We start from the raw sequence: 119,844 nt of genomic DNA, 5'->3' as shown, positions 1-119,844 counted from the left end.
AATCCCAGCACTGTGAGAGGCCAAGGTGGGCAGATCACAAGGTCAGGAGTTTGAGATCAGTCCGGCCAACACAGTGAAAACCCGTCTCTATTAAAAATATAAAAAGCCGGGCGCGGTGGCTCAAGCCCGTAATCCCAGCACTTTGGGAGGCCGAGACGGGTGGATCACGAGGTCAGGAGATCGAGACCATCCTGGCTAACACCGTGAAACCCCGTCTCTACTAAAAAATACAAAAAACTAGCCAGGCGAGGTGGCAGGTGCCTGTAGTCCCAGCTACTTGGGAGGCTGAGGCAGGAGAATGGTGTGAACCTGGGAGGCAGAGCTTGTAGTGAGCTGAGATCCAGCCACTGCACCCCAGCCTGGGGGACAGAGCGAGACTCCGTCTCAAAAAAAAAACAAAAACAAAAAAACTAGCTGGATGTGGTGTGCACCTATAATTCCAGCTACTTGGGAGGCTGAGGCAGGAGAATCAGGTGAACCTGGGAGGCGGAGGTTGCAGTGAGCTGAGATGGCACCATTGCACTCGAGCACAGGCAACAGTGCAAGACTGTCTCAAAAAAAAAAACAAAAAACATAAAACAAGCATTTTTTAATCTTACTACCTCAGGTTCAGACTGGACAGATAAGCTCCCTGGGTGGACTCTTAAGAACCTACATTTGCAACACATTTATTCCTTTAAAAAATCTATATACATTGCCATACAAAGATACCACAATGAAGCAGTTCTCAGGAACCTTCCAGTGAGCCTTCTCTTATAATTGCCCGAGCAAGATTTCGTGCCAGAGCAAGTCTCAGCATTTCCACCTTGGTGGTTTCTATGTCCTCATCCTGCAAAGCAGAGAGCGCCAGCATGAGACAAGAGCAGGAAGGAGCCCTTTCACACTCCCGAAGGTTCTAGCTAATCCAAAGGCAGAGAGCACTTAACACTCATAGTAGCTTCCAGAAAATTATCAATATAAAAGAAAGCAATACCAAAGGGCCATACTGGAAATGATGAACAGGAAACAGCAAAATGTAGAGCTCAGAACACTAGAATCCCTCATTTCCTCCTAAAAGAAGGTGGTGTGTGAATGACACAGGTTAAGGGGAACAGAGGCACATGTGTCCATAGGAGCCAGTGTTTCTGGAGGGAAAGGGAAGCCTGAGATACAGGGAGCCTTTTCCCACCTCCATGTGGAACCATCAGCCCAGAAGTGAAAATGACCTGGAGCTGCTGGATATCAGATTCTCCACGCACAGGTCTTCTTGACGTCAAGTCCTCCAGACACTGCATCAACTCGTAAGTCTGTTCTGCTGAGAAAATCACCTAGGGAAGAAAGCCTGCCTTGCTTGGCTGCCCCCAGCCCAGGCCTACACTGGTTGGGGCAGGGGCCCATGTTCGGACGTTCTTCCTTTCATGCCTTTCGCCAACAGTGTGCTTTGTATAGGAAGACCTCATTTCAAATCACACAGTGTTTCCTGTGTGAGTCTGGAATTCCAGAGAGGATGTTAAGGGGAACACACGTGCGCAGGCAGAACTTCAAGGGAAGAAACACGCACGTTGCCAACAGCTACACAACTAAGCTCCAGCAGGGACTGACAAGCAAAGCAAACCACCCTGCTGCAACCTTCACCTGTTTTTGTTCCAAAAGGGGCAGGGCATCTGTCAGCAGAGTCATCCAGAAAGACCGAGGGGCAATCCCGGACGTCATCAAGGACAGAAGGAGAGAAGCTGCGTCGGCAAAACGCTTCTCCCCGTACATACGGTGGAACTCGCGATACTTTCCTATGGCGAAGCAAGAGAACTAGGTAACGTGCATATTCCCCCAAATTGCCCAAGTGACACCTACAAAAGTCACCCTGGCCCTAAACAAGAGAAGAAAAACCACAGACCAGCCGCCGCACAGAGCAGGAGATTTTTTCTATCTCCAAACTCATAGGCCCCAGTGAGATACAGACCAAGAGCGTTCAAAGCAGACTTGGAAGAACTCCAAAGAGCCAAATCTGGGGAAACATCAGAGTCAAAATACACAACAATACTCATGGATTAAAATAGATTGACTAGGCCAGGTGCAGTGGCTCATGCCTATGCTTGTAATCCCAGCACTTTGGGAGGCCGAGGTGGGTGGATCACCTGAGGTCCGGATTTTGAGACCAGCCTGGCCAACATAGTGAAACCCCATCTCTACTAAAAATGCAAAAATTAGCCAGGTAGTGTGGCATGCACCTGTTGTCTCAGCTACTTGGGAGGCTGAAGAGGGAGAATTGCTTGAACCTGGGAGGTGGAGGTTGCAGTGAGCTGGGATTGTGCACTCCAGCCTGGGAGACAGAGTGAGACTCCATCTTAAAAAAAAAGGAAACATGGAAGCGCTGGCCCAGCGCAGTGGCTCACGCCTGTAATCCCCGCACTTTGGGAGGCCAAAGTGGGCGGGTCACGTGAGGTCAGGAGTTCGAGACAAGCCTGGCCAACATGATGAAACCCCATCTCTACTAAAAATACAAAAAATTAGCCGGGCGTGGTGGCGCGTGCCTGTAGTCCCAGCTACCTGGGAGGCTGAGGCAGGAGAATCGCTTGAAGTCAGGAGGTGGAGGCTGCAGTGAGCTGAGATCGTGCCACTGCACTCCAGCCTGGCAGCCTGGGCCACAAAGCGAGTAAGATTCTGTCTCAAAAAAAAAAAAAAAAAAGAAACATGGAGGCACTAAGGAGATGTGACAGCCAAACTCACGATCCTGGACATGACGGAGGATGTTTCTGGGGCCACTGATGCAATGGGAATATATGAAGGAAGCGCTGGGAGAAGTCTGATATGATTCCTCCAACCTCCCCAACTACCCACTTGTGTCCAAAGCACAGGGCACAAAACCCAGGGACTCACCCAGGAATGTCAGTCGGTCACTGAGCATCATGGCTGGCCCCAGGTTGTCAATGAGATCCAAATCAGAAAAGCAGCCTCGCTCACAGTAATCCCTGAGGAACCTGCAGGGCCCAGCCCAGACATCAGAGCAGTAGTCTCAGGCCCACCTCAACCACCCAGTCCCTGGGAAGCCAACACCAGCAGTACGCACCTGTCTGACACAAGCGTGGCAAAGGCAGCATCCTTAGCACGGATGCTCCAAGAGAGGGCAGAACCTAGGCGATTGTTGCGGACGGCTTTCATGGCTAAGATCTTACAAATGCTGCGAACTTTGCAAGGGAAAAGAAAAGGTGAACGGCTTTCACTCCACAAATCACTCCATTCCTGAGCCCTGTGGGGACCACGGTGGCCTCACAGCCTCACTCCACCCCAAAGCCACTCTGTGGGCTCTAAACGCAGCTGGACTGGCAGAGCTGGAAACTCAGGCTGATTAACAGTGTCTGGGCTCTGCTAAGAGTGTAAGTGCCCATCACGGCAGGACTGGCTCTGGGAGTGTGTGTGGCTTCAAGGGTAGCAAAAGATTTTTGTTTCTCCCTACGTGTCAGCTCTTCTGTTACCTCTCCAGATGCCTCAAATCCTATCTTCCTGTGCATCATGAATACCATATGCTTTCAGAAATGGTCGTGAACATGCCAACTGTCTCTCTGCAGGGTAATAACTCATGTTTACATCACTCAACAGTGAGGGGAGAAAGGAAGGGGCAGACTTGGTCATCCTCATTCCACTCTCTCTGCTTTTCTGGAGCCACCTCCAGCACTGCTTCCCCATTGAGCCAGGCTGAGATAGCAATAGCAACCCACCTGGACAGGGAAATAGCGCCGACCCCAGCCCTGACCTCGTGGAATCAAGTGTGTGAGAAAAGGGGTGGCTCAGGCCTTTCCAGGTGGTATGTAGATTTTGTCTCGGTTCCAGTGGATCCCTAGCTTTCCTGTCCCTCCCAAATAATTATCCCATCTGTTAGTTTACCTCTTGGCATCCACAGCCCCACCTCTCTCCAGTGTGGCTCATGAGGAGGAGAATGGCTGGGGTAGGCACAGAGTGTGACCTCAGGTTGCCCTGACTCCCACGTCCCACAGATGGTAAGGCTGGGAGCAGGGCCAGCTCACCTTGTTCAGTCATCTGCCGCTGCTCACAGATCCGCAGCACCTTGAGGGCTTTCTGCTCGGTGTTGAGAGGTATCCGCTCAATGTGCAGCTCCAGGGAGACTCGGCCCAGCTTGGGGCAGTAATCAAAGTAATCCACCCCCAGCTGCCACAGGCTGCAAAAGTTCGAGGAAGACAGACATGAGGTGCTGCCTCGTGGCTCTGGGGACTGGCACCTGCAGCTCCCTTTCACTGACCCTTCCGTAGCCTTCAGGGAGCCAACTGGGAGAGAACAGTCCAAGCTCCAGTGGCACCCGCATGCTGAAGAGCACACGGCACAGCCTGCACCCGTGGGGTCCTTCCTACCTGGGATGAGCGAACAGTCCAGAGGCGTACTCCAGCAGGAGGAACTCTCTCATGTGGGAACCGAAACTGGAATAAAACATACCAAAAGACCAAGACTCCTGGCCTGACCTGTTCAGGGCCCCCTTCCTCAGCCCAACCTCCCTTCCAGGCATATCAGTTCACCCCACCCTCGAGGGCTTGGTGGTAAGAAAAGGAGGATCGGTGCCTCCAGGCCACTTACTAGAGGTTGTGTGACTGGAGGAGCTTGCAGTGGTCCAGCAGGTCTGTCAGGTGGGCCACAAACCACCAGTTGCTCAGGGCGATGCTGCAGATTCAGACACCAAAGCAAGAAGGAAAGTCAGGGCAGAGGCCGCGTCCCACAAGAGCGGGGGTGAGCAAGAACCCCACATGTCCTGTCCCTCAGAGAGATGGGGCCGGGTGTGATGGTAGCTCATGCCCATGATCCCAGTACTTTGGGAGGCCAAGGCAGGCAGATCACCTGAGCCCAGGAATTTAAGACCAGCCTGGGCAAAATGGCAAAACCCCATCTCTAAAAATACAAAAATTAGCCAGGTGTGGGGGAACACACCTGTAATCCCAGCTACTCGAGAAGCTACGGTGGGAGGATTGCTTGAGCCTGGGAAGCACAGGCTGCAGTAGGCCAAGATCAAACCACTGCACTCCAACTTGGGTGAGAGAGCACAACCATATCTCAAAAAAAAAAAAAAAAAATTGCTCAGAAAGTAGTTGAGATGGAGTCTTGCTTTGTCACCCAGGTGGGAGTGCACTGGTGAGATCTCGACTCACTGCAACCTCTACCTCCCGGGTTCAAGCAGTTCTCATGCCTCAGCCTCCCCAGTAGCTGAGGTTACAGGCATGCGCTGCCACACCCAGCTAGAAAGCAGCTTTTGAATGTTCTCACCACACGCACACCAAAAGGGTCACTATATGAGGTGACGGATGTGCTCACTAGCTTAATTTCACAATGTACACGTCTCTCAAAACATGTTGTACACCTTGGCTGGGTACAGTGGCTCACTCCTGTAATCCCAACACTTTGGGAGGACGAGGTGGATGGATCACTCGAGCTCAGGAGTTTGAGACCAGCCTGGCCAACATGTCAAAACCCCATCTTCACCAAAAATACAAAAGTTAGCTGGGCGTGGTGGCGAGTGCCTGTGGTCCCAGCTACTCAGAAGGCTGAGGCAGAAGATGGCTTGAGCCCAGGAGGCAGAGGTTGCAGTGAGCTGAGATCGCAGCACTGCACTCCAGCCTGAGCGACAGGACAAGACACTGTCTTTAAAAAAAAAAAAAGTTGTACACCTTAAATACATACTACTTTGTTAATCACACCTCAATAAAGCTGGGGAAAAAAAACAGGAAGTGGGCTGGCCCAGGGGAAAGGACACCTCAGCTTCCCAAAACAGCTGTTGCTACCCAGATTTATAGCTGATGGTTATGTCGAAACCATTAGAGAAGCCAGTGAAAAGGCTATAGGGGACCCAGGCTAAGGGAGCCAAAGCCTTAGCCTGCATGAAAGTCACCCGCCAGTGGAAGGAAGGGCTGAGACTGTGCCCGCTGTCTTCCCAAAGGATCCAGCAGCCTCCCAGGCTGGAAGGCAGCACGCACTGAGAGCCTCTGCCCACAACACAACTCAAGTGACGGAGACCAGACCTAGTGCTGCACAAGGCCACCACGGTCTCCCTGCAGGGCCCAGCAGGCCTGAACCATAGAGTTAGGTCTTAGATCACACACACACACACACACACACACACACACACACACACACACACAGTCACACACTCTCTCTCTCTCACTCAAGGATTCTGAGTGAGCAGCCAAGACACAGAGCAGGCGGGCAACCTCAACATTCAAGGCGGGAAAGGCCTAATTATCAGCTCCGAAGTAGCCCTCTGCTGAAAACGAGAGAAACCTCCCTTCTCCATGTTCATATGAAGGTGGTGTGAACAGGAAAGAAAAAAGAGAAAGAAACCTCTTTCTAATGCCTTTAAAAAGGCATGCCAGCAGCCCACGGGCTCAAGTCCAGAAAGAGACACACTTCCCTGCCCTCCAGAAGTGTGCATAGGTCTGACTGATACATCCCATGAGAAAACATGTGCCCACAAGACCCCAATTCAATCTTTCCCCAGAGCCAGGAGGGTACACTTCTAAAACTGCTACTGTCTCTCAAGACATTTCAGCCCGTTTCACAATTCCTGGGACAAGCTCTGCTTTTCTGTTCCTCTTTCAAAACAGGATAGGAGGTAGCCTCGCCATCAGAGAAATGCAAACTCCAAGATTTCCCACTAACAGAGCTCAGATCCCTTCCTGCTTGTGAGGGTGGAGAGAGGCCGAGACTGGGGGACTGTGAGCCTAACCCTTCCTTGTCTGTGTCCGGCACGAGTGTTGTTGTTCACTCCTCTTCATTGGTACTTCTCTTTTTCTTCTGCCACGGGAAACAGCAGGATGCTTTCCCCCTTTATACTCCCTGCATCCAAGAGACTTGTTCTGCTCAAATCTGTTTTATTCCTAAAAATTCAGATACAGCTTATAAAGGAAGCCCTGGTGAAACTCATTCACTGTTATAACGGACAGGAAATTTTGGAATACTCAACTACGGGCAGAGACACCAAAAAAGCCAAATGATGATGTGTTTGCGTGTTGTTAAGTTATTCTAATTTCTCCATGCGGGGACTTCCCACGATGTTTACAGGCCTGTGAAAATACTGACACGAAACTTGACTCTCAGGCCGGGCATGGCAGCTCATGCCTGTAATCCTAGCACTGTGGGAGGCTGAGACAGGCAGATCACTTGAGCTCACGAGTTCAAGACCAGCTTGGGCAACATAGTGAAATCTCATCTCTACAAAAAAAATAATAATAATTATCCAGGCATAGTGGCACACACCTGTAGTCCCAGCTACCTGGAAGGCTGAGGCAAGAGGATCACTTGAACCCAGGAGGTCAAGGTTGTAGAGAGCTGAGATCACTCCACTGCACTCCAGCCTGGGTGACAAAGTAAGACCCTGTCTCAAAAAAAAAAAAAACTTGGCAGGGTGCAGTGGCTCACACCTGTAATCCCGGCACTTTGGGAGGCTGAGGTGGGCAGATCACCTGAGGTTAGGAGTTCCAGACCAGCCTGGGCAACATGGTGAAACCCTGTCTCTACTGAAAAACACAAAAATTTGCTCGGTGTGGTGACAGACACCTGTAATCCCAGCTACTTGGGAGGCTGAGGCAGGAGAATCGCTGGAATCCAGTAGGCGGAGGTTGCAGGGAGCCAAGATCGCGCCACCGCACTCCAGTCTGGGCAACAAGAGCAAAACTCTGTCTCAAAAAAAAAAAAAAAAAAAACCCAGAAACAAACAAACACACAAAAAACTTGTTTTTCATTCCCCAAATCTAGAATCATTTTCTTGAAGCCCTGGCTTTCTTTTGGCCAAAATAAGAGCAGGCAGGGCTAAGGAAACTCTTCCCATGCCCAAATCTACAAAGAGCCAGTTGAGGTCAGTGAATCTGACACCTGATCAAGGCCATCTTCTGCTATTACCCACTTCCTCCCTTCCCAGCAGGTCTTCAGTGCAATGCCCACCATCCAGGGTGCACAAGAAGGAAGGGGACATTCTTTCTGACTTACCACATATGGAGAGTTCTGGAAAGGTTTCTCTTTGATTCATTATGTTTGGCACTCCCTTTCCTGCCTTGCTAAAGATTCAGTGCAATGACAGAACACCTTCTTTTGGAGAGAGGGCTGGAAATTCTGAATAATACCCAGCCTCAAGCCCGGTAGTTCGGTAGCTCACGTCACTGGAGTGAGACTGTTGGAACATGCCATCCCATAAGGTGACTACATGTCCATTAGGTGCCAAGAAACAGGCTTGCTGGCTTTTTCTAGATTTTAAATGTCAAAGTAATTTCCTGCAATGTTATTTTAAATAAACATCCCTAAAATAGAAACAGTTATGTATATGGTAGCCCTCAAGCCCCAGGAAGTCCCCAAGCTCACCCAGGGAGAAGCCATTATCTACCTGTAGCAGGCCAAGCAGGGGAGCAGGTGCTATGGTTTGAAGGGATCCTCTCTAAAACCCCAGTTTTGCCAATGTGATAGTATTAAGAGGTAGGGCCTCTGACAGGTGATTAGGCCAGGAGGACTCCTCACTCATGAATGTGATTGGGTGCCCTTATTTTTTTTTTTTTTTGAGATGGAGTCTCGCTTTTTCACCCAGGCTGGAGTGCAGTGGCCGGATCTCAGCTCACTGCAAGCTCCGCCTCCCAGGTTTACGCCATTCTCCGGCCTCAGCCTCCCAAGTAGCTGGGACTACAGGCGCTCGCCACCTCGCCCGGCTCGTTTTTTTGTATTTTTTAGTAGAGACGGGGTTTCACCATGTTAGCCAGGATGGTCTCGATCTCCTGACCTCGTGATCTGCCCGTCTCGGCCTCCCAAAGTGCTGGGATTACAGGCTTGAGCCACCGCGCCCGGCCTGGGTGCCCTTATAAAGTGACTTGACGAAGGGAGTTTGTCCTTCTTGCCCTTCCACCACATGAGAACACAGTGTTCAAGGTGCCATCTTGGCAGCAGAGAGCAGCCCTCACCAGAAACATTGCCAGTGCCTTGATCCTGGACTCCCTAGCCTCCAGAACTGTGAGAAAATCATCTTTTTCTTTATAAATTACCTGGTCTCAGGTATTCTGCAATAGCAGCATGAGATGGACTAAGATAGCAGGTCTGAGGAAAGAAGGGTAAGGAAGAACAGGCCACTCTAGAAACAGATGGTGGTGATATTTGCACACCTAAAAATGGTAACAGTGGGGGGTGGGAGAGATCCTACCTGCACTCTTTGATCACTTGATGGATATCAAACTCAAAGGCTGCCAACAAGATGTTGTCCAGGGGTTCTGGGCTGCTCTCACCTCCCAGAAACAGGTCCAGGCTGGACTGTGGAAAGGTGATGAGACACTCAATCCCGAGGACGGAAGAGAGACTCAGGGGACAGGCAGAGCTGCTGTATAAGGAATCTCAGAGAAGGGTGCCATGTTCTTTCACTAAGGGCCAAAGGAAAGGGTCTTCCTGTTCCTCGGGGACAAATTCAAAGAGAATGACCCATCACGGCGCCACCAGGACTCCTACCCCCACCCTTGCCCACCCCAAGCTCACTCACCTGGGCGTAGTAGTGCAGATCAATGGGTTTTACTGTGGGATTGGAGTACAAGAGCCGAGTCACTAGGAAATGATACCAATTACTCAGAAGTTCCTTCTGCTCTAACAAGGCAGCTTCGTCTCCCAGCATAATCTGAGGAAGAGACATTTGTGCTGAACTCTGTCCTCTTTTCAGGGGTACCTTCTCCATAATGCTCCTGCTCTCTGCTAGGGCACTGGATTTCAACTAGTCTGAAAGCTCTCACCATCATGGCAGAGCAACAGACAGCCCTATCCAAAGAGGACCAAGCTTCTGCCGCTACTGCACTGGATGCCACAGCCCCCACAGGAAGCCAGCATGCATGCAATCTGAACTGCTTCCCAGACCTTCAAGAGAGACTCCAGGTGAGGGCTGGTGGCGAATGTGCTGTCCTGGAGATACCGCTCACATTCCTCGTGCCAGTGCTGCCACTTTAGCTCCAGCTCTGTCAGTGTCTGGGTGTTCCCGGGCTAAGGGAGAGACCAGCCATGAGATGTCATCCCACCCAAACCCTTTATATTTAGTGAATCACCCATCTCCTGTGACCCAGTAGAGCAAAGCTACCCCTACGTACACTGAGAATGGGCATTGTCCTCATCAGGTCTCCCATGATTCGGCATATGCCTGCAGAGGCGGGGCTGGCGTCGGCTTCCTTGGAGAGCATCTGTCGGGCCTCATCCAGCCGGCCCTGCAGCACCAAGATGGTCACCTGGGAGGAGATCCGGGCCCATGAGCACTAGCAGGAGGCCAGTCCCCTCACCCCACACTTTGGCTTTTTTTTTGAGACGGAGTCTCGCTCTGTCGCCCAGGCTGGAGTGCAGTGGCATGATGTCGGCTCACTGCAAACTCTGCCTCCCGGGTTCATGCCATTCTCCTGCCTCAGCCTCCCAAGTAGCTGGGACTACAGGCGCCTGCTACCGCGCCTGGCTAATTTTTTGTATTTTTAGTAGAGACAGGGTTTCACTGTCTTAGCCAGGATGGTCTTGATCTCCTGACCTCCTGATCCGCCCGCCTTGGCCTCCCAAAGTGCTGGGATTACAGGCGTGAGCCACCACGCCCGGCCACACTTTGGCTTTTTAACTCCTTACACGTAGGCTTCTTTCTGCCCCTGAGTCGGCCCTGGGAAGAATGATGGCTCTTTCCCTCCAGAAGTAATCTATCACATCCAGTCTCATGGCTTTGCCACTTCCACCATGTTTTTCAGCCAGCTATAGTCCATTATAGCCTGTGACCAGCTTTTTTTTTTTTTTTTTCCCCAGAGTTTCGCTCTTTCTGCCCCGGCTGGAGTATAATGGCACAATCTTGGCTCACTGCAACCTCCACTTCCCGGGTTCAAGTGATTCTCCTGTCTCAGCCTCCTGAGTAGCTGGGATTACAGGTGCATGCCACCACGCCCAGCTAATTTTTGTGTTTTTAGTAGAAACAGGGTTTTACCATGTTGGCCAGGCTGGTCTCGAACTCCTAAACTCAAGTGATTCCCCACCTTGGCTTCCCAAAGTGTTGGGATTATAGGCGTGAGCCACCACGCCCAGACCCAGCTTTTCAAAAATAAATGAGGCCGGGCACGGTGGCTCAAGCCTGTAATCCCAGAACTTTGGGAGGCCGAGACGGGCGGATCATGAGGTCAGGAGATCGAGACCATCCTGGCTAATACGGTGAAACCCTGTCTCTACTTAAAAAATACAAAAAACTAGCCGGGCGACGAGGCGGGCGCCTGTAGTCCCAGCTACTCGGGAAGCTGAGGCAGGAGAATGGCGTAAACCCGGGAGGCGGAGCTTGCAGTGAGCTGAGATCTGGCCACTGCACTCCAGCCTGGGTGGCAGAGCGAGACTCCGTCTCAAAAAATAAATAAATAAATGAATGAATGAATGAATGAATGAAACAGAAACATGTTCCTCCACCCGCTTCCCCCAACCCCTTCTCCACCATCATGGTGTGTGCTGTTGATTCTTTCTCCCACCATCTTCTCACAAAACGTTCAGGATCATGGAATTCCTGGCCAAGAAACAAAAGCAAAATCGTCCCATTCCCCAGTGGATTCAGATTAAAACTGGTAATACAGGGCCGGGCGCGGTGGCTCACGCCTATAATCCCAGCACTTTCAGAGGCCAAGGCAGGCAGATCACAAGGTCAGGAGATTGAGACCATCCTGGTTAAACATGGTAAAACCCCATCTCTACTAAAAATACAAAATAATTAGCAAGGCGTGGTGGTATGCACCTGTAGTCCCAGCTACTTGGGAGGCTGAGGCAGGAGAATCGCTTGAATCTGGGAGGCGGAGGTTGCAGTGAGCCGGGATTGTGCCACTGCACTCCAGCCTGGGCAACAGAGTGAGACTCCATCTCAAAACAAAACAAAACAAAAAACTGCTAATACAGTTAGCTACAACCCCAAGAGGAGGGACTGGAGAAGAACCAAGCTAGGTCTGCCAGGAATTACACATGAGATGCAGCACATAAGACTATCACCTTATCACAACAAGCTGAAACTGTCACCACTATCTGGAAAGGTGTACATACTTTGTTGAGAAAATGGTTTTTCTCTGATTATAAGCTCTACACTGGTAGGCTGGTTCAATAATAAATATGTAAGAAGTTTTGTTGGGAAAAAAATTGAAATAATAGAAAATGTCAGAATGCATTAAATAAAATGGTTCATAAAAGTTTCAGTTCAAATATAAATATGTAAAATAAATACACTCAGGCCGGGAGCGGTAGCTCACATCTGTAATCCCAGCACTTTGGGAGGCCGAGACGGGTGGATCACCTGAGATCAGGAGTTTGAGACTAGCCTGGCCAACATGGTGAAACCTTGTCTCTACTAAAAATACAAAAATTAGCTGGGCATGATGGTGTGTGCCTGTAGTCCCAGCTACTCGGGAGGCTGAGGAAGGAGAATCATTTGAACCCGGGAGGCAGAGGTGGCAATGAGCCGAGATCACGCCACTGCACCCCAGCCTGGGCGACAGAGTGAGACTCCATCTCGAAAATAAAATAAAATAAAAAATAATAAAATAAAATAAAATAAAAATATAAAAAATAAAATAAAAATATAAAATATAAAACAAAATATAAAAAATAAAATAGGCCGGGCGCGGTGGCTCAAGCCTGTAATCCCAGCACTTTGGGAGGCCGAGACGGGCGGATCACAAGGTCAGGAGATCGAGACCATCCTGGCTAACACGGTGAAACCCTGTCTCTACTAAAAAATACAAAAAACTAGCTGGGCGAGGTGGCGGGCGCCTGTAGTCCCAACTACTCGGGAGGCTGAGGCAGGAGAATGGCGTGAACCCAGGAGGCAGAGCTTGCAGTGAACTGAGATCTGGCCACTGCACTCCAGCCTGGGAGACACAGCGAGACTCCGTCTCAGAAAAAAAATAAATAAATAAAAAATAAAATAAAATACAATAAATAAAATAAAAATACACTTAACCAAATAGTCCTCACAGTTCATTCTTTATCTATGAATCTGCCTACTCACTAAAATTTATTTGTAACCTCCAAATCAATATTTGTGGTACTTTCAAATCAAAATTCATGGACATGTACAGAGTGGTAAGAATATTGAGTTGCTTGACACACACTAAACAAGGCTTTATTGTGATGCAGTTAATGCTACTTTTTTTCATTTGTGTACATTTTGTTGGGTCCCCAGGTATAGTACTGTGGTGCTTTCTAGTGTTGCTAAGTGCAAGAACTATGGGAGGTGTTGGATAAGCTTCAGTCAGGCACAAATCACAGTGCTGTTGGCCCTGAGTTCACTGTTAATGAATCAACAATATTATGTCAAGTAAATTGTCTCTAAACAGAAACATACATAAAACAAGTGATCGGTTATATATTGATTGGTTGAACAAAATGTGACCAGAGGCTTGCAGGAACCTAACCCTGTATTTCCCCTAGAAGCAATGGTTCAACATTCACTAATTCAGTATTCAAGGCACTGCACTCCAGCCTGGGTGACAAGAGCAAAACTCTATCTCAAAAAAAAAAAAAAAATCACAAATATATATAGATACATATACTGATAACTCCCAACTTTTCCACTCTAGCCCAAACTTCCTTCTCTGAATTCCAGCTTTATATATTCAAGGGCCTAGTCAACATCTCCACTTGGATCTTGAATAGGCATCTTAAAACGTAACATGTTGGACAGGCATGGTGCTTCATGCCTGTAATCCCAACACTTTGGGAAGCCAAGGAGGGTGGACTGCTTGAGCCCAGGAGTTTGAGACCAGCCTGAACAACATGGCAAAACCCCATCTCCACTAAAAATACGAAAATTAGCTGGGTGTGGGGCACGCCTTTGTAGTCCTGGCTACCTGGGAGGCTGAGGTGGGAGGATCACCTAAGCTTAGGAGGTCAAGGCTGCAGTGAGCTATAATCCGACCACTGTACTCCAACATGGGCAAAAGACTCTGTCTCAGGGAAAAAAAAAAAAAAACACAAAGAGAGAAACATAACATGTCTAAAATTAAACACCAGTTTGCCTCCAACTCACCAACCTCATCCTCCCACATTCTTCTATTTCTTGCATGCCCACATCAAATCAATCCATCAGCAAACCCCATCAACTCTCTTCAAACATATCTAGCCTACACCACCACCATCTTTTGTCTGGCTTAGTACAGCAGAATCGGGACTGGCCTGTTTCCATCCTTGCTGTATAGTCTCAACATGGCAGCCAGGACAGCCTTTGGGAACCTAAGTAAGATCTCAGGCTTCCTCTGCTCAGCTCTCCAATGCCCCCTCACCCCATCTGGCTTAGAAGTAAAAGACTAGCTTTTACTGTGCATCAACCATGTCAACTACTTCAACCACATTTATGTCCTTTAACTAATGTAATGATCACAGCAGCCCCGTGGGACAGGTATTATTATCTCCACTACACAGATGAGGACCCTTAGGGCCATTAAGTAGCTCACTCAAGATCTCACAGCTAGTGGCTGGGCACAGTGGCTCACACCTATAATCCCAATACTTTGGGAGGCCAAGGCAGGATTGCTTGAGGCCAGGAGTTCAAAAACTAAAAAAATTGCTGGGTGTGGCAGCTCATGCCTGTACTCCCAGCACTTTGGGAGGCCAAGGCAGGCGGATCACCTGAGGTCGGGAGTTCGAGACCAGCCTGACCAACATGGATAAACCCCGTCTCTAATAAAAAAAAATACAAAATTAGCCAGGCATGGTGGTGCATGCCTGTAATCCCAGCTACTCGGGAGGCTTGCGGCAGGAGAATCGCTTGAGCTGAGGAAGCGGAGGTTGCTGTGAGCTGAGATCGCACCATTGCACTCCAGCCTGGGCAACAAGAGTGAAACTCCGTCTCAAAAATAAAATAAAATAATAAAATAAAATAAAAAAATTTGGCTGGGCATGGTGGCTCAAGCCTGTAATCCCAGCAATTTGGGAGGCTGAGGCAGGCAGATCACTTGAGGTCAGGAGTTCGAGACCAGCCTGGCCAAAACACCGAAACCCCATCTCTACTAAAAATACAAAAATTAGCCAGGCAAGATGGCAGGAGCCTGTAATCCCTGCCAAGATCACGCCACTGCACTCCAGCCTGGGGAACAGAGACTCTGTTTCAAAAAATAAATAAAAATAAAAAATAATTGGGTTAGCCGGGTGCGGCAGCTCACATCTGTAATCTCAGCACTTTGGGAGGCCACAGAGGGTGGACCACCAGGTCAGGAGATTGAGACCATTCTGGCTAACACAGTGGAACCCCATCTATACTAAACAAAATACAAAAAATTAGCCGGGCGTGGTGGCGGGCACCTATTCCAGCTACTCAGGAGGTTGAGGCAGGAGAATGGCGTGAACCCAGGAGGCGGAGCTTGCAGTGAGCCGAGATCGGGCCACTGCACTCCAGCCTGGGCAACAGAGTGAGACCCCGGCTCAAAAAAAAAAAAAAAATTGGGACGGAGGGAGGCAGGCAGATCACTTGAGGTCATGAGGTCAGGAGTTCAAGACCAGCCTGGCCAACATGGTGAAACCCCATCTCTACTAAAAATACAAAAAAAAAAAAAAAAAAAAGTCACCTGGGCATTGTGGTGTATGCCTATAATCCCAGCTTCTCAGTAGGCTGAGACAGGAGAACTGCTTGAACCAGGGAGGCAGAGGTTGCAGTGAGCTGAGCTAGCGCCACTGCACTCCAGCCCAGGCAATAGAGCAAGACTCCATCTCAAAAAAACAAACAAATAGGCCGGGCGCGGTGGCTCAAGCCTGTAATCCCAGCACTTTGGGAGGCCGAGACGGGCAGATCACGAGGTCAGATCGAGACCATCCTGGCTAACACGGTGAAACCCTGTCTCTACTAAAAAATACAAAAAACTAGCCGGGCGAGGTGGCGGGCGCCTGTAGTCCCAGCTACTCGGGAGGCTGAGGCAGGAGAATGGCGTAAACCCGGGAGGCAGAGCTTGCAGTGAGCTGAGATCCGGCCACTGCACTCCAGCCTGGGCGACAGAGCGAGACTCCGTCTCAAAAAAAAACAAAAAAAAAAACAAAAAAAACAAATAAATAAATAATAAAAAACCTTTAGCTGGTGCTGGTAGCACATATCTGTGGTCCCAGCTACTTGGGAGGCTAAAGTAGGAGGACCACTGGAGCCCTGGAGGCCAAGGCTGCAGTGAGTGGTGATTGGGCACTGCAGCTGGGGAACACAGCAAAATCGTATTTTTAAAAAAAAAAAGGTCAGGCATGGTGGCTCACGCTGGTAATCCCAGCACTTTGGGAGGCCGAGCTGGGTGAATCATGAGGTCAGGAATTCAAGACAAGCCTGGTCAATGTGGTAAAACCCCACCTCTACTAAAAATACAAAAATTAGCTGGGTGTTGTGACATGCGTCTGTAGTCCCAGCTGCTCGGGAGACTGAGGGAGGAGAATCACTTGAACCCTGGAGGCAGAGGTTGCAGTGAGCCAAGACTGTGCCACTGCACTCCAGCCTAGATGACAGAGCGAGACTCTTGTCTCAAAAACAACAACAACAACAACAAAAAACCCACCACCTCACAGCTAGTAAAAGGCAGAGCTAGAAAGCTAACCCAGGCAGTGTGGCACCACAGACCATGTTCTTAGTCACCCTGCTATGTAGGCTGCAAAAAGCTAGTCTCAGTGACAACTCAGGGGGCCCTCTCAGACTGGTATCTCTCTGTCTTTATCTCCCCAACTCATCCCTCCCACCCATCCCTACACAGCACAGCCCCTCCTGCCCCACCCTGGCTCTAGAACACAGCATCTGCAGGCCCTGCGATATGGAATGCTTTCTTCAGCCTAGCTCTCCTCACCTCCTTCAGGTCTCACCTCCAATCTCTCATGAGGGAGGCCTTCTTTGATGCCACTCCAGCACTTGCAGCCTCCCCTCTTTTTGGCACCTTGCCAGAGCACTTCACCATGTGCCAGGATACATGGTACTGGCCTATGTGTTGCTGTTCTGTCTCCACACACAGGATATAAACTCTATAAAGGCAGGAATCTTTGCCTGTTTTAGTCATGGTTATCTCCTTGGTGCCTTGCAAATAGAAGGGACTGAATAAATACTCAGTGAATGACCAGGCATGGTGGCTCACACTTGCAATCCCAACACTTTGGGAGGCCAAGGTGGGAGGACTGCTTGAGCCCAGGAGTTCAAGACCAGCCTGGGTAATACAGTGAGGTCTCATCTCTACAAAAAATAAATCTAGCCAGGCGTGGTGGTGTGTGCCTGCAGTCCCAGCCACTCAGGAGGCTGAGGTGGGAGGATCGCTTGAGCCCAGGAAATCAAAGCTACAGTGTACCATGATCCCGCCACTGCACTCCAGCCCAGGCCACAAAGCGAGATCCTGTCTCTAAACAACAACAACAAACCTTAGCGAATCAATCAGAGACTCAAACATTTGGCCCACTACTTCCTGAACAAAGGCACCCCCCTTACCTGCAGAGATCTCCCAGCACCATAAGGCCTAGAAATAGCCCCAACGGTAACAACTCCTTATTTGAATTCCAGGTTTTCTTTTTTTTTTTCCCTAATTAAGACAGAGTCTCGCTCTGTCACCCATGCTGAAGTACAGCGCACCATCTCAGTTCACTGGAGCCTCTGCCTCCCAGGTTCAAGCAATTATGCTGCCTCAGCCTCCTGAGTAGCTGGGATTACAGGCACCCACCACCACACCCAGATAATTTTTGTATTTTTAGTAGAGATGGGGTTTCACCATGTTGGCCAGGTTGGTCTTAAACTCCTGACCTCAGGTGATCCACCACCTCGGCCTCCCAAAATGCTGGGATTACAGGCGTGAGCCACCGTCCTGGGCGGAATTACAGGTTTTCTTTTCTTTTCTTTTTTGCCCTCACAATCTGTTCCCAATTTCAGGTTTTATAGGTTTAGTCAACTTTCGATTAGCCCAGTCAACTAGCAATCTTCTCCCTGCCACCTCCCAATTGGGTCAGTCAGCAGAGGCGAATGGAAATGCCTAACATAGATAATACATCCATATACACACATACGACATGCTGACTTCCAAACTGATAATCCAAAGTAATGTGCAAGCTCATTTACATCCAACCCCGTAAGCACCCCAGCCCCTATCAATTGCTTTTATATCATTAGCCAGGCATGGTGGTTCGCACCTGTGGTCCCAGCTACTTGAGAGGCTGAGGTGGTAGGACCGCACAGGAGGTGGAGGCTGCAGTGAGCAAGATCACGCCACCGCACAACAGCCTGGGGAACAGAGTCAGACTCTCTTTTTTCTTTCATATTTTTATTTATTAATTTATTTTGAGATGGGGGTCTCACTTTGTTGCCCAGGCTAATCTCAAACTCCTGGGCTCAAGCGATTCCTGAGTTGGCCACCCGAAGTGCTGGCTGGAATTACAGGCATGAGCCACCACACCCAGCCAAGACCCTTTCTCAAAAAAAAAAAAAGGCCAGGCACGGTGGCTCATGCCTGTAATCCCAGCACTTTGGGAGACCAAGGCAAGCGGATCATGAGGTCAGGAGATCGAGACCATCCTGGCTAACACGGTGAAACCCCATCTCTACTAAAAAAATACAAAAAATTAGCCAGGCATGGTGGCGGGCACCTGTAGTCCCAGCTGCTCCGGGAGGCTGAGGCAGGAGAATGGCATGAACCCAGGAGGCAGAGCTTGCAGTGAGCCGAGATGGCGCCACTACACTCCAGCCTGGGCCACAGAGTGAGACTCCGTCTCAAAAAAAAAAAAAAAAAGGGTTTTGTATTACTTTTTATGTCTTCTCTTCCTTAGACCCACAAAGAAATCAAATTTCCTTTTACTCTGGAAAGTCTTCAAAGCATTATTTTTCTTACATGTTACCTTGGTTTTAGACTCTCCAATAGTCTAAATCCAAATCCAGGGAAGAAAAGATCCCAGAGAGTCTCCATAGTAACAGACTCCAAAAGCCAGCCTACTGCTGGAGGCTCGGTGGGTGTCCTCAGACCCACCCAGCGGCACCAGGGACAGTAGGACTCATGGTGGGAAGTGGGGGCCCGGCCTGTCTTACCAAGTTCCAGAAGCTGTCATGATTGCTTGGCTTCTCACTGCCCAGAACATCTGCCGACAAACTGTCCACCTCGCACACATGGAGCCGGACCCAGTCAAGGAGGTGGAGGAGGAGATGGCCAGCTGGGAGGAGAGACTCTCATCACACAAAAGCCTCAGCTTCATCTGCAGCAAGTTCCACTTTATCCAAAGAACAGAGAACGTTAAGGCAGACGAGCTGACTACACAGGTTTATCCCTTTTAAGCAGTCACACATGTGGTCCTGAATGAAGGACTGTGCTAGGAAAAGCAAGTGCACTTTCACCAAATATTACCTCTGTGCCAGGAAGCTCCATCTTTGACCCCAGAAAGGGGTGAAAATGGAATGCAGACCTCACCACCAGATTCTTCACAAATACTCAATAGCTACACAAGTAATGGCTGTTTAGGAACCAGTACTGACTAGCAAGCAGCCAGGTAGGCAATGATGATAAAAAACATATGGCCAAGGGACTGATGGCGCACACCTGGTCCCAGCACTTTGGGAGGCTAAGGCAGGTGGATCACCTGAGCTCAGGAGTTCGAGCCAGCCTGGCCAACATGGTGAAACCCTGTCTCTACTAAAAATACAAAAATTAGCCGGGCGTGGTGGCACATGCCTGTAATTCCAGCTGCTCATGTGGCTAACGCAGAATTGCTTGAACCCAGGAGGGAGAGGTTGCAGTGAGCCAAGATCGCACCACTGCACTGCAGCCTGGGTGACGGAGTGAGACTCTGTCTCAAAAAACAAAACAAAAAAATAATATAGCCGGGCATGGTAGCTCATGTCTGCAATCCTAGCACTTTGGGAGGCTGTGGCAGGCAGATCGCTTGAGCCCAGGAGTTTGAGACTAGGTTGGGCAACATAGGGAGACCCCATCTCTACAAAAAAAAAAAAAAAAAAAAAAAAAAAAATTAGCCAAGCCAGGAATGGTAGCTCATGCCTATAATCCCAGCATTTTGCGAGGCCAACATGGGCAGACTGCTTGAGCCCAAGAGTTCAAGAACAGCCCGGGCAACACGGCAAAACTTCCTCTCCACAAAAAATACAAAATTAGCTGGGCGTGGTGGTGCGTGCCTGTGGTTCCAGCTACTTAAAAGGCTGGGCAGGAGGATTGCTTGAGCCCAGGAAGTCGAGGCTGCTGAGCTGTGATCACACCACTATACTCCAGCCCGGGTGACAGAGCAAGACCCTGTCTCCCCTCCCCCAGCATATACACACAAAAAATTAGCCTAGCATGGTGGTACGTGCCTGTAGTCTCAGCTACTCAGGAGGCTGAGGCAGGAGGATCGCTTGAGCCTGGGAGGTCCAGACTGCAATAGTCGTGATTGGACCACCACACTCCAGCCTAAGTGACACAGTAAGATCTTGTCTCAATCAGTCAATAAAAATAAAATGAAATAAAATGGCAGAGTACAGCCAGCACTCTGTATCCATGATGTAGAACCTGCAGATACAAAGGGCCAACTGTAACCTCCTGAAAAATCCACTGGAGAAGGGAGGCCTCTGAACAACCAACTCTAATTTCAAGTTCCTCACTTCTTTAGCGAGAGTATGAATAAAATGCTAGGGCTACACAGAGGTTACTACTCATTTATGGGAAATAGCAAACATAAATCCTTAAAAGAAATGCAAAAAAGCTGCAGCAGATCCACAGAGAGCTCATACAGGCCATGACACTATACTGATCACAGTTTAATTCAAGATCAACAGAAGGCCAGGCACGGTGGCTCAAGCCTGGAATCCCTGCACTTTGGGAGACTGAGGTGGGCAGAACACCTGAGGTTGGGAGTTCGAGACCAGCCTGACCAACATGGAGAAACCTCATCTTTACTAAAAATACAAAATTAGCCGGGCATGGCGGCGCATGTCTGTAATCCTAGCTACTCAGGAGGCTGAGGCAGGAGAATCACTTGAACCTGGGAGTTGGAGGTTGTGGTGAGCCAAGATCACGCCATTGCATTCCAGCCTGGGCAGCAAGAGCGAAACTCCCATCTCAAAAAAAAAAAAAAGATCAACAAAAAAATTCCCATTGGCAGAGTTAACACACAGAATTGCCCTGTCCCAATTATTAGTGACAGAATTCCCAACGTGACTTTGCCTCTCAACACCTAATCCCACCCCACGTTCATAAAACTTTTTTTTTTTTTGAGACGGAGTCTCGCTCTGCCGCCCAGGCTGGAGTGCAGTGGCCGGGTCTCAGCTCACTGCAAGCTCCGCCTCCTGGGTTTACGCCATTCTCCTGCCTCAGCCTCCCAAGCAACTGGGACTACAGGCGCCTGACACGTCGCCCGGCTAGTTTTTTGTAATTTTTAGTAGAGACGGGGTTTCACCATGTTAGCCAGGATGGTCTCGATCTCCTGACCTCGTGATCCGCCCATCTCGGCCTCCCAAAGTGCTGGGATTACAGGCTTGAGCCACCGCGCCCGGCCATAAAACTTTCTTGAGCTTAGCCAGTTCATGATGTTAACACTGACCCCCGCTTTCACACACTAGTTTAGTATTTCTCAGTGCCTATGCCGGCTTAGCTCTCTAGGAGGCGCTCTGCATGATTCCCTTTGTAGCACCTGACAAAATGGTCAGGTTTCTTTGGGTGTTTTCTAACAATTTCCTGTGGTTATGATGATGGAAAGAACATTCTCAGGAATAAAACACTCATCACCATGCACAGGAAAGATGAGGAAAGAGCAGAAGATGGCAGGGGACACCTATGATGTTATAAGGTGAGATTATTCCATGCTTACCCGGGGCCACTTCAATAAAAAGAATCTCACACAGGTTCCAGATGAGCTCCATTGCTGACAAAATGGAGACCTAAGGGAGAAATGGAGATAGGCTTCACCTGAAATCATTACTGAGCTTTGCTCTGAGAGCCAAGGGATAAAGGCCTTGACTCACATCACAGTCATTCCTTAACCCAACAGCTGCTGCAATCCTACAGGAGGATTTCCCAGAGGGGAGTCAGCACGAGGATGTTAGGTGGCGGGATGGAGGCTAACATTATTTTGTTTTAGTGGTTGTGATTTTATTTTACCGTGCATTACAAAAATAACTTGGCCAGGTGCAGTGGCTCATGCCTGTAATCCCAGCACTTTGGGAGGCCAAGGCAGGTGGAATGTTTGAGTCTAGGAGTTCGAGACCAGCTTGAGCAACATTGCGAGATTCTATCTCAACAAAAAATACAAAAATTGGCCAAGTGTGATGAGACATCCCTGTAGTCTCAGCTACTCAGGAGGCTGAGGTGGGAGGATCACTTGAGCCCAGGAAGTTGAGTCTGCAGTGAGCCATAATCGTGCCACTGCATTCCTGCCTGGGCAAGAGTGAGACCCTGTCTCAAAATTTAAAAAAAGAAAAAAAATATGGCCAGGCGTGGTGGCTCACACCTGTAATCCCAGCACTTTGGGAGGCCGAGACGGGTGGATCACAAGGTCAGGAGATCGAGAGCATCCTAACACAGTGAAGCCCCGTCTCTACTAAAAATACAAAAAATTAGCTGGGAGTGGTTGCGGGCGCCTATAGTCCCAGCTACTGGGGAGGCTGAGGCAGGAGAATGGCGTGAACCCAGGAGGCGGAGCTTGCAGTGAGCTGAGATCATGCCACTGCATTCCAGCCTGGGCAACAGAGGGAGACTCCATCTCAAAAAAAAAAAAAAAGAAAAGAAAAAAAGAAAAAATATAACTTACATGTCACCAATTATTACTTTTTTATTTTTTATTTTTTTGAGATGGAGTTTGGCTCTTGTTGCCCAAGCTAGAGTGCAGTGGCGTAATCTCGGCTCACTGCAACTTCTGCATCCTGGGTTCAAGTGATTTCTCCTGCCTCAGCCTCCCCAGTAGCTGGGATTACAGGCGTGTGCCACCACGTCCAACTAATTTTTTGTATTTTTAGTCAAGACAGGGTTTTACAACGTTGGCCAGGCTGGTCTTGAACTCCTGACCTCAGGTGATCTCCCCCACTTGGCCTCCCAAAGTGCTGGGATCACAGGCATGAGCCACCGCACCTGGCTTTTTTTTTTTTTTTTTTTTTTTTTTTTTGAGACAGAGTCTCACTCTGTCAGCCAAGCTGGAGTGCACTGGTATGATCTCGGCTCACTGCAACCTCTGCCTCCAGGGTTCAAGCAATTCTCCTGCCTCAGCCTCCCGAGTAGCTGGGATTACAGGTGCACACCACCACGCCTGGCTAAATACTGTACTTTTAGTAGATGGGGTTTCTATGTTGGCCAGGATGGCCTCGAACTCCTGACCCCAAGAGATCCCCCCACCTCAGCCTCCCAAAGTGCTGGGATTACAGGCGTGAGCCACTGCGCCCAGTCTACCTCGATGAATTGATGCTTTAGCAAAGGGACTTCATTTGAGTAAAAGGAAGAGACAATATTCACAAAATTATTCAGTAGATGACACGAAACACGTAGACAGAGCAAGAATTGTGAAGTTGGTATTCCAAGGACTGAAGTTTAGGAAACAGTCTATTAATGGGAAAGCCCAATATAAGACCTCAAAATAAATCAGACCTGGACCTTGCCCTTAGGAATACGCAGGCTTCCCTTCCTCACCATCCTTCAGTCCACAGACACCACAATGACTTGTTCATAAGGGTACTTCAGAGACAGTGATTTACCGCCTAGTCACGTACTGACTTTGAAAAGTATTTAATATGGGCCGGGCGCGGTGCTCAAGCCTGTAATCCAGCACTTTGGGAGGCCGAGACGGGCGGATCACGAGGTCAGGAGATCGAGACCATCCTGGCTAATACGGTGAAACCCCGTCTCTACTAAAAATACAAAAACTAGCCGGGCGAGGTGGCGGGCGCCTGTAGTCCCAGCTACTCGGGAGGCTGAGGCAGGAGAATGGCAGAAACCAGGAGGCGGAGCTTGCAGTGAGCTGAGATCTGGCCACTGCACTCCAGTCCGGGCGACAGAGCGAGACTCCGCCTCAAAAAAAAAAAAAAAAAAAGAAAAGTATTTAATATGAGCATCTACTAAGGAAAAAGTCATCTTCCAGCTCCAAGTGAAGTAGAGCCACTTGCAACTCAGTAAAAATGTTGAGTTTGGTCAGGTGTGGCAGCTCACACCTACAATCCCAGCACTTTGGGAGGCCAAGGCAGGAGGATCACTTGAGCCCAGGAGTTCGAGACCAGCTTTGACAACATAGAGAGACCCTGTCTTTCAAAGAAAAAAAAAAATGTTGAGTTCGAGAAGTGAGTAGTGTTTATGAGACTGAACAGTGATCTCACAAGATTAGTTCTCCATTTCGGGTGACAATCCCTCAACACAATTTGGTCAGGACATACATGTTCCATAAGAACTGAACATTCAATTCAGGGCCAGCACAGTGGCTCACACCTGTAATGCCACCACTTTGGGAGGTCGAGGCGGGTGGATCACTTGAGTTCAAGAGTTTGAGACCAGCCTGGCCAACATGGTGAAACCCCATCTCTACTAAAAATACAAAAAGTAGCTGGACTTGGTGGTTTGCACCTGTAGGACCCAGCTATTCTGGAGGCTGAGGCAGGAGAACTGCTTGAACCTAGGGCACTCGAGCCTGAGTGACACAGCGAGACTCTGTCTCAAAAAAAGAAGAACTGAACATTCACTCAAGTATTTAACAAGCATTTCCTTGTGAGCTAGACCTTGAAAGGGGCAAGACAATCACTGTCACCCAAAGGAGCTGCCTATCTACCTGAAGAGACTTCTGCCATAACAGGAACTGCAAAGCCACCCCAGGTGGGTGCCCAGGACACAGGACACAGTGGTGCTAAAACAACAAAAGTGACTCCCCTTACCTGGCTGCTGAACTGGCGGCCACTGGCTGGATCTTTAGCAGCAACTAACGAAACACAAAACATTTTAAGTGAGCAATGGAACTCGTAGGCTTACTGTCATAGCTGAATATTCCAGGGTCTATGGCCTGAGCCTTTGTTTCCTTTAATGACAAAAATTAAAAGAAATTATAATATCTTCTAATTATGGATTTTTTTGTTATTAATGCTTCATATCCCTTCAATTCTCAAACCAAAGGCCCTCAAGTTACCAAATGGCACTTTCAACTGCAACAAAGTTACCATAAAGGTCTCTGACCTTTGTCAGAGTGGCTTCATGTATGGCTCACACCTGTAAGCCCAACACTTGGGAGGCTGATGTGAAAGGACTGCTTGAGCCCAGGAGTTCAAGACCAGCCTGGGCAAAATTAGGGAGACCCCGTCTCTACAAAAAATTTAAAAATTATCAGAACAAATGTCTCTGAGGAAGAGGGGATAAAATTGTTTTTTATTAGCCAGGCATGGTGGTACACACCTGCAATCCCAACTACTTGGAAGACTGAGGTAGGAAGATCACTTGAGCCCAGGAGGTGAGGTCACAGCTGCAATAAGTCACAATGTGTCTTTGCACTCCAGCCTGGGCAACCGTGTCTCAGAAAAAAAAAAAGTCCAGGCACAGTGGCTGACTCCTGTAATCCCAGCACTCTGGGAGTCCAAGGCAGGCAGATCACTTGAGACCAGGAGTGACCAGCCTGACCAACATGGTGAAACCCCACCTCTACTAAAAATACAGAAATTAGCTGGGCTTGGTGGTATGCAACTGTAGTCCCAGCCACTCAGGAGGCTGGCTGAGGCTGAAGAATCCCTTGAACCTGGGAGGTGGAGGTTGCAGTGACCTGAGTTCACGCCACAGCAATTCAACCTGGGCGACAAAGTGACACTCGGTCTCAAAAAAAAAAAAAAAACAAATACTCTAAATGATTACCAAAAAAGTAAGGATTGTGAAAGATGGAAAAGTAAGTTTTGGACTGGAATATCAATCAAACTTTACCTCACAGTATTTATGCATAGATAAATACTCAAAATACCAACACACACACACAGGCACACAGTCCTTACTTGCAACCTGGTGCATTTCCTCCATACATGCTCTTATGACTGATCGGTAGTTTTTACTCACTCGAACCAATCTATAAAAAATGAAATAACACACAAGATGAGCCTGGAACATCTTGTAGTGCCACAAAAGAAGAAAACACTCAAATAAATGTAGAAATTTGCTGGAAGAAAGAGGGGAGCCATTGTGAAGGAGCTCGTAACCTTCTGAAGCTGGAATAACTTGGGCAACAAAATAAAACGCCACAAAACAACCCATGGGCTAAAGTTAATATCCATAAACCCACACTGACATTAATTGTTGCAGATGAAATCTACTAGTCAGACCTTGTCTCAAAAAAAATAGATACATAGGCCGGGCGCGGTGGCTCAAGCCTGTAATCCCAGCACTTTGGGAGGCCGAGACGGGCGGATCACGAGGTCAGGAGATCGAGACCATCCTGGCTAATACGGTGAAACCCTGTCTCTACTTAAAAAAAAAAATACAAAAAACTAGCCGGGCGACGAGGCGGGCGCCTGTAGTCCCAGCTACTCGGGAGGCTAAGGCAGGAGAATGGCGTAAACCCGGGAGGCGGAGCTTGCAGTGAGCTGAGATCCGGCCACTGCACTCCAGTCTGGGTGGCAGAGCAAGACTCCGTCTCAAAAAAAAAAAAAAAACAAAAAAAAACAAAGAAGTAATATACCAACACTGCCCATGCCCTAGCCATGTGAAGGGACGCTGACAAAAGTCTAACACAGGACTTCTTAAACTCCAGTGTGCTGGAGATTTTAAGATCCAACCAGAGATTTTGATTTTGATGATCTGCGGTGGGTCCCAAAAGTCTACAATTTACAAGTACCACTCCGATAATGATGAAGTTATGAACTACAATTCAAGAAAATCCTACTCTATAAATAGTACAAGAGTTTTCTGGTCTGTTGTCAGATAATGTCTCAACCATAATTTTTAGAGACAAAACTGTTACATTAATTTTCAAATCTCCCAATAATGTGACCTCATTCAATGACTCTCACATGCTTGTGTGGCCTAAATTTTCTTCTTTAGAGGGTAAGTAAAATAGGAATGTAAATAAAGCTTGTCAAGCCAGCCAATCAACAGCATTTGCATATTCCCGCTAAGTCTTCCCATCACTGCTAATGTACATTGTCCAGTACTAATGCCTCAGCTAGAACCAGGAGTCTCTTATTTCTTTACGCAATCCTTAAAACACAAAAAAGACAACAACGTACTTTATTTGGCTTTCCACACTGTAGAGTGGGCTTCAACACCAAACAGCAACCAACTTACTGAGATTTTCTGGATTTTCCAGTCAACTCTTCATCAATTCTCTGGAGGCCCAAAAAGATTCCATGGGATTCATTGAAGAGTTTTCTCAAGATTTGAGAGTAAACATCTACATCCTTACGGATGATATAGATAAAGGGGCAACTTGGCACCATCTCTGATTTTTCTGAAACAAAACAGAAAAAAAAAAAAATTTAACATCTATTATGATCATCCCCAAAAGTCCATCTACTCTAAAAAAAATGTTTTGTGGCCGGGCACGGTGGCACATGCCTATAAGCCCAGCACTCTGGGAGGCCAAGGTAGGCGGATCATGAGGTCAGGAGTTCGAGACCAGGCTGGCCAACACAGCAAAACCCTGTCTCTACTAAAAATACAAAAATTAGCTGGATGTGGTGGCGCGTGCCTTCATTCCCAGCTACTCAGGAGGCTGAGGCAGGAGAATTGCTTTAACCGGGGAGGCAGAGGTGGCAGTGAGATCACACCACTGCATTCCAGCCTGGACAGAGCGAGACTCCATCTCAAAAAAAAAAAAAAAAAAAAAAAGAAAGAAAACAAATCAAATGTCAAGATTCCAGTTTTATCCTGCTACTGGAAGGAGACTGTATCAGGAAAAGAAAAAGATTCACATCCTATCCAATAGCTGATGGAACTTAGGAAAATCAAGCCAAGGACAAGCTATGTCACTCTCCAGCTCCATCTGTGCTTTGGATGCTAGCTCAGCCTACAGAACTATTATTCAGCTGAATCCATGCTGTCGACACAAAAGTGATGGCCAAGCATCCGCAAGGTTCACAATAAGGAAGCTACTGAGGAATTTGGTCACTTTGGACAAAGAAAAACAGATAAAAAGCTTGACATTTTAAATATGAAGAAAATTTTTCATGAAAACTATTGTTAATTTTTTTCCAGGATTCAACATCTTCAAGATCTCAAAAATCAATGAAAATCTAAAATAGCTAACATTTCAAAAATAAAAATGCCAAAATGCAGCAGGATCACTTGAGGCCAGAAGTGTGAGACCAGCCTAGGCAACAAAACGAGACTCCCATCTCTACAAAAAAAAAAAAAAAAAAATTAGCTGGGTGTGGGGGCACGATGACCTGTAGTCCCAGCTACCAGGAAGACTGAGGCGGAGGATCACTTGAGCCCAGGACGTAGAGGCTGCAGTGAGCCATGATCGCACTGTACTCCAGCCTGGGTGATACAACAAAACCCTGTTGTATCTTGAAAACAAAATAAAGAAAATTAAAATGGTACAAAACAAATTCAACTGTTTCAGTCCACAACTAATCAAATCTGAGGTAATAAACAGAAAAACAACCAAATGTGCCTAGATGGATAATTTGGAAGGAAAAAAACCCCTACCTTTTTTGCTGAAGGAGGTTTCACACACCAGCATCTCCCCTGGACCCCAGTCAAAACACATTTGGTTCTTCTTGGAATTCACGCCTGGAATCACCTAGTAAAATAAGACATAGAAATCTAAAATGAAGAATGTTCTTCTTCCTGAAGTCGTTCTATTCTTTTTTTTTTTTTTTTTTGAGACAGCGACTCACTCTGTCTCCCAGCCTGGTGTACAGTGGCACAATCTCAACTCACTCCAATCTCCGCCTCCTGGGTTCAAGGGCTTCTACTGCCTCAACTTCCTAAGTAGCTGGGACTATAGGTGTGTGCAACCATATCTGGCTATTTTTTTTTTTTTTCATTTTTAGTAGAAACGGAGTTTCACCATATTGCCTAGGTTGGTTACAAACTTCTGAGATCAGGTGATCCACCCGCCTCAGCCTCCCAAAGTGCTAGGACTACAGGCATGAGCCAACCCGCCCGCCTGGCTGAAAAACACTTTCCACTGTGCGGGCCTGGCTGAAAAACACTTTAAGTGAAGAGCATAGCTGGTCCTGTAATAACATTGTATCCTTCAATAACATTTTCTTGTAACACTAGTAAGAAAAATTCATTTTGTGCTGGGCACAGTGGCTCCCACCTGTAATCCCAGCACTTTGGGAGGCTGAGGCGGACAGATCATCTGAGGTCAGGAGTTCGAACTCTTGTTGCCCAGGCTGAAGTGCAGTGACGCGATCTCACGATCTCCGCTCACTGCAACCTCTGCCTCCTGTGTTCAAGTGATTCTCCTGCCTCAGCTTCTTTTTTTCTTTTTTGTATTTTTTAGTAGAGACGGGGTTTCACCGTATTAGCCAGGATGGTCTCGATCTCCTGACCTCGTGATCCGCCTGACTCAGCCTCCCAAAGTGCTGGGATTACAGGCTTGAGCCACCGCGCCGGGTCCTGCCTCAGCTTCTTGAGTAGGTGGGATTACAGGCATGCGCCACCATGCCAGGTTAATTTTTGTATTTTTTTTTAGTAGAGACGGGGTTTTGCCATGTTGGCCAGGCTGGTTTCAAACTCCTAGCCAGGTGTGGTGGCTCACACCTGTAATCCCAACACTTTGGGAGGCCAAGGTAGGCGGATCACGAGGTCAGGAGTTCATGACCAGCCTGACCAAGATGGTAAACCCCATCTCTACCAAAAATACAAAAATTAGCTGGGTGTGGTGGCACCCACCTGTAATCTCAGCTACTCAGGAGGCTGAGGCAGAAGAATCGCTTGAACCCGGGACCCAGAGGTTGCAGTGAGCTGAGATGGCGCCACTACACTCCACCCTTGGTGACAAAGTGAGACTCCGTCTCAAAAAAAGAAAGAGGCCAGGCCGGGCGCGGTGGCTCAAGCCTGTAATCCCAGCACTTTGGGAGGCCGAGACGGGCGGATCACGAGGTCAGGAGTTCGAGACCATCCTGGCTAACACGGTGAAACCCCGTCTCTACTAAAAATACAAAAAATTAGCTGGGTGTGGTGGCGAGCGCCTGTAGTCCCAACTACTCGGGAGGCTGAGGCAGGAGAATGGTGTGAACCCGGGAGGCGGAGCTTGCAGTGAGCCGAGATTGCGCCACTGCACTCCAGCCTGGGCAACAGAGCAGACTCCATCTCAAAAAAATAAAAATTTAAACATTTTTTTTTAATTAGCCAGGCGTGTGGCGTGGTGGCACACGCCTGTAATCCCAGCTACACAGGACGCTGAGGCAGGAGAATCGCTTGAACCCAGGTGGCGGAGGTGGCAGTAAGCTAAGATCGTGCCAATGCACTATAGCCTGGGCAACAGCGAGACTCTGTCTCAAAAAAAAAAAAAAAAGAAAAGAAATGAAACCATCCCTCTACCTACCCTGAGATGAATGCATACATAAATTTTTCCTCTACTCCCTCTTTTCACAGGTAAAATGCAGATTTACTGAGGCTAATAAGAGACTCACAAGAATGTAACCATTTGCCTCCTCACTGCCTAACCTCCCTTTTTTGCCCCTCCTGCTAGTTCCTTCCTCTTTAACTACTGATGTTCCCAAAACCATCTTTGGAAAAAGCACAGGCCTCAGATCCTCCTGTCACCTGTGTTTTTTCCCGGTTGGATCCTCAACCTTAGCTAAATAGACCTTTATCGGTTGAGACCTGCCTCAGTCAGCGGTTAACAAGAGAAAGAGGGAAAACAAAAGCATTCCAAGTAGCAGAAACGGTAGGTATCTCGCACATGAAGTCCACGAATTTTTTTTTATACACATCACAGATCATCCACAGTTGACATACTCTCTTCAAAGTTCAAATGGAATTGAATGAACAGCGATAAAATATGAAGAGTCTCCTGAGAGAATAAACACGGTTAATAAACCTTAGATCACACAAGCAGAAGCTCAACGTGCCGCGATGCAAAGCTTAATACGGCTGGAAGAAAAACATAAATTCCTCTGCTTGGGCTGAACCCACTCTAATACCCAAGAGGAAATGCGAGGGAAGTAGAAAGGTCAGCAAGACAAAGGAAGGAAAGGGACGGACTGGGACCTTCGAGGCCTGGCTTTGTGACTGGTGGCAGAAACCCCGCGACCACTACGACCCGAGGTCGGGCACCTCGTTAACACTGCAACCTCCGGAAAGTGACAACTAAATCGAGGAACGGGGACGAGAGCCTCGCGGCCAGTAGGGAAGCAGACAAGCCTGAAGTAACGAAGCAGACGCAGTTCTCAACCTGCAAGGACGATCAAGCCTGTTCGGGGTGCCCTTACAGTGACTGCTGGCTCGCCATCGAGCTCCTCCATAGCGCCGAACCCCAGGCTCTGGAAGTCGCCGGGATGCCAATGCTTCCCGCTCAGGCCTCCCGCTCAGAGCTGGCTGAGAGACAGGACCCCGCCTGGGCGCCTCCTGCAGCGCCTGCAAGCCCAAACACTCAGTGCTGTGGCGCTCTCTTCCTTCAGCCACGGCCACCCCTCTGCGGTCCCCTGCGCGCGTCCTTCCTTCCTGGCGTCGACAGCAAGTCAGGGAAAACAGCGCCGAGGACGGACTGCACTCACAGTACCGCGCTAACAGGATCAGGCGGCGCCGCGGATACCCTGGTGCCGAGCGGAGAGAAGGCCCCCGGAGACGGCGGGCGGGGCAGGAGGAACCCTTGGCCCGAGACGGTGCGACTGCGCGTGCGCGGACTGGGGCGGCGGCACCTGGGTGGGAACTCGTGCCGGACTGAGGTCCCAGTAAGCCTGCAACCTCTCCCAACTCTGGGAATCCTCGCTCCATCCTTATCTCCACCTTAGTGTCGTAGGAGCCACTTGTCCAAACCCCAACACTCAAATGGGCTTGTGCTGCAAAGCAATCGCCGTCACTCCCACACTAGAACACACACAAGAGGCACGGGGACAAAATCGATGCTCCTGAAGGATTAGAGGCTTGAGGTGGCTCAAGCCTCTAATCCCAGCACTTCGGCAGCCCGAGGTGGGCGGATCACTGGAGGTCACGTGTTCAAGACCAGCCTGGCCAATATGATGAAACCTCGTCACTAATAAAAACATTAAAAAATTGGCCGGGCTTGGGCCGGGAGCGGTGCCTCACGCCTGTAATCCCAAAATTTTGGGAGGCCGAGGCGGGCGGATCACAAGGTCAGGAGTTCGAGACCAGCGTGGCCAATATGGTGAAACCCCCCCTCTCCACTAAACATACAAAATTTAGGCCGGGCGCGGTGCCTCACGCCTGTAATCCCAGCATTTCGGGAGGTCGAGGTGGGTGGATTACCTGAGGTTGGGAGTTCGAGACCAGCCTGACCAACAAGGAGAAACCCCCATCTCCACTAAAATTACAAAATTGGCTGGGCGTGGTGGCGGACACCTGAGGCAAGAGAATCGTTTGAACCCGGGAGGCAGAGGTTGCAGTCAGCCGATCGTGCCACTCCAGTCTGGGCGACAAAAAAATAAAATAAAATTAGCCGGACTTGGTGACCCGCGCCTGTAATCTCAGCACTCTGGGAGGCCGAGGTGGGTGTATCACCTGAGGTCAGGAGTTCTAGACCAGCCTGGCCAACATAGCAAAACCCCGTCTCTACTAAAAATGCAAAAATTAGCCGGGCATGGTGGTGGACACCTGAAATCCCAGCTACTCAAAAGGCTGAGGCAGGAGAATTGTTCCAACCCGGGAGGCGGAGGTTGCACAAGATCACGCCACTGCATTCCATCCTGGGCGACAGAGTGAGACTCCATCTCAAAAAAAAAAAAAAAAAGGCCGGGCGCGGTGGCTCAAGCCTGTAATCCCAGCACTTTGGGAGCCGAGACGGGTGGATCACAAGGTCAGAGATCGAGACCATCCTGGCGAACACAGTGAAACCCCGTCTCTACTAAAAAATACAAAAAACTAGCCGGCGAGGTGGCGGCGCCTGTAGTCCCAGCTACTCGGGAGGCTGAGGCAGGAGAATGGCGTAAACCCGGGAGGCGGAGCTTGCAGTGAGCTGAGATCGGCCACTGCACTCCAGCCTGGGCGACAGAGCGAGACTCCGTCTCAAAAAAAAAAAAAAAAAAAAAAAAATATTTTGCTGAATCTCAAAAAAAAGAATTATTTTGCTCTTTTTCTCTTAATAAGTTTCTGTTATATCTCAAGTTGGAGTTATCGCCTGCGTAACTGAAAACGTTTCCAGAGTTAAATACAGTTGAGAGTTAAATCAACCACTCTAGAGAGAGGAAGGGGAAAAGAGAGGGGAAGGAGCCACTGGTGGAAGAGTGGAAAGAGAAAAATAATTGTAAGATAATTGTTTCATTTTTCCAATGGTTTTCCATTAGGATTATCTGAAAAAAGAAGGATACATAAACTACTTCATCAAAACCTTACTCTTAGAAGTCTATAGAGAGGTTGAAGAAGGAAAAGGTCCATATATAGTATACATAGTCAATATATAGAACAAGGATAGGCCATTCGCAGTGGCTCATGCCTGTAATCTCAGCACTTTGGAAGGCCTAGGTGGGCGGATCACGAGGTCAGAAGATCGAGACCATCCTGGCTAACGCGGTGAAACCCCGTCTCTACTAAAAATAAATAAATAAATACATACATACATACCTAAAAATTAGCAGGGCGTGGTGGTGGACGCCTGTAGTCCCAACTCCTCGGGAGGCTGAGACAGGAGAATGGCGTGAACCAGGGAGGCAGAGCTTGCAGTGAGCCGAGATTGCACCACTGCACTCCAGGCTGGGTGACAGAGCGAGACTCCCTCTCAAAAAAAAAAAAAAAGAAAGAAAAGAAAGGCCGGGCGCGGTGGCTCAAGCCTGTAATCCCAGCACTTTGGGAGGCCGAGACGGGCGAATCATGAGGTCAGGAGATCGAGACCATCCTGGCTAACATGGTGAAACCCTGTCTCTACTGAAAAATAGAAAAAACTAGCCGGGCGAGGTGGCGGGCGCCTGTAGTCCCAGCTACTCGGGAGGCTGAGGCAGGAGAATGGCGTGAACCCAGGAGGCGGAGCTTGCAGTGAGCTGAGATTCGGCACTGCACTCCAGCCTGGGCGACAGAGCAAGACTCTGTCTCAAAAAAAAAAAAAGAAGAAAGAAAAGAAAACATTCTATTAGCTGTAGTTTTCCTTTTTCACCCTTATATTACTAAGCCTATTCGAATGATTGGGTTAAATGGCTGGTATATAGCAGTCTTAGACCAAAGAATATTGCCAATACATTTTCCTCAATGTTATCTAGCTCTTGGTCAGGCAATTTAAGTACTTTGATTATCTTTTTTTTTTTTTTTTGAGACGGAGTCTCACTCTGTCGCCCAGGCTGGGGTGCAGTGGCCAGATCTCAACTCACTGCAAGCTCCGTCTCCCGGGTTTTTGCCATTCTCCTTCCTCAGCCTCTGGAGTAGCTGGGACTACAGGCGCCCGTTACCTCGCCCGGCTGGTTTTTTGTATTTTTTAGTAGAGACGGGGTTTCACCGTGTTAGCCAGGATGGTCTGGATCTCCTGACCTCGTGATCTGCCCGTCTCGGCCTCCCAAAGTGCTGGGATTACGGGCTTGAGCCACCGCGCCCGGCCATACTTAATCTTAAATGGCATTTTGTCAGCCTTAAAATAAATGTAATCAAGGAAGTATAGCATTAAGATCTAACAAGCTCTCTCTCTCTTTTTTTTTTTTTTTTCTCTTTTTGAGACAGTCAAGCTTTGTCTCCAGGCTGGAGTGGAGCAGCGCCATCTCGGCTTACTGCAACCTCTGTCTCCCGGATTCAAGTGATTCTGCTGCCTAAGCCTCCTGAGTAACTGGGACTACAGGCGCACACCACTCCACCAGGCTAATTTTTTGTTTTATAGTAGAGACAGGGTTTCACCATATTGGTCAGGCTGGACTCGAACTCCTGACCTCAGGTGATCCACTGGCCTCAGCCTCCCAAAGTGCTAGGGTTGAAGGCATGAACCACCCCAGCCAGCCTGGTAAAATCTTAAGTGGATACATTTCATGCAGCCTAATAAAACTAATGCTCCTGAACGGGGGCAGTGTACATTGTTGAACAAAATCTCTGGCCTCAGCCTGGGCAATAGGGCAAGAGGCAGACGCTGTCTCAAAAAATACAAAATAAAAAAAGGCCGGGCATGGTGGCTCACGCCTGTAATCCCAGCACTTTGGAAGGCCGACGCGGGCAGATCATGAGGTCAGGAGATCAAGACCATCCTGGCTAACACAGTGAAACCCCTTCTCTACAAAAATACAAAAAAATTAGCCAGGCGTGGTGGCAGATGCCTGTAGTCCCACCTACTCGGGAGGCTGAAGCAGGAGAATGCCGTTAACCCGGGAGGCAGAGCTTGCAGTGAGCTGAGATTGCACCACTGTACTCCAGCCTGGGCAATGGATCGAGACTCCCTCTCAAAAGAAAAAAAAACTCTAGCTGGGAGTAGTGGCACATGCCTGTAGACCCAGCTACAGCAAGAGGAAGGAGACGGAGGCCAGAGGATTTCTTGAGGCCAGGAGTTCAAGTTAAGGCTGCAGTGAACTACGATTGTTATAGCACTGCACTCCAGCAAGACCCTGTTTCAAAAACAACAACACGGCCGGGCACAGTGGTTCACGCCTGTAATGCCAGAACTTTGGGAGGCTGAGGTGGGAGGATCACGAGGTCAGAAGATCGAGACCACCCTGGCTAATAACAGTGAAACCCCATCTCTACTGAAAAAAAAATAGGAAAAATTGGCCAGGAGTAGTGGTGGGCGCCTGTAGTCCCAGCTACTCGAGAGGCTGAGGCAGGAGAATGATGTGAACCCGGAAAGTGGAGCTTCCAGTGAGCCGAGATCATACCACTGCACTCCAGCCTGGGCGACAGAGCGAGATTCAGTCTCAAAAAAAAAAAAAAGGCCGGCGCGGTGGCTCAACCTGTAATCCCAGCACTTTGGGAGGCCGAGATGGGCGGATCACGAGGTCAGGAGATCGAGACCATCCTGGCTAACACGGTGAAACCCGTCTCTACTAAAAAATATAAAAAATTAGCCGGGCGAGGTGGCGGGCGCCTGTAGTCCCAGCTACTCGGGAGGCTGAGGCAGGAGAATGGCGTGAACCCGGGAGGCGGAGCTTGCAGTGAGCTGAGATCCGGCCACAGCACTCTAGCCTGGGCGACAGAGCGAGACTCCGTCTCAAAAAAAAAAAAAAAAAGTACTACAAAAAGTTGGCTGGGCATGGCAGCTCACTCCTGTAATCCTAGCACTTTGGGAGCCCGAAGGGCGGATCACTTGAGGTCAGGAGTTTGAGACCAGCTGGCCTACATGGTAAAACCCTGTCTCTACTAAAAATACAAAAAATTAGCTGGATGTGGTGGCGAGTGCCTGTAATCCCAGCTACTAGAGAGGCTGAGGCAGGAGAATCACTTGAACCTGAGAGGCAGAGGTTGCAGTGAGACAAGATGGTGCCACTGCATTCCAGCCTGGGCGACCGAGCGAGACTCTGTCTCAAAAAAAAAAAAAAAAGTACTTGGCCTGGTGCGGTGGCTCATGCCTGTAATCCCTGCATTTTGGGAGGCCCAGGCGGGCGGATCACGAGGTCAGGAGATCGAGACCATCCTGGCTAACACAGTGAAACCCGTCTCTACTAAAAATACAAAAAATTAGCCTGGCGAGGTGGCGGGCACCTGTAGTCCCAGCTACTTGGGAGGCTGAGGCAGGAGAATGGCGTGAACCCGGGAGGCAGAGCTTGCAGTAAGCCGAGATTGTGCCACTGCACTCTAGCCTGGGTGACAGAGCAAGACTCCATCTCAAAAAAAAAAGCACTACACAAAGTTATTGCTGCATCAATTAGTCAATGAACACTTATTGATTACTGGCTCTCAGGACTTTGCTATTTGCTGAGACTACAAAGGTGAAAGGCAATGATACCTGCACACAAAAAGCTTACAGGACTGTTCTCTAAGTTATGTTTGTACAATATGTATATCATTAGGCAGTGAATATAAAGTATTGTGTACGTCAGTATTCAGTGAATGTATAATATTGTGACATGTGACACTATTTCCCTGCATTTGATATCCCAACCGACACATTAGAAGGACTGTATATATATGAGACCTCATCACTATAGAAAATAGCAAAATTGGCCGGGTGTGGTGGCTCAGGCCTGTAATCCCAGCACTTTGGGAGGCCGAGACGGGCGGATCACGAGGTCAGGAGATCCAGACCATCCTGGCTAACACGGTTAAACCCCGTCTCTACTAAAAAATACAAAAAACTAGCCGGGCGAAGTGGCGGGTGCCTGTAGTCCCAGCTACTCGGGAGGCTGCAGGAGAATGGAGTAAACCCGGGAAGCGGAGCTTGCAGTGAGCCGAGATCCGGCCACTGCACCCCAGCCTGGGCTACAGAGCGAGACTGCGTCTCAAAAAAAAAAAAAAAAGAAAATAGCAAAATTATCCAGGTGTGGTGGCACATGCTATAGTTCCAGCTACTCGGGAGGCTGAGGTTGGGGCGATTGCTTGAGCTCAAAAGGCACAGGTTGCAGTCAGCCAAGATCCTGGCACTCCGGTGAGAAAGCGACACCCTGTTTCAAAAAACAAAAGGAGAGAGAGAGAAAGAAAAGAAAGGAAGGAGGGAGTGAGGGAGGGAAGCAAAGAGAAAGAAAGCAAAGGTGGGCTGGGTGCTGTGGCTCATACCTGTAATCCCAGCACTTTGGGAGACTGAAGTGGGAGGACTGCTTGACCCCAGCAGCTTGAGACCAGTCTAGGCAACATAGTGAGATTGTCTCTACCAAAAATAACACAATTAAGAAAAAAAAATTTTAAAAATTAGGTGAGCATGGTGACACATGCTTGTGGTCCCAGCTACTTGGGAGGCTGAGGTGGGAGAATCGCTTGAGCCCAGGAGGTTGAGGCTGCAGTGAGCCATGATGATGTCACTACATTCCAGCCTGGGCCAAAGAGCGAGACTCTGTCTCAGTACAAAATAAAATAAAACATAATTAAAAAAAAAAAAGGAAGAAGGCCGGGCACGGTGGCTCATGTCTATAATCCCAGTAATTTGGGAGGCCTAGGCCAGCGGATCACGAGGTCAGGAGTTCAAGTCCAACCTGGCCAATATGGTGAAACCCCATCTCTACTAAAAATACAAAAATTAGCCGGGCGTGGTGGCGGGTGCCTGTAGTTCCAGCTACTCGGGAGGCTGAGGCAGGAGAATCTCTTGAACCCAGGAGGCAGAGGTGGCAGTGAGGTGAGATCACGGCATTGAACTCCAGCCTAGGCAAAAAGAGCAAAACTCTGTCTCAAAAAAAAAAAAAAAAAAGGGCCGGGTGTGGTGGCTCAAGCCTGTAATCCCAGCACTTTGGGAGGCCAAGACGGGTGGATCACGAGGTCAGGAGATCGAGACCATACTGACTAACACGGTGAAACCCCGTCTCTACTAAAAAAATACAAAAAATTAGCGGGCGAGATGGCGGGCGCCTGTAGTCCCAGCTACTCGGGAGGCTGAGGCGAGAGAATGGCGTAAACCGGGAGGCGGAGCTTGCAGTGAGCTGAGATCCGGCCACTGCACTCCAGCCTGGGCGACAGAGCGAGACTCCGTCTCAAAAAAAAAAAAAGAAGGCCGGGCGCGGTGGCTCAAGCCTGTAATCCCAGCACTTTGGGAGGCCGAGACGGCGGATCACGAGGTCAGGAGATCGAGACCATCCTGGCTAACACGGTGAACCCCGTCTCTACAAAAAATTACAAAAAACTAGCCGGCGAGGTGGTGGCGCCTGTAGTCCCAGCTACTCGGAGGCTGAGGCGGGAGAATGGCGTAAACCCAGGAGGCGGAGCTTGCAGTGAGCTGAGATCCGGCCACTGCACTCCAGCCTGGGCGACAGAGCGAGACTCCGTCTCAAAAAAAAAAAAAAAAAAAGAAAAGAAAAAAGAAAAAAGAAAGAAAGAAAGCCAAGGTATCAAGTGTGGAATTTTCCACTTGTGCCATCATGTTGGTACTCAAGAAGTTTGGGAATTTGGAATATTTCCCATTTCAGATTTTCATATTAGAGACACTCAGCCTGTGCTAGCTTCTTGCATTCAATCCTGGCTCCCATCATTTTTGCCATGACACAGGTAGAAAGAGTTTTTTTTTTTTTTTAATTACTTTCTTTTTTGGCCGGGCGCGGTGGCTCAAGCCTGTAATCCCAGCACTTTGGGAGGCCGAGACGGGCGGATCACGAGGTCAGGAGATCGAGACCATCCTGGCTAACACGGTGAAACCCCGTCTCTACTAAAAAAAAATACAAAAAACTAGCTGGGCAAGGTGGCGGGCGCCTGTAGTCCTAGCTACTCGGGAGGCTGAGGCAGGAGAATGGCATAAATCCGGGAGGCGGAGCTTGCAGTGAGCCGAGATCCGGCCACTGCACTCCAGCCCGGGCGACAGAGCGAGACTCCGTCTCAAAAAAAAAAAAAGAAAAATTACTTTTTTTTTTTGAGATGGCATCTTGCACTGTCGCCCGGGCTGGAGTGCAGTGGCAGGATCTCGGCTCACTGCAGCCTCTTCTTCCCATGTTCAAGCAATCCTCATGAGACCTCATCACTATAGAAAATAGCAAAATTGGCCGGGTGCGGTGGCTCAGGCCTGTAATCCCAGCACTTTGGGAGGCCGAGACGGGCGGATCACGAGGTCAGGAGATCCAGACCATCCTGGCTAACACGGTTAAACCCCGTCTCTACTAAAAATACAAAAAACTAGCCGGGCGAAGTGGCGGGCGCCACTTCGGGTTTACTCCATTCTCCTGCAGCCTCCTGAGTAGCTGGGATTACAGGTGTGAGCCCTGAAGCCCAGCTGATAGCATTTCTACAATATCATCAGCATTCTGCCTCTAGGCTTCCTGCAGTATTGAGAAATTCAGGGTTTTTTTGTTTATTTTTGAGACAGTGTCTCCCTCTGTCACCCAGACTGGATTGCAGTGGCAGGATCTCGGCTCACCACAACCTCTGCCTCCCAGGCTCAAACGATTCTCCTGCCTCAGTCTCCTGAGTAACTGGGATTATAGGCACACGTCACTATCATCTAGCTAATTTTTGTATTTTTAGTAGAAACAGCGTTTGGTCATGTTGGCTAGGATGGTTTTGAACTCTTGATCTCAAGTGATCCACTTGTCTCAGCCTCCCAAAGTGATGGGATTACAGGCGTGAGTCACTGCACCTGGCCAGAATTCACTATTCACATTCGTACAGTATTCACAAATAGCTGAAGTACTCAACTAAACTATGTTACAGAATGAAGGAAATTTGATGGTATAAAGTACACCAGTTTAGTCACGTGTATTATAAATTTGGTATGTGTTTAGGGATTCTGGCAAGGACTTAAAGCTCTAAACAAAACTCTATGATTCTTGTTCTCCTACCCCTTTTAGATTTTTTCTTTGAGACAGAGTCTCACTCTCTCACCAAGGCCGAGTACAGTGGCATGATTTCGGCTCAATGCAACCTCCACCTCCTGGCTTCAAGCAGTTCTCTTGGTTCAGCCTTCCCAGTAGCTGGGACTATAGGTGTGTGCCACCATGCCTGGCTAATTTTTTTTTTTTTTCGAGATGTAGTTTCGCTCTGTCGCCCAGGCTGGAGTGCAACAGCACGATCTCGGCTCACTGCAACCTCCGCCTTCCAGATTCAAGCAATTCTCCTGCCTCAGCCTCCTGAGTAGCTGGGATTACAGGCATGGGTCACCACACCTGGCTAATTTTTGTATTTTTAATAGAGATAAGGTTTCACCGCGTTGGTCAAACTTATCTCAAACTCCTGACCTTGTGATTTTCCCGCCTTGGACTCCCAAAGTGCTGGGATTACAGACGTGTGTCACCATACCCGACCCTCTTACCCCTTTTAGGAATGATGTATTTTTCTTTGGCTGCTGATCCTGCAGAATTCTGGCTAGTTGATCCTTTTGTGTGTGTGTGTGTGTGTGTGTGTGTGTGTGTGTGTGTGTGAGATGGGGTTTCACTCTGTCACCCAGGCTGGAGTGCAGTGGTGCAATCTTGGCTCACTGCTAATTTTTTTTTTTTGCAACTACATGGGGTTTTGCTATATTGTCCAGGCTTGTCTTGAACTCCTTAGCTCAAGAGATCCTCCTGCCTTGGTCTCTCAAAATGCTGGGATTACAGGCATGAGCCACTGCACCCTGACAGTTCACTCTATTCTTACTCTGTATTTCTTTTTTCTTTTTTTTTTTTTCTGAGACAGAGTCTCGCTCTGTCCCCAAGCTGGAGCGCAGTGGTGCCATCTCGGCTCACTGTATCTTCTGCCTCCCAGGTTCAAGTGATTTTCCTGCCTCAGCCTCCCAAGTAACTGGGATTACAGGCATATGCCAACATGCCAGGCTAATTTTTGTATTTTTAGTAGAGATGGGGTTTCACCATATTGCCCAGGCTGGTCTTGAATTGCTCACCTCAAGTGATCTGCCTGCCTCAGCCTTGCAAAGAGCTGGGATTACAAGCGTGAGCCACCACGCCCGGCCCTTACTCTGTAGTTCTTTTTTGTTTGTTTGTTTGTTTTTCTGAGATGGAGTTTTGCTCTTGTTGCCCAGGCTGGAGTACAATGATGCAATCTCAACTCACCACAACCTCCGCCTCCCGGGTTCAAGCGATTCTCCTGCCTCAGCCTCTCGAGTAGCTGGGATTACAGGCATGCGCCACCACGTCTAGCTAATTTTGTATTTTTAGTAGAGATGGGTTTTTTCCATGTTGGTCAGGCTGGTCTCCAATCCCTAGCCTCAGGTGATCCGCCCACCTCAGCCTCCCAAAGTGCTGGGATTACATGCATGAGCCACTGCACTGGGCCTCTTACCAGAGTTTCTAGTTAACCGTTAATGGTACAAACTGCTCACCGCACAACTTTCTCCCCATTAATTCTTTTATTTACCTAGTAGGACCCAGAAACTGTGCTTGCTGCTGGAAATAAAAGTGTGATACTACAGACAGACCTCTGCTTCTGTGCAACTTCTATGCTCCTGCAGGAGACAAAACACACACACACACCACACACACACACAATTTAGGTCACGACAACTTGACTGGTGTTCCTGGTACTATTCTATGAATTTTTTTTTTTGGAGACGGAGTCTCGCTCTGTCGCCCAGGCTGGAGTGCAGTGGCATGATCTCGGCTCACTGCAAGCTCCGCCTCCCGGCTTCATGCCATTCTCCTGCCTCAGCCTCCCGAGTAGTTGGGACTACAGGTGCCCGCCACCACACCCAGCTAATTTTTTGTATTTTTAGTAGAGACAGGCTTTCACTGTAGCCAGGATGGTCTCGATCTCCTGACCTCATGATCCGCCCACCTCGGCCTCCCAAAGTGCTGGGATTATAGGCGTGAGCCACCGTGCCCAGACGGAATTTTTTTTTTTTCCTTCCTTTGGTATGTTTTCTCTCTGTGGCTTTCCACAGCAGCAGTTCTACAATAATTAAGCACTGGGCTCTGAATCAGAAGATCTAAGTTCCACGCTGGCTCTGCCACTTCAAGTTAAGTGACCAAGTTGCCCATCCATTCTCTGTCTCACTTTTTTCATCTGTAAAATGGGGATAATTATGACAGAGGCTTTGTGAGAATTAAGGGTTTAGCCCAGAGTTCCACTTAATAATTACTCAGTTCTGGCCAGGCGTGGTGGCTCACACCTGTAATCCCAGCACTGTGGGAGGCCTAGGCAGGCAGACCCGAGGTCAGGAGATTGAGACCATTCTGGCTAACACGGTGAGACCCCATCTCTACTAAAAATACAAAAAATAATAATAATAATAATTAGCCAGGCATAGTGGCGGGCACCTGTAGTCTCAGCTACTCGGGAGGCTGAGGCAGGAGAATGGCGTGAACTCAGGAGGCGGAGCTTGCAATGAGCCAAGATTGCGCCACTGCACTCCAGCCTGGGTGACAGAGCGAGACTCCACTCCGTCATGATAATAATAATAATAATAATAACTACTCAGTTCTGAGGTGGGAGAATCACTTGAAGCCAGGAGTTCAACACCAGCCTGGGCAACAAAATGAGAGCAACACCAACTCCATCACTACAAAACATAAAAAAAAAAATAGGCCGGGCATGGTGGCTCACACCTGTAATCCCAGCACTTTGGGAAGCCAAGGCAGGCAGATCACTTAAGGTCAGGAGTTCAAGACCAGCCTGGCCAACACTGCAAAATCCTGCCTGTACTAAAAATACAAAAATTAGCCAGGCATGGTTGCCTGTAGTCCCAGCTTTGCAGGAAGCTGAGGTAGGAGAATCCCTTGAACCCAGGAGGTGGAAGTCTTAGTGAGCCAGATAGTGTCACTGCACTCCAGCCTGGACAACAGAACGAGACTCTGTCTCAAAAAAAAAAAAAAAAAAAATAGGCGGGCATGGTGGCTCACACCTGTAATCCCAGCACTTTGGGAAGCCAAGGCAGGCAGATCACTTAAGGTCAGGAGTTCAAGACCAGCCTGGCCAACACTGCAAAATCCTGCCTGTACTAAAAATACAAAAAATTAGCCAGGCATGGTTGCCTGTAGTCCCAGCTTTGCAGGAAGCTGAGGTAGGAGAATCCCTTGAACCCAGGAGGTGGAAGTCTTAGTGAGCCAGATAGTGTCACTGCACTCCAGCCTGGACAACAGAACGAGACTCTGTCTCAAAAAAAAAAAAAAAAAAATTAGACCAGGCGTGGTGGTGGCTCACACTTATAATCCCAGCACTTGGCTGGGTGCAGTGACTCATGCCTGTAATCCCAGCACTTTGGGAGGCCAAGGTGGATCACGAGGTCAGGAGATCTAGGCCATCCTGGCTAACACTGTGAAACCCCGTCTCTACTAAAAAAAAACACACAAAAATTAGCCGGGTATGGTGGCAGGCTCCTGTAGTCCCAGCTACTCAGGAGGCTGAGGCAGGAGAATGGTGTGAACCCAGGAGGCGGAGCTTGCAGTTAGCCGAGATCACACCACTGCACTCCAGCCTGTGCGACAGAGCAATACTCTGTCTCAAAAAAAAAAAAAAAAAAAAATCCCAGCACTCTGGGAGGCTGACACGCGAGCGGATCACGAGGTCCGGAGTTCGAGACCAGCCGGGGCAACATAGTGAAACCCTGTCTGTACTAAAAATACACAAGTTATTTGGGCATGGCAGCATGTCCCAGCTACTTGGGAAGCTGAGGCAGGAGAATCGCTTAAACCAGGGAGGCAGACGTTGTGATGAGCCGACATCATGCCACTGCACTCCAGCCTGGGCAACAGAGTGAGACCAGTCCCCCACCCCCAAAAAAATAGATGGATGTGGTGGTGTATGCCTGTAGTCCCAGACAATCGGGCTGAGGTGGGAGGCTTGCTGAAGCCCAGGTGTTTGAGGTTACAGTGAGGTATGATCACTGCACTCTAGTCTGGGCAACAAAGCAAGAACCTGTCTCTTAAAAAACAATAAAATTGGCCGGGTGCGGTGGCTCCCGCCTGTAATCCCAGCACTTTGGGAGGCCGAGGTGGGCGGATCATGAGGTCAGGAGCGATTCTTCTGGCTAACACGGTGAAACCCCATCTCTACTAAAAATACAAAAAAAATTTAGCCGGGTGTGGTGGCGGGCGCCTATAGTCCCAGCTACTTGGGAGGCTGAGACAGGAGAATGGCGTGAACCCAGGAGGCTGAGCTTGCAGTGAGTGGAGATCGCGCCACTGCACTCCAGCCTGGGTGACAGAGCAAAACTCTGTCTCAAAAAAACAAAACAAAACAAAACAGAACAAAAACAATAAAATTCCTGTCTCTACTAAAAATACAAAAAATTAGCCGGGCGTGGTGGTGGGAGCCTATAGTCCCAGCTACTCAGGAGGCTGAGGCAGGAGAATGGCATGAACCCGGGAGGGAGACCTTGCAGTGAGCCGAGATGGTGCGATGGTGCCACTGCACTCCAGCCTGGCTGACAGAGCGCGACCCTATCTCAAAAAATAAATAAATAAATAAATAAATTGACTGGGCCCGGTGGCTCATGCCTGTAATCCTAGCACTTTGGAAGGCCATGGGAGGCGAAGCACGAGGTCAGGAGTTCGAGAGCAGCCTGAAAAACATGGTGAAACCCTATCTTTGCTAAAAATACAAAAAAAATTAGCCAGACTTGGTGGCACTCGCCTGTAATCCCACCTACTCAGGAGGCTGAGGCAGGAGAATCGCTTGAACCCAGGAGGCAGGGTTGCAGTGAGCAGAGATCACGCCACTGCACTCCAGCCTGGGCAACAGAAGGAGACTCTGTCTCAAACTCACACCTGTAGTCCCAGCACTTTGAGAGGCTGAGGCAGGTGGATCATGAAGTCAGGAGATCAAGACTGGCCGAACGGAGGCAAGATGGCGCATTTTCGGGTTCTTCATCACCAACTTTTCCTGTGTGCGCAAAAATGCAGCTGGTGCCCGGGAAGATGCAGATTAATCAGGCATGCGCCAGGTGATGTCAATCCGAAGAGACCAAGATTTACCTGGTGGCACCTGCGGAGCCCCTCCCCCTCCCCGACACGTCCGTGCCCCTCCTATTGCCCTTCCACTCCTAGAAAAGCCGCTCCGGGCAGAGGTGCGGGGCGGGCTTCCTCAGCCCCCACCTTTGTGGGGACTCCGCCTGGGCGACTCTCTTGGCCTCCTTTGCCGGAGGCCAACAGACTTCATCCCCATACCTTTTTCCCTGGAGCTAGATGACCAAAGAATAAATTTGCAGTTTTGCTTTTAGCCTTGCCTACTCACTGGTTCTTTTGTGCTCTCTCTGGTGGTCTTAGAAAAACAAATCAGGCCGGGCGCGGTGGCTCAAGCCTATAATCCCAGCACTTTGGGAGGCCGAGACGGGCGGATCACCAGGTCAGGAGATCGAGACCACCTGGCCAAAATGGTGAAACCCTGTCTCTACTAAAAAAATACAAAACCTAGCCGGGCGAGGTGGCGGGCGCCTGTAGTCCCAGCTACTCGGGAGGCTGAGGCAGGAGAATGGCGTGAACCTGGGAGGCGGAGCTTGCAGTGAGCTGAGATCCGGCCACTGCACTCCAGCCTGGGCGACAGAGCAAGACTCCGTCTCAAAAAAAAAAAAAAAGAAAAACAAATCAAAGACCATCCTGGCTAACACGGTGAAACCCCGTCTTAACTAAAAATGCAAAAAATTTTAAAAATACATAAATTAAAAATTAGCTGGGCGTGGTGGCACGTGCCTGTAGTCCCAGCTACTTGGGAGGCTGAGGCAGGAGAATGGCATGAATCCGGTTGGGGGAACTTGCAGTGAGCCAGATCACACTACTGCCCTCCAGCCTGGGCGACAGAGCGAGACTCCACTAAAAAAAAAAAAAAAAAAAAAAAATTATTCGGGCGTGGTGACACACACCTGTAATCCCAGCTACTGAGGAGGCTGAGGCAGGAGAATTTCTTGAACCCGGGAGATTGCAGTGAGCTGAGATTGCATCATTGCACTCCAGCCTGGGCGACAGTGCAAGACTCTGTCTCTAAAAATAACAATAACAATAATACAAAAATTAACCAGTCATGGTGGCATAGCCTGTAATCCCAGCTACTCTGGAGATTGAGGTGAGAGAATCACGTGAACCCAGGAAGTAGAGGTTGTAGTGAGCCAAGATCACACCATTACATTCCAGCTTGGGTGACAGAGTGAGACTTTGTCTCAAAAAATTTTTTTTAATATTCTTATTTATTTATTTTTATTTATTTTATTTTTTATTTATTAGAGACAGTGGTCTTGCTATGTTGCCCAGGTTGGTCTTGAACTCTTGGCCTCAAGTGATCCTCATGCCTTGGCCTGCTACGGTGCTGGGATTACTTAAATGAGCCACCGTCTCCCAGCCCACTTTCTTTTTCTTTTCCTGTTTTGTTTTTTTTTTTTGAGATGGGGTCTCATTATGTCATCCAGGCTGGAGAGCAGTAGTGCAATCACAGCTCACTGCAGCCTTTGCTTCCTGGGCTCAAGTGATCCTCCCATCTCAGCTTCTTGAATAGCTGGAACCTCAGGCAAGCGCCACTATGCCTGGCTGATTTTTTTTTTTTTTTTTTTTTTTTGAGACGGAGTCTCGCTCTGTTGCCCAGGCTGGAGTGCAGTGGCCGGATCTCAGCTCACTGCAAGCTCCGCCTCCCGGGTTCATGCCATTCTCCTGCCTCAGCCTCCCGAGTAGCTGGGACTACAGGCTCCCGCCACCTCGCCTGGCTAGTTTTTTGTATTTTTTTTAGTAGAGACGGGGTTTCACCGTGTTAGCCAGTATGGTCTCGATCTCCTGACCTCGTGATCCGCCCGTCTCGGCCTCCCAAAGTGCTGGGATTACAGGCTTGAGCCACCGCGCCCGGCCCTGTATTTTTGATAGAGACGAGGTTTCACCATGATGCCTAGGCTGGCCTCGAACCACCCAACTCGGCCTGCCAGGCATGCCAAAGTGCTGGGATTCTATGGGTGAGACACCATGCCCAGACCCACTTTCTTTCTCTAAAGCATCCTTTTCCAGTGCACAGCTATCCCTTTCCTCCCACCCCTGTAAAAATGATGGAGGGAGAGGTGCAGTGGCTAACGCCTATAATCCCAGCACTTTGGGTGACTGAGGTGGGCAATCACAGGGTCAAGAGATCAAGACCATCCTGGCCAACATGGTGAAACCCCACCTCTACTAAAAATAAAAAATTAGCTGAGCGTGGTGGCACGCACCTGTGGTCTCAGCTACTCAGGAGGCTGAGCCAGGAGAATCGCTTGAACTCGGGAGGTGGAGGTTGCAGTGAGGCGAGATCACGCCACTGCACTCCAGCCTGGCGACAGAGCAAGACCCCATCTCAAAAAAAAAAAAAAAAAAAAAAAGATGGAGGGAGAATATTAATAGGAAATTTATATCTTTTTTCTTTTCTTTTTTTTTTTTTGCGACGGAGTCCGCTCTGTTGCCCAGGCTGGAGTGCAGTGGTGCGATCGGCTCACTGCAAGCTCCACCTCCTGGGTTCATGCCATTTTCCTGCCTCAGCCTCCCCAGTAGCCGGGACTACAAGCGCCCACCACCATGCTCGGCTAATTTTTTTGTATTTTAATAGAGACGGGGTTTCACCGTGTTAGCCCGGATGGTCTCGATCTCCTGACCTCGTGATCTGCCCACCTCAGCCTCCCAAACTGCTGGGATTACAGGCGTGAGCCACTGCGCCCGGTGGAAATTTCTATCTCTTCACAATTTTTTCCTGGAAATTGCCAAAGGATTCTCAGGATATAATTTCAGTACATTCCCTAGGACCAGCTCCCAGAATTTCAATGTGCCCTTGGAATATGTATTGCTCAGATATTTGAGCATGTTTCTTTTGTTTTTTTTTTGAGATGAAGTTTTGCTCTTGTTGCCCAGGCTGTGCAGTGGCGTGATCTCGGCTCACTGCAACCTCTGCCTCCCAAGTTCAAGTGATTCTCCTGCCTCAGCCTCCCGAGTAGCTGGGATCACAGGCGCTCACCACCACGCCCAGCTAATTTTTATATATTTAGTAGAAACAGGGTTTTACCGTGTTGACAAGGTTAGTCTTGAACTCCTGACCTCAGGTGATCCACATGCCTCGGCCTCCCAAAGTTCTGGGATTACAGGCATGAGCCACTGTGCCTGGCCCTTTTTTTTTTTAGATGAAGTTTCGCTCTTGTTGCCCAGGCAGGAGTGCAATGGCATGATCTCAGCTCCCTGCAACCTCTGCCTCCCGGGTTCAAGTGATTCTCCTGCCTTAGCCTCCTGAATAGATGGGATTATAGGTGTGCACCACCGCGCCCGGATAATTTTTGTATTTTTATTAGAGATGGGGTTTCACCATGTTAGCCAGGTTGGTCTCGAACTCCTGACCTCAGGTGATCCACCCGCCTCAGCCTCCCAAAGTGCTGGGATTACAGAAGTGTGTCACTGAGCCCGGCCTTGAACGTGCATTATTACTATTATTATTATTATTATTATTATTATTTTGAGATGGAATGTCATTCTGTTGCCCAGGCTGGAGTGCAGTGGCACAATCTTGGCTCATAGCAACCTCTGCCTCCCGGGTTCAAGTGATTCTCCTGCCTCAGCCTCCCGAGTACTGGGATTACAGGCGCCCGCCACGCCAGCTAATTTTTTTGTATTTTTAGTAGAGACAGGGTTTCACCATGTTGGCCAGGCTGGTCTTGAACTCCTGACCTCAGGTGATCGGCCCATCTCGGCTCCCAAAGTGCTGGGATTACAGGTATGAGCCACCATGCCCAGCCAGTATCTCTTTGTCTTTTCCCTAGCACATAGTAGGAGCTCAGTTAACACTACTTTCTAGCTGTGTGATAACAGATTACTTAACCCCTTTGAGAGTGAGTAGCAACTAACTACTACACCTGCTTGGAATAGTTTGTGTAAGCGGAAAATGAGCTAACATTAGTAATGTCCCACTTAGTGCCTGAGTTGGTTCTCTTTCTCTTTCACTTCTTGTGTATTTCCTCCTCCGCCAATCATAAGCTGTATGAGTCAGAGATTTGGTCTCCCCTTATTGGTATTTCCAGTGTCATAGGATCTTACACGTAGTAATAGTTTTTGTTTGTTTGTTTTTGTTTTGAGACAGGGTCTTCCTCTGTCACCTATGCTGGAGTGCAGTGGCACACACTCGGCTCACTGCAACCTCCACCTCCCGAGTTCAAGCGATTCTCCTGTCTCAGCCTCCCAAGTAGCTGGAATTACAGGCATGCACCACCATGCTTCGTTAATTTTTGTATTTTCAGTAGAGACAGGGTTTCGCCTATTCGCCAGGCTGGTCTTGGAACTCCTGGCCTCAGGTGATCCACCTGCCTCGCCCTCCCAAAGTGCTGGGATTACAGGTATGAGCCACCATGCCCAGCCAGTATCTCTTTGTCTTTTCCCTAGCACATAGTAGGAGCTCAGTTAACACTACTTTCTAGCTGTGTGATAACAGATTACTTAACCCCTTTGAGAGTGAGTAGCAACTAACTACTACACCTGCTTGGAATAGTTTGTGTAAGCGGAAAATGAGCTAACATTAGTAATGTCCCACTTAGTGCCTGAGTTGGTTCTCTTTCTCTTTCACTTCTTGTGTATTTCCTCCTCCGCCAATCATAAGCTGTATGAGTCAGAGATTTGGTCTCCCCTTATTGGTATTTCCAGTGTCATAGGATCTTACACGTAGTAATAGTTTTTGTTTGTTTGTTTTTGTTTTGAGACAGGGTCTTCCTCTGTCACCTATGCTGGAGTGCAGTGGCACACACTCGGCTCACTGCAACCTCCACCTCCCGAGTTCAAGCGATTCTCCTGTCTCAGCCTCCCAAGTAGCTGGAATACAGGCATGCACCACCATGCTTCGTTAATTTTTGTATTTTCAGTAGAGACAGGGTTTCGCCTATTCGCCAGGCTGGTCTTGGAACTCCTGGCCTCAGGTGATCCACCTGCCTCGCCCTCCCAAAGTGCTGGGATTACAGGCGTGAGCCATCGCACCTGGCCTAGTGATAGGTTTTTATTGTTGTTGTTTTTTGAGGTAGGTTCTCGCTCTGTCACCCAGGCTGGAGTGCAGAGGCACAATCACAGCTTATTGCATTCATAATCTCCTGGGCTGAAGCAATCCTCTCATCTTGTCCTCTCAAAGTGCTGGAATTACAGACATGAGCCACTGCATCCAGCTGATAGTTTCAATTCATTCATTCATTCATCCATTCAGTGAATCCTCGAATGCCTACAATGTACAAAAGCTTGAAGTTGAGAGGGAACATTTAGGAACCCCAAGTAATTGAATATGACCAAAACAGAGGCTTCAAGATGAGACACAAGGCTAGAGTGGTTGGTTTGGATTAGTTCTCAAAGGGCACGCAGGTCTTATCCTATGAAGCAGATGATTAGTGAGGAACCAGGGAGTGTCAGAAACTTCTTTTGATTTATTTTTTATTTTTATTTATTTTATTTTTTTGAGACAGAGTCTGCACTGTCGCCCAGGCTGGAGTGCAATGGTGCAATCTCAGCTCACGGCAACCTCTGCCCCCTGGTTTCAAGCAATTCTCCTGCCTCAGCCTCCTGAGTAACTGGGACTACAGGTGGCTGCCACGATGCCCAGCTAATTTTTGTATTTTATTTATTTATGTACTTACTTACTTACTTATTCTAAGACAGAGTCTCACTGTGTTGTCACCCAGGCTGGAGTTCAGCGGTGCCATCTCTGCTCACTGCAACCTCTGCCTCCCGGGTTCAAGTGATTCCCCTGCCTCAGCCTCCCGAGTAGCTGGAATTACAGACGCCTGCCACTATGCCCAGCTAATTTTTATATTTTTAGTAGAGATGGGATTTCAACATGTTTTGGCCAGGCTGGTCTTGAACTCCTGACCTCAGATGATCTGCCTGCCTTGGTCTCCTAAAGGGCTGGGATTCCAGGTGTGAGCCACAGTGCCCGACGTTTTTGGTTTATATTTATTTTATAATGGCTTGTGTTTCTCAAACGTTATTATTTATTCCTTTTTTTTTTTCTTTGAGACAGAGTCACACTGTCACCCAGACTGGAGTGCAATGGCGCAATCTCGGCTCACGGCAACCTCTGCCACCTGGTTTCAAGCAATTCTCCAGCCTCAGCCTCTGAAGTAGCTGGGTATGCCAGCTACACCCGGCTAATTTTTGTATTTTTAGTAGAGACAAGGTTTCACCATGTTGCCCAGGCTGGTCTTGAACTCCTGAGCTCAGGTGGTCCCCTCACCTCAGCCTCCCAAAGTGCTGGGACTACAGGCATGAGCTACTGTGCCCGGCCTCAAACTTTAATGTGTTTAAGAAATACCAGGGCTGGGCATAGTGGCTCCCACCTATGATCCTATCACTTTGGGAAGCTGAGGTGGGAGGATCTCTTGAGCTCAGGGGTTTGAGACCAGTCTGAGGAACATAGTGAGAGCCTCATCTGTACAAAAAAATTAAAAAAAAAACTAGCCTGGTGTGGTGGCATGCACCTGTAGTTCCAGCTACTTGGGAGGCTGAGGCAGGAGGATCCCTTGAGCCCAAGAGGCAGAGGTTGCAGTGAGTTGAGATCACGCCAATTCACTCTAACCTGGGCAACAGAGTGAGACCCTCCAAAAAAAAAAAAAGGCAGATTTGGCAGGGTACAGTGGCTCATGCCTGTAATCCCAGCGTTTTGGGAGGCTGAATCTGGAGGATCACTTGAGCCCAGGAGACGCCATTTCTTCCATTATTTTTTTGAAGATGTAGTTTCGCTCTTGTCGCCCAGGCTGGAGTGCGGTGGCGTGATCTTGGCTCACTGCAACCTCTGCCTCCTGGGTTCAAGTGATTCTTGCTGGGATTACAGGCATGAGCCACCACACCTGGCCAGGAGATGCTATTTCTATAAAAAATAAAAATAAATTAGGTGGGTGTGGAGGTGCACATCTGTAGTCCTAGCTACTTGGAGGCTGAGGCAAGAGGATGGCTTAAGCCCAGGAGTTCGAGGCTGCAGTGAGCTATGATTGCGGCACTGCACTCTATCCTGGGTGGAAAGCAGACCTTTCTTAAAAAAGAAAAAGAATAAATAAATAAGGTAAATTCCAGAGCCAACCTTCCAAGGGGCCCCAAAATTTGTATTTAAACCAGCCCTTTAGATGATTCTGACTCACTTAAATATCCAGGCATAATGGAGGTACTTTAAAACAGATGGGTTAGGCCAGGCGCAGTGGCTCATGCCTGTAATCTCAGCACTTTGGGAGGCCAAGGTGGGCAGATTACCCGAGGTTGGGAGTTCGAGACTAGCCTGACCAACACGGAGAAACCCCGTCTCTACTAAATATACAAAATTAGCCAGGCATGGTGGTGCATGGCATGCCTGTAATCCTAGCTACTCAGGAGGCAGAAGCAGGATAATCTCTTGAACCCAGGAGGCAGAGTTTGCAGTGAGCCGAGATCTTGCCATTGCACTCCAGCCTGGGCCACAAGAGCAACATTCTGTCTCAAAATAGACAAACAAACAGCCAGGCGTGGTGGCTCATGCCTGTAATTTCAGCACTTTGGGAGGCTGAGACAGGCGGATCACGAGGTCAGGAGATCAAGACTATCCTGGCTAACACAGTGAAACCCCATCTCTACTAAAAATACAAAAAATTAGCCTTGTGTGGTGGCACATGCCTGTAGTCCCAGCTATTTGGGAGGCTGAGGCAGGAGAATAGCTTGAACCCAAGAGGCAGAAGTTGCAGCGAGCCGAGATCGTGCCACTTCACTCCAGCCTGGGCGATAGAGTGAGACTCCGTCTAAAACAACACAAACAAGCAACAACAACAAAAACAGATGAGTTAGGAGGGTATTTCCATATTGCAGTATCTTTGTGTTTTTTTGTTTTTGTTTTTTTTTTGAGACCAAGTCTTGCTCTGTTGCCCAGGCTGGAGTGCACTGAGTGGTGTGATCTCAACTCACTGCAACCTCTACTTCCTGGGTTCAAGAGATTCTCCTGCCTCAGCCTCCAGAGTAGCTGGGATTACAGGCACCTGCCACCAGGCCCAGCTAATTTTTGTATTTTTAGTAGAGACACAGGGTTTCACCATGTTGGCCAGTCTGGTCTCAAACTTCTGACCTCAGGTGATCTGCCCGTCTCAGCCTCACAAAGTGTTGAGTGTTGGGGTTACAGGTGTGAGTCACCGTGCCCAGCTGATATTGCAGTATCTTTTGAGTGTTGATCTGAACTAGATAGAGTTAGTCTTCCTACTTTGGCTTATCACATATCTAAGGTCTTGAGCCTCTTCCTACCCAAAGAGGACCTACAGAAGGCCAACAAATGCAGCTCCATCCAGAGGCTGAAAAAAGCAGATTTGGTAAGAAGGTGGAATAGACAAGACTTGGTGATTGATTGGATGAGGAGAGTGTGAAGGAGAAGAAGTCAGGAATGTCACTGGCCTTTCCAGCTTAGCGCAGCTGTTGTCGTGGTGTGTCACTCAGTTTAAGAGTGGTAGGTCAGGAGGAAGAACCCACGTGGAAGGTAAAGTGAGGAGTTTTAGTTGAGAGTTGCTGGGTTTGAGGTGCCTCTGGGACATCCAAGTGGAGATGTTCAGAAATCAACTGGAAACTCAAAAGAAAGATATGGACTAGAAATAACAGATTTGAGGATCATTAGCAAAGCGATGGCAGCGAAAGCGGGTGAAATCATCCTCGGAGAGGGAATTGAGTGATAAAAGGATCTTGAAGAAAACCCTAAAGAACAGTTAAGGGAAGGAGTGAGTAAGAAAAAAAATTGCAGAAAGAACAAAGGACAGGCTAGAGATGAGAGGAAAATCTACCTCCTGCAAAGTTCAAGAGAAAGAGCGACAAACTGAGAAGCATACTGGATTCAGCAAAGAAGTCTGAGGTGACCTTGTGGAGAGCAGTTTTAGTGGAACTTTGGGGACAGCACCAGATTGCAGTGGGTTGAGGAGTGAGTGGGAGGGGAGGGGTTGAAGACAGCTGGCAGGGACATTTTTTCAAGCTGTTTGGCCAAGAATGGAGAGAGATAGGATGGTAACTTAATAGAATTGAGAGCTTCTTTTTTTTTTTTTTTCTATACTAACAGAGGAGAGGAAGAAAATTCAGGGACAAAAGGAAATAATAAAGCCCAGGGGGAGGAGCGAGATGGAATCCAGTGCACACACTGGATTGTTCTTCAGACAGGAGGGATGCATGTCTATGTTTTAACTGGATGCAAGGAGGAAATGATTAAATTGGCTGGAAGCTTGATTGTTGGGTAGTTCTCACTTAAGGATACTGTTTCCTCTTGGAAGATAGGCAATGAGTAAGGAATTCGTTGAATGAATACACGAACATTTTCCCGTAGCTAGTCAAAGTCTAGGGTTACCAGCAGGACAGAAGAAGACACTGCAGGCCGGGTATGGTGGCTCACGCCTGTAATCCCAGTACTTTGGGAGGCCGAGGCCGGCGGATCACGAGGTCAGGAGACCGAGACCATCCTGGCTAACACGGGGAAACCTTGTCCCTACGAAAAATACAAAAAATTAGCCGGGTGTTGTGGCGGGCGCCTGTAGTACCAGCTACTCGGGAGGCTGAGGTAGGAGAATCGCTTGAACCCGGGAGGCAGAGGTTGCAGTGAGCCGAGATCGTGCCACTGCACTCCAGCCTGGGTAACAGAGCGAGACTCCGTCTCAAAAGAAAAATAAAAACAAGAAGACACTGCATTTGAGGCAAGAGTCTGGTGGGAAGCAGGTTAAGACTGACTGAGAGGAAGTAACCATGGGAGGGCTGCTGGTCCACTGAAAGAGAGAGATTTTTCCAGAACCTCATGCTGGGGCTTTGATTTAGGAATCTCCTTCTTCCTCTACTCAGTCAGCCTTCCCCGGCCTATGGCTTACGTCTAAAGCCTCGAGCCTCATCGTTCCCACCGAGGACCAGCTGGAAGCCATTTTGATTATGCTCCACCACGAAGGAGGACAATACAGCCCCGCCCAGAGCCAGGCGCGCCCCCGCGGCGGCCAGGGTGCGCGTGTCCGCGCTTCTTCCCGCCGGCTGAGCGGGCGCCTGGCCCAGGACGCGGTGGCGCGGGGCGGGGGGGATGGGGGTGGTTATGTAAGCGTTGCGCGCTCCCGCGAGGCGCCAGCCAATGGGAGGCCCCGGCGGCTCGTGCTCGCGCACGCAGGGTGGGGGGAGGGAGCGCACGACGTGCGCGCACCCTCTGCCTCGTCCACCGCTGCCGCCTCCTTCTTCTGCCGCTCCTGGTGCTGCTTGTGTGCTCGTTTGGTGCGGACCTGGTACCTCTTTTGTGAAGCGGCAGCTGAGGAGACTCCGGCGCTCGCCATGGCCGACGAAAAGCCCAAGGTGAGCTCGGCGCCGGCCCCTTCGCCTCGCCGGGCGGTCGGGGTCAGGGCGCGGGCCGGGGTCCGGCCAGAGCCCGCCGCTGGCTCCCAGCGCCTTCCCGGGCCCCCCACAGGGCCGGCCGCGGCTCAGGCCCCGGCGCTCCGCGCCATTTTCCTCCCTCCCTCTCTTCCTCCCTCCCGCGCCGGAGGAGGCCCCGCCGCTCTCTCCCGCCCCCGGCGGCCTCCGAGTGCGCGCGGGGCGCGAGTTGGGCGGGCAGATCGCGGACGCCCGCGGGCCCACCAGCCCCGAACGGGGATTCTTGGCCCAGCCGACCGGCGCGCGTGAGGAGGGGCGTTAGGGCGCGCGGGGTCTCCACCCTGCGCCGACCCCGCGTCGGATGTTGCAGTCTCAGAGGCGGCGGGGAGTCCCCTGGGCTCGGGCTTCACCTCTCAGGGTTAGGAACCGCGGGCATCTGGGGACTCCTGCCCGGGGCGGCGGCGGCGGCGGCGGGGCGAGGGTTCGGGGCGAATCAATGGGCTGCTGATGAGCAGGAACCTGGATGCCCGCTGGCCGCCGTACTGGGCCTGGGGGTAGGGGGATTCCCGTGGAGTATTTCCCACTTTAATGGCCTCAGGGGCCTGAGGGGGGAGGGGCAGCGGCTTTTCCCTGGGTGCCAAGGAACCCCTAATCCGCGAAGACCATGTGGTTTCATGAAGTTGGAGGCACAGGTACGAGCAGAGAGACTTTGTGCGCCTTAACTTTTGAATGCGGCTTTTGAGGCACCCGAAGACTTCCCGGGAGGACTGGGGGACACCCATCATCGGGGCACACGGGACTTACTGCTTTTAGTTTGGTGACACCTCCCGCCTCTCGCGCCTTTACTTTCTGGAGCGTTTTAGGGCTACAGAATGCCTTCTACACTCGATTTTGGACAACTTTAGGTTGGGTCGAAATCTACAAGAAACACTTGGGATAAAACTGTGTGTTTGATCCATGACAACAAAGGGGAGGGGAGAATAAGTGCTCTTAACCGAAGATAAAAATGAAGCTGCTAATAGAGGAGAACGTAACTGTGGTCCTGAGTATTACCGCTGTTCTGGAGGGAATCGGGATATTCTTCGATTTGTGTGTGTGTGTGTGTTTACTATAATGGAGATTGGATTTAGGTTATTAAACTGAGTTTGGTAACTTTTTAACGACAGCGGTAATGAGTTTTGAATGGCAGGCTGTAGATTTATTGTTTTGTTTCTTGCAGTTGTACTTAAAGTGCTTAGAAAAGAGACTCTTATTTTTAACTTTTTTGGGGGGTAAGATGTATATTTTGGGAGTGATATATGCCATTTTAGAAAGTTTAGCTTCAAGAGAACGTTCAATACACTGAATAGGACCCAACTTTAAACATGTATTGTTGTTACTGATAGTATTGCATGTGGGCTTTTCTGTATCTGACAGCTATCTAATACTGTTGCTGCAGGATTTCTCCTCTTTCACATTGATTTCAGCAGCTGAAAACAGCCGTATTAGCATACCGTATGAGAAACCTGTTGATTTTTGAAGCAACTTAGGGCTGCTGCTGCTTTATAAAAGTATGTGTTGATCACATTTCCCAAATTATACTTTTATTTTTCTTTTAACAGGAAGGCGTCAAGACTGAGAACAACGATCATATTAATTTGAAGGTGGCGGGGCAGGATGGTTCTGTGGTGCAGTTTAAGATTAAGAGGCATACACCACTTAGTAAACTAATGAAAGCCTATTGTGAACGACAGGTGAGGAATTCATATGTGTACTTCCACTGAATAAAACTATTTTTAAAAATCTTATTTTCATGGGAACAAAAACTAGCCTGGCATAATATTACAGTGACTTTTTGATGGGATGAATATGCACTTATACTTGGCATGTCAGTTTTATCGTGCACTTGGTATAGTGATTGCTCATGAAAACCCTTAGGATGATTTGGTTAGTATTACATGTGGTTCCAGTCCTGTGCCAGAAATCCATGAAATTATATTTACAATAGTTTTTTTTTTTTAACCAAGGAAATGTAATTTTATGTTTATAAGAAAGTAAGAGTGAACTTGGTAAAATTACTTATCAGTCTTTTATTATTATTATTATTTTTTTGAGACGGAGTTTCATTCTTGTTGCCCAAGCTGAAGTACAGTGGCGTGAGCTCAGCTCACTGCAACCTCCACTTCCCGGGTTCAAGTGATTTTCCTGCCTCAGCCTCCTGAGTAGCTGGATTACAGATGCCCGCCACCATGCCTGGCCAATTTTTTTTAGTATTTTTGGTAGAGATGGGGTTTCATCATATTGGCTAGACTGGTCTCAAACTCTTGATCTCAGGTGATCCGCCCGCCTTGGCCTTCCAAAGTGCTGGGATTACAAGCATGAGCCACGGCGCCAGACCAAGAAGTCTGGTTTTTTTTTTGTTTGTTTGTTTGTTTTTTGAGATGGGAGTCTCGCTGTATTTTTTTAAGCTAGAACTTATCTACCTTGTAAATCGTGGGGTTTTTTTTGACGGAGTCTTGTTCTGTTGTCCAAGCTGGAGTGCAGTGGTTCAATCTCTGCTCACTGCAACCTCTGCCTCCTGAGTTGAAGCTATTCTTTTTTTTTGAGACAGAGTCTCGCTCTGTCGCCCAGGCTGGACTGCAGTGGCCAGATCTCAGCTCACTGCAAGCTCCGCCTCCCGGGTTTATGCCCTTCTCCTGCCTCAGCCTCCCGAGTAGCTGGGACTACAGGCGCCTGCCACCACGTCCGGCTAGGTTTTTGTATTTTTTTTTAGTAGAGACGGGGTTTCACCATGTTAGCCAGAATGGTCTTGATCTCCTGACCTCGTAATCCGCCCGTCTTGGCCTCCCAAAGTGCTGGGATTACAGGCTTGAGCCACCGCGCCTGGCCAAGTTGAAGCTATTCTTATGCCTCAGCCTCCTGAGTAGCTGGGATTTCAGGCGTGCGCCACCATGTCCAGCTAATTTTGTATTTTTGGTAGACCTAACCTCAACTCCTGACCGGCCTCTCAAAGTGCGGGGATTACAGGCGTGGGCCACTGTGCCTGGCCCCTTTAGATTGTTCTAAATAGGTTCAAAGTAGAATAAGGCTTAAACCTATGTAAGTTGGGAAATTGTGTTTGAGTTGATACTTGAAAGATCAGTGAAGATAAAAAACTTCTTTTAGGCCTGATGCAGTGGCTCACATCTGTAATCCCAGCACTTTGGGAGACTGAGGCGGGTGGATCGCTTGAGATCAGCCTGGCCACCATGGAAAAATACCATTTCTACAAACAATACAAAAAAATTAGCTGGGCGTGATGGTACACGCCCATAGTCCCACCTACTCCGGAGGCTGAAGCTGAGAATCCCTTGAACCTGGGAGGTGGAGGCTGCCGTGAGCCAAGATCTAATTTTTTTGTTTTGTTTGTAGAAATGGTATTTTGCCATGGTGGCCAGGCTGATCTCAAGCAATCCACCCGCCTCAGTCTCCCAAAGTGCTGGGATTATAGGCGTGAGCCACTGCGCCCGGCCAGTGGTGCAATCTTGACTCACTGCAACCTCTGCCTCCCGGGACCAAGCAATTCTCCTGTCTCAGCCTCCCGAGTAGCGGGGACTATGAGCGCAGGCCACCACGCCCAGCTAATTTTTGTATTTTCAGCGAGATGGGGTTTTACCATACTGGTCAGACTGGTCTTGAACTCCTGACCTCAGGTGATCCACCTACTTCGGCCTCCCAAAATGCTGAGATTACAGGCGTGAGCCACTGTGCCCAGCCATATGCCATATACTCTTATTTGAATAGTTTTGCTGAAATTACCCTACATGAACTTACGAATTGTGCTAAATAATTTATCCACTGGTATCTTCTATATTTGAACACTAGTGCCCCTTCAGGATACAGGGGAATTTTAAATGGTAATCCTTTTGGAGAACTTCTGTAGCGAAACTGCATACAGAATGGAAAATCATAGGCTAGGCATGGTAATCCAGCACTTTGGGAGGCCAAGGCTGGAAGACCAGTCTGGACAGCATAGTAAGACCTCATCTCTTTTTTTGTTGTTGTTTTGAGATGGAGTTTTGCTCTTACTGCCCAGGCTAGAGTGCAGTGGCGCAATCTCAGCTCACTGCAACCTCCGCCTTCCAGTTTCAAGCGATTCTTCTGCCTCAGCCTCCCAAATTGCTGGGATTACAGGCGCCCACCACCATGCCCAGCTATTTTTTTGTATGTTTTTAGTGGAGATGGGGTTTCACCATGTTGGTCAGGCTGGTCTCAAACTGCTGACCTTGTGATCCAACCGCCTCAGCCTCCCAAAGTGCTGGGATTACAGGCATGAGCCACCGTGCCTGGCCCAGACCTCATCTCTTAAAAAAAAATTAGCTGGGTGTGGTGGCACACACCTGTAGTCCAGGCTATTTCAGTGACAGAGGTGGGAGGATTGTTAGAGCTTGGCAGGTCTAGGCTGCAGTGAGCTGTGATCTCATCACTGTACTCCGGTATGGGTGACAGAGTGAGAGCCTATCTCAAAACCACAAACAGAATCATGCTTCACTTTGGTGGTTTTTAACAGTATTCTTTTCTTTTTTTCCTTTTTTTTTGAGACAGAGTCTCACACTGTCGCCCAGGCTGGAGTACAGTGGTGCGATCTCAGCTCACTGCAATCTCTGCCTCCCCGGTTCAAGCAATTCTCCTGCCTCAGCCTCCTGAGTAGCTGGGACTACAGGTGTGCGCCACCACGCCCAGCTACTTTTTGTATTTTTCATAGAGACGGGGTTTCACAATATTCGCCAGGATGATCTCGGATCTCTTGACCTCGTGATCTGCCTGCCTCAGCCTCCCCAAAGTGCTGGGATTATAGGCGTGAGCCACTGGTGCCGGCCTTGAACACTATTCTTATGCATATCTTATTTAACTTTTCTTCAATTGCAAAATTTTGCCTTTTTTTTTTTTTTTTTTTTTAAAGATACTGTTTTGCCTTGTTGCCCATGGTGAAGTGTAGTGGCAGGATTATTTATGATCATGGCTCACTGCATCCTCTGCCTCCCAGGCTCAAGCAATCCTCCCACCTCAGGCTCCTAGGTAGCTGGAACTATTTTTTTTTTTTTTTTTTTTGAGACTGAGTCTCTCTCTGTCCCTAGGCTGGAGTGCAGTAACATAATCTCAGCTCACTGCAACTTCCACCTTCGAGTTCAAGCAATTCTCCTGCCTCAGCCTCCTGAGTAGGTGGGATTATAGGAACCTACCTACCACCACGCTTGGCTAATTTTTGTATTTTTAGTAGAAATGGGGTTTTACCATGTTGGCCAGGCTGGTCTCGAACTCCTGAGCTCAGGTAATCCACCCACCTCGCCGCCTCGGCCTCCCAATGTAATCCCATGCTGGGATTAAGATGCAGTTTCCCTCTTGTTGCTGAGACTAGAATGCAATGGAGCAATCTAGGCTTACTGGAACCTCTGCCTCCCAGGTTCAAGTGATTCTCCTGCCTCAGCCTCATAAGTGGCTGGGGTTACAGGCATGCGCCACCACGCCTGGCTAATTTTGTATTTTTGGTAGAGACGGGGCTTCACCATGTTGATCAGGTTGGCTGGTCTCAAACTCCTGACCTCAGGTGATCCACCTGCCTTGGCCTCCCAAAATGTTGGGATTACAGGCATGAGCCACTGCACCTGGCCACCATGCAAATTTTTAAATTTTTTTTGAGATGGAGTCTTGCTCTGTTGCCCAGGTTGGCGAGCAGTGGCATGATCTCAGCTCACTGCAACCTCTGCCTCCTGGGTTCAAGTGATTCTCTTGCCTCAGCCTCTTGAATAACTGGGATTACAGCACCTGCCACCTTGCCCAGCTAATTTTTTGTATTTTTATTTATTTATTTATTTAATTTTTTTTTCCCCAGACAGTCTCACTCTGTCACCCAGGCAATGGCACAATCTCAGCTCACTGCAACCTCCACCTCCCAGGTTCATGCAATTTTCCCCCCTCAACCTCTGGCTGGAGTAGCTGGGACTACAGACGTGTGTCATCGTGTTCAGTCAATTTTTGTATTTTTAGTAAAGACAGGGTTTCACCATGTTGGACAGGCTGGTCTCTTAACTCCTGACCTCAGGTGATCTTCTAGCTCAGTTTCCCAAGGTATTGGGATTACAGGCATGAGTTTTTAAGTAGATTATGGTTATATACTGTTTTTCATCCCTTTTATTTCACTGATACTTAATGAACAGCACCTACTATGTGCAAGGGATAGACTGTGTAAGTAAAACAGTCTAGGTTCCTATACTTCCTGAAGAGTGTTTTTTAGTAGGACGATAAGTGATCACAGATTTGGGTAAGTGTTAAAGGAAATTAAAAAGCAGGTGCTTTTTTAAAGCTATTCCAGATTGTTCAAGGGTATAGGTTGTGGAATTTTAGGTCGATTTTGTTGTTGTTATTGAGACAGAGTCTGGTCTGTCGCCCAGGCTGGAGTGCTATGGCACGTTCTCAGTTCACTGCAAACACCGCCTCCCAGGTTCAAGTGATCCTCCTGCCTCAGCCTCCCGAATAGCTGGGATTACAGGTGCGCGCCACCACGCCCAGCTAATTTTTGTATTTTTAATAGAGGCGGGGTTCACCACGTTGGCCAGGCTGGTCTTGAACTCCTTACCTCAGATGATCCGCCTTGGCCTCCTGAAGCATTGGAATTACACCGTGAGCCCGTGAGCTCTGACTGGAAAGTCTTTAAATGGGCATTTTTTTTCTTTAAATTTCCTGTCAGTGGCTGGGTGGGGGGATCACGAGGTCAGGAGATTGAGACCATCCTGGCTAACATGGTGAAACCATATCTCTACTAAAATACAAAAAAATTAGCCCAGCATGGTGGCATGAGCCCATAGTCCCAGCTACTCAGGAGGCTGAGGCAAGAAAGTTGCTTGAACTCCGGTGGTGGATGTTGCATTGAGCTGAGATTGCGCTACTTGCACTCCAGCCTGGGTGACAGAGTGAGACTTGTCTCAAAAAAAAAAAAAAATTCATTTCAGTGTCTAACTCATTTAAATGCATATTTGTCTCAAGGTATGTTCTATTTAATATAGTAGCTGTGTCTGAAAAGCAGTAAAGCTTTTTAAAAGAATGACTTACTGGCCAGGCGCAGTGGCTCACACCTGTAATCCCAGCATTTTGGGAGGTTGAGGTGAGTGGATCACTTGGGGTCAGGAGTTCGAGACCAGCCTGGCCAAAATGGTGAAACCCCCATCTCTACTAAAAACACAAAAATTAGCTAGGCATGGTTAGCTGGGCGTGGTGGCGGGCACCTGTAGTCCCAGCTACTCGGGAGGCTAAGCAGGAGAATCGCTTGAACCCGGGAGGCAGAGGTTGCAGTGAGCCAAGATCGTACCACTGCACTCCAGCCTGGGCGACAGAGCAAAACTCTGTCTTAAAAAACAAACAGGCCGGGCATGGTGGCTCAAGCCTGTAATCCCAGCACTTTGGGAGGCCGAGACCGGCGGATCACGAGGTCAGGAGATCGAGACCATCCTGGCTAACATGGTGAAACTCCGTCTCTACTAAAAATACAAAAACTAGCCGGGTGAGGTGGCGGGCGCCTGTAGTCCCAGCTACTCAGGAGGCTGAGGCAGGAGAATGGCGTAAACCCGGGAGGTGGAGCTTGCAGTGAGCTGAGATCCGGCCACTGCACTCCAGTCCGGGCGACAGAGCGAGACTCCGCCTCAAAAACAAACAAACAAACAGGCTGGGCGCCGTGGCTCACACCTGTAATCCCAGCACTTTGGGAGGCCGAGGCGGGCGGATCACGTGGTCAGGAGATCCAGACCATCCTGGCTACCATGGTGAAACCCTGTCTTTACTAAAAATGCAAAAAATTAGCTGGGCGTGGCGGTGGGCGCCTCTAGGGAGGCTACTCGGGAGGCTGAGGCAGGAGAATGACGTGAACCCGGGAGGCGGAGCTTGCAGTGAGCCGAGATCGTGCCACTGCACTCCAGCCTGGGCGACTGAGCGAGACTCTGTCTCCAAAAAATAAAAAATAAAAAAACAACAACAACAAACAGGCGGCTTATGCCTGTAATCCCAGCACTTTGGGAGGCTGAGGTGGTCAGATCACCTAAGGTCAGGAGTTAGAGACCAGCCTGGCCAACGTGGCAAAACCCTGTCTCTACTAAAAAATACGAAAACTAGCCAGTCGTGGTGGCACGTGCCTAGTCCCATCTAATCAGGAGGCCGAGGCGGACGGATCACCTGAGGTTAGGAGTTCAAGACCAGCCTGGCCAACGTGGTGAAACCCAGTCTCTACTAAAACTACAAAAATTAGCTGGTTGTTGTAGCAGGGGCCTGTAGTCCCAGCTACTCTTGGGAGACTAAGGCAGGAGAATCGCTTGAACCAGGAGGTGGAGGTTGCCTTGAGCCGAGATAATGCCACTGCACTTCAGCCTTGACAACAGAGCAACGCTCTGTCTCAAAAAAAAAAAAAAGATAAGAATTACCCCAAATCTTTTTATTTATAGGGTATGTTAACATGTTGGCGATTGTTTATTTAGCTATTTCTTTAATATAGTCATGGCTAAATATGCATGTACTTTTATCTAAATAGAATTCTGTTTCTCTTAATGCCGTTTATTGCTTTTAAATTCTCTCGTTCAGGGATTGTCAATGAGGCAGATCAGATTCCGATTCGACGGGCAACCAATCAATGAAACAGACACACCTGCACAGGTAAAAAAATCTCTCCTAATTAGAAAAATTACCATTTGTAATTTTTTGAACAGCTATGTTTATGAATTTGAACGTTGAGACACTGGAGTATAGTTCTTGTAGAGTTCAGAGCTTTGGGAAGTATGACCAAAGGGGAACAGAAAGGAAAATAGGAATAGGCTCAGGAAATGCCAATGGTTTTTATTCATTTATTTTTAATTTTAATTTTTTTTTAGGGATAGGGCCTCTGTTGCCTGGGTTGAAGTGTAGTGGCCTCATTATAGCTCACCGCATCCTTGGCCTCCCAAAGTGATGGGATTATAGACACAAATCAATGTTCCCAGCCCCACCAGTGGTTTGTGTTTGTTTTTTGTTTGCTTTTTTTTTTTGTGACAGAATCTCCATCACTCAGGCTGGAGTGCAGTGGCACGATCTCGGGTCACTGCAGCTGTCGCCTCCTGTGCTTAAGCCTTTCTCCTGCCTCAGCCTCCCAGAGTAGCTGGGATTACAGGCATGCATCACCTCACCCAGCTAATTTTTGTAGTTTTGGTAGGGATAGGGTTTCACCATGTTGGCCAGGCTGGTCTTGAACTCCTGACCACAAGTGATCCACCTGCCTCGGCCTCCCAGAGTGTTGGGATTACAGGTGTGAGCCACCGCACCCAGCCAAATCCTCACCATTTTAGTTATACATGCTGAATTGAAATTCTCAGCCGGGCACGGTGGCTCACGCCTGTAATCCCAGCACTTTGGGAGGCCGAGGCGGGCAGATCACGAGGTCAGGAGATCAAGACCATCCTGGCTAACATGGTGAAACCCCGTCTCTACTAAAAATACAAAAAATGAGCCGAGTGTGGGGGCTTGCCACTATAGTCCCAGCTGCTGGGGAGGCTAAGTCAGGAGAATGGCGTGAACCTGGGAGGTGGAGCTTGCAGTGAGCCAAGTTCACGCCACTGCACTCCAGCCGGGACGACAGTGAGACTCTGTCTCAAAAAAAAAAAAAGAAAAAAGAAACTGTCTTTTACATGTCTTCATGAATGAAAGGGAACTAATGGCCCTAATTGCCACGTTCCATAGCTTTGTTTGACAGGGAGAGCCCCTGATGATATATTTTCCAAACCCTTACTACAAAACGTGATGCTCTCTGATCCTTGAACTCTCTTTACATACTACTTCATTTTGTTCTGTCACTTTCTGTAGCTGGATTGTCTTCTGTGGCAGAAGCTCTTTGTTTCTTTTTACCCTCTCAAAGTTCCATTAAAGATTTCCAGTTCTGACCTAGCAAGATGGCTCACGAGAGCCATTGTCAAGATTACAAAGTGCTTGTAATGCCAGCACTGTGAGACCAAGGTGGGCGGAGCGCTTGAGTCCAGGATTTCAAGACCAGCTTGGGCAACATGGCAAAACTCTGTCTTTACAAAAAAATAAAAAATTTGCCAGGGAGTGGTAGTACGTGCCTGTAGTACCAGCTACTTCTTAGGTTGAGGTAGAAGGATTGCTTGAGCCCAGGAAGTGGAGGCTGCAGTGAACCAAGATGGCGCCACTGCACACCAGTCTGGGTAACAAAGTGAAGCCCTCTCTCAAAAAAAAAAAAGAACTTCCAGTCTTGTCCTGACTTGGTGGCTCACACCTGTAATCCTAGCACTTTAGGAAACTGACACAAGCAGGAGGGTTGCTTGAGGCCAGGAGTTTAAGACCAGCCTGGGCAACATAGCAAGACCCAGTCTCTACAGGGAAAAAATACAAAAGAGCTGGGCATGGTAGCATGTGTCTGTAGTCTCAGCTACTTGGGAAGTTTAGTGGAAGGGGTGCTTGAGTCCAGGAGTTTCAGGCTGCAGTGAGTTATGATCATACTACGGCACTTTAGCCTGGGTGATAGACCAAGACTCTGTCTTGAAAATAGAAGACTTACGGTTTTTGAAAAATATTTTTAAATGTTGTGATAGTAGAAATTTAAATTGGATCCCATGTACTTTTGAATTTCAACTTTATCACCCAGTAAAAACTAGAAAGTGATAAATGTGGCATGAAGCAGCACATCCGGATTGTAGTTTTGTTGATAATCTTTGAAAATTGGAAAAGCCCATGAGTTGTACTGAAAAGAAGAATAGTTTGAAGAAATTTCAACTGGTAACAGTCTCTAAAAAGGAATTATGGGCTGGGTGCACTGGCTCACACCTATAATCCTAGCACTTTGGGAAGCTGAGGCAGGCAGATCGCTTGAGGTCAGGAGTTTGAGACCAGCCTGGACAATATGGTGAAACCCTATGTCTGCCAAGCAATACAAAAATTAGCCAGGCATTGCCGGGCACAGTGGCTCACACCTGTGGTCCCAGCACTTTGGGAGGCCGAGGCGGGTGGATCACCTGAGGTTGGGAGTTCAAGATCACCTTGACCAACATGGAGAAAAACGCTGTCGCTACTAAAAATACAAAATTAGCTGGATGTGGTGGCCTGTAATCCCAGCTGCTCAGGAGGCTGAGGCAGGAGAATCGCTTGAACCCAGGAGGCAGAGGTTGTGATGAGCTGAAGATTGCGCCATTGCATTCCAGCCTGGGCAACAAGAGTGAAATTCCATCTCAAAAAATATATATATATTTTAGCCAGGCATGGTGGTGCATGCCTGTAGTCCCATCTACTCAGGAGGCTGAGGCGGGAGAATCACTTGAACCCGGGAGGCAGAGGTTGAAGCACAGAGATCGTGCCACTGCACTCCAGCCTGGGTAACAGCCCCTGTCTCAAAAGAAAAAGAAAAAAAAATTAAAAGGCCGGGCACAGTGGCTCACCACTGTAATCCTAGCACTTTGGGAGGCAGAGGCAGGTTGATACCTGAGGTCAGGAATTCAAGACCAGCCTGGCCAACGTGGCGAAACTACCCCATCTCTACTAAAAATACAAAAATTAGCCAGGCATGGTGGTGCTCACCTGTAATCCCATCCCAGCTACTTGGGAGGCTGAGCCAGGAGAATCTGGGGGTGGGGAGGAGGTGTCAGGGAGTAGACAGGCCGAGGTTGCAGTGAACGGAGGTCATGCCACTTCACTCTAGCCTGGTGAGAGTGAAACTCCCATCTCAAAAAAAAAAAAAAAAAAAAAAACGGACGCAATTATGGTATATAGCCACAAGGAGGAGCTAAATTCTGTTGATAAATGAGGCTGGAACAGGAACTTCATTTTTCAAAGGCATTTGAAGTTTCACTGTAAAACTTCACATTTGGATAATTTTGTTTTAGTAGATAGATGACAGGCTTATTTGGTTTTAAAAGAAATACGCCGCCTGTAATCCCAGCACTTTGGGAGGCCGAGACGGGCGGATCACGAGGTCAGGAGATCGAGACCATCCTGGCTAACATGGTGAAACCCCGTCTCTACTAAAAATACAAAAAACTAGCCGGGCGAGGTGGCGGGCGCCTGTAGTCCCAGCTACTCGGGAGGCTGAGGCAGGAGAATGGCGTGAACCGGGAGGCGGAGCTTGCAGTGAGCCGAGATTGCGCCACTGCACTCCAGTCTGGGCGACAGAGCGAGACTCTGCCTCAAAAAAAAAAAAAAAAAGAAATACGCCAGGCGCAGTGGCTTATGCCTGTAATCTCAGCACTTTGGGAGGCCAAGGTGGGCGGATGTCGGGAGATCGAGACCACCCTGGTGAAACCCCATCTCTACTAAAAATACAAAAATTAGCCGGGTGTGGTGGTGTGCACCTGTAGTCCCAGCTGCTGGGGAGACTGAGGCAGGAGAATGGCGTGAACCCGGAAGGCGGAGCTTGCAGTGAGCCGAGATCGCACCACTGCACTCCAGCCTGGGCGACAGAGCTAGACTGTCTCAAAAAAAAAAAAAGAAGTAGTAAAAAGTATCTATTGTGCTATACTCTCAGTTATTAGAATGTATTTCCTCTCTTTAAGCCCTCCTTACCCACCACTAAAACGGGATTATCTGCTGTACTAGTTACAAATATTAAACAAGGAGTTATTTGTTTGGATCCGTGACCTTGAGGCATTTAAAAATCTTCAGGTTGACTTTGCAATTCATTTTACTTCATTTTGAAGAATTTGGAATTGATTCGTTTTAGAATTGTTCTCCCAATATTTTTTGATAACAGGATTGTGATAAATTAAAACATCTTAGCAGGCCTCCTGCCTGCCCCCGCCTCCCCAACTTTAAAAATTTTTTTTATTTTTCAAGACAGTCTTGCTCTGTCTCCCAGACTGGAGTGCAGTGGCATGATCGCAGCTCACTGCAACCTCCGCTTCCTGAGTTCAAGCGATTATCCTGCCTCAGCCTCCCGATTAGCTGGGATTTACAGGCGCCCACCACAATGCCTGGCTAATTTTGTTTTTATTTTATTTATTTATTTTTTTGTATTGACGGAGTCAATACAAAATAGCTGGGCATGGTGGCGCATGCCTGTAATCCCAAGTACTTGGGAGGCTGAGGCAGGAGAATTGCTTGACCCGGGAAGCAGAGGTTGCAGTGAGCCGAGATCACGCCATTGCAGTCCACCCTGGGCAACAACAGTGAAGCTCCATCACAAGAAAAAAAACACAAATGTAGTCATATTAAGCTGCTTTGCTCCTTGGGGTGTACTTTTTTTTTTTTAACTGCTCCTTACAGAGCATGGCTAACTTATATATAGTCAGTGCACCCAGAGTTGGCTGCTGCCTAGTTTTAAAATTGTGTTTTTAGCCTAACACTGTATCTACTGTATCTTAAATATATTTTCATTTCTGTACATGAAAATCTACTTTTTTTTTAACGGCTATATGGTATTTAATATCTGAGCATACTATGTTTTATTAGTTTGGGTTTTTTTTTTTTTGACACAGAGTCTCCCACTGTCACCCAGGCTGGAGTGCAGTGGCACAATCTCAGCTCACTGCAACCTCTGCCTCCAAGGTTCAAGCGATTTTCCTGCCTTGGCCTCCCGAGTGGCTGGGATTACAGACGCTTGCCACCATGCACAGCTAATTTTTTGTATTTTTAGTAGAGATGGGGTTTCACAATGTTAGCCAGGCTGGTCTTGAATGCCTGACCTCGTGATCCACCTGCCTCGGCGTCCCAAAGTGTTGGGATTACAGGCGTGAGCCACTGTGCCTGTCCTGGGTTTTTTTTTTTTTTTTTTTTTGAGACCGAGTCTTGCTCTGTTGCCAGGCTGGAGTGCAGTGGGGCAATCGTGGCTCACTGTAACCTCCACCTCATGGGTTCGACTGATTCTCCTGCCTCAGCCTTCTGAGTAGCTGGGACTACAGGCGTGCGCCACCACGGCCAGCTGATTTTTGTATTTGTGACAGAAACGGAGTTTCACCATGTTGGCCAGATGGGTTTGACCTGTTGATCTGGTGATCCGCCCACCTTGGCCTCCCAGAGTTTTGGGATTACAGGCATGAGCCCTGGCGCCCGGCCTAATTTGGGTTTTTATTGAGATTTATTTTCAGTCTTTGCTGAACAGTGCAGTGAGATTCTTTAAACATATCACCCTTCTGTGGACCCTCGACACACACATATTCAGCTTTTATTTAATTTTTTTTGAGGCAGAGTTTCTCTCTCGTCACATACAATGGCATGATCTTGGCTCACTGCAACTTCAACCTCCTGGGTTCAAGTGATTCTCCTGCCTCAGCCTCCCAAATAGCTGGGATTACAGGCATGCGGCACCATGCCCAGCTATTTTTTCTTTTTTCTTTTTTTTTGTATTTTTAGTAGGGACTGAGTTTCACCATTTTGGCCAGGCTGGTCTCGAACTCCTGACCTCAAGTGATCTGCCTGCCTCAGCCTCCCAAAGTGTTGGGATTACAGGTGTGAGCCACCACACCCAGGCTCTCTCTTTTTTTTTTTTTTGAGACCAAGTCTCGCTCTGTCACCCAGGTTGGAGTCCAGTGGCACGATATTGGCTCACAACAACCTCTGCTTGCTGGGTTCAAGCGATTCTCCTGCCTCAGCCTCCCAAATAGCTGGGATTACAGGCACATGCCACCATGCCCGGCTAATTTTAAAAATATTTTTAGTAGGGATGGGGTTTTACCAGGTTGGCCAGGCTGGTCTTGAACTCCTGACCTCAGGTGATCCGCCCGCCTCAGCCTCCCAAAGTGTTCAGATTATAGGAGTGAGCCATTGTGCCTGGCCCCTGCCTTTTTTTCTCTTTTTTTGATATAGGGTCTTTCGCTTTGTCACTCAGGCTGGAGTGAGCTGGTGTGGTCACGGTTCACTGCAGCCTTATCTTATGGGCTCAATTGATCCTCCCACCTTGGCTTCCTGAATAGCTGGGAGTATGGACATGTGTCACTGTGGCTGGCTAATTTTTTTTTTTTTACTTTTTTTTGTAGAGATACTGTCTCTCTGCGTTGCCCAGGCTGGTCTAGGTCTCCTGGGCTCAAGCAGTCCTCCAATGTTGGCCTCTAATAGTACTGGGATTACAGGCATGAGCCACCGCACCTGGCTAATATTCTGCTTTTTACTCAAAAACTAAGTTTTGGCTGGGCGCCATGGCTCACGCCTGTAATCCCAGCACTTTGGGAGGCGAAGGCAGGCAGATCACTTGAGCTCAGGAGTTTGAGACCAGCCTGGCCAACATGATGAAACCCCATCTCTACTAAAAATACAAAAAAAATTAGCTGGGCATAGTGGTGGATGCCTGTAATCTCAGCTACTCGGGAGACTGAGGCAGGAGTATTGCTTGAACCTGAGGGATGGAGGTTGCAGTGAGCTGAGATCACGCCACTGCCCTCCAGCCTGGGTGACAGAAATCTTGTCTCCAAAAAAAAAAAGAAAGAAAAAAACACACACAAAGTTAAGTTTTATCTAATAGTCATAAAAAAGGAAGCCAAGTAAAAAATTACTTAAACCAAGCGTGTTGATACATTAAGCTATGAGACATCTATAATAAACTTGGAACTCAGTGGAACATGTACATGTTTTCAGCATACTTAAACCCGAAAATCATTAATTTTCAGAACTTAATCAGTGCTCTTACATTTGTTTTTTCTTTTATGCTAGTTGGAAATGGAGGATGAAGATACAATTGATGTGTTCCAACAGCAGACGGGAGGTGTCTACTGAAAAGGGAACCTGCTTCTTTACTCCAGAACTCTGTTCTTTAAAGACCAAGATTACATTCTCAATTAGAAAACTGCAATTTGGTTCCACCACATCCTGACTACTACCGTATAGTTTTCTCTATTCTTTCATTTCCCCCTTCCCCATTCCTTTATTGTACATAAAGTAACTGGTATATGTGCACAAGCATATTGCATTTTTTTTTTTTTAAACTAAACAGCCAATGGTATGTTTTAATTGACATCAAGTGGAGACGGGATGGGGAAAAATACTGATTCTGTGAAAATACCCCCTTTCTCCATTAGTGGCATGCTCATTCAGCTCTTATCTTTATATTCCAGTAAGTTATTTTGCTCTCACTGTTTTAACAAAAACACACAACATAAAAATCCTTGCATACCTTGTTCAATTGGAGAATTTTAATGTTTTTCATTTATCATTGTAAAACCAAGGACAATTTTATAACTTTTTTGTACGTAGCTGTTACATGTAGGGCAATCTGTCTTTAAGTAGGGATAAATTACTCTAAAACAAAAAAGAATCTTAGATAGTTTTCCCTTCAAGTCAAGCGTCTTGTTGTTTAAATAAACTTCTTGTTTAAAATGAGCTGTTTTCTTTATTCTGAGAAATATTAAATAGAAAATTGAGGCTTAGAAAAAACACATAAATAGGCCTGCTTAGAAGTAACATTTCAAAAAGGAAATAAAGCTACTTGGTGTTTCTGACAGACTTGATACTGATGTGAAACAAAGAATAACAGTTTTATAAATATCACCTTATTCCAAAAGTTTCTGTAGGTCCCATGTTAATATGCAAGTATACTAGCAGAAAAATTGGGCCATAGTATTGTGAATTTCCAAGTATTTTCTGTATATTAAGTGAGGCACAGAGTGTAGGGTATAGGGTAGCACACGTGGCAAGGAAAAAGTTGTGATTTGCCTTTGTTGCTGATAAAACTGAACCATTCTAGCCCTCAATTAAATAAGTAAATACTCCCTATCCTAAAATAAAAGTTTTCGTTCCTTATTCAAGGATATTTTTTTGAGATGGAGTTTTCCTCTTGTTGCCCAGGCTGGAGTGTAGTGGCATGATTTCGGCTCACTGCAACCTCCGCCTCCCAGGTTCAGGCGATTCTCCTGCCTCAGCCTCCTGAGTAGCTGGGATTATAGGTGCATGTCACCACGCCCAGCTAATTTTTTTTCTATTTTTAGTAGAGATGGGGTTTTATCATGTAGGCTGGGCTGGGAGTCTTGAACTCCTGACCTCAGGTGATCCACCTGCCTCAGCCTCCCAAAGTACAGGGATTAAAAGGCGTGAGCCACCGTGCCTGGCTTATTCAAGAATATTGAGGGACAGAAAATATCTATATCCATCCTCAGAACCTTAAATATATAGGTCACTACAGTCTTTATTATTTTAATTTTTGTTTCTTAGGTATTTTTTCTTGGTGGTGGTGGTGATTCGAGACGGAGCATTACTCCGTCGCCCAGGCTGGAGTGCAGTGGCGCAATCTCAGCTCACTGCAAGCTCCACCTCCCAGGTTCACGCCATTCTCCTGCCTCAGCCTCCCATCTTAGGTCTTTTTGAAAGAGGTTATGCCTCTGTTACCTAGTCTGGAGTGGTGCAGTGGTATGATCTCCGCTCACTGCACCCTCCACCTCCAGGTCTTAAGAGATCTCCCTTGGCCGGGCGCGGTGGCTCAAGCCGGTAATCCCAGCACTTTGGGAGGCCGAGACTGGCGGATCACGAGGTCAGGAGATCAAGACCATCCTGGCTAACACAGTGAAACCCCGTCTCTACTAAAAAAAAACTACAAAAAACTAGCCGGGCGAGGCGGCGGGCACCTGTAGTCACAGCTACTCGGGAGGCTGAGGCAGGAGAATGGCGTAAACCCGGGAGGCGGAGCTTGCAGTGAGCTGAGATCCGGCCACAGCACTCCAGCCTGGGTGACAAAGCGAGACTCCGTCTCAAAAAAAAAAAAAAAAAAAAAAAAGAGATCTCCCTGCTCAGCCTCATGAGTAGCTACAACCACAGGTGCATGCCACCACAGCCCACTAATTTTTGTATTTTTTATAGAGATAGAGTTTTGCCATATTGTCCAGTCTGGGCTCAAACCCCTGATCTTAAGTGATCTACCTGCCTTAGCCTCCCAATGTGCTGGGTTTACAGGCATGAGCCACTATGCCCAGCCCCTTTTAAATTCTTTTTAAATGTTTGTTTATTTTTGAGACGGAGTTTTGCTCTTGTTGCCCCGGCTGGAGTCCAATGGCATGATCTCAGCTCACTGCAACTTCCGCCTCCCAGGTTCAACTGATTCTCCTGCCTCAGCCTACGGAATAGCTGGGATTAAGGCATGTACCACCATGCCTGGCTATTCTGTATTTTTTTTTTTTTTTTTTTGAGGCAGAGTCTCGCTCTGTCGCCCGGACTGGAGTGCAGTGGCCGGATCTCAGCTCACTGCAAGCTCCGCCTCCCGGTTTACGCCATTCTCCTGCCTCAGCCTCCCGAGTAGCTGGGACTACAGGCGCCCGCCACCTCGCCCGGCTAGTTTTTGTATTTTTAGTAGAGACGGGGTTTCACCGTGTTAGCCGGGATGGTCTCGATCTCCTGACCTCGTGATCCGCCCGTCTCGGCCTCCCAAAGTGCTGGGATTACAGGCTTGAGCCACCGCGCCCGGCCTCTGTATTTTTAGTAGAGAAGGGGTTTCTCAGTGTTGGTCAGGCTGGTCTCGACCTCCTGACCTCAGGTCATTCGCCTGCCTTGGCCTCCCAAAGTGCTGGGATTACAGGCTTGAGCCACTATGCCTGGCCAAATTTTTTATTATTTTTATTATTATTATTTTTTTTTTGAGACAGAGTCTCGCTCTGCCGCCCAGGCTGGAATGCTGTGGCCGGATCTCAGCTCACTGCAAGCTCCGCCTCCCGGGTTCACGCCATTCTCCTGCCTCAGCCTCCCGAGTAGCTGGGACTACAGGCGCCCACCACCTCGCCTGGCTAATTTTTTTTGTATTTTTTAGTAGAGATGGGGTTTCACCGTGTTAGCCAGGATGGTCTCGATCTCCTGACCTCGTGATCCGCCCGTCTCGGCCTCCCAAAGTGCTGGGATTACAGGCTTGAGCCACCGCGCCCGGCCTTTTATTATTTTTAAATTAGACGTGTGGTCTCACCATATTGACCATTTTGGTCTCGAACTTCTGGCCTCAATCCCTTGTGTTGGCCTCCCAAAGTGTTGGAGTTTAGACGCCATGCCCAACCACTACAGTCTTTTTGTTGTTTTGAGACGGAGTCTCGCTCTGTCGCCCAGGCTGGAGTGCAGTGACGCAATCTTGGCTCAGGGCAAGCTCCACCTCCCAGGTTCATGCCATTCTCCTGCCTCAGCCTCCTGAATAGCTGGGACTACAGCGCCCACCACCTCGCCTGGCTAATTTTTTGTATTTTTAGTAGAGATGGGGTTTCACCGTGTTAGCCAGGATGGTCTCGATCTCCTGACCTCGTGATCCGCCCGTCTCGGCCTCCCAAAGTGCTGGGATTACAGGCTTGAGCCACCGCGCCCGGCCTTTTATTATTTTTAAATTAGACGTGTGGTCTCACCATATTGACCATTTTGGTCTCGAACTTCTGGCCTCAATCCCTTGTGTTGGCCTCCCAAAGTGTTGGAGTTTAGACGCCATGCCCAACCACTACAGTCTTTTTGTTGTTTTGAGACGGAGTCTCGCTCTGTCGCCCAGGCTGGAGTGCAGTGACGCAATCTTGGCTCAGGGCAAGCTCCACCTCCCAGGTTCATGCCATTCTCCTGCCTCAGCCTCCTGAATAGCTGGGACTACAGGCGTCCACCACCACACCCAGATAACTTTCTGTATTTTTAGTAGAGATGGGGTTTCACCGTGTTAGCCAGGATGGTCTCCATCTCCTGACCTCGTGATCCACCCACCTCAGAGTCCCAAAGTGCTGGGATTACAGGCGTGAGCCACCACACCTAGCCAACCACTACAGTTTTTTTTGTGTTTGTATGTATGTGTGTGTGGTGTGTGTGTGTGTTTTGAGATGGAGTCTCGCTCTGTTGCCCAGGCTGGGGTGCAGTGGCGCGATCTCGGCTCATTGCAAGCTCCACCTCCCAGGTTCACGCCATTCTCCTGCCGCAGCCTCCCGAGTAGCTGGGACTACAGGCGCCTGCCACAACACCTGGCTAATTTTTTGTATTTTTAGTAGAGACAGGGTTGCACCGTGTTAGCCAGGATGGTCTCGATCTGACCTCGTGATCTGCCCACCTCAACCTCCCAAAGTGCTGGGATTACAGGTGCGAGCCACCGTGCCAGCCATCACTACAGTTTTTTAATTCAAATATTTAGGGAAAAATGGCAGTTTTATAATCACAGATTATCTCACTGCCATTTTGTTTTGAGACAGTGTCTCGCTTTGTTGCTCAGTGCTAGAGCGCAGTGGCGCGATCTTAGTTCACTGCAACCTCCGCCAGGTTTAATCGAGCCTTCTGCGTAACTGGGATTACAGTCACACACCACCACGCCTGGCTAGTTTTTTTTGTATTTTTTTTGTATTTTTTTTTTTTTTTGAGACAGAGTTTTGCTCTTGTTGCCCAGGCTGGAGTGCAATGGCATGATCTCGGCTCACCTCAACCTCCGCCTCCCGGGTTCAAGTGATTCTCCTGCCTCAGTCTCCCAAGTAGCTGGGATTACAGGCGTCCACCATGCCCGCTAATTTTTATATTTTTTAGTAGAGACAGGGTTTCACCATTTTGGCTAGGCTGGTCTCGAACTCCTGACCTCATGATCCACCCACCTCGCCTCCCAAAGTGCTGGGATTAACAGGCGTTGAGCCACCATGCCCGGCCCTCTGGCAAGTTTTTAAAAAATACCAAAAGCGGCCGGGCACGGTGGCTCAAGCCTGTAATCCCAGCACTTTGGGAGGCCGAGGCGGGTGGATCACGAGGTCAGGAGATTGAGACCCTCCTGGCTAACACGGTGAAACCCCGTCTCTACTAAAAATACAAAAAACTAGCCGGGCGCGGTGGCGGGCGCCTGTAGTCCCAGCTACTGGGAGGCTGAGGTGGGAGAATGGCGGGAACCCGGGAGGCGGAGCTTGCAGTGAGCCGAGATCGCGCCACTGCACTCCAGCCTGGGCGACAGAGCGAGACTCCGTCTCAAAAAAAAAAAAAAAATACCAAAAGCCTGTACCCTACCCCCAGAAACGTATTTTCAAAGCAATATGGAATTGAAAACCACCTCTGGCAGGCATCCTCACAAGTTAAGCACCTTATGGTGAAGATTAAATGAGGTAATGTGTTTTTTTTTTAATACTGCTATGAAAATATTAATGTGTTTTATCTTTTTTTTTTTTTGGAGACAGGGTCTCACTCTGTTGCCCAGACTGGAGTACAGGTGGCACGATCTCGGCTCACTGCAACCTTTGCCTCCCAGGCTCAAACGATTCTTGTGCCTCAGCCTCTGGAGTTGCTTGGATTACAGGAGTGGGCCACTACTGCCTGGCTAATTTTTTGTATTTTAGTAGAGATGGGGTTTCACTATGTTGGCCAGGCTGGTCTTGAACTCCTGACCTCAAGTGACCCACCCGCCTCAGCCACTCGAGGTGCTGGGATTACAGGAATGAGCCTCTGTGCCCAAACAATGTGTGTTTTAGATGTCTAGCATGATGTCTCCCACATGTAAGTTGTTTCTTGTTTTTGCCTTTTTTTTTTCTTTTCCTGAGACAGAGTCTCGCTGTCTCTTTGGTACCCGAAGAAGCAAAGCATCCATCCATAGGATGAGTTAGAGTTCTGATTATCTACATTGTGACTTGAAAGTTACTGCTGGTTGTGGTAGGAAATAGAGGCATACCTCACAAGGACTACAGGCTTGGTCCCAGACTGCAGCACTACAATAAAGAAGATAGGCCGGGCGTGGTGGCTCAAGCCTGTAATCCCAGCACTTTGGGAAGCTGAGACGGGTGGATCATGAGGTCAGGAGATCGAGACCATCCTGGCTAACACGGTGAAACCCCATCTCTACTAAAAATACAAAAAATTAGCCGGGCGAGGTGGCAGGCGCCTGTAGTCCCAGCTACTCCGGACGCTGAGGCAGGAGAATGGCGTGAACCCGGGAGGCGGAGCTTGCAGTGAGCTGAGATCTGGCCACTGCACTCCAGCCCGGGTGACAGAGCAAGACTCCGTCTCAAAAAAAAAAAAGAAGATACTCTCAGTAAAATGAGTCACACAAATTTTTCCGTTTTTCAGTGCATATAAAAGTTATATTCAGCCCTGGCAATATAGTGAGACCCTATCTCTACAAAAAATAAAAGCCAGGTGCAGTTGTGCATGCCTGTAGTTCCAGCTACTCTGAAGACTGAGGTGAGAACATTGCCTGAGCCCAGCGGGGAGGCCGAGGCTGCAATGAGCTGTGATCGTGCCACAGCAGTCCAGCTAGGTTGACAGGGTAAGACGCTGTCTTAGGAAAAAAAAGTTTATACTGTAGTAAGGTATTCAGTAGCATTATGTCTTAAAAAAAATACATAACTTTAGTTTTTATTTTTTGGGAGGGGGTGACAGGATCTTATTTTCTGTGTTGCCCAGGCTAGAGGGCAGTGGTGCAGTTATAGCTTACTGCAGCCTCGAACTCCTGGATGCAAGAAATCCTCCACCTCAGCCTCCCAAGGTGTTGGGTATAATGAGCCACTGTTTCTGGCCCATACCTTAAAGCACTTTCTTTTGTAGACAGGGTCTTGCTTGGTCCACCCAGCCTGGAGTGCAGGGATGTGATCACAGTTCAGTGCAGCCTGGACATCCCAGACACCTGTAATCCCAGCTAGTTGGGAGGCTCAGGCAAAGAATTGCTTGAACTCAGGAAGCGGAGGTTGCAGCGAATCGAGATTGTGGTACTGCACTCCAGCCTGGGCAACAGAGTGAGACTGCATATCAAAAAAACCCAAAAAACATAGTATCTGCAAAGTGCAATAAAATGAGGCATGTCTGTAAGCATGTTTTTTTTTTTTTTTTTTTTTTTTTTTTTTTGAGACGGAGTCTTGCTCTGTCGCCGGGGCTGGAGTGCAGTGGCCGGATCTCAGCTCACTGCAAGCTCCGCCTCCCGGGTTCACGCCATTCTCCTGCCTCAGCCTCCCGAGTAGCTGGGACTACAGACGCCCGCCACCTCGCCCGGCTAGTTTTTTGTATTTTTTTAGTAGAGACGGGGTTTCACAGTGTTCGCCAGGATGGTCTCGATCTCCTGACCTCGTGATCCGCCCGCCTCGGCCTCCCAAAGTGCTGGGATTACAGGCTTGAGCCACCGCGCCCGGCCGTAAGCATGTTTTATAATGAGACTTTGGTTTTTATAGTGGTAGCTAATTTAAAAAGTTCCTCGAGGTAAAACATAGTAGAACAGAGTATATAAACTAGTTTGGAATTAATCTGTTATTTGAATTGTAGATTGTTATTTCCCTGTAAGCAGTGCTGTATGAGGCACTTTTAGGATTTCTTATACCCTGAGGGCTTTGTGAAACACTTTAAAGTCCAAGAATTATCACCTAATATTTGTTTTCTTGGCTGGGCGTGGTGGCTCATGCCTGTAATCCCAGCACTTTGGGGGGCTGAGGCGGGTGAATCACGAGGTCAGGAGATCGAGACCATCCTGGCTAACACGGTGAAACCCCATCTCTACTAAAAATAAAAAAAAATTATCTAGGTGTGGTGGTGGGCACCTGTAGTCCCAGCTACTCAGGAGGCTGAAGCAGGAGAATGGTGTGAACCAGGGAGGCGGAGCTTGCAGTGAGCCAAGATTCCGCCACTGCACTCCAGCCTGGATGACAGAGCGAGACTCCGTCTCAAAAAATATATAAATTATAAATTATATATATATATATTTTACTGTTCATATTTTAAAGGTATATTATGTGGCTAAATTTGCCACAAGTTACAGAATTAGAATGTTAAGGAAGAATTTTTCCACATTTTTTCTGGGGATACCCTTTGAAATTATGTATTTGTAATTTTTTTTTTTTTTTTTTTTTTTTTTTTTTTTTTTGAGACGGAGTCTCGCTCTGTCGCCCGGGCTGGAGTGCAGTGGCCGGATCTCAGCTCACTGCAAGCTCCACCTCCCAGGTTTTACGCCATTCTCTCGCCTCAGCCTCCCGAGTAGCTGGGACTACAGGCGCCCGCCATCTCGCCCGGCTAATTTTTTGTATTTTTTTAGTAGAGACGGGGTTTCACCGTGTTAGCCAGGATGGTCTCGATCTCCTGACCTCGTGATCCGCCCGTCTCGGCCTCCCAAAGTGCTGGGATTATAGGCTTGAGCCACCGCGCCCGGCCGTATTTGTAATTTTAACAAATATATTTGCAAAGGAGGCTAAATTCTTCTCTAGGAGAACAGGACAGATGGGTAATGGGGTTTTCTTGTTTTTTTAATTTTTTTGAAACAGGGTCTTGCTCTGTCACCCAGGCTGGAGTGCAGTGGTGTGATCATGGCTCACTGCAGCCTAAACCTTTGGGCTCAAGCAGTCCTCCTGCCTCAGCCTCTTGAGTAGTTTGGACCACAGGCACACACCACCATACATACAAAAATACAAAAAATTGTAGGCCAGGCACAGTGGCTCATGCCTGTAATCCCAGCACTTTGGGAGGCTAAGACAGGTGGATCACTTGAGGTCAGGAGTTCAAGACCAGCCTGGCCAACGTGGCAAACCCCATCTCTACTAAAAATACAAAAATTATCCAAGCGTGTTGGCAGGCGCCTGTAATCCCAGCTACTTGGGAGGTTGAGGCAAGAGAATTGCTTGAAACTGGGAGGTGCTGCAGTGAACTGAGATCACACCACTGCACTCCAGCCTGGGCAACTGAGCGAGACTGTGTCTCAAAAAAAAAAAAAAAGTTGTCTAGGTGTGGTAGCTCACACCTGTAACCCCAGCACTTTGGGAGGCTGAGGCAGGCAGATCACCTGAAGTCAGAAGTTTGAGACCAGCCTGGCCAACATGGCGAAACCCCATCTCTACTAAAACTACAAAAATTAGCCAGGTATTGCTGGTGGGTGCATGTAATCCCAGCTACTCAAGAGACTGAGGCCAGAGAATCGCACGAACCCGGGAGGCAGAGGCTGCAGTGAGCCAAGATTCAGCCATTGAACTCCAGCCTGGGCAACAGACAGAGATTCCATCTCAAAAAAAAGGGAAAGTTTGTCTGGGGACAGTGGCTCACGCCAGTAATCCCAGTACTTTAGGAGGCTAAGGCGCGTGGATCAGGAGGTCAGGAGTTCGAGACCAACCTGGCCAATGTGGTGAAACCCCGTCTCTACTAAAAATACAAAAATTAGCCAGGCGTGGTGGTACGCGCCTGTAGTCCCAGCAACTCGGGAGGCTGAGACAGAAGAATCGCTTGAACCTAGGAGGCAGAGGTTGCAGTGAGCCGAGATCACGCCACTGCACTCCAGCCTGGGAGACAAAGCGAGACTCTGTCTAAAAAAAACAAAAAAGTTTTGTATTTTTTGTAGAGATGGGATCTTGCCACGTTGCCCAAGCTGATCTTGAACTCCTGGACTCAAGCAGTTCTTTTGCTTCTGCCTCCCAAAGTGCTGGGATTCTGCTTGTTTTTAAATAGAGAAATAGCAGTATAGTATTGGGGTAAACAGGAGAAACTTAAACCACATAATTTTATTCAGTCCTTACTCTGAGGAGGAGGAAATATGAATTTCCTCTTGAGGAGGACAATTTAGGAATCATGCTCTCCATCTCTACACTTTAGAGCGGTTAAAAAGGACCCAAGAGGGTCATGTCAGACCTTAGTAGAGTGTGTGTGCCATTCTGTTAACTTTAACTGGAAATAAAGGGAAGACATAAACTTGACAAAGCCATTTTCCTCATGTGAGAACTCTCGGTTTATTTGTTTAATGGCAAATGAGTTTTAAAAGGAAATAAACTCCTTGAGCTGTCTCTTCCAGTACATTGATCTGTCTTTTTTTGTGAGGATACAGCTAAGAAAAGAATGGACAGATGCATACTAAATTTGGCCTTCGAAGTAATGGATGCAGAATGTGTCTGTGAAGATGTGGTTAAGTCACAAGTGATACACTTAAGGGACACCCTGAGATGTTGGGATTGAGAAGTAAAGTTTGGGGGAAATACTTGTCCCTGCATGATTTTGTTTTTTTTTTTCTTGAGACGGAGTCTCACTCTGTCACCCAGGCTGGAGTGCAGTGGCTGGATCTCAGTTCACTGCAAGCTCCACCTCCCGGGTTTATGCCATTCTCCTGCCTCTGCCTCCCGAGTAGCTGGGACTACAGGCGCCCGCCACCTCACCCAGCTAGTTTTTTGTATTTTTTAATAGAGACGAGGTTTCACCGTGTTAGTCAGGATGGCCTTGATCTCTTGACCTTGTGATCCGCCCGTCTCGGCCTCCCAAAGTGCTGGGATCACAGGCTTGAGCCACCGCGCCTGGCCTCCCTGCATGATTTTGTTAGTTCAATCACTTAACCAAGTTCAAAAGCACATGACTAGCATTTTTGTTTCTTTCTTTCTTTTTTTTCCAGGCAGAGTTTTTGCTCTTGTTTTCCAGGCTAGAGTGCAATGGCACGATCTTGGATCACTGCAACCTCCACCTCCTGGGTTCAAGCAATTCTCCTGTCTCAGCCTCCCAGGTAGCTGAGATTACGGGCATGTGCAACCATGCACAGGTAATTTTGTATTTTTAGTAGAGACATTGCTTCTCCATGTTGGCCAGGCTGGTCTCAAACTCCTGACCTCAGGTGATCCATCTGCCTCAGCCTTCCAAAGTGCTGGGATTACAGGCGTGAGCCACCATGCCTGGCGACTAGCATTTTCTTCTTTTTTTTTTTTTTTTTGAGGAGGAGTCTCGCTCTGTCGCCCGGACTGGAGTGCAGTGGCCGGATCTCAGCTCACTGCAAGCTCCGCCTTCTGGGTTTACGCCATTCTCCTGCCTCAGCCTCCCTAGTAGCTGGGACTACAGGCGCCCGCCACCTCGCCCGGCTAGTTTTTGTATTTTTAGTAGAGACGGGGTTTCACCGTGTTCGCCAGGATGGTCTCGATCTCCTGACCTCGTGATCCGCCCGTCTCGGCCTCCCAAAGTGCTGGGATTACAGGCTTGAGCCACCGCGCCCGGCCTTAGCATTTTCTTCTAATAAAGAAATAAAGTAGAATAGAAAATACAGGCCGGGCGCGGTGGCTCAAGCCTGTAATCCCAGCACTTTGGGAGGCCGAGACGGGTGGATCACGAGGTCAGGAAATCGAGACCATCCTGGTCTACACGGTGAAACCCCGTCTCTACTAAAAAATACAAAAAACTAGCCGGGCGAGGTGGCGGGTGCCTGTAGTCCCAGCTACTCGGGAGGCTGAGCCAGGAGAATGGCGTAAACCCGGGAGGCGGAGCTTGCAGTGAGCTGAGATCCGGCCATTGCACTCCAGCCTGGGCGATAGAGCGAGACTCCGTCTCAAAAAAAAAAAAAAAAAAAAAGAAAATACATAAGACAGGCCGGTCGCAGTGACTCATGCCTATAATCCCAGCACTTTGGGAGGCCGAGGCGGGTGGATCATGAGATCAGGAGTTCCAGATCAGCCTGACCAACATGATGAAACACTATCTCTACTAAAAATACAAAAATTAGCCGGGCATGGTGGCAGGTGCCTGTAATTCCAGCTACTCGGGAGGCTAAGGCAGAGAATTGCTTAAACCCTGAGGTGGAGGTTGCAGTTAGCCAAGATCGTGTAATTGCCCTCCAGCCTGGGTGACAGATCGTGACTCTGTCTCAAAAAAAAATGAAAATATGTAAGAGCGGGCTTGGTGTGGTGGCTCCCACTTGTAATATGAGCACTATGGGAGGCTGAGACGCGCAGATCGCTTTGAACTTAGGAGTTCGAGACCAGCCTGGCTGACATGGCGAAACTCCATGTCTACTAAAAATACAAAAATGAGCTGGGCATGATGGCGTGTGCCTGTAGTCCCTGCTCCTTGGGAGGCTCAGACAGGAAAATTGCTTGAACCCAGAAGGTGAGGTTGCAGTGAGCCGAGATTGCACCACTGCACTCCAGCCCAGGTGACAGGTGAGTGAGACTCCGTCTCAAAAGCAAAACAAAACAAAAGCAAACCCATGAAGGAAATACTAAGAATGTATATGAAACTATTGTGAATCTAGGCAGTTACTATTGTAGGTCAAAAACAGTCAAATATCTGCTTTTTCATGGAGTTCAAAATAATAAGTGTCGGCTGGGCGCAGTGGCTCTCGCCTGTAATCCCAGCACTTTGGGAGGCTGAGGTGGGCGGGTCACGAGGTCAGGAGATCAAGACCATCCTGGCTAATACATGAAACCCCGTCTCTACTAAAAATACACACACAAAAAATTAGCTGGGCATGGTGGTGGTGGGCACCTGTAGTCCCAGCTGCTCGGGAAGCTGAGGCAAGAGAATGGTGTGAACCTGGGAGGCGGAGTTTGCAGTAAGCTGAGATCATGCCACTGCACTCCAGCCTGGGTGACAGAGGGAGACTCTGTGTCTCAAAAAAAAAAAAAACCAAAAAACAAAAAACAAAATAATATATGTCTACTGGATCATACTGAAAGACACCATCTGAGATTGGTTCAATCTAGATCACAGAATCTAGGGAGAGTAAATCGCAAGAAGAAGGGCAGTGTAGATTGCCATTTCCTTTGGCATTATGGGATAAGTTGAGGCTGGTTAAAATTACAGAGAGGCCAGACATGGAGGCTCATGCCTGTAATCCTAGCACTGATCCTCCTACCTCTTAGTCTCTGGAGTAGCTGGGACTAAAGGCAGGCATCTCCACTCCTGGCTAACTTTTCTGTTTTTTGTAGAGATGGAGTGTTGCCATGTTATCCAGGCTTCTTTTTTATTTTTCTTTTTCTTTCTTTTTTTTTTTTTTTGAGACGGAGTCTCGCTCTGTTGCCCAGGCTGGAGTGCAGTGGTGCAATCTCTGCTTACTGCAAGCTCCACCTCCCGGGTTCACGCCATTCTGCTGCCTCAGCCTCCCGAGTAGCTGGGACTGCAAGCACCCGCCACTGCGCCCAGCTAATTTTTTGTATTTTTACTAGAGACAGGGTTTCACCGTGGTCTCGATCTCCTGACCTTGTGATCCGCCCGCCTCGGCCTCCCAAAGTGCTGGGATTACAGGCATGAGCCACAGCACCCGGCTTTTTGTTTCATTTTGTTTTGAGATGGAGTTTTGCTCTGTTGCCCAGGCTAGAGTGTAGTGGGCGACATTGGCTCCCTGCAACCTCTGCCTCCCGAGTTCAAGTGATTCTCCTGCCTCAGCCACCACACCCTGCTAATTTTTGTATTTTTAGTAGAAACAGGGTTTCATCATGTTGGCCAGGATGGTCTCAAATGCTAACCTCAGGTGATCCGCCCACCTTGGCCTCCCAAAGTGCCTGAATTTCAGGCCTGAGCCACCATGCCCGGCCTACACCTGGCTAATTTTTGTGTCTTTTTTTTGGTAGAGATGGGGTTTCAGCATGTTGGCCAGGCCGGTCTCAATGCCTGACCGCAGGTGATCCACCCGCCTTGGCCTCCCAAAGTGCTGGGATTACAGGTGTGAGCTACTGGGCCCGGCCTTTTTTTTTTTTTTTTTTTTTTTTGAGACACAGTCTTGCTCTTTTGCCTAGGCTAGAGTGCAATGAATGGCGTGAACGCCGTCTCCCAGGGTTCAAGTGATTCTCCTGCCTCAGCTTCCCAAGTAGCTGGGAGCACAGGCACCCACTACCACGCCCAGCTAATGTTTGTATTTTTAGTAGAGATGAGGATTTACCATATTGGCCAGGCTGGTCTGGAACTCCTGACCTCTTGATCCACCCGCCTCAGCCTCCCAAAGTGCTGGGATTACAGGCATGAGCCACCGTGCCTGGCCTTATATTCTTGAGTAAAACATTTCACTTACCCAGCAACAAATTTCAAATCTAACAGGATTCCTGTCCATATTAAAGGAAAATTATTAGGGCTTTAAATATGTAAACACTTTCTGATACCTTTTAAATAGTAAGGATTTATTGCCACTTGCTTCAAAACAGTATCTTGTGTTCTGAGAATATACTGAGAATAGTGGGTTTACAAAAGCCTACTGTAAAAACTGATTACTAAGCTTTTTGAATTACAAATGGAAGACTAGGGCTTTGAATATGGTAGGAAAATAGCAGCAGGGGTCTAAAGGAAATTGAAGAGCACTTAAAGGCGTGAAAAGTTCGGCCGGGCGCGGTGGCTCAAGCCTGTAATCCCAGCACTTTGGGAGGCCGAGACGGGCGGATCACGAGGTCAGGAGATCGAGACCATCCTGGCTAATATGGTGAAACCCCGTCTCTACTAAAAATACAAAAACTAGCCGGGCGAGGTGGCGGGCGCCTGTAGTCCCAGCTACTTGGGAGGCTGAGGCAGGAGAATGGCGGAAACCCAGGAGGCGGAGCTTGCAGTGAGCTGAGATCTGGCCACTGCACTCCAGTCCGGGCGACAGAGCGAGACTCCGCCTCAAAAAAAAAAAAAAAAAGAAAAGTTACCAAGAGTATGGGCAACTGCTCATTCTCTTTTAAAAAATTTAATTTTTCTTTTTTTGAGATGGAGTCTCGCTCTGTCACCAGGCTGGAGTGCAGTGGCACGATCTTGGCTCACTGCAACCTCCACCTCCCTCCCGGGTTTAAGCAATTCTCCTGTCTCAGCCTCCCGAGTAGCGGGGATTACAGGCACAGGCCACCATGCCCGGCTAACTTTTGTGTTTTTAGTAGAGGCAGCATTTCACCATGTTGGCCAGGATGGTCTCAATCTCTTGACCTTGTGGTCCGCCTGCCTCGGCCTCTCAAAGTGCTGGGATTACAGGCGTGAGCCACCGCGCGTGGCCTAATTTTTTTTTTTGAGATAGAGTCAAACAAAAACAAACAAAAAACAGCCTACGTTACCCAGGCTGGAGTGCAGTGGCGCAGTCTCAGCTCACTGCAGCCTCTGCCTCCCAGGTTCAAGGGATTCTCCTGCCTCAGCCTCCCAAGTAGCTGGGATTACTGGGGCCCACTGACATGCCCAGCTAATTTTTGTACTTTTAGTAGAGACGGGATTTCACCATGTTGACCAGGCTGGTCTCAAACTCCTGACCTCAAGTGGTTTGCCCACCTCGGCCTCCCAAAGTGCTGGGATTAGAGGCGTGAGCCACTGTGTCTGGCCTTACATTTATTTATTTTATTTATTTATTTATTTATTTTTGTATTTTTTAGTAGAGACGGGGTTTCACCATGTTAGCCAGGATGGTCTCGATCTCCTGACCTCGTGATCCGCCCGTCTTGGCCTCCCAAAGTGCTGGGATTACAGGCTTGAGCCACCGCGCCCGGCCTACATTTATTTTTTAATAAAACTAGTTATGGGGTCTTGCTATGTTGTCCAGGCTTGTCTTGAACTCCAGGGCTCAAGCAATCCTCCTGCCTCAACCTCTCAAACTGCTAGGATTACAGGTATGAGCCACTGTGCCTAGCCCATTCTCCTCATACCTGCATTTTAAAAGCAGGTGAAATTGACAAGTATATAAGGCAGTGGGTTTTTGTTGTTATTTTTTTGAGAAGTCTCACTCTGTCACTCAGGCTGGAGTGCAGTGGCATGATCTTGGCTCAATGCAACCTCCGCCTCCAGGTTCAAGTGATTCTCCTGCCTCAGCCTCCTGAGTAGTTGGGATTACAGGTGTGTACCACCATGCTCGGCGAATTTTTTTTTTTTTTTTTTTTTTTTTGAGATTGAGTCTCGCTCTGTCGCCCTGGCTGGAATGCAGTGGCCAGATCTCAGCTCACTGCAAGCTCCGCCTCCTGGGTTCACGCCATTCTCCTGCCTCAGCCTCCCCAGTAGCTGGCACTACAGGCGCCCGCCACCTCGCCCGGCTAGTTTTTTGTATTTTTTAGTAGAGACGGGGTTTCACCGTGTTAGCCAGGATGGTCTCGATCTCCTGACCTTGTGATCCGCCCATCTCGGCCTCCCAAAGTGCTGGGATTACAGGCTTGAGCCACCGCGCCCGGCCGAATTTTTGTATTTTTAATAGAGATGGATTTTCACCATGTTAGCCAAGCTGGTCTCAAACTCCTGACCTTAGGTAATCTGGCCTCCCAAAGTACTGGGCTAATAGGCATGAGCCATTGCACCCGGCCATAGCAGTGACTTTTTCTTTTTTCTTTTTTTTTCTTTTTTGAGACGGAATCTTGCCCTGTCACCCAGGCTGGAGTGCAATGTCGCCATCTCAGCTCACTGCAATCTCTGCCTCCCGGGTTCAAGTGATTCCCCTGCCTCAGCCCCCTGAGTAGCTGGGACTACAGGCACGTGCCACCACGCCCAGCTAATTTTTTGTAACTTTAGTAGAGACGCGGTTTTACCATGTTGGCCAGGCTGGTCTCGAACTCCTGACCTTGTGATCTGCCCGCCTTGGCCTCCCAAAGTTTTGGAATTACAGACATGAGCCACCGTGCCCGGCTTTTTTTTTTTTTTTTTTTTTGAGATGGAGTCTCGCTCTGTTGCCCAGGCTAGAGTGCAGTGGCGCAATCTCAGCTCACTGCAAGCTCCGCCTTCAGGGTTCACGCCATTCCCCTGCCTCAGCCCCTCGAGTAGCTGGGACTACAGGCGCCCGCCACTGTGCCCGGCTAATTTTTTGTATTTTTAGTAGAGATAGGGTTTCACCATGTTAGCCAGGATGGTCTCGAACTCCTGACCTCGTGATCCACTTGCCTCGGCCTCCCAAAGTGTTGGGATTACGGGCCTGAGCCACCACGCCTGGCCACCACCCCCCTGCTTTTTTTTTCTTTTTTTTCTCTTTTGAGACGGAATCTAGCTCTGTTGCCAGGCTGGAATGCAGTGGTGGGATCTCAGCTCACTGCAACTTCGGCCTCTCAGGTTCAAGCGATTCTTCTGCCTCAGCCTCCTGAGTAGCTGGGACTACAGGCACGTGCTGCCATGCCTGGCTAATTTTTGTATTTTTAGTAGAGATAGTGTTTCAGAGTTACCCAAGATGGCCTTGATCTGTTGACCTTGTGATCTGCCCGCCTCAGCTTCCCAAAGTGTTGAGATTACAGGCGTGAGCCAACACGCACCTGGCCAGCAGTGGTTTTAAAATGAAAGCTTATGGAAACCTGGTATTGTTTTATGAGGACAGTCATGAAAAAGGTGACAAAGGACAGAGGGAGAAAGGGCCAGGATCTGGGACCCTCTGCCCAGTTTTAACCACAGCTGCTTTGCTGTTAATTCTATTTTATATATATGAGTTTTGCTTTCAGAGAAGTTCAAGAGGCTGGGCACAGTTAACTCAAGCCTGTAATCTCAGCACATTGGGAGGCAGAGGTGGGAGGATCCTTTGGAGCCAGTTCGAGAGCAGCCTGAGTGACATAGCAAGACTCTGTCTCAACCACAACAAAAGCCAGGTGTGGTGGCATGTGCCTGTAGTCCCAGCTACTCAGGAGGCTGATGTGGGAGGATTCCTTGAGTCCAGGAAGTGGAGGCTGCAGAGAGCTGAGATTGTGCCACTGCACTCTAGCCTGGGTTATTTAGAACAAGACTGTGTCTCAAAAAAAATAAGTTTAAGAAACACTGCTGTAGGTCACGAAGAAGCTGTTAGACCCTTCCTTGTCATCAGAATTAATCTTTCTTCTGTTTCCTTTGGTTTTTTGGTTAACTTGAGAACTTAAACAAATATGCCAAATAGGCCAACAGCCTTACTCACTTGTTTGTTTTACATACATTTGCTGTGACTCATAAATCAGATTAGATTAAAAGGGTTCTCCTGGGACTGATTCCTTACCTTTGCAGCAAAGGTTCTCAGCCTAAGCTGTAAATGAGAATTACCTGTTTAACATTTTAAAGATATCCATGACTAAACTCTCACCCCAGAAATTGCAATTTAGTAGATTTTGGGTGGAGACCTGGCATTCATTTGTATTCTTCAAAAATCTCATAGGTGATTCTGATGTGCAGCCAGGATGGGGCACTTCTAATAGAAAGTTTTCTGGTTTTTTTGAGATGGAGTCTTGCCCTGTCAACCAGGCTAGAGTGCAGTGGTATGATCTGGGCTCAGTGCAACCTCCGCCTCCTGGGTTCAAGCGATTCTCCTGCCTCAGCCTCCCGACCAGCTGGGACTACAGGGGTGTGCCACCACGCCCAGCTAATTTTTGTATTTTTAGTAGAGATGGGGTTTCACCATATTGGCCAGGCTGGACTTGAACTCCTGACCTCGTGATCCACCCGCCTCGGTCTTCCAAAGTGCGGGGATTACAGACGTGAGCCACTTTGCCTGTCCTGCATGTACATTCTTATATTTATCTCATTCCAGCCCTCATAATTCAGAACAGGTGTCAGAGGCGTTTGAACCAGAGCAACTCCATCTTGAATAAGTTCTGGATAAAATAAGGCTGAGACCTAATGGGCTGCAATCCCAGACAATTAGGCGTTCTAAGTCACAGGATGAGATAGGAAGTCAGCACAAGATACAGGTCATAAAGATCTTGCTGATAAAAGAGTTTTCAATTAAGAAGTCGGTCAAAACTCACCAAAACCAAGATGGCAATGAGAGTCATCCTAAAAATTAGCTGGGCGTGGTGGCGGGCGCCTGTAGTCTCAGCTACTTGGGAGGTTGAGGCAGAAGAATTGTGTGAACCCGGGAGGCAGAGCTTGCAGTGAGCCACGATTGCACCACTACACTCTAGCCTGAGTGACAAAGCAAGTCTCCATCTCAAAAAAAAAAAAAAAAAGAGAGTCATCCTCACTGCTACAGCCTCTCCAGCACCATGACAGTTTACAAATGCCATGGCAACATCAGGAAGTTACCCTATGTGGTCTAAAAAGGGGAGAAACCCTCAGTTCTGGGTATTGTCCAGCCCTTGTTTAGCATATAATCAAGAAATAACCGGCTGGTGCGGTGGCTCATGCCTGTAATCCCAGCACTTTGGGAGGCCGAGGCGGGCGGATCATGAGGTCAGGAGATCAAGGCCATCCTGGTTAACACGGTAAAACCCCGTCTCTACTAAAAATATAAAAAATTAAAAATATAAAAAATTATCTGGGCGTGGTGGCGGGCACCTGTAGTCCCTGCTACCTTGGGAGGCTGAGGGAGGAGAATAGCGTGAACCTGGGAGGCAGAGGTTGCAGTGAGCTGAGATCACGCCACTGCACTCCAGCCTGGGCGACAGAGCAAGACTCCGTCTCAAAAAAAAAAAAAAGAAAAAAGAAAAAAAAAGAAAAATGAGGCTTGAGGGCATGAATGATGTACCAGTGTCTTATATTGGGAAAAGGCAAAACCAGAACTTCAGTCTTTTGGCTTCTAATCTATTGTAGCATTGCCTCACCAAGCTATCTTCTACTAGACTTCAAGGAAATAAGTACAACCTGAAAATGTAAGCCAAAGGACCCTGTGAGTCAAGTCCAAACCCCTCATTTAACATACAAGTATGTGATTGCTTTATAAATAAGTGTGATAATAAAATGGACTATCACTTTGATGACTTGTATATTGAGCCAAGCAGTTTCCATCCATGAGGTCATTTAGTCCTCAAAACTCCATGGACCCCAGGTACTATTGTGTGTTTATTTCAGAAAGGTGAAAACTAGTGCTCAGAAAAGGTAAGGGTCGTGACTCCAATCCCAATTTCTCCCATGAGAGTCTGAGCCAGCAACCACTATACTCCACTACCTCCTAGTTGGTAATTATATGATTTCTGAGGAAGGCATGCTCACTGACTAGATTGGTCTGATTTTTTGTTTTCTTTTAAGGTTTTGGAAATGTAGGCTCAGCCATTTAAGAATGGGAAGATTGGGCCGGGCGCGGTGGCTCAAGCCTGTAATCCCAGCACTTTGGGAGGCCGAGACGGGCGGATCACGAGGTCAGGAGATCGAGACCATCCTGGCTAACATGGTGAAACCCCGTCTCTACTAAAAAATACAAAAAACTAGCCGGGCGACATGGCGGGCGCCTGTAGTCCCAGCTGCTTGGGAGGCTGAGGCAGGAGAATGGCGTAAACCCAGGAGGCGGAGCTTGCAGTGAGCTGAGACCCGGCCACTGCACTCCAGCCTGGGCGGCAGAGCGAGACTCCGTCTCAAAAAAAAAAAAAAAAAAAGAATGGGAAGATTGGACAGGTGCAGTGGGTCACGCCTGTAATCTCAGCACTTTGGGAGGCCGAGGCGGGCAGATCACGAGGTCAGGAGATTGAGACCATCCTGGCTAACACAGTGAAACCCCGTCTCTACTAAAAATACAAAAATTAGCTGAGTGTGGTGGTGGGTGCCTGAAGTCCCAGCTACTCGGGAGGCTGAGGCAGGAGAATGGAGTCAACCTGGGAGGCGGAGCTTGCAGTGAGCTGAGATTACGCCACTGCACTCCAACCTGGGCGACAGAGCAAGACTCCGTCTCAAAAAAAATATATTGGGAAGATTGGCCAGGCATGTGGTGGTTCATGCCTGTAATCCCAGCACTTTGGGAGGCCAAGGTGGGTGGATACGAGGTCAGGAGAGTGAAACTATGCTGGCTAACATGGCGAAACCCTGTCACCACTAAGAAACTACAAAAAATTAGCCAGGCATAATGGTGTGCACCTGTAGGTCCCAGCTACTCGGGAGGCTGAGGCAGGAGAATCGCTTGAACCTGGGAGGTGGAGGTTGCAGTGAGCAGAGATCGCACCACTGTACTCCAGCCTGAGTGACAGAGCAAGACTGTCTCAAAAAAAAAAAAAAAAAAAAAAGCCGGGCGCAGTGGCTCAAGCCTGTAATCCCAGCACTTTGGGAGGCCGAGACGGGTGGATCACCAGGTCAGGAGATCGAGACCATCCTGGCTAACACGGTGAAACCCTGTCTCTACTAAAAAATATAAAAAACTAGCCGGGCGAGGTGGCGGGCGCCTGTAGTCCCACCTACTTGGGAGGCTGAGGCAGGAGAATGGCGTAAACCCGGGAGGCGGAGCTTGCAGTGAGCCCAGATAGCGCCACTGCACTCCAGCCTGGGCGACAGAGTGAGACTCAGTCTCAAAAAAAAAACCAAAACCCCCCCCCAAAATAAAAATAAAAATAAATAAAAGAATAAAGGAATGGTAAGATTTTGGCCAGGTGTGGTGGCTTACGCCTGTAATCCCTGCACTTTGGGAGGCCAAGGAGGGTGGATCACCTGAGGTCAGGAGTTTGAGACCAGCCTGGCCAATATAGTGAAATGCCATCTCGACTAAAAATACAAAAATTAGCCAGGGGTGGTGGCGCGTGCCTGTAGTTCCAGCTACTAGGAAGGCTGAGGCAGGAGAATTGCTGAGGCAGGAGAATTGCTTGAACCTGGGAGATGGAGGTTGCACTGAGCGCCATTGCACTCTAGTCTGCGTGACAAGAGCGAAACTCCACTTCAAAAAAAGAAAGAAAAGGGAACTTTCTAAAGCAAACAAGTGGTGTGCTTCGCGCTGTTGTGGTAAGCACATAAATGCATGATCCATGCTTTCTAGAAGAGAACTTCTCACTGGCTTTTCATGAAAGCCCAGGGGGAGGGTGGTTAACCCAGACTGCCCAGAATACAAACTTCCAACTACCTGGAAGGTGGCTTTGCAAAGAGGAATGTGGTTCAATTATTATGGAAATATTGAGCAGACATCTGCCTTGAGGAAATATGCAAGACATGAGAAGGGCTTATCTATCAACTGCCTGCCCTCTTTTGCCCAAGGCTTTCCTATTATGATCTTGTAAACCATCATTCCTGAGTCCTCCAAGTGTGTCTGCATTTGTTGCATGGATAGATTTACCCAGACAGGTGGAAGAGTCATGACTTAAGGGTTATAAACAGCTGCAGAGGCCTGAGCTGCTCCCATAGTCTTGGTAGCAGGGAATGAGGCCATTCCTGGTGCCAGGCATTAACCAGCCTTAGAATAGGCCTCCAGATAGGAGCCACTGTAATTTTCATCCAGTACATGCACCACCCATCACAACTAAACAGTAACATTAAAATGTAAAGAATTTCCAGTCCTTTTAAAAGGGATCATCTTGGCGTGCTGTCGCTGACTCATAGTGCTGCTGCTTTGAGACTATTAGGTTTCTAAATGGGACACACAGTAGGTATTCAATAAATAAATGTCAACTTGTTGCAGTACTTTTCATCCTTTAAGGAGGATGCCCTTACTATTCCACCATCAGTAAAGCAAATGAGAGAATAGTAACAGTGACAAATCTCCCTTCTTCTTGCCGAGGTTGTAACTCCCCAAGAAAGAGCTTCACCCTCTGTCAGGTAACGTTTTTTTTTTTTTTTTTTTTTTTTAGAAGGTAAAAAAAACCAAATATTTTATTTTTGACATCTTCAAGGAAGGTATATGTAAATAGGAAACACACATAAAATCCCTGAGCACAAATAGAAAACAAACGATTAAATATAATGACAATTGCAGAAATATAGATTGAAGGTAAAATAGATTAAGGATGCTGCCCTTTGATGCCACTTTCTGTCAATAAGGCATAAGATAAATTTGTGAGCCTCATATTTCTCTGATCCGCAGGTTAAATTTGCCATCCTGTGATTCCTTGTCACCATTTCAAATATCAGGCTAAACATCATGTATTCCTCTGGGGTATTCACAATCTTCAGAGAGTAGTTGATAGTGATCACATTTCTTCTGAAGTCTTTGTTGATCCAAGAATACATATTTTGTTGTGTAAGTCTTCATAAATCAGTCTTTTTTTTTTTTTTTCAATTCTTTTTTTTTTTATTATACTTTAAGTTCTAGGGTACATGTGCATGACGTTTATATCATGTATAACTCCCCAATGCAATCCCTCCCCCCTCCCCCCCCCCCCCTCCCCCCTCCCCCCTCCCCCCTCCCCCCTCCCCATGATAGGCCCCAGTGTGTGATGTTCCCCTTCCCGAGTCCAAGTGATCTCATTGTTCAGTTCCCACCTATGAGTGAGAACATGCGGTGTTTGGTTTTCTCTTCTTGTGATAGTTTGCTAAGAATGATGGTTTCCATGTCCCTACAAAGGACGCAAACTCATCCTTTTTTATGGCTGCATAGTATTCCATGGTGTATATGTGCCACATTTTCTTAATCCAGTCTGTCACAGATGGACACTTGGGTTGATTCCAAGTCTTTGCTATTGTGAATAGTGCCGCAATAAACATACGTGTGCATGTGTCTTTGTAGTAGAGTAATTTATAATCCTTTGGGTATATACCCAGTAGTGGGATGGCTGGGTCATATGGTACATCTAGTTCTAGATCCTTGAGGAATCGCCATACTGTTTTCCATAATGGTTGAACTAGTTTACAATCCCACCAACAGTGTAAAAGTGTTCCTATTTCTCCACATCCTCTCCAACACCTGTTGTTTCCTGACTTCTTAATGATTGCCATTCTAACTGGTGTGAGATGGTATCTCATTGTGGTTTTGATTTGCATTTCTCTAGGTAACGTTTTAAAGTGACAGCCAGCACGACTTGTACCCGGCGCGAGGTAGATTCGCCTTCTGTCCAATCATCGCCGAGATTTTGGGGTGGGGGAGGGGAGAGCGTCCCAAGGCCTTCCCAGTCCAGGAAGGGGGCGGGCTTAGGCTGAGCCGTGGCCGCCACAGCCCATCGTAATGCCGCATGGTGCTTGGCACTCCAGAGAACCAATAGGAACGAAAGGGTTCATTTGAATCGGCCAATGCCGGCGGATTAGGGGGAGGGGGTTGAGAACTCTATAAAGGCGTCGATCGCCCGGACTGGCGGCGGCGGCGGCTCCTGCGGTGGTGGCTGGTTGTTGGGTGTGGAGTTTCCCTGCGCACCTCGGGTCCGACCCTTTGAGCGTTCTGCTACCGCGCCAGCCTACCTCGCTCCTCGGCGCCATGACCACGACTACCACCTTCAAGGGAGTCGACCCTAACAGCAGGAATAGCTCCCGGTGAGGCAACCGGGTCGTGCCCGAGCCGCACGGGGCTGAGGGGCCGGGAGGGCCGCTGCCGGCGGGGCCTCGCGCCGGTCGTTGCGGGTAACAAGCCCGGTGCGCTGTGCTCGCGCCTGGGCGGCTGGCGGGGTTCTGCCGTCGGCGCAGCCTTTGTGCCGCCTGGCGAGCCCTGCGCGCCGGCCCCACCCGGGTCCCTGCTGCTCTCCATTCATTCCTCCCACGGAGCCAGGGGCTGGGGAGGCCGGGGCTGGTCGCCCCTCGGAGCACGGCCGGTTTTCGTTAATCGGAACCTGTGGGGAGGGCTTCCCTTTCTCCTGTGGGCATCCGGGCTGGTCCATCCCCAGGGTGGTGGGCTTGGCCCCCCAGGTGCCCGGGGAGCCTTTAGGGCCCCATGCATGGTCAGGCCCTATTGTCCCATTGCTGGGCCACGCGCTCCTGCCTTTGGCCCGTGGCATGCGGTTGGTCTTGCTCTCGCGCGCAGCCATCGGATCCGGAGACCGGATCGATTAGGTCCGGGGGACTCCTTACCCTCGCCGTGCCCCCACTCCTTATTCGGACCTACCTGGCAGGTGCATTTGTGGTCGGGCGGGGCTGGTCATCACGACCCTTCACGCCGCATTCAGGACCCAAACGTTCTTCCCCTCCTCGAAGTGCCTCCCCTCTTCCAAGTGTCTCCCCTTTCCTAACAAAGGAAAGACCCCTTCTCCCCCTCCCTGCGCTCATTTCTAAGAGGGAGGGGTAATGAGCCAACCCGAGTGGGTTTTCTGCGCTTAAACCTTCGGACCATGGTCTTTGCATCCTACCTTCGCTTCCTCCTTTGACGTTTGCCCAATGAGTTCATCCCTGGCCCTGGTTCCCTTGCAGGAGGAGGTTTCTTATTCTTGGGCGGGGCCGGAGACATCCATTGTCTCTAACGTGGTAGCTCTACCTGGGAAGCGGGGGATTTTTCTTGCCCTTCATCCCACTGCTTTTTGGGCTTGGGGCACTGGGTACAGTGTTTGGACAGGAACCCTTTTCAAGTCCTTGCTTAACTTGTTGGAAGGGTTTGGATTCTGTGGAAGGTGTCCACATTGTCTCAGCTGATTGCACAGTGTTCTTTAAGGTGGGTTACAGTTATGTCTGGGATCCTCCTCAAGGCTTGGAGGAAGCTTACATTGCACTTTTCTGAGCATGTATTTTGCATCGATTATGACCTGCATTCATGTGTGGCTAGCCTCGGGGTCCTGGCCAAGTGGCACAAAGGGAGCCATTTTGTGGGGCTAAGAAGACACGTGAAATAGCAGTATCTTACAGGGGTGAGAGAACTTGGGGACAAAAAGCACGCCTCACTCAGCAATAGAGCCTGAGGAGGAAAGCATGGGAAATGACAGTCCTTTACAACTCATTTCTTTCAGGTTTACAAGGTCAGAAAGACTGGGTAAGATTCAAAAAAATAAATTGGTGATTACTGGGATAGGGAACTTGAGTAGCACAGGAAACTGGTTGCTCCCTTTCTGTTTTCTTCCCAATGAGATAATGTTTTCAGAGGACAGGAACAGATTGAGCCTTGGTTTTTCATTTTGTGTTATGAGGCCAACTTTCTGCCGGTTAGAAGTCAGTCGTCAGAATGATAATGTGTAATCTGGGGTTTTATTCTTTGGGGTTGAGTTCATATTAGTGTTTTGCAAAGAATTTCAGTAATCAGGTCAAATGAATCCTCACACTTAGTTTTTTCATATGTACATTTGAAATGTGAGACAAATGAGTTTTGGTCCTGTGGAACGAATGTTTAATTCACCTTTTGCCATCAATTTCCCTCCAGTATTGTGCTCTAGGGACTGTAGTAGCATTGTCATTTTATTGTCTCTCTACCTTCCCTTTTTCTATAATCTCACCTAATTCTCATAAACTTAATTTTATCCAATAATGTTCTCCTGGCCCCATAAACTCTTTATAAATTTAGTCTGGTAAGGAATGATCTGCAAAGATATACGGAAACTTCGGGATTTAAAGAGAGAAGAAAGAAAAGGAGTAATTTTTAAAAAATCGTTATCTACAGTACATGGACACATTTTTGTTCAGTCTTAAATATATAATCCTGATTTAGTTGTCATGTATGATTCTGAAGGAATAGTAGGATCCTAAAACATTGAGATACTTTCTGCCTTATGATCTACATCCTTTGTTTGGGGATGTCTCACTATTACAAATGGTCTCTACAACACTGACGTCATCCGAGTTGGTTACTACCTGCTATTGCAGGAGGAACAGAGAGCTTTAGAAAGTTGGACTGATTATAGTTTTGACTTGCTCTTAAGCTGGTGTTTGGGTACTAGTGTCTTTTTCTTGATTTTTTTTTTTTTTTGAGACGGAGTTTTGCTCTTCTTGCCCAGGCTGGAGTGCAGTGGTGCAATCTCTGCTCACCTCCGCCTTCCGAGTTCAAGCGATTCTCCTGCCTCAGCCTCCTGACTAGCTGAGATTACAGGCATGTACCACCACACCCAGCTAATTTTGTATTTTTAGTAGAGAGGGTTTCTCCATGTTGGCCAGGCTGGTCTCAAACTCCCGACCCTCAGGTGATCCGCCCGCCTTGGCCTCCCAAAGTTCTGGGATTACAGGCGTGAGCTACCGCGCCCGGCCTTATTTTTTAAAATTAATTTTTTTTTTTTGAGACATAGTCTCACTCTGTTGCCAGGCTGGAGTGCAGTGGCACGATCTCCGGCTCACTGCAACCTCTGCCTCACGGGTTCAAGTGATTCTTCTGCTTCAGCCTCCCGAATAGCTGGGACTACAGGCACATGACAGCATGCCCAGCTAATTTTTGTACTTTTTTAGTAGAGACAGAGTTTCACCATGTTGGCCAGGATGGTCTCAATCTCTTGACCTCGTGATCCGCCTGCCTTAGCCTCTCAAAGTGCTGGGAAAACAGGCATGAGCCACCGCTCCTGGCCTTAATTTTATTATTAATATTATTAGAGACGGAGTCTTGCTCTTTTGCCCAGGCTGGAGTGCAGTTGCATGATCTTAGCTCACTGTAGCCTCTGCCTCCTGAGTTCAAGGGATTCTCCTACCTCAGCCTCCTGAGTAGCTGGGATTACAGGTTCGCGCCACCACACCCAGCTAGAAGTGCTATTTTTTTTTTTTTTTTTTGAGACGGAGTCACGCTCTGTCGCCCAGGCTGGAGTGCAGTGGCCGGATTTCGGCTCACTGCAAGCTCCGCCTCCCAGGTTTACGCCATTCTCCTGCCTCAGCCTCCTGTGTAGCTGGGACTACAGGCGCCCGCCGCATCGCCCGGTTAGTTTTTTTGTATTTTTTTAGTAGAGATGGGGTTTCACCGTGTTAGCCAGGATGCTCTCGATCTCCTGACCTCGTGATCCACCCGTCTCGGCCTCCCAAAGTGCTGGGATTACAGGCTTGAGCCACTGCGCCGGGTCGAAGTGCTATATATTCTTAGAAAAATGTTTCTTGGCCAGGCGTGCTGGCTCACGCCTGTAATCCCAGCAGTTTGGATCTTACTATGTTGGGAGACGGGCACATCACAAGGTCAGGAGATCAAGACTATCCTGGCTAACACAGTGAAACCCCGTCTCTACCAAAAATACAAAAAATTAGCTGGGCTCGGTGGCAGGCGCCTGTAGTCCCAGCTACTCTGGAGACTGAGGCAGGAGAAAGGTGTGAACCTGGGAGGCGGAGCTTGCAGTGAGCTGAGATCATGCCACTGCACTCCAGCCTGGGCAACAGAGTGGGACTCCGTCTCAAAAAAGAAAAAGAAAGAAAGAATGGCCGGGCCCGGTGGCTCATGCCTGTAATCCCAGCACTTTGGGAGGCCGAGGCTGGTGGATCACCTGAGGTCGGGAGTTCAAGACCAGCCTGACCAACATGGAGAAAGCCTGTCTCTACTAAAAATACAAAAAAATTAGCCAGGCATGGTGGTGCATGCCTGTAATCCCAGCTACTCGAGAGGCTGAGGCAGGAGAATCGCTTGAACCCGGAAGGCGGAGGTTGCGGTGAGCTGAGATCGCACCATTGCACTCCAGCCTGGGCAAAAAGAGCGAAACTCCGTCTTAAAAAAAGAAAGAAAGAAAAATGTTTCTTATTCAAACTGCCTTTTGAAGAAACAAAACCAGACCCACTCGTATCACCAGTAAAGGAATTGAATCAGTAGTTAGAAAGTCTTTCCATATTCTGTAATTATACAGGCAGTAGGAAAACAACAAAAAAGTTAAAAAAAAAAAAAAAAAAAAAAGTTGGCCGGGCTTGGTAGCTCATGCCTATAATCCCAGCACTTTGAGAGGCCGACGCAGGGGGATCACCTGAGCTCAGGAGTTCAAGACCAGCTTGACCAACATGGTGAAACCCTGTCTTTACTAAAAATACAAAAATTAGGCCAGGTGCAGTGGCTTACGCCTGTAATCCCAGCACTTTGGGAGGCCAGGTGGGCGAATCACCTGAGGTCAGGAGTTGGAGACCAGCCTGACCAACATGGTGAAACTCCGTCTCTACTGAAAGTACAAAAATTAGCTGTTTGTGGTGGTGGCGGGCGCCTGTAATCTCAGCTACTCAGGAGGCTGAGGTAGGAAAATCGCTTGAACCGGGGAGGTGGAGGTTGCAGTGAGCTGAGAGATTGCACCACTACACTCAAGCCTGGGCGACAAGAGCGAGATTGTGCCTCAAAAAAAAAAGAAAGAAAAAAAGTATTTCCATAAAACCACCTGCATTTTTTGTTTTGAGAGGTGGCATGAGGAGTTAAATTGAGTTTTTCCAAGGAGGAGACAAATTGGGCAACCTACGGCAGGAAGATTTAGAAATGTTAAAAAATGTATTACCATGTTGGAACAGAGAGCTATAGATGATGTTCAAAGGAATACTGACATAGACCATGCCATGAAATCTTCTACTTAATTTCTCATACTGACTTTGTCCTCATGGGTAGTTACTTAAGTTTATTGTGAGAATAGTGAGGTACAAGTATGTAAATGGCTTTTTAGTGAGGTTGAGATAGAAGAGACTATTATCAGCTCTTCTTGGGCTTCTAAATTGGTCAAGCCAACTTTGTGCGTGTGCATGTGCGTGTAAATGCATAAGTGATTAGAGATGGGGATCTTACTATGTTGCCTAGGCTGGCCTTGAACTCCTGGGCTCAAGCAATCCTCCTGACTCAGCTTCCAGAATGACTGGGACTACAAGGGCCTGCTACTGACCGTGCCCAAGTTGTTTATCTAGTTGAAAATAAGAAGGAAGTGATTTTTTAAAAATATATTTACTTTTTTTGGCTGGGCGCAGTGGCTCACGCCTGTAATCCCAGCACTTTGGGAGGCCGAGGCGGGCGGATCATGAGGTCAGGAGATCAAGAGCATCCTGACTAACACAGTGAAATCCTGTCTCTACTAAAAACACAAAAAATTAGCCAAGTGTGGTGGCGGGCACCTATCGTCCCAGCTACTCAGGAGGCTAAGGCAGGAGAATGGCGTGAACCTGGGAAGTAGAGCTTGCACTGAGCTGAGAGCGTGCCATTGTACTCCAGCCTGGGCGACAGAGTGAGACTCCGTCTCAAAAAAAAAAAAAAAAATTACTTACTTTTTACATTTTGAGACAGAGTCTTGCTCTGTCACACAGGCTGGAGTTCAGCGGTGTGAACAAAGCTCACTGCAGCCTTAACCTCCTGGGCTTAAGCGATCCTTCTGTCTCAGAGTCCGGTGTAGCTGGGATCACAGGCATGAGCCACTACACTTGGCTAATTTTTAATTTTTTTTTATAGAGATGGGGTCTTGCCATGTTGCCCAGGCTGGCCTTGAACTCCTAGGCTCAAATGATGATCCTGTCTTGGCCTCCTAGAGTGCTGGGATTACAGGTGTGTGCCACTGTGCCTGGAAACGATTTTTAAATGAATAATAACAAGAAATGCTTCTAAACTTCTTTGCAAATATATTCAGCCAAGCCCAGTAGAGTAAGGTGCATTAGGTCTTTTGCCATTTCCAAAAAGGGGGCACCAACCAGGCTGTTATTTGTGATGAGTTCCACGCTGTTTGAGCTGCCTTGTGTGATCGATGACCTTATTACAAGTATTATAAAGCAGTACTTAGTATCTTAACATCCAGCATTGAATGTAGACGCTGATGGAGGTGATTCCTTTTCCTGTTAGCAGCTATCTGTTGTGGGAGTGAGGGAGATGAATGGGTGAGGAAAGTGAAATGAAAGTTGTCTGAAAAGATTTATGCCAAGAAATGTTTCAGTATGATCTGAAGTTGATGTTTTGCCATTATTTGTAGGGTTTTGCGGCCTCCAGGTGGTGGATCCAATTTTTCATTAGGTTTTGATGAACCAACAGAACAACCTGTGAGGAAGAACAAAATGGCCTCTAATATCTTTGGGACACCTGAAGAAAATCAAGCTTCTTGGGCCAAGTCGGCAGGTACTCTTGTTATCTGTGCTCACTGTTCAAAGGGATGGGCCCAGCATCAACAGCCACAGATGCAGCCTGGGCACCAACGTGTGCCCCCGTGTCTAAAAAACAAAACAAAACAAAAATTAGCTGGTGGTAGTGGCAGTGTGCCTTTAGTCCCTGATACTCGGGAAGCTGAGGTGGGAGGATTGCTGAGCTTGGGAGGTGGAGGCTGCAGTGAGCTGTGATTGAGCCACTGCCCTCCAGCCTAGGTGACAGGGTGAAACCCTATGTCAAAAACAAACAAAAGAAAAACCAACTACAGCTGGTTTTGAACTAATAACAAAATCTAGCTTAATGGTAATAAACAACAGTTTAGACTTAGCCTGAGAGGAAAGAAATGGGAAATACTCAGAGGCTATGTGATGTATCAGAGTAAGGACTGAAGTCAGACTGAGTTAATGTTTAAGTGATCAGCTCAACTTCCTTAAGACTGTTTCCTCATTTCATAATATGAGACTAACACATAACGTCAATTGCTGAAGTGTGTGTGGTTTTTTTTTTTTTTTTTTGAGACAGAGTCTCGTTCTGTTGCCTAGGCTGGAGTGCAGAGTGCAGTAGTGCCAACTTGGCTCACTGCAACCTCCACCTCCCGAGTTCAAGTGATTCTCCTGCCTCAGCCTCCCAAGTAGCTAGGATTATAAGCATACACCACCATGTTCCCCTAATTTTTTTTTTTTTTTTTGAGACGGAGTCTTGCTCTGTCACCCAGGCTGGAGTGCTGTGGCTGGATCTCAGCTCACTGCAAGCTCCGCCTCCCAGGTTCACGCCATTCTCCTGCCTCAGCCTCCTGGGTAGCTGGGACTACAGGCGCCGCCACGTCGCCCGGCTACTTTTTTTTGGAGTTTTTAGTAGAGACGGGGTTTCACCGTGTTAGCCAGGATGGTCTCGATCTCCTGACCTCGTGATCCGCCCGTCTCGGCCTCCCAAAGTGCTGGGATTACAGGCTTGAGCCACCGCGCCCGGCCTAATTTTAATATTTTTAGTAGAGACAGGGTTTCACCCTGTTGGCCAGGCTGGTCTTGAACTCCTGACCTCAGGTGATCCGCCCGCCTTGGCCTCCCAAAGTGCTGGGGTTACAGGCATGAGCCACCATACCCAGCCTGAAGTGTTTTGCTTTAGAGTTTTTCTATTGTATTTCTGAAGAAAGTATATTTTGATTTTTAGGTGCCAAGTCTAGTGGTGGCAGGGAAGACTTGGAGTCATCTGGACTGCAGAGAAGGAACTCCTCTGAGCAGGCTCCGGAGACTTGTTAGATCTGAAGGTCAGTGTGACAGCATGAGGCCAGAAAGGCTTTGAGGTCAATATGATTCTGAAATTTATACTAAGAGTTTCAGTTCTCCCGCTGGAATTTTACATTGATGTAGTTAGGAAAGGGACTGGCCCATATTGATAACGGAAGATTGATAGTAAAATCATAGAAGTGTGTTAACATGGTCTCAGTCTGTTTCTGTATCTCTTTTACCATTAGGATTTGTTTTATCTCCCATCTTGATTTTTGGAACTTGTAGATCTTTCTCACTTCCTGTGTGTCTCATATATAGAAGCGTTTCTGAGTTCAGGGGCTGTTTTTTTGCAGATACTGCTTTGTGTTGAACTCCAGGAGACTAGGGCTGGCATTCCCATTAGTTGTGTCTGCAATTGAGTACTGCCACCAAGCTCCCCAGGGTGTGTGCTGCAAAGTGGAAAGACCCTGCCCGACTAAGCACTAAAGCCCTCAGAGCACAGTGAGGCGTCACCTGTCTGAGTGCCGAGAGAACTGGAGAAGGGCTTTGGAACTGATAGGGGTCCTTCCACAACTAGATGAGGGGAAAGGAGACAGATGAAAGGATAGATTCACCAGCTTTCCATTCTAATAAAAGATCACTGAAATGCTAATTGGTGTTAGGTCATCAGAGGAAATGTTGGGTTTTTATTTTTTTGTTTTAGATGTGGTACTGGCACTAGAGCAATTTATCATGCAGAATTGTTGCATAGCATTGTCCTAAGTTGGACAGAGGTAGCCGACTGACCCTGTACTTGATTGCATCACAATGAAATGTCACATTTGGTTTCAAGTAGATGTCAGCTGCTATGAACTATGACTGTTTTGTGTGTTCCAAAATTAAAATAGGAAGTAAATTTTTGAATTTTTTTCTTTTCTAGGGAGAAGGTGATATTCATGGTGAGTACTTCTGAAGACCGAATTTCTGGCTCTGTCCATGGTTTCAGGACAGATCTGAATCTTGATTTAAATCATGTCTTGGGGAAAGAGACGGGGGAGTGAAACCTGGCCATGCCCCAAGCGCCGCCATACTCTGGGTGGAGAGGAATAAAAATGAAACTGGAAAGTTAGTAAACATGGCCACATTTGTAATCTGCCAGTAATGCGATCAATGCTAGAAATGTAATAGAAGGGAAAAAACAGAGAATCCTTTAAAATTACATTTTGGCTGGGCATGGTGGCTCACGCCTGTAATCTCAACACTTTGGGAGGCTGAGGCAGGTGGATTGCTTGAGCCCAGGAGTTCAAGACCAGCCTGGAAACATGGCGAAACCCTGTTTCTATAAAAAAGTACAAAAATTAGCCTGGCATGGTTACACATGCCTGTAGTCCAGCTACTCGGGAGGCTCAGGTAGGAGGATTGCTTGAGCCCAGGACATGGAGGTTGCAGTGAGCAGAGATCACACTATTATACTCCAGTAGGGGTGACGGAGTGAGACCTTGCCTTAAAAAAAAAACTAAACCAAAATATATCTATACACACACATACGTATTAATCAGGTCAGTATTTGTTATACTTAATAAGAACTTTTTTTTTTTTGAGACCAGGTGTCTCTCTGTTGCCAAGGCTGGAGTGCAGTGGGCAATCACAGCTCACTGTGGCTTCCCTGGGCTTAGGTGATCCTCCCACCTCAGCCTCCCGAGTAGCTGGGACTACAGGGGTACACCACCACACCTCACTAATTTCTTTTTATTTTTAGTAGAGATAAGGTCTCACTATGTTGCCCAGGCTGGTCTCAAACTCCTGAGCTTAAGTGATCCTCCCACCTCAGCCTCCCCAAAGTGTTGGTATTACTGGCATGAGCCACAGCGCCCAGCTGAGAGCTTTTTGTATTTATGTAGCTATTTATTACAGACTAGCCAAGTGCAGTATTGAGAAGAGGGGAAAGAGTAAAACAAGGAGGTTGATCTGTAACTATGAACAATCGAGATAACTCACACCAGCCAGAGAGAGCTTTTTAATATAAGCATTTCAAGCTCAGCTCACAGCATCTATTTTACAAAGTTCATTTGTTTTTATAGGGAGGTGCTTATTCAGCAAGACATTGGTTACCCGCTTGGTGATTTTGTAAATGATGATTTAGGAGCAGATGTAATTTTTCAGCTAACCATCCATATTACCAATTACAGGTGGAAATGAGCTGTGATCCTTGACTTAATTATCTTAAATCTTAGAAGTATTTCTTGGCATTTCTTTAATAAGTGCTCAAGAATTGCTGATGAATGCACGGTTTGTGAGTGTCAGGCAGTAGCAGTGGGTGAAGGGCGGCAGTCACAAGACCCTCTGGTCTAGACAGAAGCGGCAGCTTCCTCTCAAGGCCTTTTCCTGCCCGTATGTTTCGTGGTGTGCTTACAAGGACACACGGAAAGGTTGGAGAAGCAGATTCCTCTCCTGCCTTCCACGCAGTGTTTTGTTTTTTGGTTGTTTTTTTTTTTTTTTTGAGTTGGAGTCTGGCTCTGTCACCCAGGCTGGAGTGTAGTGGCAGGATCTCAGCTCACTGCAACCTCTGCCTCCCGGGTTCAAGCCATTCTCCTGGTTCAGCTTCCTGACTAGATTGGATTACAGGCACGCGGTACCATGAGCCGGGCGCAAGAGCCACTGCGCCCAGCCTCACAGTGTTTCTTGGTGGGGCTGAGAAAAGCTTCTGAGCCTTTGGGAGCATTGCCTGGGTTCTTCCTTATAGGACCTGTTTAGGGGGAAAACACTCAGACGTGTTTTTCCTTTTTTCATACCACAACAATCAGCAACACAGAAGAAGACACCTGTGACCAAATATTGGGGGTTTCTCCCCACACACCAATCAGTGGACACCAGCTGGGAGTCCTCCAATCCAGTTTCTACACCCTCTACCAGAAGATAACCTCAGATTCAACAGGTTGAGGGTCAGTCCCACAAGACCACCCCTTCCTTCCCATCAGTTGTAAGCCTGGGCCTCTGGAACTTCTGACCGACTGGCTTCAAGTTGGGGTTCCTGTGACTCTTATGGTTTTAATTTGCTAGAGAGGTTCACAGAAAGAACTTAGGGAAACGTTTATGTTTACAGGTTCATTATGAATATATGATACATATATTTTTAATTTTTTTCTAAACTGAATCTTGCTGTTTCCCAGATTGGAGTGCAGTGTCGCCCTCACAGCTCACTGCAACCTCAAAACTCCTGAGCTCAAGCAATCCTCCTGCCTCAGCCTCCCGAGTAGCTGGGATATACGTGTATGCCACCATGCCTGGCTCATTTTTTTTCTTTTTTGTAGAGATGTGGTCTCACTATGTTATGTTACACAGGCTAGTCATGTGATTCTCCCGCCTCAGCCTCCAAAAGTATTGAGATTACAGGCATGAGCCACTGCACCTGGGTTCTTACGAAGGCTATTTGAAAGGATACAAATGAACAGCCTGGTGAGGGGATACATGGGGCCCGGTAGGGAAAGGTCCCAAGTGCAGGAGCTCCCATACCGTGGAGTTGGGGTGTGCCACCCTCCTGGCACATGGATGAGTTGTTGCACCTTCCTGTCAGCTTCCACGTGTTCAGTTATCTAGAAGTCCTCAGAATCCATCCTTTTGGGTGTTTTTTTTTTTGAGTTTTAAGACTGGGTTTTGCTCTTACCTCGGCTAGAGTGCAGTGGTATAATCATGGCTCACTGTAGCCTCCACCTCCTGGACTCAAGCAGTCTTTCCACCTTCGCCTTCCAAAGTGAGCCACTGTGCCCAGCCCCTTTTGGGTTTTTTTTTCTTGAGATGGAGATTTGCTCTTTTTTTTTTTGAGATGGAGTCTCACTCTGTTGCCTAGGCTGGAGTGCAGTAGTGCGACCTTGGCTCACTGCATCCTCCCGGGTTCAAGCGATTCTCCTTAGCCTCCTGAGTAGCTGGAATTACAGGCACCCACCACCACACCCAGGTAATTTTTTTATTTTTAGTAGAGACAGGGTTTCGCCATGTTGGTCAGGCTGGTCTGGAACAGGAGTTCCAGATGACCTCAGGTGATCCACCCTTCTCGGCCTCCCAGAGTGCTAGGATTACGAGTGTGAGCCACCGTGCCTGGCCAAGTTTCAGACTTTTTGCCCAGGCTGCAGTGAAATGGCGTGATCTCGGCTCACTGCAACCTCCGCCTCTTGAGTTTAAGCAATTCTCGTGTCTCAGCCTCCTGAATAGCTGAGATTACACGTGCACGCCACTACACCTGGCTAATTTTGTATTTTTAGTAGAGACGAGGTTTTACCATGTTGGCCAGGCTGGTCTTGAACTCCTGACCTCCAGTAATCCACCCGCTTTGGCTTTCCAAAGTGCTGGGATTACAGGCATGAGCCACCATGCGTGGCCCCTTTTGTTTTTTTATGGAGGCTTCATTACATAAGCATGATTGACAACGGTACAGAAATGTGATTAGACAAAAAGAGTTTGATTTTATACCAGTGGACTGAACAAGGAGACTCAGAAGGCCCATCTGTTCAGATTCTTGGCCTCTGCACGTAGCATTCCCTCCTCCAGGGTATGGAGCAGAACCCTCTGGCTTGAGGGTCTTTTGACCTGCCATCAGATTACAGTCCTGCCCTGGGCTGATAAAAGGAGGACAGGAGGTCACAAACAGATTCTGTTTCCTGAGGGCTATTCCTGAGGCTTAATGCACCCCATTATAACAAAAGACTATAGCAAGGGCTATGGGAGTTACTGGCCAGTAGCCATGGACAAAAACAGATGATGTGTGTATGTGTATTTTCATCCATGTATGTATATCCTAATATCACAGGACCAGTTACTTTTGCATTGGACCGAAGATGTATGTATTAATTACTGTTTGTGTTCTATTTATACTGTTCTGGAAAGACTTCTGGAGGTAAAATCTAGGTTTTTTGATTCCACTGCTTCCTTCCTTCTTCCCTCCCCTCCTTCCTTGACGGAGTTTCGCTCCTGTTGTCCAGGCTGGAGTACAGTGGCACGATCTTGTCTCACTCCCGCCTCTCGGGTTCAAGTGATTCTCCTACCTCAGCCTCCCTGAGTAGCTGGGACTACAAGGCCTGCCACCACGCCTGGCTAATTTTCACCATGTTGGCCAGGCTGGTCTCGAACTCCTGACCTCAGGTGATCCACCTGCCTCGGCCTCCCAAAATGCTGGGATTACAGGCGTGAGCCACCAGGTCCGGCCAGTTCCACTGCTTTCTACATTCTGAATACTTTCACTGTCAGACCTTATTTAGCAAGAATCAGGTAATCTTTATTCAATTATTTTGGCCAGTTAATACAGCTAGAAGTTAGGGGAACCTGGAGAAATATGTCAACAATGTGTCATTAGTCCTACCACATAATTAATAATCTGTTCCGTGTTCAGTCCCCCTCACAGTTTTGTTTTTGTTTTTCTGAGACATTCTTGCTCTGTCGCCCAGGCTGGAGTGCAGTAGTGCGATCTCGGCTCAATGCAACCTCCGTCTCCCAGGTTCAAGCGATTCTCCTGCCTTAGCCTCCCGAGTATCTTGGACTATCGGTGTGTGCCACCACACTTGGCTATTTTTTGTATTTTTAGTAGAGACGGGGTTTCACCATGTTCTCCAGGCTGGTCTCGAACTCCTGACCTCAGGCGATCCACCCACCTTGGCCTCCCAAAGTACTGGGAGGCATGAACCACTGTGCCCAGCCTCGCTCAACTGGTTTAATTTTTAGCAGACACAGGGTTTTCGCCACATTGGCCAGGCTGGTCGCAAACTTCTAAGTCCTTTCTTTTTTCCCCCAGTGGTTACCTGTTATTTTTTCCTTTTTTTTTTTTTTTCTTAATTGAGCTAGATCTCTGTTGCCCAGGCTGGAGTACAGTGGCACGAACTCAGCTCACTGCAACTCCACCTCCCAGGTTCAAGCGATTCTCCTGCCTCAGCTTCCCGAGTAGCTGGGATTAGAGGCATGCACCACCACACCTTGCTAATTTTTGTATTTTTTTTTTTTTGAGATGGAGTCTCGCTCTGTGGCCCGGACTGGAGTGCAGTGGCCGGATCTCAGCTCACTGCAAGCTCCGCCTCCCGGGTTCACGCCATTTTCCTGCCTCAGCCTCCCGAGTAGCTGGGACTACAGGCGCCCGCCACCTCGCCCGGCTAGTTTTTTGTATTTTTAGTAGAGACGAGGTTTCACCGTGTTAGCCAGGATGGTCTTGATCTCCTGACCTCGTGATCCGCCCGTCTCGGCCTCCCAAAGTGCTGGGATTACAGGCTTGAGCCACTGCGCCCGGCTAATTTTTGTATTTTTAGTAGAGACAGTATTTCACCATGTTGGCCAGGCTGGTCTTGAACTCCTGACCTCAGGTGATCCCCCTGCCTTGGCCTCTCAAAGTGCTGGGATTACAGGTGTAAGCTACTGTGCCTGGCCTTTTTCCTTTAAGTTTTTGACCTGATATATTCTGTGTTGCTGACTGCTGCAACTTTTAGTTCATCTGTCTTAAAATGACAAAGGGCACAATAATATTTTTTCTTTACTGAGACAGGTTCTTACTGTTGCCTGGGCCACAAGTGCAGTGGTACAATCGCCATTCACTGCAGCCCTGGCTTCTGGGTTCAAGCCGTCTTCTCATCTTAGCTTCCCTAATCGTGGGGGCTACAGCTGCAGGCTGCCACGCCTGGCTCATTTTTGTAGTTTTGTTTTTGAGACGGAGTCTTGCTCTGTTGCCCAGGCTAGAATGCAGTGGCATGATCTCGGCTCACTGCAGCCTCCACCTCCTGGGTTCAAGCAGTTCTCCTGCCTCAGCCTCCTGAGTAGCTGGGACTACAGGTGCCCGCCACTGTGTCCGGCTAATTTTTGTGTTTTTAGTAGAGATGGGGTTTCACCATCTTGCCCAGGCTAGTCTCGAACTTCTTACCTCGTGATCCACCCGCCTCGGCCTCCCAAAGTGTTGGGATTACAGGCATGAGCCACCACACTTGGCCAGTTTTTGTAGAGACAGGGTTTTGCCATGTTTCCCAGGCTAGTCCTGGGTTCATGTTGATTTTCCTGCCTTGGCCTCCCAAAATTCTGGGATTACAGGTATGAGCCACTGTGCCTGGCTGGGGTACAGTAATAAGATACATCTGGAGGATGAAAGGTCAACCCCAATTCAGTTTTTTTTTTTTTTTTTTTTTGAGACGGAGTCTTGCTCTGTCGCCCAGGCTGGAGTGCAGTGGCCGGATCTCAGCTCACTGCAAGCTCCCCCCCCCGGGTTTACGCCATTCTCCTGCCTCAGCCTCCCGAGTAGCTGGGACTACAGGCGCCCGCCACCTCGCCCGGCTAGTTTTTTGTATTTTTTTTTAGTAGAGACGGGATTTCACCGTGTTAGCCAGGATGGTCTCGATCTCCTGACCTCGTGATCCGCCCGTCTCGGCCTCCCAAAGTGCTGGGATTACAGGCGTGAGCCACCGCGCCCGGCCCCAATTCAGTTTAAGATAAGATTCCTGGCCGGGCGCGGTGGCTCACGCCTGTAATCCCAGCACTTTGGGAGGCCGAGGCGGGTGGATCACAAGGTCGGGAGATCGAGACCACGGTGAAACCCCGTCTCTACTAAAAATACAAAAAAAAAAAAGCCGGGCGCCGTGGCGGGCGCCTGTAGTCTCAGCTACTCGGGAGGCTGAGGCAGGAGAATGGCGTAAAACCCGGGAGGCGGAGCTTGCAGCGAGCCAAGATCTGGCCACTGCACTCCAGCCTGGGCGACAGAGCGAGACTCCGTCTCAAAAAAAAAAAAAAAAAAAATACAAAAATTAATGAGGCATGGTGGTGCGTGCCTGTAATCCCAGCTACTCGGGAGGCTGAGGCAGGAGAATTGCTTGAATCTGGGAGGCAGAGATTAAAGACCCTGTCTCAAAAAAAAAAAAAAAGAAAGAAAGAAAGAAAACTAGGCTGTGTGAAGGGTGAAGGTGGCTCATGCCTATAATTCCAGCACTTTGGGAGGCTGAGATGGGAGGGAGGATACTTGAGCCCAGGAATTTGAGACCAGCCTGGGTGACATAAGGAGACTCCATCTTTTAAAAATAAAAAAAAAAAAAAATAGCCAGTTGTGGTGGTGCATACCTATAGTCCCAGCTGTTTGGGAGACTGATACAGGAGGACTGCTTGAGCCCAGGAGTTTGAGGCTACAGTGATTGAGCCACTGCACTCCAGCCTGGGCCACAGAGTGAAACCCTGTCTCAATATCCCTCACCACCACCCCCCGCAAAAAAAATTTTTATAAAATATGTAAACTGTTAAACTCTTAGTAAACATTTTTCTTTCATAGAAAATACAGAAATTTTGCATTCACTTTTCACTTTGAATCAGTGTTTTTTCTCGGTTTGGAAACAACCCTGACGAGAAACAATTCGTTTGGAAAGGTTGGATTGTTCCAGTTTTTTTTTTGCTGTCAGAGAATTGGATAAACAGCCTATGTCATGGGATAATTACGATAATTACTATAAAGAAATGAAGCTTGACAGTGAAGTGAGGGATTTGAAAAAATGCAGTTAATAAGGTGAATTACTACCCTGTTTGTAAATATGGATACATTTTCAAGAGTGAAAAAAAGGAAGTTGATACCATTTATGTTAAATGTAACCAAAACATGTTGCATGTTACCTGGCTAAATGTAAATAAATATACATAAAACAAGTGGACTAGAAGGCTGCACAGGACTTGCAGTGGGAGCTCTGAGAACAGTGAGAGCAGGACCCACCTGGAGCTGGAAGGGGCCAGAGAGCTAGAGTTCCCTGTTCTTATTTAAAAATCTTCATGTCCTCATGTATTTGTGTAATATAGAAAAGAACATAAACAACAGATATGGGAAAGATGAACACTGGTGAATTCTGTGGAGTGGGAGCGTGGCGGGTGACTGTTACTTTCTTTATACCTTTAGGTATGTTTCCAACCATCAAACCAAAAACAAAAAAAACCAGATCCTTAATCTTAACAGGAAATAGCTGTCGTTATTAGTGTTATTTCTATTCCCTGTTTTCATAGAAAATGTGGACACAGACTTGCCAGGCAGCCTGGGGCAGAGTGAAGAGAAGCCGGTGCCTGCTGCGCCTGTGCCCAGCCCAGTGGCCCCGGCCCCAGTGCCATCCAGAAGAAATCCCCCTGGCGGCAAGTCCAGCCTCGTGTTGGGTTAGCTCTGACTGTCCTGAACGCTGTCGTTTTGTCTGTTTTCTCCATGCTTGTGAACTGCACAACTTGAGCCTGACTGTACATCTCTTGGATTTGTTTCATTAAAAAGAAGCACTTTATGTACTGCTGTCTTTTTTTTTTTTTTTTTTCTTCTTTTGAAGAACAGGTTTCTCTCTGTCCTGACTCCTGGGTCTGTGGGCCGTGGCATGAGTGTTTTCTAGTAGTAGATTGGAGGGAAAGCTTTGTGACACTTAGTACTGTGTTTTTAAGAACAAATAATTTGGTTCCAGATGTGTTAGAGGATCTTTTGTACTGAGGTTTTTAACACTTGGGTTTACCAAGCCTCAACTGGTCAGACCATGAACAGTCCCCAGGCACCGTTCCTGCCAGGCCTCAGCACAGGGAGTCTCTCCACAGAGCCTTCTTGGTGTTGCCCTAACTTGCCAGTGGCCTTTGCTCAGAGCCTCCTCCTGTGCCATGTGAACAATGAAGAGGCCTGTGCCTCATGCCTTGCCGCCTGCAAAGCAAATAAACTGCCTTTTATTTTTTAACCTTAAAAAGTAGCCAGATCGTAACAAGACTGGCTGGCTGATGAGCAGAGCCTCTGCTCTCACACAGAGGAAGGCTTGGATGTACAGTGAAACTGACCGGAACTAAAAGCAGTGAAGCAAGGGAGGCAATCACACCGAAGTGGGCCTTCATCCAGGAACGGGATCCCACAGGGGTGTTGTTTTAAATAACTTGATGCTGTGTGCATGATGCTGGTGCTTGACCGTGAAAGGAAAGTCTCATCCTTAAAATGTGTGTTGTATTTCACAATCCTGGACTGTTGCTTCAAGTAAACAATATCCACATTTTGAAACATTGTGTACTGTGTCTTCTTTTTGAGATGGTTTCAGTGTTCTCTCTGGTTAGATGCTTTTCTCTTTGTCACTATAAATCCTGCCCACTGATTGGGTGAGTCATTTGAAGTTAAATAGCCAGATGTGCCTGTTATTAGCTACTTGGGAAGCCAAGGCAAGAGGATGCTTGAGCCCAGGAGTTTGAGGCTATCCTGGGCAACACAGCAAGACCTCCTAACAGTTAAAACAGATGAAGACCCAGAGAGAAGTGGGTTTCTTTCTGAAGAAGTCCCTAAAGTAGGTTAGACTCTTCTACCTCCCCATTGTCCTGGGCAGTAACATTTTAAAGTGTTCTCCAAGACTGGGCAACATGGTGAAACCTCCTCTCTACCAAAAATAGCCAGGTGTGATGGCACATGACTAGTCAGGAGGCTGAGGCAGGAGGACTGCTTGAGCCTGTGAGATCGAGGCCGCAGTGAGCCAGGATCACACCACTGCACTCCAGCCTGGGTGACAGCAAGACCCTGTCTCAAAAAAAGTGTTCTCCAACTTTAAATATGTGGGGATTTCTCCCCACCAGCAAGCAAGCAGTTCTGCAGTGGATACAGCTAGATGTCCTCCAATTTTTTTTTTTTTTTTTTTGATACAGAGTCTTGCTCTGTTGCCTAGGCTAGAGTGCAGTGGTGTGATCTCAGCTCACTGCAAGCTCCGCCTCCCGGGTTCATGCCATTTTCCTGCCTCAGCCTCCAGCATAGCTGGGACTACAGGCGCCCGCCACCTCGCCCGGCTAGATTTTTGTATTTTTTTAACAAAGACGGGGTTTCACCGTGTTAGCCAGGATGGTCTCGATCTCCTGACCTCGTGATCCGCCCGCCTCGGCCTCCCAAAGTGCTGGGATTACAGGCGGGAGCCACCGCTCCTGGCCCGGTTCAGCATTTTCTAGACGGGAGTAGGTAAGCCATGTCAGTTCCACATAAAGTCCTGAGGACAGTCCTGATTACCTGTGTTTGATCAAAATCATCTTTCCGGGGGAAACCACGCTGAAGCTCCCATGTTTCAAGCCAACTCTAGTGTGAATTAGCTCTTAACCAGCTAGACTTACACAAAGCAGTTAACAGATTCATTTCACTTTGTAGTCCTCAAGGGATTGTTCCTGCCCCACTCACAGACGAAATCAATCCACTGAGACCACAGCATTGCGGTAAAAGAGTTTGGCCGGGCGCGGTGGCTCACGCCTGTAATCCCAGCATTTTGGGAGGCCAAGGCAGGCGGATCACTTGAGGTGGGGAGTTTGAGATCAGCCTGACCATCATGGCTAAACCCCGTCTCTACTAAAAATACAAAGATTAGCCAGGCGTGGTGGCAGGTGCCTGTAATCCCAAGTACTCGGGAGGCTGAAGCAAGAGAATCGGTTGAACCTGGGAAGCGGAGGCTGCAGTGAGCCGATATCGCGCCACCGGTGCACCGCATGCGGCCTAGGCGACGGAGCAAGACTCCCTCTCAAAAAAAAAAAACAAAACCGTGGAGCTAGCCCCACAGGTTTAGGACCCTTGACTCCTCGTTAGATGCTTCCCCGTATTTCAGATCAACCCTTTGTTGGGCCCCTGGAAGGTCGGTCCCCTACTAGTAACGTGGGGTGAACGGGGGTACGTCTGATGCGGACAAAGTCTGGGTCCCGAGAAAGCGCAGGGTCAGAAAAGTGCCCCCGAAAGCCGTCCCTGCACCCGAACCCTAGGAAGGCCTCGCGCAGGGCCTTCGGCAGCGGTTTACGACCTGGGCGGGGCGTGCCGGAGGCTCTATGCAAATCAGCCCAGCGGACCCCGTCCAGCGCCCGGGCTCCGGAAGCAGCGCTCCCCTCCCACTCCCCGCGCTTCCGGCCGGGCCCGCGCCCCCCAGACGCCGAGAGCCCGCAGCCCCGGCCCGGCGGCGATGGCGCGGCGCGTGCGTGTGCTGGTGGACATGGACGGCGTCCTGGCCGACTTCGAGGCCGGCCTTCTGCGGGGCTTCCGCCGCCGCTTCCCTGAGGAGCCGCACGTGCCGCTGGAGCAGCGCCGCGGCTTCCTGGCCCGCGAGCAGTACCGCGCCCTGCGGCCCGACCTGGCGGTAGGGGGCGCGGGGTCCCCACACGGGCAGGGCCGGCTTGCTCCGTTCCCGAGGTCACCCCCTTCTGTGTGAAGGGCGCAGAGCCCTTACCCTGGCACCCGCGGGCAGCGCACCCTGAGGAGCCTTTGGGCGCGTGCCCCGACCGAAGCCCCCTCCGCAGCTCTGAGCCCAGGCCCAGAGCCCCCAGGAACCTCCCTGCGAGTCCTCGCGGGAACTGGATCTGCCGGAGGCAGAAGCCGGGACCCAGAACTCTTGTCTTTCAGGATAAAGTGGCCAGTGTGTACGAAGCCCCGGGCTTTTTCCTGGACCTGGAGCCCATCCCGGGGGCCTTGGACGCTGTGCGGCAGATGAACGACCTACCGGAGTAAGGAGAGTGGGGGCGGGCGGAGTCCTGGGCGGGCTCCCGGCTCCCGGTGGTAACCGCGACCTTCTCCGCAGCACGGAGGTCTTCATCTGCACCAGCCCCCTGCTGAAGTACGACCACTGTGTGGGTGAGAAGGTGTGGCTGCTCCGCCCCTGCTCCGCACGTGGAGCTGCCTAAATCCTGATTTTAAAAAGAAACCACCAGAAACCCAGAAGGTCGGGGGTGGGGGCCTCTCAAAGGCTTAGACCCCACTCCCTGTCTCTGAATTCCGGCTCCCACCAGGCCCTACTCACAGACCTGTGTCTTCTACACAGTACCGCTGGGTGGAGCAGCACCTGGGGCCCCAATTCGTAGAACGAATTATCCTGACAAGGGACAAGACGGTGGTCTTGGGGGACCTGCTCATTGATGACAAGGACACAATTCGAGGTTGGATCCGTTATCCTTGGCAGCCTCCAGGCCTCTAGCCTGCCCTGATTAGGGAGAGGAAGTAATCATGCCCATTACAGATGTCGGCGCTGCCTTTCTTGTCCCAGGCGAGGAGGAGACCCCGCGCTGGGAGCACATCTTGTTCACCTGCTGTCACAATCGGCACCTGGTCCTGCCCCCGACAAAGAGACGGTTGCTCTCCTGGAGTGACAACTGGAGGGAGATCTTAGACAGCAAGCGAGGAGCCGCGCAGCGGGAATGAGCGGGGATGCCGCGGGCAGCAGCTGGAGCTGAAGGAAGGGCAGGGGCACCACAGAGCCAAGTCAGGGCGGCATCGTGCTGGTGCCTCTGGCCCTGTGGAGTGGAGCAGGCAGATACCGTTAAGCGCTGTGCTGCCGGGCCCCAGGCCCAGCCACCCGGTACCTCCCGAGAGGCTGCCGCTGGCCCCTGGCTTGTATGGAAATAGTGGGAAAACCAGTTGGAACTCTTTAATAAAAGACCTTGGCTTTCTAGTCTTCTAGGACCCTTTATTTGGGAACATAAAGGGACAGGCTCCCTGGATGGGTGGATGAGCCCTTCCCTCCCCTCAGCCCAGTGGTCCCTGAATCTGCCCCATTTCCATGCCCATGTGGATACCATCCTTGTAGCACCTGCCATTCCTGGGCCATCTAAGGGGTCAGCCTTGAGGGGGTACACAAGAGGCAAGAACCCCCCATTTTCCCTGAGTAACTTTCCATCAGGTCCCACACTCCTTCTGTTGACCGGGGGGCACCGTGGACATGAAGCCACATCCTTTATGTTGCTGTCTCTTCCTGTCTCCCTTGAGCACCATTTTCACTGCATCCCTCATGCCCTCATGAGATACACTTCTGGGGTAGGGCTCCCCATCACTGAGTGTGACAGCAAAGGAGGAGGGCCAAAGCTTTCAGCCAGGGGCATGTGGTAGCGAGTCCGGGAGGAGGGCCGAAGCTTTCAGGTGGGGCCGTGGGGTGGCCAGTGGGGGAGGAGGAGGGCCAAAGCTTTCAGGTGGGGCCGTGGGGGAGGAGGAGGGCCAAAGCTTTCAGGTGGGGCCGTGGGGTGGCCAGTGGGGGAGGAGGAGGGCCGAAGCTTTCAGGTGGGGCCGTGGGGTGGCCAGTGGGGGAGGAGGAGGGCCGAAGCTTTCAGGTGGGGCCGTGGGGTGGCCAGTGGGGGAGGAGTAGGGCCGAAGCTTTCAGGTGGGGCCGTGGGGTGGCCAGTGGGGGAGGAGGAGGGCCGAAGCTTTCAGGTGGGGCCGTGGGGTGGCCAGTGGGGGAGGAGGAGGGCCGAAGCTTTCAGGTGGGGCCGTGGGGTGGCCAGTGGGGGAGGAGGAGGGCCGAAGCTTTCAGGTGGGGCCGTGGGGTGGCCAGTGGGGGAGGAGGAGGGCGAAGCTTTCAGGTGGGGCCGTGGGGTGGCAGGGGGGAGGAGGAGGGCCGAAGCTTCAGGTGGGGCCGTGGGGTGGCCAGTGGGGGAGGAGAGGGCCAAAGCTTTCAGGTGGAGCTGTGGGGTAGCCAGTGGGGGAGGAGGAGGGCCAAAGCTTTCAGTCAGGGGACCATGGGGTGGCAAGTGGGGGAGGAGGAGGGCCAAAGCTTTCAGGTGGGGCCGTGGGGTAGCCAGTGGGGGAGGAGGAGGGCCAAAGCTTTCAGGTGGGGCCGTGGAGTGGTGGGGGGGGGGGGAGGAGGGCGGCCAAAGCTTTCAGTCAGGGGACCATGGGGTGGCAAGTGGGGGAGGAGGAGGGCCAAAGCTTTCAGGTGGGGCTGTGGGGTAGCCAGTGGGGGAGGAGGAGGGCCAAAGCTTTCAGTCAGGGGACCATGGGGTGGCAAGTGGGGGAGGAGGAGGGCCAAAGCTTTCAGCCGGGGCGGTGGGGTGGCAAGGGGAGAAGATGCAGTTCCCAGGGCTGGCGCCTCTACTCCGACATATCACCTGCATGGCCTTGTGCTTGATGCCCAATGGCCACATTAAGTCACTGGGCTGTCACTCAAGGGCAGGGACCATATCTTCATCTTGGAATCATGGTGCCTAGCAGATAGCAGGGCTGGGTGCACAGTCAATGCTGGGTCACAGGTTATCCAGGTTGGCATCCACCAGGCCCAAATGCCCAGCTTGGAGAGCCCCTGGGGGAGGTATCCATCCTCCACAGCCCCTCACCACATCTTCCCAGGGTGAGATCCTTTTACCATGAGGCATCTCATTCCTATCCCTGAAAACGACTCCAGACACTTGTGTTAAGGGATAATCCCTGATTTCCCGCAGCAAAGGCAGCTCTCCTAAGCCTCAGTCCCAGCTCTTAGAACACTATACTGCAAAGCCTCTGGGTCCAGGCACTTGGCCACTTCTTACACCAGGGCCTGAGCCTGGCAGTGGTGGCACCAGACGTAGGGTAGAGAGTGCCGGCCTATGAAAGCAGCTCCAGTTTGATCTCCGCGTGCCTCCGAGTCTGGCTTCCTCACTCCCGATGGCATTTCATCACAGTGTAAATGCCTGTCCTGCTGAAAGAACCCGCCTTGCAAATGGCTGAAAACGCACCAGTGGGGCAGCTAACCCTGTTCCCTGCGTCCACATCAGGACCGTGGTCTCCAGCAGTAGGGGTGCTACGGTCTCGCGGTCCCCGTGGATCAGCGCTGCCGTGGGGCCATGCTCCTCGGCAGTGGGATACCCAGGGCGGAGTGCGCCTGCCGGCTGCGGGCCTCGGCCACCTGGCGCGGGGAGCAGAAGTCCTCCAGGAAGATCTGCGCCAGGTTCCGGAGCCTGGCACTGGCCGAGAGGGAGAAGCGAAGCATGCACTGCACCACAGGCGCGGCGGTCAGCTCCGGGGAAAAGCTGCGGCCCGGCGGGCTCAGGTGCATGAGCGTGGTAATGGCGGACAGCACTGTCTCCTCGTTGGGGCTGGACAGGCAGTTGATGATGAGTGGGACGCCTCCTGCCTGCAGGATGTGCTCCTTGTTGGCCCGGTCTGGGCACAGGTTGCACAGGCCTCCTGTGGGAGACCAAGGAAGAATCTGGATGCTGTCGCCCCGGGCCTCCTCCCAGCTCCCCAGCTCATGAACCCCAGGGAGGGCCCAGGCCGTTGAGAAGCTGGTCCCAGCACAAGCGATCCAAAGCCCATTCCGGCTCCTGCCTTCTCGGTTCTGGAAAGACCTGCCTGCTCCCGCCTGCCATAGCCCAGCCTTCCAGAGATGCGCACAAAGCCCTTTCCCTCTCGGTTCAGCCAGTTCAATGGCTGATACGCTTTCTTTTTTCCCTTTCTTAAATGTAAAAACCTAAAACAAGGCCGGCCCAGGCACAGTGGCTCATGCCTGTAATCCCAGCACTTTGGGAAGCTGAGGTGGGTGGATCACCTGAGGTCAGGAGTTTGAGACCAGCCTGGCCAATATGGTGAAACTCTGTCTCCACTAAAAATACAAAAATTAGCCGAGCGTGGCAGGTGCCTGTAATCCCAGCTACTTGTGAGGCTAAGGCAGGAGAATCGCTTGAACCTGGGAGGCGGAGGGTGCAATAAGCCGAGATTGCACCATTGCACTCCAGCCTGGGCAGCAGAGTGAGACCCTATCTCAAAAAAATAAACTAAAAACCTATAATGTATCATCACCTTAGAACAATTTATAAAAATTATAAACATATAAGATGATGGTTTCATGGGTATATACTTACACCAAAATTTATCAAATTGTACCCTTTAAATATGTACAGTTTATTATGTCCATCATATAGCAATAAAACTGGTAAAAAATACTAGAATGGGCTGGGCACAGTGGCTCACACCTGTAATTCCAGTGCTTTGGGAGGCCAAGGCAGGAGGATCCCTTGAGCCCAGGAATTCAACACCAGCCTGGGCAACATGGCAAAACTCTGGCTCTACCAAAACATACAAAATTAGCCAGGCGTGGAGGTACATGCCTGTAGTCCCAGCTACTTGAGTGGCTGACGTGGGAGGACTGCCTGAGCCCAGGAGGTAGAGCTACAGTAAGCCATGACTGCACCACTGCACTCCAACCTGGGCGACAGAGTGAGACTCTGTCTCAAAAACAAACAAATAGCTGGGCGCAGTGGCTCACGCCTATAATCCCAGCACTTTTGGGAGGCCGAGGTGGATGGATCACCCTGAGGTCAGGAGT

At 48.8% G+C, this 119,844-nt stretch overlaps 5 protein-coding genes and 2 long non-coding RNA genes across 14 annotated transcripts in view; 3 read left to right on the top strand and 4 right to left on the bottom strand.

Annotated features, from left to right (window-relative positions):
• Positions 1-652: 652 nt before the first annotated feature.
• Positions 653-31,609, bottom strand: NUP85 (nucleoporin 85). Of its 4 annotated transcripts, none has more exons than XM_033182135.1 (19): positions 31,271-31,609; positions 28,530-28,623; positions 27,165-27,327; positions 25,880-25,950; positions 24,785-24,828; positions 21,748-21,817; positions 18,986-19,107; positions 10,074-10,208; positions 9,847-9,969; positions 9,482-9,613; positions 9,152-9,258; positions 4,564-4,647; positions 4,344-4,409; positions 4,002-4,153; positions 3,047-3,164; positions 2,857-2,957; positions 1,615-1,766; positions 1,206-1,307; positions 653-829 (listed from the first exon to the last, which is right to left on the bottom strand). In XM_033182135.1, exons 1-19 carry the CDS (start codon positions 31,301-31,303, stop codon positions 728-730), a joined length of 1,971 nt encoding a protein of 656 aa, XP_033038026.1. In that variant the 5' UTR covers positions 31,304-31,609; the 3' UTR covers positions 653-727. The 4 variants fall into 4 exon arrangements, with proteins under 4 accessions (XP_033038026.1, XP_033038028.1, XP_033038029.1 ...); XM_033182137.1 differs by having other exon boundaries at positions 31,234-31,378; XM_033182136.1 differs by having other exon boundaries at positions 656-829; positions 1,169-1,307.
• Positions 31,610-55,482: 23,873 nt separating this feature from the next.
• Positions 55,483-71,968, top strand: SUMO2 (small ubiquitin like modifier 2). Its single transcript, XM_033182134.1, has 4 exons — positions 55,483-55,669; positions 57,286-57,417; positions 64,268-64,339; positions 71,303-71,968. The coding sequence occupies exons 1-4, from the start codon at positions 55,649-55,651 to the stop codon at positions 71,363-71,365; spliced, it is 288 nt and encodes a 95-aa protein (XP_033038025.1). The 5' UTR covers positions 55,483-55,648; the 3' UTR covers positions 71,366-71,968.
• A 645-nt stretch (positions 71,969-72,613) lies between these two features.
• LOC117066668 lies at positions 72,614-88,439 on the bottom strand. The gene is made up of 3 exons (XR_004430442.1): positions 88,420-88,439; positions 75,289-75,337; positions 72,614-72,639 (listed from the first exon to the last, which is right to left on the bottom strand). It is a non-coding gene; the product is annotated as an uncharacterized LOC117066668 (long non-coding RNA).
• Positions 88,440-94,990: 6,551 nt separating this feature from the next.
• Positions 94,991-112,838, top strand: JPT1 (Jupiter microtubule associated homolog 1). The gene is given in 6 exon segments (XM_033182133.1): positions 94,991-95,209; positions 101,461-101,603; positions 102,801-102,866; positions 102,869-102,897; positions 103,779-103,797; positions 111,833-112,838. Coding segments are annotated over 6 exon segments (462 nt in total). The 5' UTR covers positions 94,991-95,153; the 3' UTR covers positions 111,982-112,838.
• On the bottom strand, positions 101,100-107,496 carry LOC117066667. Its single transcript, XR_004430441.1, has 2 exons — positions 107,306-107,496; positions 101,100-101,695 (listed from the first exon to the last, which is right to left on the bottom strand). It is a non-coding gene; the product is annotated as an uncharacterized LOC117066667 (long non-coding RNA).
• A 1,667-nt stretch (positions 112,839-114,505) lies between the features above and the next one.
• Positions 114,506-116,229, top strand: NT5C (5', 3'-nucleotidase, cytosolic). Of its 3 annotated transcripts, XR_004430439.1 has the most exons (6): positions 114,506-114,921; positions 115,185-115,285; positions 115,360-115,420; positions 115,600-115,714; positions 115,795-116,070; positions 116,120-116,228. XR_004430439.1 is itself a non-coding variant. In XM_033182131.1 (5 exons), the coding sequence occupies exons 1-5, from the start codon at positions 114,748-114,750 to the stop codon at positions 115,974-115,976; spliced, it is 633 nt and encodes a 210-aa protein (XP_033038022.1). In that variant the 5' UTR covers positions 114,506-114,747; the 3' UTR covers positions 115,977-116,229. The 3 variants fall into 3 exon arrangements, 2 of the variants coding, with proteins under 2 accessions (XP_033038022.1, XP_033038023.1); XM_033182131.1 differs by having other exon boundaries at positions 115,795-116,229; XM_033182132.1 differs by having other exon boundaries at positions 115,822-116,228.
• Positions 116,230-117,173: 944 nt separating this feature from the next.
• The window catches only part of ARMC7 (armadillo repeat containing 7), a 21,631-nt gene continuing 18,960 nt past the window's right edge, over positions 117,174-119,844 (bottom strand). Inside the window, exon 4 of one of the 3 annotated variants that reach the window (XM_033182127.1) lies at positions 117,174-118,706. In XM_033182127.1, coding sequence (XP_033038018.1) covers positions 118,196-118,706 — 511 coding nt within the window. In that variant the 3' untranslated portion in view covers positions 117,174-118,195. The remainder of the gene's footprint in view (positions 118,707-119,844) is intronic. The other 2 variants (XM_033182128.1, XM_033182130.1) reach the window with 2 other exon arrangements.

Source organism: Trachypithecus francoisi, unplaced genomic scaffold, assembly GCF_009764315.1.
Source record: "Trachypithecus francoisi isolate TF-2019V2 unplaced genomic scaffold, Tfra_2.0 Lachesis_group20, whole genome shotgun sequence".
Taxonomy (NCBI): Eukaryota; Metazoa; Chordata; class Mammalia; order Primates; family Cercopithecidae; genus Trachypithecus; species Trachypithecus francoisi.
The sequence above is the reverse complement of the archived record's forward strand: the minus strand, read 5'-3'. Positions and strand labels throughout refer to the sequence as shown.

Bases quoted from the DNA above. Each gene is read 5' to 3' on its own strand.
- NT5C (XM_033182131.1), top strand. From the start codon at position 114,748: ATGGCGCGGCGCGTGCGTGTGCTGGTGGACATGGACGGCGTCCTGGCC. The intron at 114,922-115,184 runs GTAGGGGGCGCG...CTTGTCTTTCAG, and splicing joins CCCTGCGGCCCGACCTGGCG to GATAAAGTGGCCAGTGTGTA. The intron at 115,421-115,599 runs GTGTGGCTGCTC...TCTTCTACACAG, and splicing joins ACCACTGTGTGGGTGAGAAG to TACCGCTGGGTGGAGCAGCA.
- SUMO2 (XM_033182134.1), top strand. From the start codon at position 55,649: ATGGCCGACGAAAAGCCCAAG. The intron at 55,670-57,285 runs GTGAGCTCGGCG...TTCTTTTAACAG, and splicing joins TGGCCGACGAAAAGCCCAAG to GAAGGCGTCAAGACTGAGAA. The intron at 64,340-71,302 runs GTAAAAAAATCT...CTTTTATGCTAG, and splicing joins AAACAGACACACCTGCACAG to TTGGAAATGGAGGATGAAGA.
- NUP85 (XM_033182135.1), bottom strand. From the start codon at position 31,303: ATGGAGGAGCTCGATGGCGAGCCAGCAGTCACT. The intron at 9,259-9,481 runs GTGAGTGAGCTT...ACCTTTCCACAG, and splicing joins ATCTGCACTACTACGCCCAG to TCCAGCCTGGACCTGTTTCT. The intron at 4,154-4,343 runs GTAGGAAGGACC...GAACTTTTGCAG, and splicing joins GGACTGTTCGCTCATCCCAG to CCTGTGGCAGCTGGGGGTGG.